Source organism: Chrysemys picta, chromosome 5, assembly GCF_011386835.1.
Source record: "Chrysemys picta bellii isolate R12L10 chromosome 5, ASM1138683v2, whole genome shotgun sequence".
Taxonomy (NCBI): Eukaryota; Metazoa; Chordata; order Testudines; family Emydidae; genus Chrysemys; species Chrysemys picta.
Genome location: NC_088795.1, coordinates 55,795,771 through 55,939,949, shown reverse-complemented (window position 1 = coordinate 55,939,949; position 144,179 = coordinate 55,795,771). Strand labels below are relative to the sequence as shown.

The 144,179-nt window shown below is 39.2% G+C and overlaps 1 protein-coding gene across 3 annotated transcripts; it reads right to left on the bottom strand.

Moving 5' to 3' along the window:
* Positions 1-28,808: 28,808 nt before the first annotated feature.
* On the bottom strand, positions 28,809-125,288 carry HHIP (hedgehog interacting protein). 3 transcript variants are annotated; one of them, XM_065596435.1, is made up of 14 exons: positions 124,458-125,288; positions 117,252-117,447; positions 108,453-108,609; positions 107,405-107,606; positions 61,931-62,082; positions 60,913-61,086; positions 58,566-58,709; positions 55,157-55,278; positions 52,446-52,569; positions 51,506-51,636; positions 50,102-50,183; positions 32,690-32,838; positions 30,154-30,278; positions 28,809-29,285 (listed from the first exon to the last, which is right to left on the bottom strand). In XM_065596435.1, exons 1-14 carry the CDS (start codon positions 124,722-124,724, stop codon positions 29,271-29,273), a joined length of 2,040 nt encoding a protein of 679 aa, XP_065452507.1. In that variant the 5' UTR covers positions 124,725-125,288; the 3' UTR covers positions 28,809-29,270. The 3 variants fall into 3 exon arrangements, with proteins under 3 accessions (XP_065452507.1, XP_005284352.2, XP_005284351.2); XM_005284295.4 differs by having other exon boundaries at positions 30,150-30,278; positions 124,458-125,270; XM_005284294.4 differs by lacking the exon at positions 28,809-29,285 and having other exon boundaries at positions 29,391-30,278; positions 124,458-125,270.
* Positions 125,289-144,179: the final 18,891 nt, after the last annotated feature.

Genomic DNA, 144,179 nt, shown 5'->3' with positions numbered 1-144,179 from the left:
ACTTTTCTTATCCTGTAGACAAAGTGACTGAAAATACTTCAGCTTAGCAGTTTGTATAGGAAAAACAGGTGTAATATAGTCAGACAAATTGTCAATTTGAGCCTTAGCCATCATATTCTGAGCACCTTCAATTTCTACTCATCAGTGGGAGTAGAGGGCACTCACGACTTTGGAGGATTGGTCTCTTAATGGGGAAATGTACACTTCAGGCCTGATTCTAGGAGAAATGTATCAATGAAATCTGCACTGATTTTGCTAGACATTGTACATGGCTCCTATTCAGTTTTATGTCTTGCAAAGTATTATGAAATTCACTCCTCATGACTGATCTTCAGTACAATGTGTTCTTTGTTTAATTCTTCCTGTCATATAATAAAACTAATAAAAATGAGGTTTCTATTCTGAAAATCATAAAGTTTGAAAGAATCACAACATTTTGTGGCTAATTTTAAAAAATAATTTAAAAAATACTTGCTGGCTAAATGTCACGCTGCTTGTGTTTGCAACCTACATTTTTAGGAGCAATTCGTTACAATTGCTTAACAGAAATGTGGTGTCTTTCTTTCTCTCATTCTCTCTGAATACACTTTTAAAAAATACTCTGAAATGTAATTTTCTAACAAAAAATACTTTTTTTGTATTTTTCCAAATCATATTTGGAAATTCCTTTTCCTCTGTTTTAAGTTATTGAGTTGGGAGTTATTCCTCAGTCTTATTGCTTCTCTTCATCCTCCAAACCCATTCAAACAGCTGTTCCTGAAGCTTTGGTGTTATTTGCGGGGGCTTCCCTGTTGTTCATGAGCTGATGGGTCTTTTCTGGTCTTATTGAATATCTCTTTCCTAGGCTAAGGAAGAATGTTTAAGAATATCCATATCTGAATAAGAGCTCATGCAGATTCCACACATAGTTTAATTGGCAGAGAGACTAATACCTGAGCTGCAGTTCATTTTCCCCATTCATATGTTTTCTGTGCTATACAGTTTTTGAGACAGTCTACAGTGCACAGGTTGTTTTTCATAAATAACAATGTTTTGCTAGGACAGTCTCAATTATTTTCTATTTTTAAGCAGACCTCCTAACTCCTGGAGACAGATGGTTTGCAGAAGCATCCAGAAACAAGGGGGAATACACTGAAAGGATGTCTGTCAGATAGAAGCCCACATTTTGGTAGACTTGGTCGCAAGCCTACTAAGTGGCACAATCTGTAATGCTACATGCAACACTGGCAGATTATATACGGAAAGTTTATTCATTAGGTCCACTAGGTGGCATATTTTAAAAGAAATATTGAAAATACATCCAAGATGATAAATGTTGTGGAAAAGTTATTTTAAAAAGTCAACATGTTACACATCAAATATTTTAACACGCAAGTATTTTGCTGTTTGGGTTAGTCCTGCTGTTTCCTGCTGTGTAATGCAGGTTACTTCTTCAGGCAAACATTGTATTAGGAATGTATTGGTGTGTTTTAGGTTGTAGCATAATATCCAAACAGCACCAACTATTTTAATCAATCCTTTGAACTGAAACACCTGTTATTCCCAATCTTCTGTGGCATCACAGAACTTTAACCACTGAAGTTTTCCTTTCCTAACAATTGAAATTGCTTAAGTGGTGTTTGAAGCAAAAAATGTGTGTAATTCAGGATGAAATGACACATCACCATGCCTGGTTTTTATAATATATTATGCTTGCTTTAATTTCCACAGAATCAAAAATTATTCCTTTTCATATATCTACAGCACTGATAATTATTTGAAACAATTGTCCATGTGGGGTGTGTGTGTGTGGGGAACCTTTCACTCCTTTGACTAGTAGCAAATACAGCTGTGGTAAAGAAAGGTATATTGATTTTAATTACTTCCTTGAATTAGAAGCTTGAGGAGTACTGATTGCAAAGTTAAATTGTGTAGACCTTTTCAGCAATATGTGTTGCCCTTTGCCTCATATCTCATCACTAAAATTGCACATTGGTTTCTTAAATGTTAATTGATTGATTTGACTGTGTATATTAAAAAGACAAAGATCCATGATATAAGAATGTAATCAAATGATTACAATGAAAAAATGCCAAGCACCTTTTTGTGTAGTTGTGCCTATCTTTAAACATTGATCAGATAACTCAGGATTAAGTTACATTAAATAAATTAGTTGATGGGTGGTCTTAACAAAAATTAATATTTAAGATAAAATCAAAGTGTAAAGGCAAATAGAATGAAATTAATTAACCTCCCACACTGTTTAGAGAAGGATCCAATTTCAGCAGAAACTAATGTTTTGAAAACACGACAGCTTTTGGCTTTCTTAGCAGGCAAATAGTTTGTGGGCATAAGGTATGACAAACTTCCACACATGTTTAGAAAAACCTTTTGGTTCACCTGAGGTTTTATGTAAAGCTTGACATGAAGGGTAGCGAGGTGTGCAAGCATGAATGAGTAAATAACTCAAACTTTTTTTATTTAAACCCATGCAGCTGTGTTCTGAGAAACCTGCAAAAGGTGGTGGGGCAGGTTTCTACTGGTTGGTTAACTGATTCTTTCTAAAGTCACACAGGCCTCCTTAAAAGTCTGTCTGAGTGGTGGAGTGAGAGCATGTGGGTGCATAAGAAGATGTAATTGAGTCTGGACTAGAGGTTTGAGCATGACAATGGGAGGTAGGATTCTTGAGTTCTTGTTCTCAGCTCCATTGCTGACTTGCTGTGTGACACCCAGCAAGTTATTTAGGTCAGTATTTTCAAAGATAGGTGTCTTAGTTACATATTTACATAATTCGTTGCTGTCAAGGCTCCTTCTCCACTTGAACTTTAGGGTACAGATGTGGGGGCCTGCATGAAAACTTCTAAGCTTAACTACTCGCTTAGATCTGATCCGCTGCCACCACTCTCAATGGGCTAACTCCCTTCCCTGGGTAGCCTTGAGAGACTCTTCCACCAACTCCCTGGTGAACACTGATCCAAAACCCCTTGGATCTTAAAACAAGGAGGAATTAATCATTCAGGTTTTTAAAAAGAAGGCTTTTAATTAAACAAAAAAATAAAAATCATCTCTGTAAAATCAGGATGGAAAATAACTTTACAGGGTATTCAAACTTAAAGAGCCCAGAGGAACCCCCTCTAGCTGTAGGTTCAAAGTTACAGCAAACAGAGGTAAACACCCTAGCAAAAGGTACATTTACAAGTTGAGAAAACAAAGATAAAACTAACACGCCTTGCCTGGCTGTACTTACAGGTTTGAAATATGAGAGACTTGTTCAGATAGATTTGGAGAGCATGGATTGATGTCTGGTCCCTCTTAGCCCCAAGAGTGAACTCCCCCCAAAACAAAGAGCACAAACAAAAGCCTTTCCCCCACCAAGATTTGAAAGTATCTTGTCCCCTTATTGGTCCTTTGGGTCAGGTGTCAGCCAGGTTACCTGAGCTTCTTAACCCTTTACAGGTAAAAGGATTTTGGAATCTCTGGCCAGGAAGGATTTTATAGTATTGTACACAGGAGGGCTGTTACCCTTCCCTTTATAGTTATGACAGCTGCATTTACATATTCAGTCACATAATTCATATTTAGTCACTTATTTAAGTGGGCTATTTTGGAAGCCATTGGTACTCAGCACCTCTGAAAATCTGGTCAAAATTTGGCCTCCCTCCCACTTTGTTTCTCCTCTGAATAATAGTGATAATATCTGAATAATAGTGATAATATTTACTTCATTTGTGTTAAGAGGATTAATTAATATTTCTAAAATGCTTTGAATTCTTCAGCTAGAAGGAGCTAAATAGATACAAATTATTATTATGAACTGGCATAATATTGATTTTTATAGGATGAAAACTAGCCCTTAACCATAGTCCTCTTCAGTAGATAGAGTGGTGGGTAAGAGAAGGAGTGAGAGATACAAATGATTTAATTCAGTCTCAGGATGGACAATATGTCTGTTTGGAATATTATCTACCTTTGACATAGTATTAGACACTTTGAGGTTTTATGTAGGCAGGCTGCACTGTATTTTAAGTGACATCTCATTTGAAGGAAGCCACACTGGCTTGCTATTGATTTACTCGCATAATGAACCTGCATTTACAATTTGACTATTATAGATACTGTTTGAACAGGTCCCAGGGGGTCACTTCAAGTTACATACCACTCCTTTTTAATAAATGTGCATATTTTCTTCAAGAAGTGGAATGCACACATTGTAACTTACTTTTGGGGATGAGTTTCATCCCTTAATGCATTTCTATTGATGGACTAACCACCATCTGCCCAGCATTAAAGAAAACTATCTAGACATGAATACAGTTCTGTGGATGTCAGAATACCTGTTTTGTATAACAGATATGATTACTCAGGGATCATGAGTTTAATAAACAGCATGCAAAGAAGAGTCAAGGCTTTTCAGCTCATCACAAATATTTGGAAACCAGCTGTTGATGAGGTACATACTCACCAACAGCAGGAGGTTTTTACTAGCACACAAAGTTACAATACAAGCTCATACTGCAGAAGGACATGTCTAACACTTTAATTGGGGGAGAGCCACTTCATTACAACCTGGCTGAAACATAGCAAATAGCAGAAACTTTGCAGAATGAATCAGAACAAAAATATGCAATTGAATCACAATTTTTTCTGTCTAATGCATTTTCATTGTGCTTGTTGCCATGATCTCTAGGTTCCATTTCTAAAACTTGTGAGCAATGTTCGTCTGAAAGGGTCAGATTTGCAATATTGTCACAGATTTCACCATTTTCTAAATGGCTTTATTCTTGCTTGCTCATTTCTTATGGCAAAACAATGCTTGGCCAATCCTACCATTGCAGAAAGGACTGTATAAACAGATGAGTCTTATGTTGTGCTTTATGATGGGGTTTATAAACCCCATGTTGAAACAGGGTAAGGGCTGGAACCCTACTGGGGCCACCCCTCAGCACTGCCAAGCATGCTCCTGGGGAAAGGACCAGTATAAAGAAAGCTCCAGCAGCCCAGATTGGGGGTGAGGGGTAGGGAGGGGGCAGGAGAGCCACTTCCTGGAGGAACACTCCACTGCAACAGTAGAAAAATAAGCCCTTATTGAGGACATCTGGCCATGAGACTTCCCTCTTCCACTGTAGACATTACCCAAGATGTAGGGAAAACTGTGCAGGGGTACCAGAGAGTTGCTTACATCAACTCCAAGACTCTGGGATTTGAAGCCAAGGACTATAACCCAATGACACTCATCCCCCAAACTGAGACAGTGGGTGTGGTAAGAAGTAGCCTGGGGAAGGTGAGCAGGAGGTGGGCCAAACCCAGGCCATCCCACACTATCACACTCTCAGGGCCCTGAACCAGGACCCAGGGCAGTGGGAGGGCCCAGGTTCCCCTATGCCTCTCCCTGAGACAGGCAGGACAAGGGTTACTGGCAAGGAAGCTAACTCAGCTGAATCCCATCCTGGGGGCCCAGGACACACTGAATTTGAAAGAGGGACTGGAGTTGTAGGACCTGGCCATTAGGTCTGCTGACTGAACAAACAACCCTGCTTACATGCTGTAAAGGTGGTAAGACTTTGGCTCCTTGGTACTTGAGCTGTGGGCTGAGAATGCTGGGCTTCTGGACAATTCTGCGAGATTTATTCTGAACTCTATCAGCTGTATAATGGCCCTAGAATCCTTGGGCTTTCCAAATTTGCTGTTCCGGCATCATTAAAATTTTTAGATGAGAAAGGAAATTTCTGACCACTCCCAAGACAATCACCAGCACTTGAGGAATGAAGTCCACCTCTGACTACTACTTGTCATTATAATCAGATTTTTTTTGTACTCTGAGCTACAGTTGTGCATTCTAACATTTACTTAAACTCCAGTTTAATCATATAGACACATTGAGCATCACTTTGTGTCATAGTGAGTCTATAGAATGTGGAAATCAATAAATTAATACTTAGTTATAGAAACTATTAAATACTTAACAAAAATATACAGTAAATTAGTGAACCTTTGACCCCAAAGATTTGGGGTTGATTTGGAACAACTTTTGCAATATTCTAACTTTAATTTCTGTGTCTAAATAAATAGAAATCAATATTTTTGTAAAATATTAACAAGTCTTGTAACAAATTATACCTGATTTCTAAATAAAATAATTGCAATACAATTTGACAATAGAAATTCAAAGTAAATGGAAATGCCATACTATTCTTTCCAGTGAACTGGAACATGGATGGATGAAGGAAAAAAATCTTACTCAATAAATATCAACTGCTAGGTTCTGGAGTCATCCTGCTAGAAATCAGATTTAATATTAAAAGCCTATAAACAGCATATTAGTTCAAAAATAATCCAGAATAGGTAGGTCAGATGTGGTCAACTGACAGATTAGGATATGGAAACAACAGGGGCTTGACCATAGTTAAAGATGCAAAACAGTTTCTCAATAACTCTCTGTTTTCAAAATCTTCCTGCTTTCTGAAATTTTCCATAGTTGGTGTCTCCCTGAAAAGGAATGTAGGTTTGTGTTTTTGGCTCTAAGGATTTGGTCTGTCCAGTTATGGTGATGGGGGTTATTCAAGTCTAGAGTTGAAATCAAGCTTCTCCAGAGTGTGGTGTACAGGAATAGTGGTTTTGGGTCTACCCGTATCTGAAGGTTGAGTTTAATGGCAAAATATTTACCCCTGCTTTGGTCCATTAAAATAAGTGAACAGTAATACATAGAACACTAATATATATAGAAGTGGATCCATTTCAATGATCTCATGAAGACGGATGATGCTGGTTAGCCAGCTAGCTGGTTTACAGTCGTACCCAGCAACAATGTTAACTTTGGCTAATGCTTTGGCTGCAGACATGATATGCCAAACTATGGTCAATAGCATTTCATTCAGAGGAACACATTTGTTATACAATCACTGTCTTCTCAAATATGTAGCTAGCTAGAAATATTACTGTCTCTGCCAAATTCCTGTTCTACAACAGAAAGCAGTGTAGAAAAAGGCTGTAATGGCCCTGCATAGTGCAAGCATTGTAAGACTACTGTACACCACTATTACAGTTCTAGCAAAAACAAGAGCTACTTACTTCATGCCAAGTCATCTTGACTGTAGTCCCAAGGCAGGAATATATCCAGTCTGTACATGGAAAAAATGTAGTGTTACTTTAGGAAGTTGCAACAGAACCTAGACTAGTGCTGGGTGAATACTTTGTAGTGAATAATTTATTTGATGATTTTCACCTCTGTTTGCAAATAGTCTGTGAACCTCTTAAGATAGCCTTATATGCAATTGTTGGAAATTATTCATTAAATACATACATACATTAAACGAATGACTTTGTCTGAAGATAGTTAGCAAACAGTTAATTGCAATGTTCGTTAGACAGTCAGCATTCAAACTTAGTTTTGACTGGATACACAGATCACATGGCGTCTTTCTATTCTCCAATTGGATAAACATGATTCGAAGAATCTGGTTTCCAATGTAAATACTCATGTTATCAAATTCAAAATTCACTTTCCATTAATATTCTTCAATGTTTTCTTTAAAATTTCCCCTGTGAATCATTCCTGCCAGTAAACCCACTTTTGCTAGAATATTTGCAATAGTGAATATGAGGGTCAGGAACACAGGTGTAGTGGATTCAGTTAGAAATTTAAAGTTTTGTGTAAATTATTTTATAGCCCAGTGCTAATGTATTATTTATACAATTATTTTACAGCACTCAAATGTGAACAAAATGCTTACCAGTATGAATGAGGAGGCATGGTCTATGTACCAAAGAGTTAACAATCTAATTTCCAACAGGACACAATGAAAAGGATGATGAAATGATAGGGAGAAGTAGTGGGCAATAGGACACAGATCACAGCAACTGCATGGATACAGCAAAGTCTAGGGCACAGCAGGGTAGAGCAAAATATAATTTTTTGCTTATAAATAAAATGAACGTCCTTGACCCATTAGTTGTAGTCATTGTGATTGAGACTTGCAAAGCCATCTAAGGGATATGAATGCTCAATTTCCATTAGCTTTAATGGGGATTTAATCTTGCTTTAATTGAACATTCTTATCGCCTTTTGTCCTATGGCAGAAATAGAAGGGGATGAAGCCTTGTGGAGAAGCTCAGGAAGGATGTTCCATGGATGGGGGCATGTCTAGAATGTATAGACAGTTGTGAGAGAAGCAAATAAATGAGCTTGAAGAATAATTCTAAAAATTTTAAATATTTTTCAAACTTGAAGATCTCAGTTTGGTTCACAAAGCTGTTCTCTAGTCCAGCAGTTACTAAATTGTTGATGCTTTAACTAAAAATGGGGACTACATTTTATTTTGGAGTACAAAATAATGCCATGAGGGCTTTGAAATATTTCCTTGTTTGATTTCCATTAATTTTGCATTTTTCACCATGTTCATACAATTTTCATTAAAAAAAAAAACCCTGTCATGATCAAATCGTAACCTAATACTGATCAACGTATATGGAACATGTGAATTTCAGCTCGTGTTTTGTGCTCAGTGCCTGTGATGGTCTTCTCTACTTGTTTAAAATTCACTTCTTAATTTTTTTCATGCACAAAAATCTCACCCCAGCTCTAGTCAGGGCTCAGTATTCTAACCTGGAAGTGAAAATAGAGCATATGTTGAAAGGTTTGAGAAAAATTGGCATAGAAAAAGATTACCCTGTTTCTTTCTCCCCCCCCCCAGACCAAATGTTTTTGAAATGACGCTCCGGCTTGCAGTCCCCACCCAGGCAGCAGCGCTCCCAGATGAGGTAAGGGAAGTCACCCTCTAGCTGAGCCAGTAAGAGCTGTGTTAAGCTTTCCTTTGTTGGAAGTCTCTTAACTACATCACACCTGGCTATATTTCAAAGATTAATGAACAGCGTCTTGTCAGGTTTAATATATCGTACTGCTTTAGTTTACTTTGACGATGTAATCATACATTCCCCAAGCTGTGAACTACACCTTAAGGACCTGCATGGAGTTCTAAGGAGAAGTAAAGAAACAAGAATGACCATAAAATGTAAAAAGTGCCAGTTTTAAGAAAAACCCGTAAATTTTCTAGGACATTAGGTTTCAAAAGAAGGATTACCCATAGACTAAACAGAGTGAAGTCATAAAAATTTAAAGACACCACAAAACATAACAAAAATAAGATCCCTTTTAGGTATGACAGAATACTAAAGTAAAGGAAATTTAGACTAAATTATGCCACCCAAGCAGAGCCATTAATTAATCTAATGAGAAAATATGTTCCATTTCCATGGCCTAAGCATGTCAGGAAGCATCTGACATTTTTAAAAGAAAAAAAATAGCATGCACTACAGCAGTCCACAAATTTCCAGATTTTAGTTTGTCCATTCACACAGATACGTCTTGAATGCAAGCTAATCCAGGGAGACAAAGAAAACAACATGTTAAGTGTGCCAAATGAGTGATATAACATGAACAGATTTCTTGTTAGCCATCTTTATGCAATGGCATCTGATGCATAGTCTGCACACTCACCAATAGGTGAAAAAAACCTGTTACATCACAGTAGCAGTGTTACAGGTGCGAAGGTATTTTTCACTCAAGATCTGCTTCTGCAATTATTTACTCATGTGCTTAACTTGACGTATGTAAGCAGTCCCCATTGAGCTCAATGAAACTACTTATGTGTTTAAAGTTAAGCATGTGTGTAAAAATTAGCAGGATTAAAAACTAGCCCCCGTTTTCAGTGCCATATAATGTTGTTGTTCCCTTTTCAAAAACAAAGCACCCCCACCCCAAACTAAACCCCAAAGCCTACATATTGGGCTGAATGTTCTCATGCTTTTCTTTGCCCAGAAATCAACTCTTTTAGGGTAATTTGAATAAAAAAACAATTATTTCAGTAAGAACTGAGGCCATTTTCTTTTATTTCTCATCAGTAGTATGTTGGCCAGTTGGTCCATTAAACAAGATCCCAAGAACCCCCAAGTGAAAGCTCTTTCATAGGGAATCATTTGTAATTCCTTTCTTTGGAAAGGTGCATGCTCATGGCTGACATCGGGACTGATATGAAGCATATAGACTTGTCCACCTTCTACAGACGTGGTATTGCACTTAACAATATATTGGTGAATTTCCAAACCGAATTCAACTGTGGCCCAGAAAAAAATTCACAAAATGACCTCAAAAGACAATCAAGCCCTGGTACATAGTGACTAATCCATGTCACCCTATATTTAACATTGCTCTGAGTCTTAATTATTTTATTTATTGTTCTATTAAAAATATCACTTGGAGGCCCTGGTCAGTAGTGGGATACCGTACAAGTAGACATGATCCCTGCTCTGAAGAGTTTATAAGGTTGCCAATTTTGGTTGGCCGTATTCCTGGAGGTTTCATTGCATGACGTTAGCTTTAATTAAAGATTAATCTTTAATTCCTGGAGACTGAAGGACAATCCTGGAAGGCTGGCAACCTGAAGTGTTTACAATCTAATTTATAACAATGCACAGAAAATGAGTGTAAGAAACAGTAGATAGATGTTAAGGGAGGGTGAGAGTAATGATAATATAATTTAGCCAAAAGAGTATGTGAAAGATTTAATTAGTCACTGAGGCACATCAGAAAGTGTCAGGACCTGTTGTGCCCAGTCCAATACCATCTTAAAGGCAAGGGGCTTGATAATATTGACTAACATTTATGTTGAGTAGAAATTTGCATCACAATATTACAAAGTGCTCTGCAAATTACAGTTTTGTGTGTGTATATATATGTCTCTCTCTCTCTCTCTCTCTGTATATATTGTGACAAAGTTCTGTCCTTGACTCTGTGGGTCCTGCATTTCCTGACGGATTTTTGCTAGCCTCAGAGGCTCACTGTGACCCTCCACATAGCCCTTCTCTCTCTAGAGGCAAGGGTTACAGTCTACTGAGCCATTTTCATCATAAGCCAGCAAGGGAGGTGAGGAGAAACAACCCTTCCTCACAGTCTCTGTTGTTTCCCAGTATCAGTGATTAATCAGGGAGGGGAGGGAGGAGCTCAGGACCACCCTCTACTCCAGGCTCAAGCCCAGGGACCCTAAACTTAGCAGCTATGAAAGCTGACTTTTGGAAATAGAGCATGTACAATTCCCTGGGCTACTTCCCCACAGCAGCCCCCACTCAATATCTTCTTCACAATTACCTCAGGGACTCCTTCCTTGCACCTGATATGGCTTCATACTACTTCATTCCTCCAACAGCACAGCTCCCTCCTATAGCTCCTGACACCCTCCCCCCCCCTGACTAACTGAGAGGCTTTTAACTAGTTCCAGCCAGTCCTTAATTGGCTTCAGGTGTCCCAATCAATCTAGCTGTCTCTCCTGCCTTCTAGAAGGATCTTAATTGGCCCCAGGTGCCTTGATTAACCTGGAGCAACTGCCATTTGGTTACCATGGTACCAGGGATTTGTTTAGCCTGGGGCTAACATACCTGTTCCTCACTACTTTACTGTAGCCATCTGGCCTTGCCCCATCACAATATATATATATATATTTATGAATGAGTGACCTTTTGGATTAGTACATGGAAGGTATTCAGAGTTTGCCCAGAAGTAACTCATGTAATTAGTCCATGTGCTGTAATACATTTTAACAATGCAGTAATTGTTTTCCCAACACAAGTCCATTTAAATAATCTTTCAGTGTTTCAGAGCAAATGCAGCTATATGGCACATGTGTATATTAAATGTTGGTGCATCTGACTGGTTACTACTACTACCTGTTATACTTGCTGTGCAGTGAATGAGGCAGGGATGACTCATTGCTTGCTACTTTCAGATTGCCAGGATGGTTTAATACATGCAGTTCAGTGGGCATTGAATGAAGGAGGAAAGGTCTGTGTAGGACTCTGCAGCAATGGCAGAGAGAGACTCAAATCCCAGGTCAGAAGAATTAAGAAGCAAAATACCACCACTGTATGTAGTTCAGAGTTTTATTTATTGTTAATAAAATGAGGTTAAAGTAACACAAAAGTCAAGAGGTTACAACTCCACCCTGCTCCAATATCACCGGCAGCAGCCATGCAGGTACTGGAGAAGAACCATCTTATGATGACTGTGGTTTGCAGAGAATTTATTTTGCTCATTTTGGAGGCCACACAAGGAAAAGAACTGTACCGTGAGAGGGACAGACACATGTAAGCTCTATCTTTGTCTGGTTAGTGAGAAGAAGAGGCAACATTGAGGCTAACACTAGCAATTTTCAGACACCAAATATAGCAGCAGCTTCCAGATTTGTAAAATGTCACTCTTGAAAGTAAAATGAAAATATATATTTTAGAATTAAGATTTCCTTGAGGATTTCCATTCCCTTTAACCATAAATTGTCATATTATTCCTACTAGTACATATTTCTGTATTACTCCAAACCCACTTTCCCCCTAATAAATGATTGGTGTCCTACTTAATTTATAGTTTTGGCTTCACCCATCACAAGACTGACAGGGCAGGTAGAACACATTGCATTGTGACTGGCGGTTGAACGGTGACATCTCAATGAGCTCTATACATGCTCATTATTGTCTTAATTTTTTAAATTATGCCTTTGTTAAGCACATTAACAGGGTGTATCTAAATCCTATTGTTAGCTTGTTCCTGATGAAAAGTCTTAAAATAAATTCAATGTGTTGTTGATAATGACCTCATGTAACTATGAAGGGGAGAGCCCGGAATTCCAGGAGCAGGTGAGCAACTGCACCATGCCCATCACTGCTTTCCAAATATTCTGATTTAAGAAAACCAAGAGTAGAGTTGTGGCACTGGCAAAACTATTGTACTGGAGTGAACTTTCTACTCAGACATGACTTGTTAGGTTCACATTCAGAAATGCTAAAATTTCAAGGGAGGGGCTAAGGAAGCAGTCTGATAAAGTGGGAGTGGAGAGAGGGAAACGATGCCAACATTCATGCTGAAAATTCTTTGTCTGCACTGGAGCTGGAGTACATTCTAGACAATGTATCCATATTCAGATGTCACCAAACGTCTATTCAGCCAGAAGCTGACAGGATCGTCACTTTGGATTTGAAAGACAAACTGTAAGTAACTGGTCAGCAGAGATCTCAGCTTAGCTAGTCTATAGGACATTAGGATACTCCTCTATATCCAGAAACTCCTCCCCAATATCACATCAAGGTCTCTTTACATCAGCTAGAGTCCTCTCTGCATACCACCAATAGGTCAGCAGATATTCACTTTTACTAGTGTCATAGTTCAGCAATTTCTGTTTTTGTTATTCAGGTTTTTGCAAGGAAGTGTGTAATTCACCGCTGCAGGTGGAAGAAGCTTAAAAACACTAGCATCAGAAGGCTGTTGTTTTAAACTGAAGTCAATTTACTTTGGCAGTGATATGGACAAAGCTTGCAGATACATTATTTACAGTAGCATTTTATGTGATCTAGGACAGAGAAATTACTCTGAAAAAGACCACTTGTCCAGACTTAGATTTCTACTCTTGTCAAATTGTCCGGCAATAACTATTCCAAACAACAATCAAGCCACCTCAATATTTGTTTGCCATTAGCCATTGCAAAAACCAATAGTTAGGGTTCTGTTTCACCAATCTTCTCGTCTCCTGTTAATATAAATTGTATTTTTCTGATCTGAAGAATTTAGTAACATAAAGGTTGACACTGAAGATCTCTTGTTCACTCATTTCTTCTGCCAGATTAAGTGTGTGCAAAGTAGTCACTGAATAGTTCTTGATAGATACTCCCAAGCATCATAGGTGGGGTGTTGTGAACAACAAAACTAGCAGTGCTTTCTTTTTCTGTTATCTGTTGAGAAAATGCATGAAAGTACTCATTTAACCATGGCTTTCAATGCATTGGTGATGTTGTCCGAGGCAAATATTTAAACTGTAGATATTGAAGGGGTGTTAATTCATTCAGCAGACAATGTACATGAAGTGCAGAATGTTAGCCTTATTGCACAGGCCTTCTATTAAAGTCACATTGAGGGGGAGAAGCCCTCTGTCCTGAAATATCATTCATAATGCTCCTATCATACTATCAAGGAATGAGAGACTAACGTTCCTGCCTCAAGTATGGGGGGGAGGGTCAGCTAAGTTTTTTGTACCATATTTATGCATATTTGAAATGAATCATGTCTCTTGGACACTTCTGGGCCCTTTGGAAAATCTGACCCTTATTTAGGTGCCAAAAAGGGAACTGAATGCATTTGAAAATCTGGCCCCAAGTCCCCCTTATCAGCATTAGCACGATGTCTTCAGTTTAGCTGCCTAATTACAACTTATTTCGTGGGTCTAGGTTTATTTTTTTTATAGAAGCATTCTCGGCATGGCCCCACTGAAGTCAATGGCAAAACTCCCATTGACTTCAGTGGAGTCAGGATTTTACCTGGGGTGTCCAGGAGCTGAAATATTATAAAATGGGACTGTTCCTCTTCCAGATTGTAATTGTTTTGTCTTGCTTCCCATCCCCAGCATGGGCTTGTTCCACCATCCCTTTTTAGAAATTGTCATCCCTTTCAGAATGAAGTGACTTTTAAGCTGCTCTTCAATCTTCTCTTACAGGTACAGTAGGCAGAAACTATAAACTCCTTATAAATTGTCTGCTTCTGCTGCTGGGGCCAAATAAAAACAGGCATCCTAGATATGTCTTAGTACACTCAAAATAAAGGTTGAGTTTGTAGGCTTGTCATAAGGGGGGAAAAAATCAAGCCTAACCCAATATGTTAATTTGCATCCCAGTAGGAACCTACAGGAACACCTATGTCCAGGGAGATATGCAAAACTCACCCAGTGTGAAGGGACTGCAGTTCTCTAGAAAAAGGGATAAAGGAAAATAACTTGGTGCTTTATATGCCACTGTCTTCTATCTCATCCTGTGTCTTTTTGGACTGTAGGCTCTTTAGGGGCAGGGACTGTCTCTTATAATATGTGTGTACAGTGCCTAGCATAATGGGGACATGATTTCAGTTGGGGCTATACTGATGATAATACAAATGATAAAACAAAGACCATTTATTCCACATAAACCAACCATTTTCAGCCCTGATCCTGTAGTTCTTTTTGACAACATTCCCTTCAGAATTGAAGAGGAGTTCTGCCTGCGTAAGTAGTCTACGATTTGGCCTTTCAACAGCCACAAATATTTTAAAGATAGAAATTACAACACACATGATTACAAACAATGCTTTTAATACTTTGTGCAGAGACATTCCAAACGTTTTACCCTATTCTTACAACAATAATCTCTGCAAACATTTAAACGATTCCACATTAAGTGCTACACATAGAGTATATCCATATAAGGATATACACAGTTTTAAATGTACACAGTTTGAAACCCACTGTCTATATATGAATGAGGTGATCCCATGCAAAATGGAAAAAAAAAAGTCAACCCCCAAAATACCTCAAATCTGCATATGACACATAGTAATAGATAAGACATAAAAACTAACCTTATCAGGAATAATTTCAGCTGAGATCAGTAACAGCAAATAATTTTCTAGTCCTACCATTCATTTTATTAGGCATTTCAACCTGTATAATCTGTGATAAATTATAATTCTGGGCTAATAAAGGAACTGAAGGGCCAACAATACTGGGTTCTATGAACTTACATTACAGTGATTTGAATTTTTTTATCTCATAGTAAACACCATATAATTCAAAGTGTCCGCATGCCTAACTTCATAAACAAAAAGCCATACTGTAACAAAATATATAGAATAAATACAAAGAATGCATTTCTTTTAGCATGTTTTGTAGGCACTAATGTATCATACTGTTATGGTACATAAACAGTTACAGCAGCTGAGCATGACTCCTGTACATTGTAAAATTATTTTAATTTCTGACAGGGTAGTGGGTTTATTATTCAAGTCAATTCAATTTTATTAAATCCCCTATGACATATGTCTCTTGCAAATACAAAAGAATCCATACACAACCTAAACCAACATCAGTATCCATATAATACATTAAAATGTCAATCAGAACTGAATAAGGGCAAAAATTGCTACAGATTTGATTACTACTAAAAAAATCCGAAAAATGCTATCTTTTGAGATGGTAATAACATTATTTTTTTATATAAAAGAAGTAAAATCCAGTGTGTTCTCAAAAGCTGGAGAATTCTACAATCCAAAAGATAATGAGGTAGATCTTCCAATGCTTCAATTTTACATGAGCAAAAATGAAGACGTGAAAGAACTTTTCCATAACTATTTTAAAGACAGCAATTCCCATAGGTTGGAATATTAACTGAGTATTTGCCTTCCATAACAGATAATTTGATAACTCATACAAATATGTTTCAAAACATGTCCTGTCTTCAAAGAAGAAAACCAAAAGGCAAATTTAGAATCATGAATCATAGCCAGATCTTCTTGTTAGGTAATATCTGTCACTTCTCTGTTTGAGTAGTTGATTATGTCGGTTAAAAGATATTGACAATAAGTGAGAAATAGAAAAACCCAACCTAGTTATAATAAATTGGAGGGTCTTATACCATGAAAATAAGTAGTATCCTGGTGGTTCCTCCATCTCCTGAAGGCAAAAATGAGGCAATCTATAATCTGGAAAAGTACAGATCTTAGACTAGGGGTCAGCAACCTTTCAGAAGTGGAGTGCCAAGTCTTCATTTATTCACTCTGATTTAAGGTTTTGCGTGCCAGTAATACATTTTAATGTTTTTAGAAGTTTTCTGTAAGTCTATAATCTATAACTAAACTATTGTATGTAAAGTAAACAAGGTTTTTAAAATGTTTAAGAAGCTTTATTTAAAATTACATTAAAATGCAGAGACCCCCGGACCGGTGGCCAGGACCCAGGCAGTGTGAGAGCCACTGAAAATCAGCTTGCGTGCCACCTTTGGCACATGTGCCATAGGTTGCCTACCCCTGTCTTAGACCAATATTTAAGAAAAGCAATATAAGCTCTACTACTTACAGTAAAAATAGCCATCTTGACATGTAGAAACAAGGTGAGGTAGAATTTAGGAGAATTAAGTGTCCTCAAAAATATATTGAATGATCTTTAAGGCTAAAATTTGGCCCCTAAATCAAACTTCAGCTCCATATGGTCCATTTATTTTCAGTCTTTATGGTAAGAGACCAGTGGCCAGAATGATAAAACTTTATCCCTAAATAAGTAAAAACAGAGACTTGTTCTACAGGATGGCCTTCTATCATCCGCTCAATTTGCAGAGGGTAGTTTCCAAAAATCATGACCTTGGTCTCCTTATAATTGAGAACCAGGTCTTTAAAGTTATAATAGGAGGAAAAATGAGATGATAACCAGTGGAGGCCTCTTGTCGTTTGTGATAAAACAATCTATATATTGTAGAATTATTTTAATTTCCTACAGGGTAATGGGTTTATTAGATGTACTTTGATACTTTACACCTAGATCCCTGGCCCATTTTAGCCACTTTAGTATCATTTGTCTTCATTAATGTATCCAACTTAAAAACTATCTAATCTACTGTTTGTGCATCTATATGTACATTACTATTTCTCAATCCATGCATTCATAGGGGATATAGATAAACAGTAATGTACATGATGTTTCTTATAGGTGTGTGTATATATATACATTTACATATATACACACACATAAGAAGCAATAGTTATCTGAACTGTGAAGTTAAAAGGTTGAAAATCACTAGACCGCCAGGGATATGTTTCTGTCACTTTTTTCAGTTTCAAATTTATATTATATTCATAGATGTGAAATAGCCATTTATAGTTAGATTTGTACATTTCCTTTTCTCTCTGCCTCCTTGTACTGGAGTGATCAAGGCCTTCAGTCGCAATTAAAAGCTGCAGCTGCACTAACAATCTTGTGCTTTATAACAGACATTTTGCTCCAATTCAAATGTGTCTACACCTTTCATTAGCGCTTTACTGCTCCATAGGCATTCTGGACTTCTGACTTTCATTTTAAATCACTAAACACACACACAGGTTATTATTTCTCTGTAGTTTAAAGTTAAAGCACCTTGAAAGCTATATCTGCACCTGTCATAGTGATGTGACCCTAAAAACACTCTACTGAGTAAGGTTTTGCAAGGTTTGGTTCTTTCTTTTGAAACTATAGGAGGCAAATTCTGCCCTCAGGTGCAAGTATGTCTTTTGGTGCAGTGAAAGTGGCCTATATATCTATCTGAAGGCTGCATTTAGCTATAATCAGCGGTTGTGATACCTCTCCTCTGTGTTACAAATCTTTCTGCCATCACAACATTTCAGTTTTCTTATACTGTATGTCTATAGGTTTGCTCCTGCTCCCATTGACGTCAATAGCACAACTTGCATGATGTCAGAAAGTGCAAGATAAGGCCTTTAGCATTCTGTGCCTAACTGTAGTGAACTCTAGGGGCCTGATTCCACTCTGGGGTAAACTATTGAACTGAATGGACATACACTGAAGTAAAACCAGTGTGAGGGGAGAACCAGGGTACTTAAGGAGACCTGATTCCTCTCCCACTTATACTGGTGTAAATGAGGAATAGCGCCACTGAAGTGAATAGTGAAGTCTCATACTGGTCTTACATCGATGTAAGATCAATAGGAGAGTGGAATAAGGTCTCGTTACCAAACTGTAATAAGTGTCAACATCATTGCTAAATGATCAATTTAAAATACCAGGAACTAGTGGCAGATCAAAATCAGAATCATGTATCTAACTGCCTTATCCCAAAGCTTTGGGCATTCAGACATAATGGGACTCAGACTAAATGGAGGAGTGGTACAGATTCTGGAAGACAAAAACCACCCAGGAAGTTTTGCCAAACCAAAACTGTGCCCTACTTTTGTCCAGTTCTATCAGAAATGTACATAGGATGTAGGCATGCCATTAAACATGAAATCAAACCAGCCCTTCCCCCAAAACAAACCAGCCCAACTCTGCTGGCCCTTTTAAAGGTTCTATCACACAGTTACCTGTGGTATATTTTTACATAAGAGTGAAACCAGGAGCTGATCACCCAGTTAGAATTTTTTTGTTTAAAAAAACAACAACTCCAAACCCTTTGCCATAATTAATCTGGTTAGAAACCTGCAAATAAATGGCAGATTTAGTGCAGCACAACTTGAAGGAAGTGGCTGTAAAGGAAAGCAAAAGAGAGAGAGAGAGCTAAATGTGTTGGTCAAAAGAGAAAAAAAGTAGAGTTAGGAGAGGCTTATTAGGAGGGCAGGGATTGAGAAGATGAGTTAAAATGATGAGGACAAAGTATTCTTGGTAAGCCTGGAATTCCTTTTGGGGGTTCTACTGTCATTGGCAAACCACACAAGCCTCATTCATCTGGGCACATTTATTCCTAACTTAATCCCCCTGAAGTCAGAGATGAATTTGGCCTGTGGTGTTTAAGATGTCATCAGAAGCCCTTGATGGAATTATGGCCTAGCAATATACAGTTGCATGTACATAATTCTCTATGTAAAATTCATGTGTTATATATTGTAAAAGAAATGAAAGGTAGCTGTTAATTCCAAGGCTTATAAATATGTCAGTGGGTTTTCATAACTTCTTAATAAATTACAAGAATTTGTAATTGTAACCACTCAAGTGGTTTATGATGTCACCAGACCCACATGCTGCACTGTACTTATAATTAAGTACTGTACCTTGCACGTTTCTTTTGGTTTTCTTTTTAACAGAATAGATACAGCCCATTAAAAATAAAACCACATTTGTTCTTTGCACTGACATCTTCATTGCTTCCTCTCTTCCATATTCTCTTTTAACTTCTTTTTTGTCCCAAGTTTTTCCTCTACTTAAGAACAAAAATTTATATATATCTAAATTAAAAAGAACAATTGCTGCAGCAGCTATTTTTAATCAGAGATGGTGCTGAAGTAAAATCAAATATACAAACTGGCGCAAAGCTGAAATTTGACCTGAATCCTAACTGTGTGGCTGCCCACCCTCCCACATCACTAATGGTAGTGTTGGTTAAAAAAATGGGAAAATTATATAATTCAAAATTTTGTATTTGTTTCCCCTTTGATCTATGCTTTACCATTAGCATCCATATCTATTTTTAATAGTGCTTCAGTGTTTGATCACAAAAACTAGACACAGAGCAGGCTAAACCTTGTAAATGAGATTTAAAAGTAACAAACCGATTTTACAGTGCTATTTAACACCACTGATAGAAGGCAGGGAAAAATGTAAGCTCATACTTCGTAAGTTGCAATTTAGTAATGCCATATCACCTACACAATGCCAAATTCTGATCTCAGATGGTTTATTAATTAGCTCTATTAGTTTGTGGTCAGTTTTGGTATATGTGACAAGTCTAGTGACAAGTGATTTTTGGCTGCCTCCATTTTTGAGTGCCAAAATCAGACACCTTAAAGTGTGGGTGCTCAGAACCTCCTGAAACTCATGCTTCGGTAAGGATTATCAAACTGGGCACTCAAAATCATTGGTCTCTTTAGAAATCATAGGCCATTATATTTGGTTTGCATTTAATTTTCCAAAGAAGAGAGAAGATATAATAATAGCTATTGATGTCTGGAAACTGACTCCTACCATGTGACTGGGAGGTATATAATTTTATAATCCTGAACCAAGCTATGTAACGGGGGCCAAGAAATACAGACCATTCTCTTACCAGCACTCTGGTGTGTCACACCCTTATTAAGTTATATATAATACATCATCTAGTGGTATATTTAGTAAAATTAGTTAGCTAAAAGTATAGTGTGACACCTCAATATTGAACTTTACTATTAACTAGAGCTGATCCATAAAAAGGTTAAGTACATTTCATGAAAAACTTGATTTTATGTGATTTAAACAATTTCATAACTTCATTTTTTGACAAAAATAATTTTGAACTAAATCTTTTGAAAAATTTCATTTAATTTTGTGGGAGGGTAGTTATATCAACATTTTTTGCTTTTAAATTTTCATCAAAAATGGCAAATTTCAAATAAACAAACATACTTTTACAAAACATTTTGATTTAGTTGAAACATATTTTAATTATTTTTAGCTCCCAGTTGAAAACTTTCAACCAGATCTTCTACTAACCTTTACTGAGAAGAGGGATAAAACCACTTCTTCTATTGTGATTGTATTTTGTAAGAAGGATCAGGGATATGCATTAACAAAATAAGAATTAGCAGGGGTTCTGCTGTATTGAAATGCATGTATTCTGGGTCTGTTCCTGCTCCCAGGATTGATTTGTTCTGACACTGATTTCAGTGGAAACCGAATCCAACACTTAACGTGAGGAGAGAGAGAGAGAGAGAGAATTCTAAATTACATTCAATTTTATGACCCCTTAATTTAAAATATGGGGAGTGATGCATCCAGTATTAAATAACATATGTTGTTGCACTAATTTGCTCTTCTGAAGATCTTAAATAAATGAAACAAATTAAAAATAAAACCATTTCCATTAGCCATTGAACTGATCCTCAAACAAATGCATTTGAAGTATCTCCTGTGCCTTTATTCACACATACACACGTATACAGATTTTGTGCAATGAAACAGGTGTCTTGTTCAACAAAATGGTCTTATTTTTACTTTCATATTTATCTGGAAACAAAAAAAGTATAGATACACACAGAGAGTATTAGCAGCGTTCCAAGTCACATTTTACGAAAGCAGATTAGATTTTATACAAATGAAACTGGTGTACATTTCAATGAATATTTTTACTCGGGCATGAATCGACTGTTCTTAACAACAAAGTTTAAAAAGCCAGTCCAAAATTTTAACACTTCAATGCATTTTTAAATTATGCATTTAGTCATAACAATTTAAAAAAATACTGGAACAAAAATAATTTTTAAAGTAGCACATGTACATTAGATCAGAAGATGGTTTCATATATTTTATTAGCTTAAAGGACACAGAATAACACTACCTAACCAGAACTCCAGGCATGCATGTACATAAATATATTAAATTAAAAGTAATTATACACTTAAACATCCTTTTGTCTAAAAAAAAAAATTAAATCCACAGATTAACAATAAATCCAACTCTATGCATTTACCACTTCATCAAGACACAGCTGTTCAGTTTTTAAGATATTACACATATATTTGTTAGAATTTATATGCATTATACATATATTATATATTACATAAGTGTGTATACATACATGGTCTTCAATAATAATATAATACTTTGCACTTACATAGCACTTTCCATCTACAGAGCTCAAAGCGCTTTACAAAAGTTGGCATTATCACCAATTTGTAGATCGGAAACTGAGGCACAGAGAGATTAAATCACTTGCTTAAGATCACATAGAGAGGCAATGGCAGGAAACCCAGTCTTCTGACTCTAATTCCTTTTCTCTAAACATTAGACCATTTTGCCTGCCTAAAGAAATTACACACAGTACATCGTGGTTTGTAACCACATACTTAGACATATAAACCTATGGATTATGGTCCTGATCCAAGAAAACACTTAAGTACCCGCATAACCTTAAGCACATGACTTCAGTGGGATTACTCATGTACTTAATATTACTCAAGCGCTCCAGTGCATTGCTGGATAGGTGCTGCCTGTAGGTGTTAAGTAATGTAATAGGCTATAAAGATATTTAAACATAGTTTGAGTGAAGATATTTTCCCACGTTTAAAATGCATGTACCGTATTTGATAGTTATTGTCAAAAAATAACACTACAATATGTGGTCAGTGGAATGACATTATAGTAAGGTCCTCAAATGTCAAATTTTGCTAATTTCCCTTTTTTTGCAGTGGCTACTATTAAAATTGTTACAAATATGCTTTTTGCCTAATTCAAATAAAAACAGTATGATATTTCTGAAAATTTATAAAGAGAATACTGGGAAAATAATGTTAATACTAATAGCTGCAAATGAGGCTCTATTCCTGCATTATTATCCATGTGGGCATAGCAGGCTGACTGGGAGAATTATTGTCTCTGATATTAATGGTGATTACTGCAAATGCATCAGTTGAGTTTCCACCTGTTATGACTGTTTATCTTGGTATGAATGGGGTCTAGCTTGTACTATGCTGGGCGTGCATTACGTTTTGTGACTCCTTCTAGAAATGTCTGGACTAATTGGATTTGTATGTCATATTAACACATCACCTTCTGATGCAAACTACTTCCTACTCTTGTAGCAACACACATCCTCCAGATTTAAAAAAATAAAAAAACCCCAAGAGGTAAGGCAAACACAGCTGCTACACTCATGTGCACGCACGCACTTTCTCTAACATTTCAAGATGTCCTGGAGACCTTTGAAATTTTAAAATATTGTTATATCCGGTATTGTTTCAGTTTTATTTTTATTGCAAAACTAAACAAATGGGAAAATATCCTAAACAATGTCAAAGAAACTTAAATATTTAATGCACTGGGCCACATTTGTCACTCGGAATGGGATGGATGTTGGCTTGTAGAATTTAAAACAAAAATCTCATGCAATGTGATACCATCTTGTTGGTTTGAACACATTTCTAGTGATAATTTCCAATATATTTGTTTATAAAAGCCAGTATATGTACTGTAGGAATTGTAGTACACATGTTCAGTAAAGAGTTTTCTATTAGCATACATGGTTTGAAATGATCACTAGAAATATATGTAGGTCATCCAGAACAATAAAATCTATCCATTGCTCCTTTCAAACCCAACCCTGCAGTCCTTCTGTAAAGAAAACTCCTACTAAAGTCTGTGGGAATTTTGTTTGAGTAAGGACAGCAAGTATGGCGCCTTTATATATACAGCCCATACTAGTAATTAGTAATAACTTGTAAGTGGGCTGGGGATGGATGAGTGATCAGTCTCTTTACTATTTAGTGAAATCTCACATCATATCTAAGCCATTGCATATTTGGTATATGTCACTATTTATGTATGTATATTGGGCTGTAAAGTGGTGACACTGTTCTTTCTCAAGGCAATGTATCAGTAATACCGCCTTGTAAGTCAGAACAGCTTTTGTAAATCCACATGGAATTATCTGCAGTACTCTGATTTCTTGGAAGATCTTACTATGAATTTATAGCATGTCTAATTCTACCATTGGATATGTGCATACAACACCCATTGATGTCAATGGATGTGCATATCTACAGGCATAATTTTGCCCAGTATATTGCATGCATGTACGCAAACACCCAAGTCCTGATTCTGCAAACACTTATGCACATGCTTAACATTATTAGTCCAATGGGACTGCTCATGGTAGTAAAGTTAACTACTTGTGTGTTTGCAGGATTGGGGCTATCAATTGGATTTGAATGGTGTAGAATTCTTACGCCATATTTGAAAATGTGTCCAAGGTTCTAGTGAATTGTTAAGTTCAATAGATGAAATCTTGGTCCCTTTGAAATCAATAAAAGTTCTGCCATTGATTTCAGTGGATCCAGGATTTTACCTTAAATGTCCAGTTGGGGTCCACTTCAGTATCTTGTTATGGTTGGCTCATAAAATGGGACCATTGGCATTTTTTTAGTTACCTTCTTGCCTGCTCGCATGTATTTAAAAACCTAAGATAAGATCAAATGTGTGAAAGGAGAATAACTTACTGTGGGTCAAGTGCTACAAATTTTTAAACAAATAAAAAATAATCTGGCAACAGAATAAAATCCTCACATAACTGATGGAAATACCTGTAACAAAACACAAAAAGGACTAGATATACTCTGTACATAAAAACAGGCCTGGATCTGCTGTCCTTGCTCTAGTAAAACTTCCTTTGAGACTAATGGCTGCAGGAACAGGCTTGAAGGGATAATGTATGCAGTGATATCTGCAGTGAAGTCCTGCTGCTGAGTAAGTGGATATCTTCTAAGGACTTAATCCTAAAAATAACGTCAGTGGGAGTCTTTCAGTTGACTAGAGTGGACTTTAGATCAGGCCCTCAGAGAAACGCTATAGTAATTGAAGGCTAAGCATTCAAGTGGTCTCCACTCTTGTTTTCATACTTATATACTCTGAAAAGTAGAGTTAGTCAAAAAATTTTGAATGGAAAGTGTATTGAAATATTCCCCAGTTCTCTCCTGAAAATGATGAAAATTTTATCAAAACCCTATTGACTTTTTCAACATTTTTTTTCAAAACTTTTTATTGAAATGTTTATTAAAGTAGGGTTTTTTTAAATCAAAAAGTAGGTTTTTGGTAAAATGGTTATGAAAACCTGGTTTTTGGTAAACGAAGAAAATTGGAAACCATTTTGCCAATGTTTAGGGTAAAAAATTGATTAAAAATACCCCAAATAGGTCAGTTTTGAAACCTACCAAATGGAAACAACTTTGAAATTTCAAAAATTTGTCATGATATTTTTCTCATTTTTGATCAGTTCTTTTAATGAGATTACATTTTGACTAATTCAATAGACTGTTAACTTGGTAGTTAACATTAATGATTATTTTAAATATCTAATACCTTCTTAAATACTTGCACAATCAGCGAAAATTTAGCTGAGCAATATTTCTTTTTAGGCAGTATCAATTTTCTCCCTTAGGCTCCAATCCTGCAACAACTTATGCATATGACTATCTTAATACATGTGAATAGTCTTCAACTCAGTGGGACTGCTCACATGTGTAAATTTACTCCTGTGCTTAAGTGTTTGCAGGATTGGGGCCTCAGGCACACATGTGTGCAAGTTAGCTTCATCCTTGTTTGTAATCCAATGCTAGGGAAAGAGAATTGTGAGGATCCACATTCCTTCATTCTGGGGAATCCCCTTCTGTTTCTCATTTGAGGGTTCTGATGGCTAGACTGGAAACAATCCCCTTCAAAGCTAATGCCAGTGCTGTTTTTTGAACTACCCGGAAGTTTGACTGTATAATAAACAACTGCCTAGCTCAAGCAGGTTACCTCCTTGACACTACTGAGCTTCATGATCTAAGAGTGAGGGACACGAGACTGCTACTCCTGAACCACAGCACATAGTGAATGACCAATGCCAACCAAGCTACAGTATTAGAAGTGGAAAAAAACCCCAAACCAATCGACCAAAAAAATAACACAGGCGGAATAATCAAAACTATCACTTAAAAATACCTGTATTTTGTTTAAATTCTGCATGTAATGTGCCATGGGAAGGCCACTTTAGTGAGGCATCTGTCTATAATATGGATTAAAAAATAGTGAGCAGAAACAGCATGGAAATACTGATCTTTGCTATGAGGAAAGAGCTATCATGCCAAAATTAACAGAAGTGAATGGGAGAAGCAAAAGATGAGGAAGTTATCATGGCTGCCAGTACAGAATAGTTCTCCCTGATACTGATATTTGGATAATTTGGATGCATGGAACACAGTAACCTCTGAGGACTTGTAGACACTGTGGGCCAACATCTGCTCTTTGATGGGCACATGTAGTTCCCTTAAAATCAATGGAAGATGCTTTGTGCCAATCTGAGGGATGATTTTGGGCTAATATTTGCAGTTGGACAAGTCAGAAAAATCAGCATAATGATTTTTGTGACTAGAAAGTAGAACAATTTGGGGCTAGTTTTATGGCAAATTCTTAACAGAACAAGTCTTTGCATCTCATACTGTCATATGTGGAGTAGAGAAGATGGTTCAATGGATATGCAAATATTAGACCTTCCACCAGATCAGTGGTGCATGCTATTTTTTTCAGAGAGAGGAAAGAGAGTTAGCCAGTGGTAAAGTGGGAAAATGAGAAATATAAATGGGTTCAATCCAGCTGGAAGCTAGAATAGAGCTATGTTGATATAAATACATTTTTTCCTCTTTGAGGGGAAAGACACCTGAAGGAATGTTTGAAATGTATATTGTGTTGGAAACAAAAGCATGGATGTGTTTCATAATGACCTTATTAAAATAAAAGACAGGAGAGAGAAACTCAAGCACATGCGAAAAACCCTACCTGGTCTCCTTAGCTGTTTGCCCCATTTAGCCAGTTTCATTTGGAAGCTCTGTTTTTCATGCTGGAAAACTCTTACTGAATACATAAGAATAGCAAACTAGCAATAAGAGTGCTACAGAAATAATTTAATTTTTGCATGTCAGTTCTCTGCAGTCAAACTTCTTTAACATTTTAGACTGTCAGGTCAGGAAAAGGTGACCTTAGTTTACTCGCCCCTTTCAATATTTAGTGTAATTTCTTTTGAAAAATATGCAGTTCAAACTTCTAATGAAAAATATGCAATTCAAACTTCTTTCAAATGGACAGTCCTCATGTTATGTTACACACCCTGAGGGGCTTAAAGGAGAGAGGCCTGCTTCCACTGGATGGAAAAGATGTTTAATAATGCAATGAAACACAAACTCCTCTCTATCTCCCCCTTTCCCCTCACCCCCGATATTTTAGATCGATTCTTAGTAATAAGTATTGCAATCTTTCTGGAATGTGTCAAATGGATTTTATTTTATAAATTGATATGGATGTTTAAATTTTTAGGATGGAATCCTGCCCCACTGATGTCAAACGGGTGTTTTGCCATTGATTTTGATGAGGCCAGGATTTTACCCTGTCTTTAATGGAGTGCTGATGTCTCTTTTCACCAGTAACAGTAACTAGGGGCCCTCTGGATACCAGACATTTTGTTGTTATAAGCTAACATCCGTGACTCTGGATAACTTCTTACTAGAAGAATTTAGTCTTTTACCAAAAATAGATAATGTCACTTAGGGCTCGGTTCTTTTCAAAGAACTTGAAAGTGACTAGTAAAAATGGTATGTCATTCCTCTTCAGTTAGGTACGGAAAATATTTAAGAGTCACTGCTGATATGAACAGGTTTCAGAGGGGTAGCCGTGTTAGTCTGTAAATTACAGCTTGGAATTACTTTTGTTAAAGGAAGTGAAAAAAGTGCTAGTTGTGTTGGATATTTAAATGTTACAAATAATACTGCAGTAACTTTATTCTTATTTTGCTGACTCTATGAATAGTATAATGCATAATAAAACTGCACAATTTGACAGATTTAGACAGCTGGCTCATTCACCAGAAGTTCACATTTTGTTAATGTCGCCCACGTTGAATAAGGGAAGATTAGTTGGTAAGGTCAATTTACAAAAATGGTTGTCAGGACATTTTTTTTAATTGTAAAACTTTTTGTGATGGAATTCAGTAAAAAGACTATAGGCAGAAAGCAGTGGAGACAAAGAGCTGCTATTAACCTACAGATGCAGGCTACTGCAGGGTTCATTGCAAGATTTGTCACACTGCTTAGCCAATGAAGTGTTAGTGTGACTAGAAGGGACCACCCTTTTCTGGGGTAAGAGGGCAATTTGGTCTCCATGCTCATTTAATCCTGAGACTTCTTTGAATAGACTGTCACTTGAATCTACATTGTGCAAAATTATGCATGCACTTTTTAATGCAGACTATTGTTCACTAAGCACTCAACCAAGATTTCTCAACCAATTTCCATTTGGCACGAGGTCAGCTGAAACCCAAGTAATCGTATATGGAAGGCAAGTGTAGCTTTCTGTTCACTTTAGCCAGTCTCTTAACACAGATCGGGACAAATATCAAGCATACTTTCCTTGCAAATTTCAGATGTATTAAAATAAGAGACTGAAAACATCCATTAATGGAAAATTAGTTAAAAGTCACTGTCCTATAGAGGTCATTTTCTTATTGGTGGGAAATCTTGCTGGACTATGTTAGACTGCATTGCTTAAACTACTATCCACTGTTGATATAGGAACAGCAGTTTATAGGACTATGATGGGAACACTGTGGTTGTTCTGTTCTCTCTTTGTAGGTAAGTTTTTCTGTAAGGCAGTGCAAAGGAAACCTTATATGTGACAGGTATGAACACACAGATCTGGCTACACATCACGGGATCAAAGGGCAGGGGTGGATTGGGGGTGGTCCCCCGGTCTGAAGGTGTCTATAGTTAAAATATTAACTAATGCTTTAAAAAACCTGAATACAGCATGTACACCAAATTTATTGATACATTTACAAAAATTCATTTTTTGTTAACTCTTCAAGGAACATTTACATTTAAAACCATATTTGGCAATAATTGTCATATAATGTTTTGTACAAGTGACACCTTATGTAGCCAAGATTTGCTAAAATGAGCTCTTGTCCAGTGAAGTTCCATTCAGTGTGAAATCTGTAACAGTCTAATCATGTATAATCTGGGCAGTCCTGTTACAGTGAAAAGCACTTTTTATAAACATTTTTATGATATGCTGGAATTCTACAAAGATTGATTGGTGGTTGTTTTTTCATCCGTCGTAAAAGAATACATGTTGACACAAGGATACATGTCTAGATTAGATCCACAACACATTTAAGAGTGTTTGCTCTCTCATTCCCCGTCATTCCAATTAAGTTGGTGAAAAATGTAACTTTAGTATTTTACAGGACATGGTAAAGCTGTTTCATCTAGGTGATGTCTATATTATAAAAATAAAATAAAATAATATAAATATGTAACATGAACCCAGTGCCCAATGTTAAATAAAATATATGATAAAAAGCAGACCTTCTAGGATGACTCGTTTTGAGATATGCTGATATAATTTAATTATTAAACACTTGAAACAATCTTGATATTAAGTTGCAATAACCAGATTTCTGCATCTATGCCAGATAAAGAAGTAAGTGCATAACATTCTGTAATAGAGATACATTGATGAAGGTGAAGGTTACAATCTTACAATGAATTGCCTATTTAGGAATGCATTAAGGAGTCTGGAAATATTATCTCATAGTGTAGTTTATTTCACCTTAAAAACTGTTATAACCAAATTTAATTAAATCCAGCAGTTTGTACAGTAATGTTTCAAAACTCCTCTCTTTATTGTTATAATCAGATAGTTACAGATGTAAAATTGCTGGGATGTCAAAGAATCCATTATGACATCGTAAGAGTCCTTTGATGAAAATGTGGTTTAAGTGGAAACACTGTGTAAACTATTTCACATGAAGAAATATATTTCAAAAATTCCACTAGTTATGCAACCACACTTATGATGGGGTTTTGCGTGTGTTGTACATCTATACATCTGTGCCGATGTATGGATATATATATACACATGAAAAAAAATTATCTGCACATGTCTGGAAATTATAGTTAAATTAATAAAAGTAAATTGAATCACCGGTGTTTATAGCAGGATAACAGTCTTTTTAAAATGACAGGATTCAAAATAAATGCCCGTTGAAAATGTAGTATCCAAATAGTCCCAGAAACTATACAATGTAGCTGGTTAGATCCAGCAAATAGGATGTCATGTCTATAATCTGATCAAGAATACCTGCCCTTGTCACTCTTCGGATGTTTCTATCCACTTGTTCACACTGGGGGCCAAGATATCCTTTTTTACACAAGCACTTATTGGGTCTTACACAGACACCTCCATGTCGACATGCTGGATCACATTTTGCTGTGGGGGGAAAAAAGTATTCTAATTCATGTTGAGAATCTTACTAAGAAATAGAAAAATCAAAGGCATGCACATGACATGAGAGCTACTTCGCGCCAGTGACTGTAATGATAAGAAAAAAAAATTAAAAGTATGGAGTATGAAGGAGTTAATGGTGCTAAAAAAAAGTTGCAGAATGGATACCCAGAACTATAAATACTGTTTTCATGCTTCTAAGAGGACCTCGCAAGTAATGGATTGTGAATATAAATAGCTATTTGATTTATGGCAAAATTTTCAAAAGTGTTTAATTGACTTAGGTTCCTCGGTCTCTTTTTAAAAAGTGAGTTAGGCACTTGGAAATCTAGGGTTCAAGTTTATAAAGGTATTTAGGCATTGTTCTCCCTGGCTTAGGTACCTAAATCTCATTTTCAAAAGTTACTTGGCACCTAAGTCCCATTGACTTTCAGTGAGACTTAGGCATCTATGTCAGTTAGACATTACAATGTTGAGCAAAGCAACACCTAAATACCCTTAAAAAATCTGGCCCAAAGTCACTTTTAAAAATGGGACTTAAATTCCTAAGTCATTAGGTCCACATTTTAAAAGATATTTAGGTCTTGCAGTGCTCCTCATAGCAACACTTAACTGATTTAGGAGCTTAAATCTCTTTCTTAAAAGTGGGGATTTAGTCATTTAGCAGCTTAAATCCCATTGAGAGTCAATCCCTAAATATCTTAAAAAATTTGGGCCTTAGGCACTTAGTGTCTCTTTAAAAGATCCCTGAAAATTTACCACTGCAATTCTTTATTATTCTGTTACTCAGAATTTCCAGAGAATTTTTAACTGTAAATATTATATTGAGTTCTAACTAATTTTAGCCAAACCAACAATAAGTAACTGCAATTGTGTAACTTTTTTTAGCCCTTTGTTTGGGCTGGGCAGTATTATGATGAAAATATTCAGACGGTTTTTGTCATGATGATGCCACCCTGATGATATTTAATGATGTCTAAGACAAAATAGATGTATAAAAACTCAGGTCTCTTGGTTTTCATTAACAATTTCTATTTTTCACTATAAGCCCCTCTTAGAACCAGATTATTGACTCACAATTATTTACTTTTATTATTTAGAATACGTTAGTGGCACAAGGTCCCATCCAGGGATCTGAGCACCATTGCTAAGTGTAGTCTGACATGTAGTAAAGAGAGAATCCTTGCTCTTTCCTAAGTTGCAAGTACTGGACTATATCAGATCATCCTACAGCCAACCTGCCAGAAGGGGAGGGATGATTAAGCACTCCATTAGATTCACATCGGAGCTTCTTCCTGGAGCTCCCCTTGGGTAGGGAAAGTGGAAGGGGTACTGTCCAGAGTACAGACTTGCAGATTTTAGGGCTTCTGTGCAGAGGGTCTGCCCTTTTGTGCTGCTGTATGGGATTCTTTTCCCAGCTAGTGCTGTGCTGCCATCATCTGTCTTACTTGCTTTTTATTGTATACCCACATCCTTGTCTGAGCCATCATCAGCTCAGACATCAGCTCAGCTTTGGGATTAGGGTTTGTTCATTAACTTTTGCTTCCTTTGATGACACACCCAGAGCAAAGTACTGGGTCCCAGAAAAAAGTTGGAACATAGATTTAAAAAAAAAAGAAGGCTTGGCAACAATTTGATGGATTTAAAATATGTAAGTGTTTATAACCCAGAGAATTTTCCCAGTGGATTATAAACATTTTACAATTATCAGTTATATCTTGTGCTGAAATATTTATCAAATTCTCTTTAATCAAATTAACTAGAGTCACAGTATCTTATAGGGAAAAATAAAATAAAAATGCAAAGGCATTTTAAATAAAAGACCACATCAAACTGGCTGACTTTAAAGTATGCAAAGGAATAATTGTAGGGACAGATCCTGCAGCCCCTTCTCAGCAGGTAACTCTTATTTTAGTCAGTGGTAATTCTATGTGGGGGGAGACTGCAGGTTCAGTGATTTAGGACCAGATTTTTCAAGGTACTGTATTTAGTTGCCTAATTCCCTTTGATTTCAGTGAGAATAAGGCACCTAAATGTCTCTTGAAATCTGATTCCTGATTTATATTACTAGAATTTCCTTTGTATTTTACAACATGGTTGAAAGGTAAAATAGGAGTATATTGTAGTCTATAATGTTATTGCCATTAATTAATGGAACTCTACATGCTCTACTTAAGGATCTCACATTGTAGCCTTAAATATTACATATTGTAGATCTTTCATCTGGTCTTCTACTTCACCCATCACCATGGTATCAAAGCGCCTGTTTGTTCTGTGCTTCTAGAAGCTACAGTAAATTTGCTTGATCAAAGATTTTATCTCAGCAAGTCATTAAAGGCAATTTTTGGGGTAGGTAATTGCTATTTTCATTCATTGTCATGAACCTAAATACTAACCAGTTCTGCAGAATTCTCCTTCCCAGCCTTGATTACAGCAGCATTTTCCCGTTGGAGTGCAGTGCCCATTCCGACAATGTCTTGAGCATTCAGACGTCAATATCTGTGCAGACTGAGCTGTTCTTTTGCATTCTTCAGGGACTAAAGGTCTGTAGAAAAATATACGAGCCAATTACTTATTTAAAAATCAGGGCCAAGGGGAGAGAATGCTTTCACACGTGAAATAAAAAAAAACTTGCTTTTTTCTCTATTTCCTCTAAAGAAAGCTGTTTAAAATGGCCCATATAGAAAAGCGTTCCGTTTTGTATAGAAAACATGTGAATACTGTAAGTGAAAACAAATCTCTTTTCACATAAAAGGATTATAAGAATACTGTCAGTTGAAATCTTTTAAAGACCTTATCATGAATCATATAATTCCTTTTCCTGCATTCAGACTGTCATTGTTGACAGTGAACGTGGAATGAAAACTGTACTTTTTTCTTAATAAAGGCATGCTCCTTTTCTCATTGGTAACTGTCACAGTTTCAGGATAAAGTTGCCTGTATTCCCCCCCCCATGGTCCTTCAAGGGTACCCACTTAGGGTTTGCGGATCCCAGTTATCACCTCTCTTGGGTGATGACTTCTCTCTCTCTCTCTCCTCCCCAGCCGTTTTAAGGCTGCACAGCTCCCTGCCTTTCACTGTGATATTCCCCGCAAGCCAGTCTGCCTAAAGGCCAGCCCCTGTGCTTTGCTTTCTTCCCGAGGGCTATGATCACTGTAATGCCAGCAGTTACCACACAGCTCTTTCTAAACAAGCACATTTATTCTTAAGGTAAAAACTTTACATAGAAAGCATATAAAACAATTCAAGTTCCTATGCACATGCTAAAAGCTTGCTAGAGGTCATCCATCAGTCTTACTGGGCCATAATAGGCCAAGTCTTTCCAACCCTTTCATAAGGGTTGGGGGCTCCTGGGACAGAAGGTCCTGTCCATCTGCTGGATCAGAAAGAAGGCCCTGAGTTAGTTGAAACACAGTCTTTTGATACCATAAGTCATTTCTTTGTCTATTGGTTTCTGGAAAAAGCAGTTTGAACTAGGATATGCAAGACTCCTACAGGGTTGGTACCTCGCGGGAGGTGTTTACAATCTGAGTGATTCACTCTAATCACCTCTCCCCTGTTCTGAGTTCCTAGAGGAGCTGTGGCAACTCTCTCTCTAGGAATTGCATACAGTCCCTGGCACGCAGTTATACATAAGCTATTAATACTCTTAACACAATATGGTCTCCAAAGATATTGCATCTGGTTGCAATATCTGTCACATATACCAATACAAGTTTTGCCAGATTGGGAGCAAGATTGGGTTCTAAGGGAATAGTCTTTTTCTCATAACCATCATTCAAAGAAGGATGACACATTTTATGTTCTTAGCAAAACACAGTACAATGCATCTTTGTATGCAGTGTTGATGGAGCCGTGTCAGTCCCAGGATATTAGGGTGAAAAGTTGGGTGAGGTAATATCTTCTATTGAACCAATCTCTCTTCTGTTCTCTCACCAACAAAAGTTGGTCCAATAAATATTACCTCACCCACCTTCTCTCTAACGCATCGTTTCATACAAACTGTCTTCTAAGGTATTATTCAGAATTAAACAATATGTATTGAAACCACATATGAAGGTAGCACAGAACACCAATGCTATGAGAGATGAACTGCCTCCTGATGGAGCTCCCTGGTGGAGCTCAAGAATTTGATTTTATCTTAAAAGGCCCTAAATAATTTTGTAACTGTTTAGCTAAGAGGCTGCCTCTCTCCCTGGGCCTGTACTGCCACTACTGAGATCAGCAGCAGTGCTTAAGTGAGCTAAACATCTTCTGTACTGGAATTCACTTTCCATGCTTAGTCTGTTGAAGCCTGGTATTCTTTCACATGCACTGCAGAGTTCGTGTCTCAGACCCATTTGGAGAAATTGGAGTCCATAAGAGGAGGAACTGGAGGCTGAATGATGATTTAACTAGGGTCCCATAATATGGCAGGATTAATGATTTTCATTTTTGTGGGACTGTCTTTGATTTGGAACAATTGTATTTATTTAATATATATTTTACAAAGTATTTTATTGAACACTTTAAGTTTTTAATTATGTGGTTTAAATTTTAGGACCTTCCTAGATTTCTGAATAGATACTTGACAAATCAAGACAATTTACACTTTAATAATAATGGGTGAGGAGCAGAGAAAAAGGTATAGGAAAGGGACAAAAGGGATTTTTGGACAGAACTTGAAAGAGATTAAGGGATTTTAGAAGATTCTCACCAACAGTGAGAATAAAATAATAGTTGTGTGGAGGGAAAGAGAAAGCTGCTGCTAGGCAAGTGTATGGAGTTGGAAGGGCAGTAGAGAGAAATAAGGTAGGCTGGAGGGCTAAAAAAAATTAGAACAATTCTGAACTGGATGTTGAAATGAATCAAAAGGCAGTGAAGTTCAAGGAGATTCAAGTAGGGAGAGATACCTAGAGAAAACTCCATAATATGGTGGAAAGAGGGAAGCATGTGGGGGGGAGGGGGCAGGATTTATAGACTCATAGACTCATAGACTCTAAGGTCAGAAGGGACCATTATGATCATCTAGTCTGACCTCCTGCATGATGCGGGCCACAAAAGCTGACCCACCCACTCCTGGAAGAATTCTCTCCCTTAACTCACCTGTTGAAGTCCCCAAATCATGATTTAAAGACTTCAAATCGCTGAGAATCCTCCAGCAAGCGACCCCTGCCACATGCTGTGGAGGAAGGCGAAAAACCTCCAGGGCCTCTGCCAATCCACCCTGGAGGAAAATTCCTTCCCGACCCCAAATATGGCGATCAGCTGAACCCTGAGTGTGCGGGCAAGATTCTCTAGCCAGACCCTCTGGAAGAAGTTCTCTGTAGTAACTTTTAATATCCCATCATTGACCATTGTTACTAATTACCAGCGATGGCACGTTATTGACCTATTGACTAAAATCACTTTATCCCATCAAACCATCCCCTCCATAAACTTATCAAGCTTAATCTTAAAGCCAGAGAGGTCTTTCGCCCCCACTGTTTCCCTCGAAAGGCTGTTCCAAAACTTCACCCCTCTGATGGTTAGAAACCTTCGTCTAATTTCAAGCCTAAACTTCCCGATGGCCAGTTTATATCCATTTGTTCTCGTGTCCACATTAGTACTGAGCTGAAATAGTTCCTCTCCCTCCCTGGTATTTATCCCTCTGATATATTTAAAGAGAGCAATCATATCCCCCCTCAGCCTTCTTTTGGTTAAGGTAAACAAACGGAGCTCCTCGAGTCTCCTTTTATACGACAGATTTTCCATTCCTCGGATCATCCTAGTGGCCCTTCTCTGTATCCGTTCCAGTTTGATTTCATCCTTTTTAAACATGGGAGACCAGAACTGCACACAGTACTCCAAATGAGGTCTCACCAGTGCCTTGTATAACGGAACCAGCACCTCCTTATCCCTACTAGAAATACCTCGCCTAATGCATCCCAAGACCGCATTAGCTTTTTTCACAGCCACGTCACATTGCCGACTCATAGTCATCCTGCGATCAACCAGGACTCCGAGGTCCTTCTCCTCTTCCGTTACTTCCAACTGATGCATCCCCAACTTATAACTAAAATTCTTGTTAGTCATCCCTAAATGCATAATCTTACACTTCTCACTATTAAATTTCATCCTATTGCTCCAGTTTACAAGGTCATCCAAATCTCCCTGCAGGATATCCCGATCCTTCTCCGAATTGGCAATACCTCCCAACTTTGTGTCATCTGCAAACTTTATCAGCCCACTCCTACATTTGGTTCCGAGGTCAGTAATAAATAGATTAAATAAAATCGGACCCAAAACCGAATCTTGAGGAACTCCACTGGTAACCTCCCTCCAACCTGACATTTGAGTGTGGAACAGCTGGATCTTTAGGAGGTGAGGGAATTGAAGGGAATACAAAGTTAGTGGTGGTTTTGGTAAGGGATGAGGAAGATGGTGGAGTCTGGTGAGGAATATCACATATACTACCAACTAAGGCAGAACATTTAAAAAGCAGGTTAGACAACACCTGTCAGGGATGGTCTAGATAATACTTATTACTGCCATGAGTGCAGGGGACTGGACTAGATGACCTCTCGAATTCCCTTCCAGTCCTATGATTCTATGATTTTTAAGGGAGCCCCTTATTAAAATTTTGGCATCACATAACTGTCATAGAAGCACAGTAGTTAAAGGCCCATTAGTTCATCATATACATTGCCATGCCAGTCCAAGATTGCACACTTTTAGCTCACTATTACATGTCTAAAGCAATGGGGTTTCTATCACTTGTCCTTTTTTAGATGTTTTAGCTGAGATCCTATAATACCAGCCTTTACAGGGTGCAAAGGTATATTTTACACAAAAATACTGAATATTTAAAGTTAAAGTGATAACTAAAGGTTATTTTATTACTCAGTAGGAAATTATATAGACACAATATATATACAATAATGGGATGTTAATGAATTTAATTAGGGCAGAGGTACCAAAGATATATAACTACAATAGCTGATGGTGTTTCAGCCTTTCTGTGTCTTTACTCTTTTCTTCTTCTTCCTGATTAACAGTATATCTTGTTGAAACCTTAAAATTCCACTGGTCCTGCTTTTCTGTGTCTCGTCTGTTCAGGAACTTGGTGTTATTCAATGGAAGTCACCCAGCAGGACTATGTGGACTTTTCTTCTAGGTGCTCAGATACTCCAGGCTAGAATCTCTCTGCCTCCTGTTTCTGTTGGCTTTTCTTTTAGCTAAGTGCCTGGTTTCTGATTTTTACCTGCAGAGAGCACTCTGAATGGAGGTATTTTATGTCATATATTATGACTCGTGCAGCCATTTTGCAACATCTAGCAACATCATTGCCGCATTCTACAACTTCCATTTGAAACTCCAGATTTTTTTTGCCTTGTGCATTCATAATGAAATCAAACTTTGCTGTAGTTTTGATACCAGTGTAAATGGAGCGTATACCTTGAGGGATGTTGAGTTCAATTGACAGAAAGAATTTACTGCTGAGCACCAATATTTCTTGCAGGATTCTGTATGTCATAGGTTTTATGTAATGTAATTTTTCTGCCAGCTTCTAGATAGAAGTATTTTAGATGCTCAATGGCACTCAATATTTACAAAAGCACAGAATATGTTCTGCACTAAAGAAATTACTGTAATGCTTTCTGCAGTAGCCATGGCCACCATATGTTCTTTTAGAAAAATATATTTCTACATGACTTTAATTCAAACAGCATGCAATTCAGGGAATCCATTATTTATTTATCACTCTGGCAACTAATAAGTCTTATAAGAACATAATATTCATCACACAATACATTAAAAAGTCCTACAGGATATAGATTCAGTGGAATCTTTTCCAGAGACAAAGCAAACCAAGATGCAGAATTTTCTATTAATTATGCAGTTCAAGTATAGTTATTTATTATTTACTATTTATTAAATATGGTTTTAATTTTAATTTGGGAGTAACTGTAACTATAGATCTGCTCACATGTCATATGGCCTCAAACATCCATTTCATTGATATGTTTTGTTTATAAAATTCCATGCACAGTCACAGGCATCTTGTGAAACATGTACATCTAAGCCACCACCTGTATAACGAATAGCATAATTTCATAGGAAATGCAGGCATGACTGTATGCATATAGACCCATATTATTGTCATATCCTTAATTTTTCAGTTGCCTCTGTGTTTTTAGTTTAAGTAATCAGCTTTAACATTGTATTAGTATCAATTTTTGCATTTTATTTCCTAATATTTTTCTTGAGAGAATCACTAAGAAACTTTCATTTGAATGTTTGATCTCTTATCATACATTCATGGTGTACCTTTGTGTTTATTTGAGCTATTTTGTGACCCATGCTAAAAAACTTTCAGGTGCCTTAAAGGGAGTATGCACTCAATGGATTGGGACTAAATGAATGTTTGGCAGCTGAGTGAGGTGGATTTGTTAATCAAAATTTGGGCCATAAGGGGAGGAGATCCGAAAGTGGTGCCAGTGGTGGAGAAGGCATTTCCATACATGTCGCTCGCTGGAAACTTGGTGAGTGGGTCTGGTCATCAGGGAAGAATTTAGCAGCTGGGGGTTGGTGGGATTCTCACTGAAAGAGTTTTATTTCTGAGACAACCATAGGCTTGCTACTAAAATGGGTAAATTGATTATTGGAATGGGAGCCTGGATGGGACTGGTTGTATAGCAAAATTACTTAGATTAGTGAAGACTGTAAGGAACTCCCAAAGGATCTAAAAAGCTAGGTAAATGGGTAGCATGATGGCAAATGAAATTCAATGTTGGCAAATATAAGATAATGCACGGTGGAAGAAATAACTTGAGCTCCTCATACACATTCTTGGGTTTTAAATTAGGAAAAAGAACATGGTAGTTTTTGGACAGCTCAATGAAAACTGCTGAATCAAAAACAAGTAATATGCTAGGATGCATAGGGAATGGGATGGAAAACAGTACTGAAAATGTTATAGTGTTCTATAAATCAGTGCTATGTCCTTATTCTGAATACTGACTTCTATCTAGTTGCCCTATCTAAAAAAATAAAATAAAAAGTAATAGTGTGGAGCCTGATGCTGAAAACTATTTCAAGGTCTGGAACAATATTCATGTGTGGAGAAAATGAAAAGATGAGGACTGTTTTGAGAGGGAACATGAGGGAACTATACAAAATGGGCCTGTACGGACAGGGTAAATTGAGCACTCCCGTTGGCTGTTTCTCATAGTGTCAAAAGAAGGGGGATTCAAGGAAAAAAATTAAACTGGTAAAAGTAAATATTTTTTTGTACAATGTACAATTAGCCTAGTGGCAATCATTTCAACAGGGTTATCATTGAAGTCTAAGCTCAGTAGGATTTTAAACAAGGATTAGGTATTTATATGGATAATGGCAATCATAGTAATAAAATATAGTAGGATGCATTGAGTATCAGGTTGCAGTTTAATAAAGTCCCTTTTCTGAGTAGAAGTGCATTTTAAGGACTTAATATTAAACAAAAGCATAATTTGTGGTGGCAAGAAGAGAGGTGATAAAGGAAAATCTGCTAGTACACAGGCAGGGCCTAGGTAGAGAGACTTCCCATAGCCTCTTTATAATGTGCTTAATTTCAGATAGACACAGTGGGCCAAATTTTCCAAAGGTGTCTCAAAATTGTGTGCCTGAATGTCTGGCTTCCATGTATGAATGAATCATGTAAAAATGAAGATGTGCTGAGTTATCTGAAAAATATTTTGAAGTAAAGATTGATCTTACAAATGATAGAAACTGAACCCAGAACTTTTATTTGTGAAAATATTCATGAATTGATTTTTTTTTATTTAATCAAACAGCTTGATCTATGTTAGCACTGGTAGGTAAGTTCTGTCTTCTTAGTATTCTACTAATGTGGTGGAAATCATGTATTTTATATCAGCTTAAGCCTGTTTGATCACTTACACAATTTCACATATTTCTCTCTGCTGTTGACACTTGTGAATAAAACTCTGATTTTTTATTCTAATATTAATTATCAATAAGCTGTACTTGTAACGCTTCATCAATATTGATTACATCACTAGTTACTTGGGCTGGAGTGGAAGGGAAGATGGCAAAATTCGGGTTGGCAAAGAGCCCAGTGACCAGATTGATTAAAAAGGCAGGTGAAACAAAACCCTCTGATGATTGTTGAATTGTATATGAAAAATCTTACTAATACTCCTTATGTATATTATGGTAGAGCCCAAAAGCATTCCTCAAGATCAGAGCACTGCTAAACGTGTACATAAAGTGAGAGTTCCTGCCCCACAGAACTTACAATTTATGATTCTCAGATCTTTAAGGGCAGAATGTTTTCAGGCACAGAACAATTGTTTTGAACTGGATCCCACAAAGGTAAAATTAGTCCTGAATCTGACTGACTGATCATGCCAACACTTAAGCATGTTGTAATTTTGCTCACATGGATAGTTCTTCTGTGTCTCCTGACATAGAACATGGAGGATGGGGGCAGATGTGGAGAATAGATGGGGCTCCATAAAGTTATTGACCTACTGTCCCTTCTTGGACTCAGGACCAGATTAAGGTCAGTGACTTCATGTATGTATCCCCTACATCTCCACAATCTCCAAGTTGCAGGACATGGCAGCTTTAGCCATAGAGTTGCTCACTAGCCACATGATGTTCTGTGGGAAAGAGTCTTTCACTCCTCCCATTAATCCCTATAAAACACTCAAGTGCACAGCTCAGTAACCTGATTGTGTGTAGGATTTGGCCCCTAGGAAGTCAACCAAAAAAGCTGCTGCTAATTACTATGTAACTAGAATTGTTCAAACTCTATATCTTAAAGAGCTATTCATATAAACAGTACAATATTAGATATCTTGCTTGTTAAAGTATACATTCATGAATCCGTGTAATCATTGTAGATATATGGAGCATAGAATAAAAGCTGCATTTGGTCTCGGGGTTCTCATTGTCTTATAAAGGTCTAACATACTCAGCAAATTGAGTCATCGGGATAGTAAAATAATTTACATATGCATTACTGTACTAGGAATAGAAGAGTAACCTCTGTTATTATTTAATGCAAGTTAAGGAATACAAATATAAGCCATGTTTTAATAAATTAAAATTCACATTAAAATCTTTCATTTCATGGCATCTTTAATAAATCTCTTGATAGTTCCACCACATGAAGAATGTGAGTGACTTAATTGCAATGTGTGTTGCTATTCTATTCAGGCACACATGGAGCAATACAATTTAGGAGGCAAAATTCAGCTTTCATGTAATTCCACTGAAGTGAATGCAGTGCCATCAAGACTGAATTTGGCACAATATTTTTAAAATGCTTGGTGAGTAAAACAAACAAAAGATTAATCTCTGTTTGTTGTAGGAATAGGGCAAATCCTGACTCTGATGTCAAAGGGTTTCACTGCTATGTGGATAGGAGAATATTTCACTTCCCCAAAATATTAGATTTAGTTATTAAAATGATGGACAAACACACATTAATGCAAAAAGTATCCTAACTTTGCTTTTTTTCTAGGGCAAATTACAAGTGAAAATAAGTTTGTTTCATTATAATTTACTACTTGTCACAGAATAAATATTGCATCTCTTCAGGTACAGTTTCTAAAATAAAAATATACCTTAAGTACTGGGAGACATGCCAGAAGCTCGTTACTTGTGTCTAGATTTACTACATGGGAATAATGTGGAAAAAACCCTCACTGTTCTTAGATTTAAACTCAGCAACCTATAAAATTTATTCTTATATGGTATACTCGTTCATGACCTCTAGTCTTAAGAAATTCTGTCATGTTTGAAAACTAGTCCCTAGTGGAGCCTGTATCAATGTTAATAGCTAAGAGGTCAATGCAACTGCTAAACAGTTTGTATTACTGTCAGGGTGGTCATGAAAACAACACCTGCTGCATGAGCACTTGGCAGCTGGGTCAACAGGCACTGTGGGAATTTATCAATTTAGGGGGCCACTTGCATAACACTTTGACTGATGAATTGGCAAAGACTGGCTTACTGGACTAAAGCTGCTCTATTATGTATGACTTTCTTTGGGATGGCAGAGGAATTGGCTTCCTGCAGGCTTCAGAAAATAGTCAAAAGATAAACTGAACTGTTTTTTCCTTATAAAGTGATAAAAAGTGAAAGCTCCTTAATACCCAATGTTAGAAACAGTAAGAAAATGAAAACAAAACCGTTACAGTCAGTGGATTGTGCTGTGATTAAAAAAAAAACCTCGGTTTTTCCATAGTGGTTACAAAGGACTTTTTGTGGTGTACTTCTGTAAAGTGAAACTCTCTAGGCTGGTATTTACTAAGAGCTTTAATTTCTCTTTAGTGTCTCTTATGGGAATAGTAACTGCATGTGGCTAGGTAAATGAGATAAGAATTTTGCATTCTAAGACTAAACTAAATATAATTAGACATTAATTTTGACTTTCCATTCTCTTAAATGACTTAGAGGGATAGTAACTTTTTGGATAGAAGGAGATTGTATGGCCCACCTGGTTGGGTTCACCAATAAAATGGCTCATTTTGTTGACAGCTTTAATAAGTGCTTTCAGAGTATATGTCTGAACTATCAAACATGGACTTTTTTTTTTTGGAGAATAGGTCTAATACTGTATTTCTGTTCTCATCTCTCATTAACCAAAATCTTCATGAATGCTACATTTAAATATTATTTTTTACATTTTTCTGAAAATGGCAAATGCCTGACATATGAGACAGTTGTATTAAAAGATATAACAGCTGAAGTTCTTTGGAACAGCTAAGGAAAAACTCTTAGCTTCAAATCACCTGAATGACATAAAGCGCCCCAGACACAAGCCTTTGTTTGGAATAAATTCATTTGTAAATATTCTTTTGATATCATAAATCCCAGAAGAGTGTCAAAAAAGAATGCTAAACTGAATGGAACATGTTTGTAGTGTTAAGCAAGTTTGGAGCTCAGTCCAACTCAAAACAACTCCTGCTTGGCCCAAAAATGCTTTGCAGACATGTTGTAGTCCAGAACTGTGAAGCCTAATCATAATGTATGGGGAAGTGTTCTTCCTTGAAAGTCCATGGAGCACCTGATTAGGTATTAGATATTGCCCTCTTTTTCAAAAATAAACAGGGACTAAGGAATTGCTATACTAGATCAGAACAATTGTCTGTCTAGTTGAATTGTGTATCAGACTGTGGCGAATACTGGATGATTCAGAGGAAGGAATGGATTTCCTTAAATGGATTTCCATACCTATGTCTGGCGAGTTTCTTTCTAACCCTAGGCAATGTTTGATTTAGGTCCTGAAGCATAAGAACTTAAGGCTTTGTCTGCACTAGCACTTTTGTCGGCAAAACTTTTGTCGGTCAGGGATGTGAAAAAAAGAGTCCCCTGACCAATATAAGTTTCACCAGCAAAAGTACCGGTGTGGACAGCACTATATTGGCGGGAGACTTTGACTGATGAATTGGGAAAGACTGGCTTTCTACGCAGGAGACCTTATAGCAGCTCAGCTGCAGGGGTACAGCTCTGCCGCTGTAAGGTCCATAGTGCAGACATAGTCTAAGAGTTGTTTTCTCTCTCCCTCTCTTTGTGGGGGGAGGAGGGATGGGCAGGCAGTATCCTTAACTAGCGCAGTGATGATGATGATACCTACAAAAAAATTGACAATGATTGGGGTGAGAGCACTGCCATTCTTGCTGACCAATATTGCCTCATAGTTTGTCTCCATCTGTTGTCACTTGTCTTCTACTTAGATTATAAACTCTTTGGGGTGGGGTGTTTTTTGTTCTGTGTTTGTACAGCGCCTAGCACAACGGGGTCCTGGTCCATGACTATGATAATACAAATAATGTTATCTCTATACATGTTTGTTTGCTCTTTTGAATCCTGCTCTGTGCCTCAACAATATCTTTGGAAGTGGGTTCTATAGGTTAATTATACATTGTGTAAAATAAACAAAAGTCCTTTTATCAGTTGTAAATGTATTGCCTTTCAGTTTATTTTAATTGACTGTCTCTTGGTTATTGTAATATGAGGGCAAAGGGCAGTGCCCAAATGACCTACCACAAACCATTCTTTATTTTATATTTCTCAATATTTCACCTTTTATTAATCTTGTATCCACATCAAATAGTGGGTTTTTTACATCCTCTCTTTATATGTGGAAGTCTTTCCATATGTCTGACCATTTTCATTGCCCTTCTATCATAGCCACTCATCACAATGGTTTCAGAGCACTTTCCACAATTTAACGTATTAATTTTTAATTGTTAATTATTATTTTATTAGTAGTAGTAGTAGTATTATGGTAGTGCCTATGAGTCTCTGTGATGGATTAGGACCACATAGTACTAGATGTTGTACAAGCACAGAACATGTTTAAAGATGTTTTAATTCAACTGTCCATAATGATGTCTGCTTCTTCCCTTGAGTTAGTTAATTTGAAACCATCAACATGTGAACATAGTTGAAATGATTCCTTCCAATGTGTTTTATCTAGCACTTGTCATTTGCCATTGTGCTGACCAAGCATTACTTTCTTAGGTCCCTCCGGAATTTCTCCTTATTTTCATTGTTGTTGATTAACCTAAATAACTTTGTCCTCCAGAAATGTTGCCACTTCGCTGTTGACCCCTTTTCCCAGATAATAAATAAACAGTGCAGCTTTACTATGGATCTTTGGGACATCCCACCACTGACTTCTGTTCATACTGAAAATGTATGCATTTATTCCTACGCCTTATTTTCTATCTTTTCATCAAGTCGTAATCCACGACAACACTTAACTTCTCATATCATGGCAACATATTTTCCTTAATACCCACTAATTCTAATAGGTTAGAGAGGCATAGTTTTCTTTTCTAGGAAATTCTGTCTTTAATTACTGTTTTAACTAATATACTTGATGCTGAAGTTTTACTTTTCTGTAAATGCTAGGATCATTCTCCTCTTCCTGTAAGCAGATTTTTTTTAAAATTGCCTGTCTCCTTCCTTTTTGTATGGGTGCAGATATGCCTGACTCTGATATGGTATACATCCATACTGATAAGTAATATTGACTTACTGTCATTTCAAAGCAGAATAGATCACAGTGGACTAGGAACTTTTAGGGTACTGTAGTACAAGTCACACAGACAGTTAATGTGCAGCATGCTAGCACTGTAGATTTACACCCAGCGTATCATATGCTAACCTTTCATCTAAACAAGCCTAATTATGATTGTGTGCCTATTTTTATATATCTTCTTTATCTAAAATCCTAATATCTTATTGGATGCCCCAACCTCAACCCATCCTTCTTCTAGCAGAGCTGGAATTACTGACCTTTTCTTTCCTATTAGATACCTAGTGTATCTTCTGATATTGACATCTTCACCAGAAGATTCTGCCCAACTGGTGTGCAGCTCAGCATCTGTCAGCTTTCTTCTGATTAGAAGTTTAATTTTACCCGTCTTTATTTTCCTTGCCAGCAGTCTGGTTCCATTTTAATTCTCTCTTTCATATTAATCTCTCCCTTCCCTAGTGCCTACAATGTGACCATCTCCTTTGTACACATAATCTTATTTGTACAATGAGCTGCTGTAGTTCCCCCTGTCTAGCACATGGAACCAGAGGCATGCGAGAGAAAGATACCATAGAGACCTGGACTTAAGCCTTCCTAATAATCCAACTTTGACTTCCGGAACTAATCTTGTACACCTCCTTGTGTCATTTATACCAGTATATGCCACTGCTACAGGCTCCTCCTCGTCCTTCTAGAAGTTTGTCTAGATGTGTCAGGAAATCTGCACAACACTGCGTGCCTAGCAGGCAACTCTCCAAATGGTTCTCATTGTCTCCGCATACCCAGCTAACAATATTTGACAATAGAATCCTCAATACTCATTGCATGTCTCTTTGCAGTGTTCCCCAGTCTGTGAGGGGTACCTACTCAGTCTTTTCTATCAGAAATAGAGAGTTGACTGTCTATTGCACTTGCCTTTTCCCTTGTGACACTAATTTTGTAAGCTGAAGGATTGTGGCTTCAGGTTCTTTCTGCCTGAAGGGGCCTCTGCCTAGCAAGTTTGCTATGTTGCCATCCCAGCACAAGCTTACGTCTTCTGCACAGACACACAATCACCAAACCTCACTCAGGACTCACTAACTTCAACCAGAATAGACCACGTCAAATAGATCAGATAGAATAACTACACTCTCAGGTCCTGTTACAGTAAGTTGAATTATCTGATACCTTAATTCTGAATGAACCATCTCTGATTTCACTCAGCCTGACTGCCATGTAAGACAATCATACTCTAGAAAGTGAGGTCAGAAGACTCCATTGGATATGTTGCTGGATTTTCTCCACACGTCCTAATGCGAGGGTGATTTCTTCTGCTGTTGACTAAACAATCAATTGTGGAAGAATTTTAAAGAGACCACATGGCTTGAGGTTTTGAAGTGGGGCTTTGCAATGGTTGATACTGTAAATTTGTTTGTGAGGTCACAGTGGTGGGGAAAAATTTTATTTGCCAGATGGGGTGGTTATATAATGACTTCCAATTATGGTGAGCAGAGATAAAACCTCAGATCTCCTCCATATTCAAACTCTGAGCCTCTACCACTTGGGCTAAAAGAGTAACTTCATTAGTTGGTAGCAGTAGCAGGTAATTTTGTGGATCTGCTGCTAGGAATGGGGAACAGAACATATTCCCCCTGGCAGAGGAAGCTTATTCTGCGTGTCTGAGTTACTCCTTTGTAGCCAACACCCAGCATTTGGCTATGTTTGTCCATGTGGAATGTTCTCACTGAGCTGATAAAGAAAGCTGCTATTTGCTCCATGTTCACATGTCTCCTGAGACCCACTTCTACTAAGGTGCTGACAAGAAACAGCTGATAGATAATTGCAAGATTGAGGGTAACTAGGATAGTCTGTATATCTAACATCTCTTTCACAGCACTGTATTGTGAAACGTATTATTGAGAGGCAACCATCTTGACAACTTTATTTGTACGGTATGGTCATTTGCCTTACACTTCATCTTTGTTTTCTTTTTTAGACTTAAAACTCTTCCGACATGGATGACATTTTTGTGTGTGTGTGTCTGTAAAGCAGCTAGCACAGAGTGGGCACTATCAGAAACAAATGATAAATGATATTTGTATGGAGATCAGGGCCGGCTCCAGGGTTTTGGCCACCACAAGCAGCCAAAAAAAAAAAAAAAAAAGCGATCTGCGGTGGCAATTCGGCGGGAGGTCCTACGCTCCGAGCCGGAGTGAGGGACCGTCTGCTGAATTACCGCCGAATAGCTGGACTTGCCACCCCTCTCCGGAGTGGCCGCCCCAAGCACCTGCTTGACAAGCTGGTACCTGGAGCCAGCCCTGATGGAGATGAAAATGTATATCCTGAATGATGCATTAGACATTAAATTTTTCAAAGGCTTTGACTTTCTTAAATGCATACCTGATCACTAGTATGCTAGCAATGAATAAAAAACTAATGCTTAAAATGTAATGATGCTCCCATGCCAAGATGCTGGACTGAGTCCAGTTCACCTAAAAAAAATCCTACAATGATAATAGTTAAAAACAAACAACAAACCCTCCTTTGTCCAAAAACTATGTACTTTGCCACAATCCACGTAATTTCAAATGTATGCCAATGTACAAGGACAATGTTTATAGTGCTCAGGTTCCTTTCTCCAGTAACCAAACACAAATCTTCCCCCCCTGCCCACATATGAATTACCTAACCAGGAGCACTGCAATGGGAGGTCTGGCCTTTCAGGTATGTCATTTTGAGACCACCCTACTAGACAAGGCAACAAGAACACAAAGCCAAGGTCAATCAAGGCAGCCCCTTGTAACTGGATACTAATAATGGATTTAAGGTGAAAAATTCACTTAAACCCATACACCAACAGACTAAACAATCAAAATGAGGCTAGCAAGATTTGTGTTGGGAAAAAATGTTTTAATTCTAGAAAGCATACATAAAACACACATAATAACCTTGACTGACAGACTGTACTCGCATCTGCTTCCTAAATAATTGCAGTATATCTGGGTGGGATAATAATCACAGACCCTTAGAATTGTATTGTCACTAGTTCTAAATGCAATTAATTTATTACTACATTCACATCATTATCATGTGCTGTACCAGCAACAACATTCAGAGTTTCAACTCTTGTTAGAAGACAAATTGTTCACAGGAGCAGTAAAAAGATGATGAATATGTGGACTATCCTCATGTGAACAGGAAAATATGCTGAAGTAGATCTAAGCAGCAGGCAGATCTGAATGATTCTAATAGTTCTCTGAAGGATGGTTGGGTGAAAGTAATTAGTACAACTGGTTCAATGGTTGTTGCCCTGTTTTCTTTTATGTTACCATTGGGTTCAATCTTGTGGCCTGTGTGCATGTTTTTGCAGGATGGAGGTGTAAGAGGCTTAAGATGACACAGGCCTAGTCTGATGAAGCTGCTGGTGCCAGGGGAAGAAAAGGCCACCTCTCTAACTAAGGTGAGTTCCCTTTAACTGCATTTCTCCTGTTACCCCTGATGATGAGGACGTTGGTGTATGGAAGGGAGGGGTTTTGTGCAAAGTTTTCAGATCCCCTATCATTCTCTTGGAAGTAGTTGCATTGTAGAGAACTTGAAATTGGGGTAAAGGGATTTGCTTCTTCATATGTTGACTGGTGTATAGGGTAGTATAGAAAGAACTTGGGCAATGTTTTTGTTCATTTGAGTCTGACAATTCTCATTTTTGATGTACAACTTTTGGTGCTAATTACACCTCGGAAAACCTTTTTGGGTGATTTTAATTTCATCCCTGTTTTTATCACAAGTCAGAATAATTTTATTGAGTCTATGGATTTTGTTTTATAAATCATTTGGGTAGGATTTGGGGGCCTGTTAGAAATAGTTGCTGGTTTTTAGGTCTTCAGACACAATTTGGAGTATTCATTTGGTGGCGGGGAAACAGAAGGTTCTTGTATGGCCTTTGCTTTTCTGGTCACAGATAAATTCTGGGGTGCACTGTTTATTGTACAAACTTACCTGGAGAAGAGGTGGATGACAGCAAGTTAATCCATGCATATTACTGCCTGGAGGCAGAGATATCTCTAGAAACCATTGGGCAGATCCTCAGCTGGCAAATCAATGGGGATCTGCCCTCATATGTGTCCTTCCTCTGTGTGGGATCTCCCATACAGGAGAAAAAAAGGAATGCTTTGGGGAGAAATGTGTATGTTCCTCATATAGTCATTGTCAGCCAGTTCCATATGTGAACTACTACACCATTTTGCACAGCACACCTGCTGGCCTTGGGCATCAGTCACTAAGACAGGAAGAATTTGTTGTCCTGCCACCAGAGAGTACTGTATATTCTCAGCTGTAGGCACTGATGATTCAGAATCCCAGCAGAATCTTCTATGTGGATTGGTTCAAAAGGTTCTACTGTAAATATGGGAGTCTAGGCTGACACAAATTTACCCAAATACTCTGAAAATATGAGCATCAAGGCTACAGTAGGGTAAGGTCCAGAGATTGAGGAAGATGAGATATAGGCTGCGCATGAGAGTTTAAAAAATCATGTTATAGCATTTAAATGATACTTCATAGTGGTTACTTTTGGTGAGTGTTTGTGTACCAGCTGGTGGCTCCTACATCTGCTGCTAGGAAGCCTCTTGAGAATTTCCCTCAGTTTTTGTTCAAGCATTACATGACCAGAGCTACGCGGAAAAGTGAAGCATAAATAATTTGTTCTGTTTCACAGAGTATTTATTTTATATTTTGCCCCAGTTGTTTTTATTAAACTGCTTAAGAACAGATTGATCTGAGTCTGTGATGTGAATAAAGCAATGCTTACCGTTTGGGGTCAACAATCTTGTAGAGTTTCCCATTGTGAGACTGTGACATGCTTTTGCTGCTTGATAAAATGTACACCTCACCTGTTAAAGAAATAGATCTAGTAAAGTAGTGTTCTTTAATAATACGCTGTACCTCTGACTTATCATCTAGCTCTATTTGCAAGATGATGAAAACCTCATGAAATAAATATCTTGCATTATTGGAAAATACAATGTAATTGTACTGTTTGAAAACATGTCTGAAACAATTCTTACCAATTAAAACTAGAAATGTGAAACAAACTTTGTCATGCAAATTTAAAACCAAATTTTTCACTTTTAACATTTTATAGAGCTAGTTGAAGATTTCTGGATTTCAAAATTTAGCTATAACTTCAAAATTGGGGGGTGGCGGGGAGAGGAGGAGGAATTTCATTTGCCCACTCAATAACTTTACTATTGAAATATGGAGTTATATACATGTACATTATTTTTTGTGATGTGAATATGTGCAATGTATGACAGGCTCTTTGTTACAAAGATGATTAACTGCCTGTGGGCTGTTCTGACAAATATCCATTATGATTTAAAAACTATATATACTAGAAAGCATCTAACACCAAGTTTTTCCTTTCTAAAGGTGGTGGTGTATGCATTTGTTGTTCATAAAAGCGAAGGAATAGCATCAGCTAGAGCTAGATGCTGTGCAAACATCCTATTGAATTGCAGTCCCATTGCCACGCAAATCCTTAGTATCTATTAAGAAGACATTCCTGCCAATTGCGTCAATGGAGTTAATGATCTTTTGATGTCATGAGTGTGAAATCATCAAACTCATTTTTCCTTTACACCAAATTCAGGATTTGAAGTCAGATTTCTAAAGGTGAAAGGCTAGTGTCCTATCCTACTATGGCACTGAACTTCCATAGTTAATTATTTAAATGAGTGTTGAGAGGCAAATATAAGTCAATTACTAATTTAAGAAAATCTCTCATTGGTCTTTATGCAAAATCCAGTTAGCATGAATGAGAATTTTAAGTGCTGAAACAGGAGGAATAAGTAGCATTTAGATATTTTCATCCAATTCTTGACCTCCTTTTGATGTGTGTCTTATGCTCATGGAACTTAAACTACATTTGTGCCTTTCACTTAAGTTCATACCCTCTGCGTTTCTGCAGAGATTGAAAATAGGAACCTTCACCCATTCTGCTACCTCATGGTCACGCTCCCTGTTGCTTCTTACATAGATGCTAAAGAGTAGGAGGGACGATACTATAGCAATCTTGGTCAAAGAATTGAAAAGAAAAGAAAAGCTATGCTGTAGAGACTGATACAATTAAACACCTACTATAATACTATATGGTGCAGCATGTAATTTTGGTAAGATTTATTTTGTAACTTAATAAGAGGTTTTTCTATTATACCTGATTCATCTTCACCAAATCCCAAAACGTGTCCCGAAAAGAAGCCTCTACATGAGCCACTGTTGCCAAGACATAGAGGTTTCTCTTGCCACTGGTTGGTCACAGGACTCTGTTGCAGCGTTAAAAAATTTCTGTAATCAAACACATACAATGCAAACTGTTATATAGCATTTGAAAAGAGAACTTAAAGTGTCGAGATAATAAAAAGGAGTTGCAGTAAGTAGTTCCATGGACATTTCTATAAAATTAATCACAATATAGTTTCCCAGCAGGCATTGTACAAATATAAAAAAAGCATAACATTCATCCTTCTGCCATCCTTACTCAGGTTGCTTAGTATCTATGTGTGGCAGAATTGAGCCCAAAGTATTGTAAATATATATATCCTGAAAATACTTTGTATTATATTTCTCTTGCACATTGGTACTAAGCATTTCTCTTGCTTGGTGAGACAGGACTGCACCCATTCATCCAGAAAGCATTATTTTTTCTCTATCATTGATGTTTCCATGAGACCAAGATTCAAAGCTGCACTGTTAATCAGTTAGACCCCGATCTTGTAAATACTTACACACATGCTTAAATGCTTGATCCATTGAAGTCAATGGGACTACTCGTGTACTTAAAAGTTAAGCATGGGCATAGGTGTTTGGAGGATCAGGGTGGATTAGGGGGTCCCTGAGGAGCATTTGGGATCAATATCTCCATTTCAACCTCCTTTAGAGATCAAGTATGTCACCTCTGCTGCTATTCATTAGAATGCCATGACTCAGAAAGTAGTGGTCCCTATCTTGTTTCCAAACCCGGGGATTTCTCTATGGCATTGCCACACTTCAAGGTTGGCAGAACTACTTTAATATGCAAACATGCAAAATATTATTGTTGCTTTATATGTACCATAAGTGAATATATTTTAAGACTGTGATTTTAAGAAACCTACCCGTTGCGGTCTCCAAACACATAACTTCCATAAAGTCTCTGAGATTGGCAACCTCGGTATACAAATCCACTGACCAATGGTCCACTACTGAATGGTTTGAATTCTAGAAGTGAAGGCTCGCTCTCTAAAAAGGAACTACCATAGCATTAGATCAAATACAATTTCATATATTAAGAACAATTATGCAAATACTATATGAAGAAAAGTTATTGCCATTTAAATTGCACCAATGTTGAGATGTACAGGATGTATAAGACAGGAAATTGAGTATAAGGGAAACCAGAAAACACCATCATAAACATAGAGGGACATAGCCTAACCTAAGGCTGAGAGAAGAATAGAGCCAAAGGGGTCATATCCTAACTATCCTATTGAAGTTGATGGGAGTCTTGCTATTGACTTTTATGTGACTGGAATTTCACCCAGAGAATGGATCTGTTATGCTTCAGCATTATAAATAATAAAGGGGGTGGTTTAGGGATGTAGGAGTACAAGTCCCATTGACTTTCAGCGGGACTTGTGCTTTTGAAAATCATGCCCAAAGCTACCTTCTTTTAAGGTCAGTTTCTTAATGCAATAAGCCTGTATTGTTCAGTATCATGCATCAGTATTGCTGGCTGTAGTTTCTTATTTAGGCTGAGGCCATTATACTGCTGCTAGGGTTGACAACAGTTACATGCATTTTTTGTCTTACAGAACTGCACTGTTAAATCATATCAGATAATCTTCTCAACGATGTTAATGTGTAAATAATCCTATGTATGCAATTAAACTATATTTAAAGACTACATAGGTTAAAACCAAGCTCAGATTTTGTTACGACTATGTAATTTTAAATCAAAGTCACAGCCAATAGATATTTTTATTTTACATGAATATTGTTGCAGTTGGACTGCCACTTGTAAGTCTTTGTTGACTGAATTTCCCAGGTTAGATTATGAGCATAAGGGATGAAATTATACAAGGGAGAAAGCAAAATTATGATTTTTTTCTTTTATTTAAGCAACTGACCACTGCACAAGCTCTGGCAAGTTCTTCTGGATGGACACAATTCCATACCACAATATTGTTTAGTTTGATCTACGGTAGAGATGCAGTCAAAATTCCATTGGAGCAGTGGTTTACCAAATCCATTTTAAACCACATTTTTCTTTGGCTTGGCATTCATAAAATGACAACACCAAATATGTGAAATAACTAAAATTGAAGTGACTGTATTATATATGTGGACTACTGCATGAGCCAGCTCAGCTGTACTACTTTCAAAGTACAGTACAGATTGGGGGAGAAATGGGTATACATAGGTCAGTCTAAAGACTGAAATTAGGTCAGTCCTTGATACCATACAAGTGTCACTACTTTGAACTTTACCACACTTTACCACAATGAATTTAGAAGCTGTTAAATGTTCAACATAGGCAGAAGATAGCTCTGGGCTGTGGTCATCTGGCTTTTGTCTGTACCTGCAAGTGTCCTCAGCAAGCATCAGACTTTAACATTAAATATAATTCAAAGACTTATTTAGCAATAATAGCACCAAGTCAATAAATTATGTACAATTCTTTAAAATCCAAGTTTCCTGATGTACTGTGCGCCATGTTATGACTTGTGAAGTAATATTATATTGTACATTTCCAAACTGAACATTTTAACTGAAATTTAAACAGTGTTCAGTAGTTTCCCTATTTGATTGTTGGAACAGGGTCCCACTCACTGCTAGGGCACCTCCTCCTGGCTGCTTTGGGGATTAGCTCTTTCCAGGTCCTACGCCCCCTTCTGCAACTTGTTTGCTTGATCTGCCACCTCTCTCTGTGTGTGACTCAGGGTGCTCTAGCTTCATGGCTTCCTGCCAGGTCACTAGAGTCCTCCCCTTCCCAGATATCAAAGTCCCTCCATACACACTATCTCCGGCAGTCTTCCCATCCACATCTTCCCATCTTAAGACCATCCATCTTCCCATCTGTGCCAGTTCCCAGTGGCTATTAGGGAACTCTGGCTTGCCCTCTAGCTCAGGGATCCTCTACTCAGCCAAGAGCTGCACCATCTTAAACTTTGCTGCCCTTTCCCTGAGTCTTTTCCTACACCCTCTCAATCTAGTTTTCTTTCCTTCCCTCTCTAATGTTCAAAGAGTGGCTACACGTTCCCTCACTGCAGCCCCTTTTTGCTGCCAGATTCCTGGTTTTATACTAGCCCCACCTGTTCCTGCTCCATATTGATTCAGGGGATTTCTTAGGCCACCTAATTCCCCTCAGCTGTGGCCTATCTGGTTAATTGGCCTCTCCTCAGTCCCATTATCGTCTCCTAGTCACCCCATCATAGTTGTGCTCTGTTGTTTTGCCTCTCATTTAGACTTCATTACAAGAGGCACATTGCCTAAGACTTAAATTCTGGGTCTTAAGAGGTTACATGTGAATGAGTAAGCATACATTTTCATCACTTCCTGATCTTTCAGAAAATTTTCTTTATAAGCAGTCACATATGGTAACAAACGTGTATAACAGACCTCAGTCATTTACATTTTTTCTTTTCTTTCCTTTATTTGCTTGTACTTTGTCTTTCATTGGTTTCCTATTAAGTTTACAATATTCCTTTTTATCTGTTTTTTTCTATTTTCCTATGGCAATACACGCTAATATGGCAATACTACCATATTCATTATTCCACAGACTTTTTGAAGGCTGTTTGTCATAATAGTTTTGGATAAAACTTACCATAGTCTTTCCCCTTTACTATTTGCAAGATTCTTGCTGAAGATCTATTTTTTCCATTTGAGTCTGAGCAAAGTATTGTTAAATTAATATTTAGATCTGTTGGGTGGCGATCCACGGCACACCTGTGCATCAAAAAGCATGTTAGAAAAGTCATAAAAGACATGATCTCACAAGGGGAAAGCTAGTTGTACTTCTTATGGACTCTTATTTCTCTACTAATAGAATAAAAAGTCAAATTTTGGAGGACTATTCTCTTTGTGGTCTGTATATTTTTGTGGAGTATATTATTCACTGTGCCCTGATCACAAAGAAAGTTTGTGTGCATAAGAAAGCGTTCATACTTTTGTGACAAAAAAACAAAAACAAAACTACAGCTACAACCCCCCCCATGCCTCATGACATTCTGTAGAATGGATAGACTTTTTTCCTATTTGTCACCAAGAATTGGGCACTGCTGAATAATATTTGAAATTATTGGTACTCTAACCGGCTTTATTCTGTAAGGCTCACCAAATCTATGCAACTTGATTCTTATTGCATAGCAGTGTTGGACCATAGAAAGGAAGCAAAGAACAACTCCTTTTTTAACCAAATTGAATTTCTTCTGTTTTTCAAAGCATGGCCTTAAATGTTACTGGGCAAGGCATCTGGTGAAGACATGCTATGCCAACAGGAGAGCACTTTCCTGTTGGCATAATTACTGCACCTTGGCAAGAAGTGGAAGCTATATAGGCGGGAGAGCGTCTCCTGCCAACGTAGCGCTGGAGTAGGATGTTTCCTCCCTAAGTGACATAAGTTATATCGACTTAGGCTGTAGTGTAGACCTGCCCATTAATATTACCGCCCCTAATTTATGAACTACAAAATATGTGACTCCCTCTGCTCTTTGTTATTGTTGAGATTGCATCAGATATTTCCGTTTGTTTTCTACTTGCCTTTTTTTCTGTTAAGAAAAGGTTTCACTTTTTTAACCTGTCAGCCATTGCTCTGTATTACTCTACACTTCATTTTAAGTTGCAGTGGTTAATTGAGTTCTCTTTTCTTTCTTAAAGCTAACAGATGTCTCTCCCATTATTTTAAAAATACTTCTGTTTCTGCCACTTCAAGAGATGATTTATTACTTGAACATTTTGTGCCTTTTTTTCTACCAAATATATTTTTTGAACTATGAAAAATCTGTACAAACCTCTGAGGGTTTTAAGCAGCTTGCTGATGGCTTTATTAGCTGACTTCTGCTGACTCTAGAATTATTGCTATCAAACTGTGTGAAATATTTCTTAATATACCACACTTTAACTCACTCCTTTGTACAAAGGTGTATCAAAAGATTCTTAATATAATACCAAGCACGTATCTAGTGATTTATATCTTCAGATCATTATAAAAACATTAATGTTTACACCCTCTCTTCCCCTCCAAAATTACTATCCCCCTTTTCAGATAGGGAATCTGAGACATAGCTAATTGGTTTGCCCAAGGCCACAGAATAAGTACCTGGCAGAGCTGGGAATATAATATAAAAGTTCCTGCATTTCATCTTCATATTTAGCCAACTAGACCTTGCTGCCTCTGATTGAGGCATTTTAAACAAATGTTCAGATCAAGATAAAATACTACAGAAAATTTTCAATATCCTGAAAACAGGCATATGGACAAGAATGCATTCCTTCTTTTTCCTTTCTAAAAGTGAATTTAGTGCTCTGGGAAGGGCTTTATTGACAACAATACACTTTCTTTGCTCAGGACGGGTGCAGCCTGGGCAGCAGCAGTGCAAACTTCCTTGAACTGTCTTATGAATGTACCTCCATCTTAGTCAGGAAGCAACTAACTCTAAGGGCAAGAAGATATTGTAGTTCAGCTTCTATAACCATGTATTCCTTGGGGTCTCTGAGGGTGTGAAATAATCTCAAATGTTGCTGGTATTTTTTCTTATTTAGCCATGCATCTACTAGGCATTGGAGAGACACCACCATTTAAGATGTGCTATTAAAGATACACTAGCTGGCAACAACTTGTAGTAAAAACAGCCTTGATTTGAAATAGTTCTCTAAAGTTGAAGATCTCCTGTATACCATTACCATATTTCCAATTTCATAATAGAAAAATGATTGGCCTGCTTACAAAGAAACAGTGCATTTTACTGCTCAGTAGGAACAAGGCCAGATTAACTCTCTTGTGGGCCCAGGGCTATTAGATTTTGTGGGGCCCCTGTATACAAGTCTTTTTCCTAATTTAAAACAAAATGATCACAATTATGGATTGAGGCTATTAACGCTATGCTAAACTTGGCTTTTAATTAACTTAAAGCCATTCTGTGGTTACATTTCAGTAGAACATGTAGAATATAGTTAAGTTAATTCAAAATAGCCTACTTCTTACCTTAGAACAGCTATTATATTAGTTTCTTTCTGGGAGGGAGTTTGGGTGCAGGAGGGGGCTCCAGGCTGGGGCAGTGTGTTGGGGTGCAGGAAAGGGTGAGGGGGTGCCAGCTCTGGGAGGGAGTTTGGGTGCAGGAGGGGATTCTGACCTGGGGCAGAGGGTTGGGGTGCAGGAGGGGATGTGAAGTGTAGGCTCCAGCTGGGAAGTGCTTACCACAGGTGGCTCTCAGCCGGCAGCACAGCAGGCTGCCTGCATGCTGTGTTCCCACGACGTTCCCGGGAGCGACTGTGGCCGGCTGCTGGCACATCTCTGCACGCCCCTCGCGGGGGGGAGGAGGAGAGCGTGCATTGCCCGTGCCCGTAATTGCCACCCCGCAGCTCCCATTGCCCGGGAACCAGCCAATGGGAGCTGCGGGGACGGTGCTGGGTGCTGTGCACGGCAACACACTCTCCTCCTCCCCACAGGGACACGGAGAGACGTGCCAGCAGCTGGCTGCTTCTGGGAGCGGCATGGAAACACGGCATGCAGGCAGCCTGCCTGAGCCCTGCTGCGCCACTGGAGATCGTGATCGACTGGCAAAGGCTCCAGGATCGACCTGTTGATTGCGACTGATGGGTTGGTGACCACTGAATTGTATAAAATTATGGATTTATTTTTGTGGGCCCCCCCTTAGCCCGAGGCCCTGGGCTGCAGCCCCTAAAGCCCCTGTGTTAATCCATCCCTGAGTAGGAAACCTACTTACAAAACTATGGTCCCAACCTGGCCTGATGGATGTATTGCAAAGGCCCAGTCTCAAAGGGGTGCTATTCAAGATTCTGTGACATATTCCTTCCAATTCCTTTTTTTGGGTGATAAATCTTAACTCTATGGGTGGATTTCTGTCCTCTGATGTCTGTCACTCCTGTTGGTTTCAATAGAAGCATGTATAAAATATCTGAAAGCAGAATTTGTCCTGGAATTAGCAAGCCTAAGAAGCACCTGGATCGCAACAGTATCTGCTCCTCAACAATGACAAATATAATTTACTTACCTGCCTGGATTGTGGAGTCCATGTGCAAAAATTTCAGGGGGTTGATTGGTGCTGTTAAAGTGTGGGTTGCTCCGTGGTATGGAATAAGGAACATTGCACAAATCAGTATCTACGTCCAGACGTAATACAGAACCTGTAAAATCACTGAGAAAGTTGGAGGATAACATAATTGATATTAAAAAGTATTTCAGCTGATATATTTCATCTAAATAGTACCACAATGAAGCAATAAAGGGAACCACTTATTTCACTGAGCCATATGTAGATTACTTTTAAGGAACATAGGAATCATAGGGAGTGCCATCCCTGAACTGATCAATGGGTCATCTAGTTCATTATCCTGTCTCTGGCAGGATTATGTTTATAAGGAGGTACTTAGTGCTCCTTTATGAAACAACCTGCCAATAGGGTAAGTTTCTTCAAATCCTGACAATTGGTTTATGCCCTGAAACATGAGGGTTTACATCCCTTTTACGTTTTAACCTATCTAAGGTAACTGTGGCTGTACTCATTATATAGCTATATAATATGTGTGTTTGCATATTTAATATGGTTTTGAATCATGTTCTTGGTTTCAAGAATGATATCTATCTTTGAATGGAGCTTTGATAGGAAATGTTGATGTTAGTAGTGAACAAGAATTCTTTTGTCACGAGGAATAGAACAAGGCAAAAACATTTTCTCATAATGTTCATGATTGGTGGAAAAAGGATAACTCAACTTTATATTATACTATCAAAATTTCTTTGCAAAAACATGCATCGACTAAATATTTAAATTAATTGCTTTCTGTCCTTTCCCATATCCAATCCTCAATCTGTTTTAGTCTCCCATTATTGTATATACATTTAAAATAAAATGTTGGAATTATTCTTCAGTTTTGCCACTGATAATATGCTTGTTGCAAAAGCCACAGAATATCTGCTTGTCTATCAGTGGTGATGAGGCCTCTGAGTGTAGCACCTCCTGTCAGTTAATGAGGGAAGATCTCTCCATCTGGACTCATACATTACTTATTCTAAATGACAAGCAAGTGTTATTCCAACTGGAATTTAGCACAATGAACCAAGTAGATGGACAAAGCTGTAGGGGCAGCACCCGAAATAGGATTGCTTCATTTGCTGTCTGGATGTTTTTCTGGTTGCTGCAGGGCCATGATTTACCTCAGTAACCTGTCTGTAACCTTTCTTATACTACATTTGCTTCTTTAAATTGGCCTGTTTGGAAAAAAATTATTTAGGAGAGGGAGCCTTTGTCATGTTTAAATTAGGGCTGTCAATTGCAGTTAACACATGTGATTAACTTAAAACAGATTAATGTTATTTTTTTTAATGAGTGTTAATAGCACACCTCTGGAGACGGGAGTTGGTGGGAGCTGGGCGGGGAGTGAGGCACAGGCTGTGGCAGTGAGCAGGAGGTGACCAGGGACAAGAGACTTCGTAATGAGGGCTGGCCTTAGGGATGGGTGAGGGGGGCCATTCCATGTTCAGGGCGAGCCACCCTGCTCCACTGCTGCTCCTCCCCCCCACTCCATGGAGCCATCCCTGGCCAAGCTGCTCTGGACCAGGAGCCTGCCTCCTGTTGGCTGTGCAGTCAGGCGTGCTGGGGGAGAGGTAAGGCCTGATGTCGGGGGTGTCCCCCTCCCTCCACCCATGTACCAAGTTGCTGCAGGGCTGGGGTTAGGGAATGGGGGGAGCCTGCCTCGTGCTGCTGCTAGCTCAGGAGTGAGAGCTGCTGACTAAAAAAGTGTTCAGGCTCTTGAATGCTCTGCTTAAAGAGAGTGCACTCCCCCAACACACACACACTTCCCCCCCAACACACAGAGTCTCTTTTGTTTATCTTTTTACAGTGCAAATGTTTATAATAAAAATAATATAAAGTTGTAATTGTGTTGTAATTGAAATCAGCATATTTGAAAATGTAGAAAACATCCAAAATATTTTAATAAATGGTATTCTATTAGTGTTTAACAATGCGGTTAAAACTGCAATTAATTGGGACTTTTTTTTAATCTCGTGGTTAATTGCAATTAATTTTTTTAATCGTTTGACAGCCCTAGTTTAAATCTAATCACAACTGCTGGTGACAGCTAATTAAATGCTTTGATAACACACAAGTATGAAAAGATTTATTTCAGCTGCAAGAATGTACTGAGAATATTTGCTTAACTCATTCTCCAAAGTCAATGATGCTTAGTAGCATGAGTAAGGTGAGCAGGGTTTGTCCCTCTGTGTTTGTGGTGACTGGTCACAACACTGGGGGACTCAAATGTCTGACCCTAATTATTGTCAAAAGGCAAAGACAAATAATTAAGAAAAAGAAACCTATCTATTGGCAGGTTTTGTACCTTAAACCATCCATCTCCTCCATATCATCTAGAGTGATCATTCCATCACCAAGGAAAATGTATAAGAAGCCATCTGGGCCAAACAGAAGCTGTCCTCCTAGATGTTTTCGGTGTAGCTCTGCTACTTCTAGAAACACTCTTGCTGTTCTCATATCAACCTGGTGTGGATTTTTCCTGTGGTATAAAGATATAAAAATAGATTCATAGACTCAAAGGTCAGAAGGGACCATCATGATCATCTAGTCTGACCTCCTGCACATTGTAGGCGACAGAACCTCACCCACCTACTCCTGTAACAGACCCCTAACCTCTTGCTGAGTTACTGAAGTCCTCAAATCATGGTTTAAAGACTTCAAGTTACAGAGAATTCACTATTTACATTAGTTTAAACCTGCAATTGACCCATGCCCCATGCTGCAGAGGAAGGCGAACCTCCCTGCCCCCAACTCCCAGAGTCTGCCAATCTGACCCAGGGGAATATTCCTTTCTGACCCCCAATATGAAGATCAGTTAGATCCTGAGCATGTGGGCAAGACCCATCAGCCAGATGCCTGGGATAGAATTCTCTGTGGTAACTCAGATCCCTCCCAATCTAGTGCCCCATCAAGCCATTGGAGATACTTGCTGCTAGCAGCCACTGATTGGCTACATGCCATTCTTGATTTCCTATTTTTAACAATAAACTTAAATTTAGTCAAATGACAGAAGAGCTATTGTAACTCTATAGTAAAACATCAAACAATTTCATAGAAATCGCTATGTCACAAAAGATATTACACAGAATAATTTGGGAATGACTAATACAAATGATAATTGAAAGTGTATTAAAAAAACAGAATGAGGCAATATAGTCACTGCTGTTTCAAAACTATTGCTTGAAATTAACCCAGTGGTACTTCCTGAAAGAACCTAAATATATCCATTGTAATGTTACAATTCATTTTAAAAATAAGGAATACCAAAGAAAGAAGAGTGATGAACAGCATAAGGTTTTTGATTTTTTGACTTTTAATGGTACCTGGATACTGTGTATTCTACGACCCTAAGGATGTGGTCATGAGGTCCAATGGCCCACCGTTCTTGGTTGGTGGTATAAGACACATACAGCTTTCCATTTTTCTTATAATTGGGATGGAATGCAAGGCTTAACAGTCCTCTTTCATCTCCTCCCTGCAGTCAAATGAAAAACACAAAGAATTGTGAAGTTAATTATGTTCTTTATTGTGTTTCAGATGGAACCCCAAAAAAGTCTTTCTTGTGGATAATCTTTGCCCAAACTGTTTTCTTTCTTCCCTGATTACTACACAAAAAGGATTATAAAACATTTCACTTTCAGCTACTCTATAAGAGTTAGAACAAGACCATTGTCTTGTGTAGTTATCTATGCACAAGACTCTTTTTCCACTTTTGTGGAGTGATTTGTGTATGTAATCTTTGGGAAGCCATGAAGACAAGTTTAAGTGCTGTGAAGAATTCTTTGCTGGGTTACTAGTATGCTTGTAGTTCGCAGAAGACAAATAAAAAGGTCTGTAATCAGCAGTCACTTCTAATCCAAGTATCCAAAACCTAAAACACAGTGTTGGCTGCCAACTCCCACTGTCTTGGCAATATGTTTAGAAAACAGTTAAATTGCTTGTGTAATATGTAAACCTTTGTTTTACCCTGGAGGCAGCTACATTAGTTGTCACAACTATGGTGGTCTGGTCATCATAGCTAGCATACTGTAGGTAATAAGCAGCCTCGGTCTCTCTACACAGAAACCATAGTTTTACATGTGGCCATTCAATGGAAAGGTTTTTGTTATTCTTAAAAATAAAAATAGAAAATCCCTAAACAACTTTTCTTGTTGTTATGATTACCACCAAGATTAGTACAGTTCTATGTTATGCATCAAATCTATATAATATACTGTGACAATGCAAATACCAGTGTACTTAAATAGAAGGCAATTTAAGCTTCTGGCTTCTAAAAATATATGTAATTTACTATGGCTTAAATTTCATTTTGCTGTATTTAAATAAAAAGAGAGCATATAGATTTGTTTTACCCTTTTAGGTAATATACCGTCATCTGGAGAAGAGCACACAAATAAACAGAATATTCTAATCAATGGTTCAAATTCAATTCATATGTGACTGTTTACATCATGGCTATTTGGTAGCTTAGGTCAGGATTCCTCAGACTCACGGAGCTGGTAATAAGAAATGTTTTGTGATCTTTTTCCTCCCAAGACTTTAAACCCCATTCAAATGCAGGCAACCACACCTGTGATAACTGAATATAGAATTCTAAATTAAAAGGAGAGTGAAATCTTTTAAATACACTTGCAATTCAGTGACAGAGTCCTGTGGCACCTTATAAACTAACAGATGTATTGGAGCATAAGCTTTCGTGGGTGAATACTCACTTCGTCAGACTCGGTTTCAGATCTGACAAAGTGAGTATTCACCCACGAAAGCTTAGGCTCCAATATGTCTGTTAGTCTATAAGGTGCCACAGGACTCTTTGTTGCTTTTTACAGATCCAGACTAACATGGCTACCCCTCTGATACTTGCAGTTCAGTGTTATGGATGAGCCTGTCTTGGCTGTTGGGATATGTTCAACAGGAGGCCTCATTCAGAAAATGCACAGTTTAAATTTATTTTCACTTGAGAGATGATTCCAATACTTTGTTTTTTTCACAATCACTGAAGAGAAACCTGGCTTAGAGAAACAAGGATGAAACCTTTCATAGTTTGTACAACTAAAGCTGGATCCTTCTTTTTCAGAGGCAGCCAAAATCAGCTGAGTTTTTGGCTAGGGAAAGTCAGCTATGAGATGTTGTCAGAGGAGAAGTCTGCCACTTTGTCTTGCAGTGGGCTAGTCAGTACTACTGAGTTATCTGCCTCTTTTTCTCTTTTGTGGTTCATCAAAAACATAGTCCTGCAGCTGGGACTGAATTTATTTCAGATGCTGATTTGAGTTCCTGAGAGTTTTTACCAGGTTACCTTGATAAAGTCTGAAACAGGAAGCTAATCTGAGTTTCTTTTTTTACAAACTAGAGGGCATATATTTCCAAGTTTTCTGATGCACGATTCTATCCTGTTGTGCGTAGACAGACACTCCCATTCTTCCTTTGGAGAGAAGAATCAGCTCATTTAGATGCTCAAAGATGGCAACTCAAATTGAAGCCTACCACCCAAGGTGAATTATTGAAGACATCAGTAAGGGGAGATTGTTGATCATTCTTCTCCTAATTTGAAGATTCTGCTTAGCATTTTATTTTATGAGCGCTATCTCCCCTCAGTGTGAAAGAGGAGTTGCTGGTGAAAGATATCACAGGGCTGGTCTACGTATACAAATAGTGTAGCTGAAGTTGAAGTATCTTGGATCGAATTATCTGGGGTCCACACGGCGCGGGATCGACGGCTGCGGCTCCCCCATCGACTGCGCTACCGCCGCTCACTCTGGTGGAGTTCTGGAGTCGACGGTGAGTGCGTTCGGGGATCGATATATCGCGTCTTAACGAGACGCGATATATCGATCCCAGATAAATCGATTGCTACCCGCTGATACGGCGGGTAGTGAAGATGTACCCACAGAATAGGACAAACAGAAAATTGAATGGAGAGCTATTAATTAAGTTCACTACTTCAACAGCTTCATGAAGGATCTGGCACAGATTTCCAGGCATTTTCTTAGCAGCAAGAAATTTGTGGTTTATGAAACACTGAAGCTATGTGGTGTTTTGCATCCATCTGATCAGACTGCTATTCATACTTGTCATTGCTTTGGCACTGTTCTCACAGATGGCAATACATGGCTTTCACTGAATGTGGAAAACTTTTATTGTCTCAGATAAGCAGTCTCCTGTTTATCCTGTCCCAACTTTACAAATGAGTAAGTCGCCTTCAACAGAACCTCAAGAAACGTCTCTCAAATGCCAGAACCTCTGCAGCACCAGAGACATCAGTTGATTCATCAAGTTGAATTGTTAAGTATTTGCTTTTCCTGGCCTTGGAAAGCAATTGCTCTCAGATGTTCAGCACTGCCACTAATACAGTATGAAACAGCATTATTTGATGAAACTACTGTTTCAGATTTGGTAGCTCTCTTGGTCCTGTATCTTTTGAAACCATACCTACTGTGCAGGTAAGGATACAATTTTCTGCAATGGTATGCACTTTACATTGTTGAACAGGTCGGTAGAGATACCAGATAAAATCTCTATAGGGAGTTCATGTTGACACTGCGAATCAGAATAATCCAGTCTTTCTGATTTTTTTCAAGGCTTCAAGTTTTCTCTCTCTCTCTCTCTCTCTCTCTCTCTCAAAAAAAATCTGTTTTCTTTTTCATTAATGGATTTTTGGTTTCCAAATTCCACAGCAACCCCTCAGGCTTCATACTCTTGGCAACTGACAACCTGAGAACATACTGCACACTTGTCAAGCCAATTGACACAATGAGAAATGTGTGATGGATAGTTTATTTCCACATTTTACTTTTTCTTTCTTAGTCATCATTGAAATAACTTGCCACCATCCTTTTCATGAAACAGTCTATCTTTCTGAATCACCCCTAGGCTGCAACTGATCTCCAGCGAAGTCTGGAGGACACATACACGTTTATCTGAAGCTCAGCAGTATTTTCTGGCATTAGCCATTGACACCTTTTGTTAGAAGTCTTAGCAGGGAGTCCATGAAATATGAAACTACTATCTGAACCCTTTGAAGGTGTATCCAAAATAAGGTGAAATGTATTGGCAGAACATAACAAGAAAGCTGGCACTGCCAGTTTCTGTGCAGTTCTGGAGACTGATCGACAACTCCTTTTGCTGGCAATTGGTCACTTTTCACCAGCACTACATTTGTTTTAAAAATTGTTTTTTTTTTCTGTCAATTTGAAATATTGGGCTGGCTCCTTAGCTTCAGCCAAGGAGTGCGTGATGACCCTTGTGGGGAGTAGGTTGGATGTAGCGATGCTATAAAGGGGAAAACATGAAAAAAAAATCACGTGTAATTAAAAAATCAGTAACATTTAAACTGGGACCAGACATTAAAATACCTTCATGATAAAGGCATGGTTATTGTATGATGTCACTACATGTCAAAGTATCTGGGTTCCTTATCTTATTATGTTTGGATTTCTTTTAAGTGCAACCTTAACTCAAAATTTCATGGATTTGTAATGCTTGATTTTAGATAAATTACAACATCCCTTTAATGTGTTTTATCCCTAATTTACTGATCAATATTGTCAACTAACTCCACCTTAATGTAAATTTGTCTGGAACTTAATAGTTCTCCAATATTTCGAATCACTGGGCCAGATTCTTAATTCATGTTAAACTGGAGTAACTCCACTGTCTTCAGCTGTGTTGCTTCAGCAGTACTGAGAGGATTAAAAGAGCAGTAAGAAAGTATTTTTGTCTCAAGTCAGTGGCTACAACCTTGAGAACACACACAAGGACCAGAGTTTTTGAGAAAGAATGTGTATCTAATTAACATAGGTAAAATCAGTGAGATTTTAAGGGTGACCACTGTAACTCTTAACCCAACATGTTACCTAATCCACTTCCTGACGCATGCAAAATTGGACTCTATTATATATTTTCAAGTGCTTTGTCTAGTGTAATTATAAACAATTCCAGTAATAAAGCTACAAATACTTACTTTGAAAAACTATTTCATAGTCCAGTTGATCTTCCGGGGGTGAAATAGTATCATGTGTTCATTTTTAATAAACTTGTGGTCTGGACTATCCCAATTTAAGTTGGCAATTACCAGCATCTTTTCACTTAAAGAAAAGGGTATGTGTGTGTGTCAAAAATATTTTTTTAAATATTTTGACTCATAGTATTAAATCATTTCTGTGGTAATTTTTTAGAATGTTTGTTTGAATATATTACGGTATGGGCTATTCTGTATAATCTCATCAGGTAGTAGCCTTTCATTTAATCTGTTTCCCATGTAATAAATTTCATTGCAAATCTGCATGACCATATGTTTAATTTTGTGGGTTTTTTGTAAAGTAACTTAAGTATGTTTTTGATAATGTGAAAGCTCTTATTAAAAAATGGCCTTTAATTTCTGCAACAATTCCCATTAGCTATCGGAGTTGTACCACTAAGTAAGGATGAGTGAAGGATTACAGTTAAAACAAGAAAAACCCAGAGCTTCACTCATACCTTCTGCGGCTTGGGAAAATTCACCTAGGAACCCCCAATTTCCCTTGGAAATACCAACAGAGCCTCTTCCTGCTTGAATCGCTTTACCTTATTGGTTCATACTATCGGCTTCAAAATCAGCATTAGACTCTCTGCCTGGTCACAACTAAATCAACATTTCATGCAAATTTTATAGACATGTGGCCCCAGCATGTGAAGGAATTTTAATATTGCAGCAGTGGGATTGTTGCATGGGCGCACACTGCCTTCCAAAGCCTTTCTTCCTTCATCATAAAGAGGAAATGAGGAGCCTTCCTGTCAAAGGTCAGGAAAGAGCGGGCAAAAGAAGGGACAGAAAAAGCCAGGAATTGGTAGGGGAAGGGGATTGGGAGATACTACACAGAGGATCAATAATCCAAAATAAAAAACTCTACCCTTTTGTCTAATCATCTGCATTCAAGGGGCCTCTGTAAGTTAAAACATTTACCATAAGGAAAAACAATTACACCTATGGCATGGTTGTGTGTAGTAAGTAGATTAGACCTACCAAACTGCTATTTCCATTCTCCTGTTGCACTGCAAACACCTCCAGACACTTGGGTCTGTTTCTGCCTCTATCATTACTGTAAATTCCATTTGCCAAGCCACTGTTGTTTTGGGGTTTTTTATTAAAAAAACTGTGTGTGTCCAATACATGTATTCATTTTTAGAGCCGTGTAAATCCAAATTAGCCAATTCTTGGATTTTGAATTCCTTTAGGCTCTGAAAGAGACTTTGCTTGGTCTCACCAAATGTGATCTGTAAGGCTGCAACACTGAGTTGTTTTCATTCACTTACAAAAGTGTCTGTCTCAGAAAAAACACTTCAGAGAAAGATGCTCAAGTCTTGAATTACACCTTTACCCCATATAACGCTGTCCTCGGGAGCTAAAAAATCTTACCGCGTTATAGGTGAAACCGTGTTATATTGAACTTGCTTTGATCCATTGGAGTGCGCAGCCCCCCCCCCCCCGGAGCATTGCTTTACCGCGTTATATCAGAATTCATGTTATATCGGGTTGCATTATATCGGGGTAGAGGTGTATTAATATGGCAGGGAATATTTCTTAACCAGCTGCCTGTTTCTTCTCACCTTCTCTGATCCAGATTATGACCCGTCTAAATATGGTGGGGGGAGAGGATGCAGGGGAGCCCTCCACTCTTCTCAGAAGACCTGTACAGCTGCAAACCAGGAAAGAGTGTCCATGTTGGTAGAGCAGCCTGAGATAGTAGGTATCTGGAAGGAGCAAATGTTGTTGCCCTTCTGCATAGGGACAGCTGCTAGCTACACCTGATCAGCAGCAAGGGGCACCTCTCTCAATGCTCTGCCCAGAACCCAAGAGGCATTGTGCTTTAGACAGGCTTGGTGCTTCCGAGCAGTGACACTCAGGCTGCGTGCATCAGCTAGAAAGAGGCGTAGCTTGGAGCCTTCAACATTTAGCTGTCACCAAGATGTTGTTATGCTTTTTCCTTGTTTATAATACAATGTATTTTGTAGGTGTCTGAAGATTTGGTTTGTTATGTTTTGCTTTATAGTTTACTGTTGTTCCAAATAAACCCTTTTACACTTTAGTGAAGAATATTTTCATCTTTAGGGCATACTGCTATCTCTTCAGTTTCATTTAGTAACATCTTCCAACTTCAGTTATTTTTTGACCTCAGATACACATGCAAAAATCCTACTGAAGCCAGTGCGAGTTATTTATGCATTTATATAGGCAGTATTTGGCCCAGAGACATTAATGACCCAAATGAACCTGCCAGAAGTGGAATTATTAGCGCTGGTGTTGGCTAAAATCCAATGTAGATAATTACAGAATGCTTCCCAAAGGTTTCCCCGGTAGTCACTCAGATACCATTGTGATGATGTAGTATGAATATCTAGAGAGAGGAATTCATTGGAATGCTGTAGCTTTTACTTCCTGCTTTAAAGTGGGTGTATTGCTATGTGTTATTAAACAGCTACTGGGGTCCACAGCGCATCTGGTGGTTGATGTGATTCCTATCTGTAATTCTATAATTTGTAGAAAGAGTAGAATCAGAGGACTGGAAGGGACCTCAAGAGGTCTAGTCCAATCCCCTGCACTCATGGCAGGACTAAGTATTATCTAAGCAGGAGCGCCGCCAGCTTTTCTGCTGCCCTAGGCAGCGGAAGGTCCCATTCCAAAATGCCGCCCCCCACAGGGGTGGCGGAAGATCCCACCGCTGAAATACCGCCACGGTCGCAGCCCCCCAAATTATAGCACCGGTCGCCTAATGGGTTGCGCCAGCCCTGTATCTAAGTATTATTTAGACCATTCCCACAGTTTTTTGTCTAATCTGCTCTTTAAAATGTCCAACGATGGAGATTCCACAACCTCCCTAGGCAACTTATTCCAGTGCTTAACCACCCTGACAGGTAGGAAGTTTTTCCTAATGTCCAACCTAAACCTCCTTGCTGCAATTTAAGCCCATTGCTTCTTGTCCTATCCTCAGAGGTTAAAAAGAACCATTCTTCTCCCTCCTAGTTGTAACAACCTTTTATGTACTTGAAAACTGTTATTGTGTCCCCTCTCAGTCTTCTCTTTTCCAGACTAAACAAACCCAATTTTTTCAATCTTCCCTCATAGGTCATGTTTTCTAGACTTTTAATCATTTTTGTTGCTCTTCTCTGGACTTTCTCCAATTTGTCCACATCTTTCCTGTAATGTGGCGCCCAGAACTGGACACAATACTCCAGTTGAGGCTTAATCAGTGCAGAGTAGAGCAGAAGAATTACTTCTTGTGTCTTGCTTACAATACTCCTGCTAATACATCCCAGAATGATGTTCGCTTTTTTTGCAACAGTGTTACACTGTTGACTCATATTTAGCTTATGGTCCACTGTGACCCCTATATCCTTTCCGCAGTACTCCTTCTTAGGCAGCCATTTCCCAATTTGTATGTGTGCAACTGATTGTTCCTTCCTAAATGGAATACTTTGCATTTGTCCTTATTGAATTTCATCCTATTTACTTCAAACCATTTCTCCAATTTGTCCAGATAATTTTGAATTTTAATCCTATCCTCCAAAGCATGTGCAACCCCTCCCAGCTTGATATTGTCCACAAACTTTGTAAGTGTACTCTCTATGCCATTATCTAAATCATTGATGAAGATATTGAACAGAACTGGACCCAGAACTGATCCCTGTGGGACCCCACTCATTACGTCCTTCCAACATGATTGTGAACCCCTGATAACTACTCTCTGGGAGCTGTTTTCCAACCAGTTTTTCACTCACCTTATAGTAGCTCCATCTAGGTTGCATTTCCCTAGTTTGTTTATGAGAAGGTCATGCGAGACAGAATCAAAAGCTTTACTAAAGTCAAGATATACCATGTCTACCGTGGATCCTCTGAGATATTTCCCTGCCTTTAGTCTTGTATCTCAGAGTAATACGTTATTTTCTGCTCTCTGACCACATGCAAAACTCTCACTGTCCCTCCAGTGCTGGCCATACCTTTTTTTCTGCTGTCATACCCACACATAAGTATGGAATTGTGGTTCAGGCACCATTTTACAGGTTTCTTATCTAAAATTCATGCAAACAAAAATCAGTGCCTCACTCAGAACCTCATTGGTGACATTTTATTTCTCAATTGTATAAGTCAATATTCTCATTACAGTAATTATTTAGGGGCTAGTTCTGCATGTCATTTGCAAACTGCAAATGAGCCCTTAAAGCCAGAAATTAGGCATATTGAAATGCAATCGATGATAAAATGTTATGTGAGAACAACTGTACAGGAAGTTTGAGGGAGGCTTTTTCTGGAATTGTAGAGGAGTATAAGTATTTATAGGAATATATTTTATTTAGCAGGAGCATACTATATATTTTATACATCATAATTTTGCCAATAAAGAAGGAATTTTTTGTGAGCTTAGAGTGAGCCAGAATGTAGACAAGGGTTTTTAGGATTTTAAGATAACGCTAGTAGGTTAAAAATGACCCCACTACTTCCCATTTTTCTTCTGATTTTAATTAAAGCAAGAACAAAAACTTTCATATGCCCTTGATTGCTTTATAACTTATTCTTTCTTTTCCTTACCTTCACTCCTTTGAGGAAACCAGTCACTAAATGGAGGACCTCTCACTTCTAGTCCTAGTCCTCTGTATTTTTTAAAAAATTCCTCTAGTCCAGATTTTGCTGTTCTGCTGGGCAAGTCTTTAACTTAATCCAAATGGCAATCCTGGTCCCCTGACAATACAATTCTTTCTTCCAGTCCTCCTAAAGAAAGTATATGAAATTTACAAATCCAGAAACCAAAATAACACAAACCCACAGATTGCCTCCTTCACACTCCCGGAGTAAGACATGGGTCCTGCTTTAGCAAAGCTCCCACTTATTGGTTGGAAGCAGTTAAAAATTTTAAACTTGCCAAAAGCCAGCCAATAATTGAGAGGTTCTGGGCAGAGAGATATCTGACTGAGAGTGTGATTATAGGAGGTGGCGGTGAGCCCATGTTAGGTCTGTGTCTGGACTGGGAAACTTCATGTACTGTTCTACTTTAGGAGAATTGGAATAACAGAAAACAGTGGGAATCAGAACTGGAAGAGGGAGGTTCAAAATAAAGGCCAGATAATTACTGTATTTACTAAAGTTGGCTTAAGAAGATGTGAATTACACATTTTCCTGCACCAGAGTGGCCCCTTGAACCTTAGGCAGTACTCATCCTATGGGAAAAGCAGATGGTGATTCCACCTCTGTCCTCCCTGGGATTTTGTTGCGGGGAATGACAGCTTTAAAAGTCATCAGTGACTCTGAGTGCTTCACCACTAGAAACCATTGAGGGAAGGCAATGAATAAGTATGCTCCCTAATGTCCTGCCCCATCCGACTCCTAGCCATGCTTTTTGGCAATTCTGATGTCCTATATCTCAACTCCCCAGTACTTTACCATCACAAACTGTCTGCTCCTGGTGGTCTTTCTGTAGCCAGAGATTGAGATCCATTCGGCTGTGGAACTGGTCTCCCAAGGAAGGTGGTCGAAGCCCAATGTATTGGGACTTGTAAAACTTGACTGCAGTAAGCACTAAAAAATTTAGGGACAGCCCTACATTGGCAGGGAAAATGGGTCAAATGATCTAATAGGACTTTTCCATCTCTATGTGGTGAATGCATGTCTTGCCTCTCTGTTTATTGCAATGAATATCCCTATAAAATTATTGTGAAGGGTCCAAGAGAGAAAGCTGGCATGGTCTGAGAATCTGGCTCATGATATTAATATTCATTAATGCATGGACACTTTAATGAAAGGCCCGTAATGACTTTTCAATCATAAAAAACTTTGATTTTACATTTTCAAAAAGTTACCCCTTTCAAACAAAAAAAGGAAACATTTTAATACTATTTCTAGATTCTTTTTCCCCTATAGGGACACAAACAGTACAGTTTTAACCCATTTAGCAATTTAAATTATTCTACCAATGACCCAAGTTGACTGCAGTCCTCATAGAACACAGCCTTGGTCTTCTTAGGCTTTAGCCATTAGCCATATATCCAAGACACATCTCTACCTGTCATTAATGCTATTTTTGAAAAGCATTTCATTTTTTCAAAAAACATTGTTTCCAACAGGAGAAAGATGTCAACGAGTTCTGTAAACGTTGTCATCAATCAGTATAAAATTTTGATTTTAAACAGTATGATATTTCAACGGATCATCACAGCTTCTATCACAGCTACAAAAATAAACGTACACCATTTAAAAAAAAATCTTACTACAATGCAAAGATCTCTCTGAGCTGTTAAAAACAACAAATTGTCATGTATGTAAACACAGGCCCATAAGACTTTGAAATCAGCTGTATTTTAAAGTCTTTCTCTACTGAGAGAGGAGAAAAGAGAAGTGTGTATGCAGCAACACATGGCAAGTTTGACAGTGCTTATGTAAAATGGACCAACCTACAACAAACTTTGGACTCCAGTAATCGAAAACAAATTCATGCTGTTTTACCATGACCATTCTATATGGAAATTTAGGAGTATAATTCACCACAGAATAACGGCAATTATCATCTGTGAGTAAATTAAAAACAGAATGTTGATTTGTGCAAATGCTAGGTACTGAATAATAATCACTTTTAAGTGAAATGTAGGTGGGGAAGGTGACCGCATAGTTTTCTGGATATTGCACTGCCCTGCCTTATAAGCTCTTCTGCATCTCCTTTTTGGTTACTAGTTGTGAACTGTTGTCTTTTAAAAACAGCCACTTGGCCTTTCCAGCTGCAAGGGAGTGTGGGTTCATGAAATTCATTTAAATGTTCTTTGTGAGGAGCTTATTATGGACAAAACACACATCCAAAAACTAAGGAGAAGGCACAAAGATTTCCATTTGGACAGGTTCTCCTGTCTTGTCTTTAGGCTAGATATTATGAATGAGGCAGGAGTGCAATGAATGAGGAAGGAACAACCTCAAGGTGGCCAGAGCCACCTCCCTTTAAATGCATTCCATACAAAATGCACACTTTAATAATACACATTTTACAAGAAGTGCAGTGAATAGGGTAGAGAGACTCCTCATTCAACATACACCATTTGTGAATTTTTCAGTGCACAGATGAACTAGGCCATCATGCATGTGCTGCGTGGCCTGATTTAAGCTGCAGACATTATAGGCTTAGCACTGTCATTGTTAAAAATGTGCTGTTTATAGAAAAGCATAATTTCAATGGGTCTTCATTCAGTCAAGCCAATACTAATCTCTGCTAGGACAGAGGCACTCCTCCTCAATTGGGGCTATTTCCATGCCAGATTTCTGCTTTTTACACACACACATTTTGGCATTAAAGCTGTTCAAAAAAAGGTTGTAAATCTTTAATTATAATTAATAAAATTTGGTTGTTTTTGTTATATTTTACTTTCTCAGAAGCAGCTTAAACTTTTTTTTTTTAAAGTTGAAAGGTAAAAGCTACTGATGCCTGAAAATGAGGGCTGGAATGGAAAAGCATATGAAACCTTAACTGTAGTTGTTCCGAGTATTCAAGTTATGATCCTGCCTATTCGTGAAGATGAGGGACCCAGACTTAAAGTCTGAGCCCTGCTGCTAACAGACATAGAAATATGGAAAAACTTTACCTTTTCACCAGCTGAGGAAAGTGTGTGCATATTCTAGAAATAAATTGAATGCTAGTTTATTCCTTAACATCCGAAGAACTTTTGGACTGCAGAAAATTGGAGGCATGGAGAAGCATATTTCTGCCTATATTTAGTATCAGATATTCAGCATAGTTTTGATAAGGATGTGACATATATCTCCAAAGCAGATTTCAATTGCATACGTTAGTGGTTTTTCAAATACTTGGCATAATCAGAATTTTGACTCCAAAGAGTTCTACAGTATATGTATTCCTCACCATTTTGTCATACCAAATAATGGGGCGGATTTTACTGAGAACTGGACAAATGAGGTTAAAAAAACCTGTTTATTCATACAAATTATTTTATTTTTGTGATTGTGCCTCTTTAGTGATGGCTTTACAAAAATATTAAGTAATCTTATTTGCACAAATGCTTGCAGAAAGCAAACAAAGTTCTGTGCTTGGTGATGAATTTTGAACTTGTACATGGGACAGTTTGCACTGGAAGTTGTATATTTATGAGAGATCCTGTGGAACATCGGGCCATGGTACTCCAAACCTGAACTCTGGCACAAACTCAATTACACGAGCTAGAAAAGGCTGACTGTACTTTTTGCCCCTAGAACTGTGCATGTACATGAGTTATTTTCTGTGAATATGATGAGACAAAATTAAATTTAAAATCTTCCAACCAATAAATCTTAGGGTATCCCAGTATTTCTAAGAACGATGCCTTGTGCAAGATCTGTGTGGTCCAGAAAGGAAAATGTTTACATGCTAAATCTCCTTAAGTTGTTATTTCCCTTTGAGATTCTAAAGTCCAGTGTGTTCTTCAATCTCATTTTGTGATTGTTGGTCATCCAACAAGAGAACAGAAAGAATATCACATATTTATGCAATTAATGAGCAGCTCAGATTTCAAATACTGCAAATTATTTGTATCCAGCCAATAGATTAAAAATGCACACAATTTGTCCAGTAAAATCAAATGAAGAATAAATCAAAAGAAATTTTGGTTTACTCATGAATATTTTGTGAGCAGAAGAGGAGGCAAAATTCATCAGGTATATTATTTGCTATGAACTATTCGCACAGCTCTATTTTACTTATTCTCTCAGTTAAAATAGTGTGAAGAGTGTTGCTAATTTGGAGACCGACATGAGTATTTTTATGAAATATACTAAATGGAAAAAGCAGGATGGTGAAGAATTTACAGTTCGCTCTTCATCACTCAAAATATGTTATACTAGCAGAATGATGGAAATCCACAGCAGTGCTGACAATTGCAGACATGCAGGAAACATCCATCCAGAAAACTAATTCCATTTGGGTTTGGCTTAAAATATGTGAATGAAAAGTATGTTTCTTTCTGAGAATGCAAAGATAGTTTTGCACATTGTGGTGAAGGAATGTATATAGCATGTATCGTTATAAAACAAAAAAGTGTGAGGCATGGGTATGGAATAATTAGAGGAATATTTGAGTGTCTCAGTGAGCTGTTGCAGATGTATAGCACTGGACTGTGCGTTTGTCTTGAGACAATCATCAGTGAATGACCAGGGCAATGCCTCAACTAGAGCTTGTCAGGAATTTTTCAGACATGTTTTTTCATTGAAAATTGCAGTTCATCAAAACTGAAACTTTCCGTGGGAAAGTGTCGATTTCAACGAATTTCCCAGTTCAAAAATGTGTTGAGAAAAACTTTTGAAATTGTCCTGTTTTGACATTTTTGGAATGCAAATTTCTGTTTTTCAATTTGAGACAACTTTTTGTTTTGGAATATAATATAGTAGAAAAAAGAAAAATAAAAAGGTGACATCTAAAGGAAGTGTTTCAATTAACCCAATTCAAAATTTTCAGATTTTTATCATAATTTTTGAGATTTCAACTTTTTGTCTCATTTGGGAAAAAGGAAATTTTTTGAAATCTCTCATTCTCACATGACGGAAAAACTGCTTCCTGCCCAGCTCTGGTCTCAAACCTATGTGTAAGAACGATTGATTGGGGTCAGGCACATCTTGGTGATACATTGGTCAGATCAAAGTTTTCTGTGTCTATTCTTTGCCTGGGATAACTTTCAGTTTTTAACACAAAGCTACAGCTACTCATCTGAGATCCCACTGCTTTTCCACCTACACTCTCATTGACTTGGAAAACCTCAGGAGAGATGGTTCTCCAGTTACTAATGAGAACAATGAATGCCCTAGCATGGAGAAGGAAAGGTTCTAAGCTCTCTGATTAGTGAGTATTCAGCCTTTTCTCAAGAGAACTCTCTTTGAAACTACTGACCTTGCTGGTTATAGACCAGTTGCTAAACATTTCTTTTTGGGGAAGGTTATGGAGAAAGGGGATAGGTTGGGCACTCAAATTATGTTTCAAAACTGCCCAGATCTGAGACTAGTCCCAATCTAGTTTCAAGCCTGCTCATGATACAGATGGCCAGGGTGATCAATGTTCATCTGATTGATACATATTGTCTATTGTTCTAGGTTGGCTATTATAGATCTGTGAGCAGTTTTTGTCACTCCTGACAATGGTGTACACTTATCATGGCTAAACGCTATTGCATATGTTTCCTTAATTGTTCTCCAGTGCAAGTCATACCTGGAAGACAGGATCCAAGAAGTCAAAATGGCCAATTCAAGTCCATACCTAGGTTCTTGTCTTGCATTATGTTACACAGGGTTCCACCCTTTCTTTCCCCATGTTGTTTAACATGTACAAATGTGAGGTCCTTGAATAGGATCACTGAAAACCACGGGGTAAAACATCACTCGTGCTAATGATATGAAGTTGTACATCTTTTGACTGATGGATTCTATTCAGGCTGTCATCAGCTTGGAAGCCTGCCTGAAGGGGAATGCAGCTTGGATGTGTGAGAACTAGCTTGAGCTGAACTAGCTTGAGCTGAACCCAGTCCAGCTAGAAATTTTGGCAGATGGGCATGGGTGAATTCTGTGCCTGGCAGCATCTACTCTGTGAAAACAGCCAAAGTTGTCCTTGACTGCACTTACGATGGAGAAGCAGGTGTTGGAGATGGTTAGAATGTTGTTTCTACCAAGTTCATCTCTGACTGAATGCACTCCCTGCTCTTTGGCAGTAAATGCCACCCAACCCCTCATCATCACACAGCTTGACTATATTTATTTCCTCTGCTTTAAGCTATCAACAAAAGAGTTCACTCATTTGCAGCTAATGCAAATTGTGAAAGGACATTTGCTTGTCAGGAGAGAATTTTTAAACATAGAGCATTGAATTTTCAATAGTAGGCACATGCAACTTGGCTTGTAAGTTCATGCACACATAACTTATCCATCCTGCCACCCCCAAGCAATTAGGTGAGCACAAATGCAAGCATACAACTGTACACCCCTAACTTTGAAAATCTAGTCCACTTTAATTCTGTGTACTGACTGCCAATAGAGGAGCAAGTAAATTACAGATCTGCTTCACTGACATGTAAAGCCTTAAATGGATGGTGTCCCAGCTACTTAAGGAACCAGGTCACAGTTTATTGTCCTTCCCTCCACACCAGCTCCTCAAATTACCTCTTGATGGTAGTACCAGCTAGCCTCTCTCATTGAGAAACCATGTATTTGCAGGGGCAGACCCCAAGAATATGTAATAGATTATCACTGTTATGTCTTGGGCATTTATTTCAGGTGTTGGGGAAAACAAAGTAATGAAAACAATGGCTTTTGTAGGTGCTGCGGTTCTTAAGGAATTGTCTGAATTATGGTTGTCCTATTTATCTTAGTATTCTATGTTTCTGAATGGTGTTTAATTTTTATTCCATTACATACTGCAGATTTTTATTTTGCATCTTAGGCATTTTTGTGGAGATTGGAGACCATGAATAAACAATTATTTTATCAGAGTAGTTACATCCTACCTGCACCTTTTAACTTAAAGCAATATTTTTCAGTCAACGCAGATGTTTTTCTTTTTACAAAACAAACTCCTTTGGGGGTCAAATTTCCTAAATGACCAATTCCTGAGTACAGGAATATTGTTTGCTATGTTGCAGGGCCGCCCAGAGGGGGGGGGGCAAGTGGGGCAATTTGCCCCAGGCCCCGGGCCCCGTAGGGGCCCCAATGAGAGTTTTTCGGGGCCCCTGGAGCAGGGTCCTTCACTCGCTCCAGGGGCCCCGGAGCTTCTTCCGCTCTGGGTCTTCGGCAGCAATTCGGCGTCGGGGGGGTCCCTCCGCTCTGGGACCTGCTGCCAAAGTGCTCCGAAGACCCATGGCCGGGGGTCCTTCCGCCCCGGGACCCACCGCCGAAGAACCCAGGCCCCCGGAATCCTCTGGGCGGCCCTGCCATGTTGTGTGTTGATCCCAAGATATTAGAGAAGAAGAACTCTGTCAGCTTGACAGCTTGTCTCTTTTGCCAACAGAAGTTGGTCCTACAAAAGATATTACCTCATCCGTTTTGTCTCTCTGATACACAGATCTTGTTGTTTAAGAACCCAGTTTAGCAAAGCACTTAAGCATATACTCAAGCTCCATTGATTTCAATGGTTCTAAAACAAGACCCCATACTGCAGCTGATTTGGTTCTATTTTTAGTTGATATATACCTCTCTTTTGATGTCAGTAAAAATGATGTGATACAGAGCTGATGATGGTTTTTACCAATCAAAAAGGCATTGTACTGAAGAAAATTCATGACTAGAGTAAAGAGTACATAATTGTTTTAATTAACCTGACCCCTACTTTCTATAAAGATTTCTTCATAGAAAGATTTCTCCATAGCTAATATGGTGGTCATGTAGTTAAATGTATTATCTTCACTTCATTAGAATGAAACATAACACTGATATCCCTGACATTGCTAGCAAGGTTTCACTGCTATCTGACATTATATATTTCCTATTATAAATCTAAATAAGAACTTACATTGACCTGCATTAGAGCAAACATTAAACAATTTAGTCAGATTACTACTTTGAAAGGGAACTTTAAAAAAAAAATCTTTCAGACCACCAAGAAACAACCATAAATTTAAGGAAATATGAGGTTTCCACCATGTGACTTCCCCTGCAGAGTTATGCAACAGATTGCTGTGACTTAAAGGTCATACATAAAAAGCACATTTTTGAAGAGATTTATAGAGTTTCTATTTATACAACTTATATGTCAACAATTTAAAGGTATAGTTTACTAAAATAACAAATTCAAATCTAATCCCTGTGAACCCTTGATAAAATAGAGTGCAATGTTAACAATTATTTACATAAAACAAATTGCTAATCAGCTTATCTACATTAATTGATGTGACATATGTTACAATGATTAGTTGTTTACTATCTATTATGGATGTGTGTTCACTTTTACACTGAAAATCATCTTTCTTCATTTCCAAAAGGGGTTTAATAAGGTAGCATGATCTAAGTTACTCTGTTCCAATACACACAATGTTGCAACCGTGTTTAGAAAAGTGATAAAAATCAACCTCAGAAATAACTTATTTGTGCTTGTTTTGACTCAGTCTAGTATTATGCAAATAAAGCACCATCAATAAATAAGATTTCTTGGTCACTGTAAATTTTAGACTGTAAATTAATAAGTCATTTGTCAGCATGGGAGAAAATGTCATATTTTAAGTGGTAAGATATGTTTCTGACCACTTAAAATATGACATTTTTGTTAGAGGCCACAAATTTACATGATCTGGCATATGCTTGTAAGAAACTGGCTGTGTGTGTGTGTGTGGGGGGGGGAGGTGAAGATGGAAGGACTAAGATCTTAAATATGGTAAAAGATGAAAACCTTAAATGAGAATATTTCCTAGTTTTATTGCAAGTTTTCAGTTGGTTTGATTGTGTTGCTTTGTCTTGTTTTATTAGTCCTGCTATTGGAAAGAAGTGTAGATTTTTTTCAAAAAATCAGCAAATTCCAGGTAGGATGAATTAAAATAATCTGGGGCCATAGGCACAACCCATGTGGAGCCCAATGGCCCTACCTCAATGCTGTGCCTTTGTCCCTCCATGAGGTGGCAGAAGGTTTCAGAGTTAAGATGAATGGGGCAGTTCACATCTCCTGGAGTGCCTGTTTCAGGCTGGTCACATGTTCAAGCTTGTCTTTGCCTCCATGACAGTAGAAATTCTGATCTCAACCTCTGACCCAGGAGCTGGGCCCTGAGCACAGGTGTCTGTGGTGTCTATGCTTTAATCCATCCCCTGACTTGAGCGATTTTTACATATTAAAATAATGCATTATGGTGAGATAACACTATTACAGTATTATTTAACAGCCCCAACTTGTATAAGGGTCCAGACGTATTAGATGTTCAGTTCTTATCAAACTGAATCTTCTTGGGGAAACAGAGGCTCCACTTCAGCAAAGAATGTAAGCATGTTCTTCGCTATAAGCACTTTAGTGTTTCCATTAACTTCAGTGCTTTGCTGAAGTGGGCATTAACATTTAGAGAAACAGACGTGAACACTAATGAGATAAAGGCAACAACAGAAATACCACAGAGATTTGAACAGTAATGCTATTATGGCCAAATCCTGGCCCCAGTATATAGCCTGAATAAGCAAAGTGTGTGCTGGGGCAGGTTAATGGAGTTGGGGCCTCTATCAAAACTGTGCCCCTCACCACTGGGTCTGCATTGACATGGATAGCCAGTCCAGAGCCCCAATCCACACCCATGGCATGCAGGTGGTCAGCGCCCTATGTGGACTCCCTATATCTTGCCTGTTGAAAAACAGAGCGGTACTGATTCTGCAGTATTCAGGTATTTTCATGGCTGTGGATGCTGTGGAGAAGGAGGGGAGGAATTTGCCCTCTCCTCCCCTAGTTGAAGAAACACAATCTCCAGTGCAAAGCCTAGTAACTCAAGCGACCACTTAGCAAGCATAATTTATTTCTATAGTAGGAAATCACTATAAAGAAATTTGGCTACAACTGGTCCAAGAGAGTTTATAGGTTCACAAGCCAATCCAAGTAGCAATTAGTTGAGAGAAGATGTGATCATTTCCTATCTTTTATGTGCATTAAATAATATAATTTTATTTTGTGTGCCAAAAAATAGTAAAACTTAAGTTTATGTCAAATTACTGGAATAAAAGTTGATAGTATCCATGGTGTTTTTTAATATTAATGATTTTACCAATAAGAAATAAAATCACTAAGAGTATTGGAAAAGGATAACAGGTACAGAATTTTAAAAGCTGTTTTTCTTTATAACTGTTAGTCTAGAGTTTCAGAGAGAAAACACTAATAAAAGTCAGTCATCATTATGATGTCATTCTCATAATTTCCCTTGAAATAAAGAGCAAGTACAAATAATATTTGTAATGTGTGACATCATCTATGTAGCTTTCCATTGCTCAGACTTTGGGTTAGTGATGTTTCCTGTTTGTTATAAAGAACACCTTCTGGGTGGAATGGATTCCATTAATAAAATCTCTCTGAAGTTAAGCCATCTTTGTAAATTGTTTAAAAAAAAATCAGGCCAGTAATGACAGAAGGACCACAGTAGCAATTTAGCAATAACTTTGTCAACTGGTACAAACCAAGGGCTTGGTCTTATTTTGATGGAAGTCCATGGGTGCATAAGGAAATCAGGGTCACACCACAGACTATTTGAATGATTCTCATTTACTAGGAAATACATTCTCATCTCTTTTCTTTATTCAGAAAACATAACTCTCCATGCATTATCTATCAACTTATAACAGCATGGACTGCAATAGCATAACATAACCAACCAAATGTTAACAGAAATGGCCATAGGCTTGTCCTTATTTCTCCTGCTTCAAATTTTTAAAGAGATTTTAACCAAAATTTTCATAAAATGACCAGTGGTGTATCAATTTTTGGGTGCTTAGCATGAGACAGCTTAAAGGGGCCTGAGTGATCAGTTCAAAAAGTCAGGTCCCTTTTTGGTATCTCAAGTTGACAGCCCCAAATCAGTAGTCACTTTTGAAAATCTTGGCCTTAGATTTACATGAATTAGGTGAGAGATTTTTAGGGGATACTTTTCCCCTACAGGTTTCAGAGTAGCAGCCGTGTTAGTCTGTATCCGCAAAAAGAACAGGAGTACTTGTGGCACCTTAGAGACTAACAAATTTATTAGAGCATAAGCTTTCGTGGACTACAGCCCACATCAGAACTGGATACTCTCATAAGAAACCAACCTTCCACACAAACTTCCTCATGGATAGACTTTACAAAAACTAGACAAGCCATTTACAAGACAAACTTTGCCTCTCTACAAGCTGTATGCATCCGAAGAAGTGGGCTGTAGTCCACGAAAGCTTATGCTCTAATAAATTTGTTAGTCTCTAAGGTGCCACAAGTACTCCTGTTCTTTTTCCCCTACAGAATGTCCAGCCATTGCCTTTGGTCTTTTCGCATATTTATTTTAAAGTTTTCTACATTTTGAAAAATTGTATTGTGTTTTATCACTACTCCCTATCCCTACGTAGCATTCCTATCTTCACAGTGTAGCGATGGCAATATATCATTGGAAGGCCTGACCCTGCACTGCCGATGTCTATTGGAGCTTTGACATTGACTTCAAGGGTTGCAGCATTAAGTCCATAGCCTCTGCCAATGGCACAGAGCTGGTTCTTTATGCTCTTGCACTTTAAATACTCTGATATGCATTAATTATACATCCAGCCACTTGCAAATTGGACCTAATTTTGATCAGCACAGTGAAAATCAACTGAAATAATTGTCATTGCTCCTATTTTATATCAGTTAACTTAGTTTAGAATCAGGCCGATTATCTTTTCCTCTTACATATGCAATGTACAGATGAACTGGACCAATCTTATCAAAAGGCTACATCTGGTAATGGATTTAAGGAATGAATGGCACTATTACTTACTTTTCAAAGTAGTTCAAGCAGTAGTTCATGTCATTATTACTGCATTTTTATATTTTTGCTAGACTTGGGCATTTCATAAATGTTGAATAATGTGATTATCTACACATGGTATTATTTGGATTTATATAGAAATTTGTCAAATGCTGCATTTGCTAAAATTCAAAATAGAAAAAGTGCCTATCTTGAGTCAATATGTTACAATATTTTGGCAGTTATTCTTTGGTTAAATCCATGCTTCCTCCTAAAAAGAGGCTGAACGCTGTAATTTACCACCACAGGCAAAGCATGAGCCCATATGTATTTGAGTTTTCAAATCCCTTTATAGAGAGACAGAATGTTGGGTCTATACTAAATTACAGTCAAATAGAACAATTCCTGAAAGCAAAATGACTAATGTACACAGAATCCATTCTTTAGAAATGCCTGGTACATAAAAATTAAAACTGCATTACCACGCAACAAAAATTATACTACCAAAGCAGAAAGAGCAACAGTACAATAACTACTTTAAAAAAACAAAAAAAAAGAGTAGTAGGCCATATACATACACAATTCATCGTAGCCTGGGGAGTACAAATGAAACTGTCTAAAAATATTTAAAAAGTAGTAAAATCACTTCCTCTACAAATTCATAAACTCACAAATGTTCCCTTGCAATTGTTCTTGGAACTGATAGAGGAGAAATCATAAGCACACACAAAATGTATTAAGTATAATGGGAAAACTCCCCATTGCCATATGAAAATTAAAGCAAACCAAATACCCTCTAGAAAACCAGTATGTTCTCTCTTTTCTCTCATGTGATCTGATCCTGCTGTCTTTCTGCATGCATAAGAAGATGTGTGTGGAAAAAAGTAGGATTGGACATAAGAAGACATACCAAAGCACATCAGGGATTCAGCCATTTGTTAAACATTATTAATTTTCTATTATTTCTGGGTGCTACAGTTTTCACCTGTGTGTGTGTGTGTGTGTGTGTGTGTGTGTGTGTGTGTGTGTGTGTGTGATATCTATATATGCAGTGTTTCCAACTCTCATTATTTTATTACAAGTTTCTCAATATTTAGAATTTTTCCTATAGTCCCAGAATCAAAAATTTTAGTATAATGTCAGCTTTCAATTTGTAAAAAAGTAATTTTCTTGCCTTCAGGGTTGCAGAGGAAAGCTTGAAAATGTGAAATAAGTGTATCTCAAAGTCTCAGAAGACAAAGAAAAAAAGAACTCAATATGTATTATTTTTTTAAAAATCTCATGATATTTGAATGCATAGGGTTGGCAATACTGTATATGGCTTATTTAAAACTAACATCCCCATCTAAAAATATATCAAATATGAAAGCACTGAATTCCTTCAATATATAATTAATACCTGATTCTAAGTATCCTCCTTCTGTTGTGACAGCAGAGTTCTAAGAACCAAACCATTAAAAGTAATTGTAAGGGTTTTAGTCCTTGGTGGAGGGGGATGTCCTACAGGTTCACTTGTCAAGGTTCACTGCTGCTCTCAGATCTTTCTGCATGAAGTCAATTTACAACTATTAAAACCTTGGCAGCATCTCCTATTTTGAAGTGATTTGCAGGTATACAAACTGAAAATATTATTTAAATATCAATGTTCAAAAGAAGTTAGCAAATCCCTAGGTGTACTGGAGCCAGCCTTATCTGAAGCAGTGACCCAACACTTTAAGTAGAATGGAGCAAAGTAAATAGTCTCCTCTCAGCTTCACAAGTCCCACCTATCTCTAGTCGAAGGTTTGAGTGGAAGCACTTGATTTCCAAAGAGATGGGAGAAGACTCTGGTGGGATGGTCAGGAGAAAAGGAACTCGAACTTTGAATAGCAAACTGCAAATTTCTTCCATTCTCCTTTCCTCCATCTCAGTCCAACCAAATCTTTCTCCCTCTCACCCCAAGTATATAGTTCCCTTATCTGACCAACAAAGCCCTCATCCCAAGTTGTTTCCACCTCTTTTTACAATCTCATACAGGCCTACCCAACCTCAGATCTCCTGATTCTCCCAGTAACAGGTTCATATCTTGGGTAATTTCATCACAGGTTCTTAGGTTTGTCAGTCTGTCTGCTGGGACCTACTACAGCTGCTCAATATTTGACTGTCATGGGGGCCATGATGATCAAAAGTGCCTCAGAATGCCCAGAATGCATTATATGTCTGTAGCAGAGGAAGCTTGAGAGTGCACTAATTCAAGTGGAGCAGCTCCCCCACACCATATTATACTATATTATAAACTCTGTTATCACAAAGTTTTCTTTTCACCCCCGCTGGTGACCAGTTTGTCCTGAAGCATGAGAACTGAAAATACTTAGTGCTTTTCATCTGAGATCTCAAAGGATTTTACAAAGGTGCGTAAATATCAGTATCTGCAGCTTTGTTTTTACAGAGATGAAAACTAAGAAACAGAGTTTTAAGTCAAAGATTGTTCAGACTGTCACTTTGGCAGAGCTGGGACCAAGACCCTATTCTCTTGACTCCTATTCAAGTGCCTTATTTACTGTGCTGCTGCTGTTCCTTCTTCAGTTGACATCTTCAATACATACAGAGGTTGTTGACCATCACTTTTCACCTTTCTCAACAAGGAGAGCTGTGTAGCTCTTGTAATTTTTTCCTCACCAATTTTATTACTGATTCTATTATTTAGATACATTTTAACCCTTCCTTATATTGTACTGAACTGACTTTATAATACCCTGCAGCATTGAGTACCATAGGGCAATTATGTTGTTTAAAATGGCATTTCCTTTCTTTTGTTTTAAATGTTCTGCTTTTTAATTTAATCATTGGCCATCTTGTTTGTGAATTATAGGAAAGAGGAAAAAGGACCACCTGTTTGCCCTTCTCTTATACCATTTATTACTTCCTATAGCCCTAGTATATCTTCTTACTCCTCTTTTCTCAAATTAAATAGTCTTTTTTAACATGTCACAGTAATGGATGCCCTCTCCAGTTCTATGCCGTTTAGTTGAAGCCATGTCAGTTCCAGGTTATTAGAGACACAAGGTGAGTGAGGTGATATCTTTTATTACACCAGCTTCTGTTGGTGAGGGAGATGAGCTTTTGAGCCACACAGAGCTCTTATTCAGATCTGGGAAAGATACTCCAAGCATCACATCTAAATGCAAAATGGAACAGATTGTTTGGGCTACAGCATTTCTCACATTGTCTCAATTTTGCTGTGTGTAAAAAGCAACTTTAGGATGTACCTTTCCCGATCATTGTCATGCAAAGAAAACAGTTAAGTTCTCTGCAATCTCTTAATTTTTTTAGTTTTTATCCCCTATTTGTCTAATGAATGTACAGACTCTGCAAGGGCCGCTGCTTCTGATAACCTTACTTAAGGAAATTCTTATTTCATTAGCATTTCTTCACATCTTTGGTTACTAGTTCTTCAAATTTCCCCTTAGTCCTCATAGAACCATCTCCTGCCATAGATGTTTATAGAAAACTCCCATTTACTTTGTATGTGGAACAATGGCAAGCTATTGCCCTTACTCTCTGCTTTGCATTTATATTTTGCTCTAATAGTGTTACTTGAGCTGGATTTCCATTTGAAATCAATTTGATTGATGGATATATTTTTTTTGCCTGATTATGCTCTACTATCTTGCTATATTCCTCACCTTTCTGATTCCTATTTGTTCTAGGATATGCATACTTTTTGACTCTTTAAGCAGCCTCTATGCTGATTCTATGGATTTTAATTTTCTTGGATTCCTCTTCAGGCTATTTCTAACTTCCTCAATTAAAAATCCTCCTTCTTTTTGTAATTTACTGCAATATTAATATCTCATAGTATTATCCTTATGGGAGGATGATGAGCTTACTTATATTATGGTCCCTTTCATTTAGTGGCTCAACCACACTTATTTCTTGAATCAACTCATATATTTAACTCAGGACCCATGTCAAGAACAATGTCCCCCTTTCTGTGCTCTAGAACAAGCTATTGTAAGAAGTAATTGTCTGTGGTATCAAAAAGTTGTTTTTCTAAACACTGACCCAATGTGATGCTCAGTTAATTTAAAAAGATGTAAAATCCATATGAAACACCTGTTTACACTTCCTTGAGTTGGTAGAGAATATACGGCTTGATTTTTAAAGTAATGCATATGCAGTTTTGCAAGAGCAAATATTGTATGTACAAAAATCAAGTTGTGTATGCAAAGGGTCAGTTAAACATCTTCCTGGGTACTTGTGTTCAAATTTGATTTCTGCATGAACCTGGGAATATGAATGTCCCATAACAATTGAAAATCAGGCTCATACATTTCTCAATTGTTTTGAGACTCATAAAATATCAAAGCTCTTTGAGATGAGATAAAGAAATAACAGTAGCCTTAATTTAGAATCTCCTTGAATGTGCTGGTCCCTTTAGTGGTATTTTAAACTTACATTTGTGTTTAGTAAACATAGCTGGAAGATTGTAAATTGATGTTTTCATGACCAGCAGGAAATAGAAGTAGACACTCCCTACAATTGAGATCAGTCTAAAATGTACAGTAATAGGCATGCCAAATAATAAGTATTGGTAGACCAGGAACCTGAGGAAAACATACTTTCACTAGTATAATAATGAACTTCACTAGTATAATAAACTGTATAGCAATTTTAAAAATCAGAATGGCATACACTGTATCTTTGAGGTGGATACCTTGCTTTCCTCAACTCATAAACATGTCACTTGTAAGAATGTACACAATTTTGCTGACCCTTCTGCTTTTGTCTTGTTTTTGTTTTTGTCTTTTCTCATTTTGAAAATCTAGCTCACCATAAAAGAATTCTCAGTGAAACAAGATTGCAGGGAAATACTATATCTATATATTTCTTACATCAAGACAGTATAAGGCAGCTACAATTATTGCATCCTATAACTTCAACAGTAATTGTCTATATTAGATTGAACTTCTTTAGTACTTTAAATCCAATAATTATTCTTTAGTACAATTTTCAGTTAAATTTATTAAAGTCAAGTATTGATACTTGAGCAGAGTTGTACTCTTTTGTCCATGTTACCAAAGTAGACTAAAAATAATTTCTAAAAATAGACTGTGCTAATGACACACAAATCAATTAATTTGTGTATTTGCAATTTGCCAGAAGTATTTTACTCAAATAAAACATTAAATGTATTTGACTCTTTTCTTTCCTCTGCTACTATAAGAACCAAGAAAGTAGGAATTTGTTTAACTGTGTGCCTCCATTTATTCTGACCATGATCTTGGAGAAACATTAATTTGACTTAATCCAATCCAAAGATCTTTTCAAAAAGGCAGTGCAATTAGAACAGCAGCGTTTGTAGAAGTTCTAAGTGAAAATGATAAGGTTTCCAAAAATAGATACTGGAACAGAGTAGCATGGTGTATACCTCCAATAAACTAAACAGGAATCCTAATTCCAAATGTTTGTAATCTAGCACAGAATCATGTAGTTGAGAATAGCATTTAAGCATGGGAGGGACCTAACTTTTTTCAAATGGAAGTGTAAGCATTGCGCAGCACAGGCTGGGAAGCATCTGTTTTTCAGGCAAAAGTGGTATTATAGCACAGGTCGCACTAGAAGAAGAAGCAGTAGCAGCAGCAGCAGCAGCACAGTAAATAAAGTTCTAAATTAGGAGTCAGGAGAAGGAGGTCTTGGTCCCAGCTCTGCCAAAGTGACACTCTGAACGACCTTTGACTTAAAACTCTGGTCTGTGAGGTTTTTTTCTGCATGGCAGGGTATTGTTAAGTGCAAAATGTTAATTCTCTAGCCAAACTAATGTACTTTTAGAACCCACTTTGAAATCTGGTGCTGCATTTCCATAGCTGTTTAATGGCAGAAAACCGTCCTTTATGCTGTATACAATACTGTATATCAGATGTTTTCCTTCAGTTTTCTGTGAACATATATATACACTCTAGTGTTTTGGACAAATTGTAAAACCTGAGAAAATTAAATAAATCAAAGGCAGCACTGAGGTTTCCAGTCCATCACTAGTAAATGTTCAGTGTATGGCAATGGATACAGTATGGGTAATACATACAAATAGAAACAGTCTCATATGTAAAGTTATTCCTTTCCTTATAACAGTGCAGGCTGGTCTCTTAAAAAGTGAGTATTTGTTTTATGAAAAAGGAAAGGATCCTTCAGGTTTCATTACAGATCATTCTAAACACTCCATGAACTACTAATAATTCTCACTTTGCCACAACTGATGGCAGTGCTGTTTTTTGTAGGGGACCTTGTTGGATTTTTTGTTTAGAGGCATTCATATAGAGTGATTCAGGATACACAGAGTTTAGGATGTTACAACTAATGAAGTTGGTGTTCAACTAATTACCTGGCTGTGGTGTTCCATTAAAATGCTTGTTGCTGAGTATTCAGATTGAAAATACCTGTAAAATTTGGCATAGTATATACTCAGATATCTAATAGAAGGACCATCTAAATTATCTTGAACACTGAAATTTCATCTAAGTCTTTTATATGCTATATGTGCAAAATAATTAGAATGTATTGTTTCTAAAGGAAAATTGTTCCATACCATTAGTTTATTATTGTTCTTTAAGTAAGTCAAATATTTACTAGAATAAAAGCAAAACTTCTTGAAGTTGTACATTACACAGTATTACCCTGCAATATTGTACTATAGCAAAGTCGGCAGCTCTGGAAGTTTCCGGGACGGAATTTAATTTTGTTATATTTAATTTTAATTATTTAAAAAAAAAAGTATTAGTATTAAAAAGATAGCCACACAAAATAAAGTACCAAAAAGTCTTAGGGCTTTATCCAGCTGAAAATATCTGTGGGCTTCTCAGTCCCAGAAACCTTGGAAAGCCCCGGATGCTGGCTGTGCAACAGGCTGATTTTTTTTCAAGGAAAAGGAAAGGCTAGTGGGTGGAGGGAGAGCCACAGAGACTGCTTTCTACTAGACAGGGCCTTAATACTGCAATTACATATCGATTTTTCTGCTTGTTTCAAACTTTTGACATGGCCTTTGGGGATATTTGTCTACAGAACAGGATTTTACATTGTTTCAATTATCAGCTTCTTAATTATCCATGAGTAATTTTGTTGACAATCTTTTATGATTTTGTATAATCTCCTGGGTGGCTTCTTAAGCTCCATTTCAGGTTTATGACTTGTTTACACACACACTTTAGTAGAGATCTTCAGTTTACAGAAAAGAGTCTGCTGATCTCTCCCTCTCCCAACTGAGAAATCACTGAAACAACACTAACTGCTTCAATAATCGCATATCGCAGGTCCAATTATGGGGGAGAAATGGCTTCAGTGGAAGCTGCCAACTTTTTTTTTTTTTTTTTTGCATTGCCTTTACTATAATCCTAAATGTAATTTCTTTTGCCAGACCTTTAAAGTGTTCAAGGTTTAGTCTATGCATTAGCATACCTAAACATTGCCTGACACCGGACGAAGAGTGTCAGTTTTGTACAGCCACATCTTCAACAATGCTCCTAGGATGCATACAATATTATATAATTCATATTCCATCTGCACATCCAAACTTTAAAAGAACGGTAAGCATTTTCTGTAAAGAAAAGTTCAAAATGATTATCATACAGACATTTAACTTTCTTCTATAATTCACACCCTTAAAAATTGAGGAGGGAGGGAAAAGAGTAGAAGATGGGCATTTTAGTAAATCAAATACAGCCCATCAACCCAAAAGAATATTAATATTGCTACTACAAATTAGTTTGTCTTGGCTAAGCCAAGTCTCTTTTACACAGCAGTCTATACTGTGAATGCCACAAAATTTATTAACATTTACACTCTGTGTGGAAGAATAAGGTTGGCTAATATGGAAACCATATTGATGTTCAGTGTTGTAGTATCTAATGCTCTTTCCTGGTGATGCTTCACAGCACAAGGGGCCTGATCCAAGGCCTGTTAAAGTCAATGAAAAGACTACTACTGATTTCAGTGGATTTTGGATGAGGCAGTAGTAGAACAGTTACCATTGCTATTTTTTATCTTAAAAGAACTTTCAGTTCTATAGTAGGTCTGTTGGGACCCTAAAATGCACAAAACATCCCCTACAGGAGTTACATTTCCCTGAGAGTAGTGTGTTGTGTATATAGTACAGGCCCGGAAAAGGAAACATATGTCTGTTTGTACTTAGTTACTATGATGACTGGTGTGTTATAAGTACCTAGATAAGTAGATTCAGTGACCTAATCTTCAGAGATTAGATGAGGTCTCTGCACTGTGACAACAGACCACCCTGATACTAAACTAAAAAGTATCTACAGTAGTTCTTGGGTACTGTATGTTTGTGTTCAGTATGGTAAATTCATATGATCTGAAAAAAAGTCTCCCGGGGATTTTTTTTCTGACATTATCTTTTAAAAGTTCTTTTTAAAGTCCTGTAAATCCTGCTGGCCACCCCAGAATATAAATATGAGACCTAAGAGTTATCAAAAAGTCTAAAGATGGTAGGGGCAGGCAAGTGGCAGTTTCCTTATATCAAATTATATAAAATAAAGTTTTTAAAAAGCAAAATGACCTGGCACTTGACTGCCACTCACCTGGGCCCATGTGGTTGGATCTATTGCTTTGTTGGAATTTCTTATATCTGTGATAACCTGAATAATGCATCTGGATTGTCACAATGATCAAGAAATTGGCTGGTGTGATTTCAAGGCCAGCATTTTTAGAATGGCAAAAACAGAACAGTCCCCTCCCCCACCCTTAGTTAGGGCATTCAGTTCAGAACTAATAATTGTTTTGCTAGTATTTAAAAAAATCTTTGAAATTCAACTTCAGAAACTGTAATTCAGTGCCAGTGAATATAGATCAAGGTTTTGAAAAATATCTACTGTAAATTAAAAACAAATGTGTAAAAGTATGTTTCAGTGCTCTGTCCCACAGATCATATATTCCATTCCTCAAATTAAATCTAAGTGAATATTGGTTTATTGATTTATGGAATTATTTCTTTAAAAACTATGGAAATATGAGAATCCAGGCAGACACTTACAGTTGGTGAACAAAAATAAATGTCAGCTACTCAGTACTTTCATCATTTTCTTGGAGTTATTTTTATTTTAATTTTCTTCAGTAAGATCATGAATTAGCTGTTTATTTTTTTAAAAATTAAGATTATACATACACCATGAAATTAGAGCTAGATCACCCTCTCAAATTTTAACTGCAAAGGGGATAAAATCCATGGAAAAATTGATGAGACGACCAATAATCTGTCAGAGGAAGGGAGTTTTGTGAAGTGGGGCTCCATTGGTGATTGTGGAAGAGGGGAGTTGGAGCTAGAGGAAAGCTGCTCTTTTGGGATCATGGGGGACTAGCAGAAGGAATTAATGTTGATGTGGTCAGCATTAATTCTCAAGATTTAAAGGGCTCTGCACCTTTAAATACTTTTAGAGAACTGAGATATGACCCGTTTTGTGAGTAGGGTTGCAAAAAGCATATGGCACCTAAGAGTCATGCTGCCATGGTGGATATGAGGAGGTGCTTGGGGAAATATTTTGGAAATTGGGGCACTTTGTGTGAGTGTGCTGGTCATTCATGGATACCCTGAGATCTTCAAGACCTTCACATGGATTTTGGGATGTCTGGGATCAGAGGAAGGGGAGGAGCACGTATCTTCCACCCTCAGTGGGCTGTCAAATCCCGACCCACTAGAGGAAATCATATGTTCAAAATTCTGTTGCCTCAAGGCCACAGAGTTTTCTACCTCACTTTGTCTCCTTGCTGCCTTTTTGTGCAGGATAACATGATCTGCCTGTTAGGCTTCAGAAAAAAGCAATAGTTTCCTTTTAATTAGAAAATTGCCATGTTATTCACTGGTTTTGATCTCTTCTAAATAACACATTTGGTTTTAACAAATGACATGGGAGAGGAAGATGGCCTTTTACATTTTTAAAATTGCTAAATGTTCAAAAAGGATTTGTACACATAACAAAATTAAAACAGGGATTATCTAGCACTGTGTGTGGGATACAGCTATAATCTATACAGTGCATGGAAAAGAAGCTGGCACACTCGGTTGTACTACACACATCTCAGTAATAACAGGGTATAAGGCATACAATTTCAAGGAACACCCACAATGAAAATTATTCTTTCCAAACAGAGAATTGTTTTGGAATAAGTTAGGTTAATTGGCACCATGGGATTCCTCTCAAGGAAACACAGAACATTAAAATCTATACATGTGCATGTAAAATGATAAAGTATTATCTTCTTTCCCCTCTCAGTTCCTCAAGTCTAGAAGACATTGCCCAAAATCAACAGAAACTACAGTATAATGTTTTGTTGATTGAAATTTCTTTAGCATAAACAGACAATTCCTCATCTGCTTGGCTTACAACCTGAAAGTCATTGCAGTGCCCCACAACTGCTAGCTTAAGTTATGGTTATCTACTTCAATCTCATAAAAAAATGCTCTAGAACATTTAGGCATATGCTACCCATATTTATAAGGATAATGATTTTACGTGCAAACAACATTGCTTTATGATGGTAAGATGCAAGCCTCCTTAAAAGAACTATTGTGTATCCTTATTTAGGATCAGAATTGTGATCAGTAAAAGGTCAATGGGAGAAGCAGGTACATTTAATTTTCCATACAAGGTGTTCTATTAAGACTGATTACACATTTCAGTCCTCTGAATCCAGTTACATTTTCTTAAACCCTCAGAAAAATGTTATTACCCTCTCTAAGCTCACCACCTTATAAAAATCCCATCTACCTTTTAATGCACAATGCTTAGGCTCCATAGTGGTTACTGAGCAGCACGTGTAGACTTTACAGCTAGAAATAAGGCTGCTAGAAGCTGGAACTGAACAACAGGGAATGAATCACAGGATAAATTGCCCTGTTCTGTTTACTCTCTCTGAAGCATCTCGCACCAGCCACTGTCTGAAGACAGGATACTGGGCTAGATGGACCACTGGTCTAACCCAGCATGGCCACTCTTATGTTCTTATGTCCCGTGCCTAATTAAGGAGGGAGGATATTTTATTTGTGTTCAAGGTTTTCATAAAACAGTGACATTCTTTTTGTTTTATATTTAAAATTGTCCTTATTTTTGGAATGGGCTACTTGTGCCTCCTAGGCTCCACTTCTTTCCTAAATTTCTGTCCAAATTCTGGCAAGGCATTCAAAAGTGCAGGCTGTCTTTACATTGCGATTCCCAGTGTGCAGGTCAAAGAGGGGGCGTGGCCACAGAAATGTGTATCGTGCTCAAAGCCTGCCTGCCTGCTCCCATCCTGACCTCCTGAATTACTGACAATCCCATGTGATTCGAAGAAGTAACTTTGTTTCAGCCCCGTGATGGAGTTTGTCAGCCTGCACCTGCCAGGGAGTGTTTCTATTACTTCCATCCCAGTAGTCTGTTAGTGGATTGATGAGGCACAACAATAGTGCTTTGGGTGGTTTTTGTGTAGGCACAAAGTAGGACCTGGAAAGGGAGTCAGGTGTAGTAATAGAACCCAATCTGTCCCCTACCACAGCCAAGACACTCCTATTTCCAATTGATGCATTTCAGAGAACCAAAACAGTAATCCATCATGAATCACTGTCATATGCTAGTAGTCAATTTTATTCCCCTCGAGGCTATGCACACATCTTACAGAGGTTTTAACATGGTTCCTGTGGTGAGAATGTAGAAGCAAGGTGGCAGCTAAAACATAGACTCCAGGTGGTATGAATTGTGGAATGAAACAAAACAAAACACCTACATTGCTGGCTCTGAAGCAGAAATCCTGCACAACTGGCATACGTGGATAGCACTGCATGTTTGTATTTCACAGCATAGCATTATTATTTTAGGGGACTACATGAATCCCCCTGCATGTGGACAACAGCCTGGTCTCTCAGGAGGAGAGAGTTCCACTTCCCCCAGGAAAAGCCCACAGAGTGATGGTGCTGAGTTGTAGACCCATGAAATTGGAAGGGGGAGGAGGCTCAGGTGGCTCTTCCAGTCCCCACTCCCTTTCCAAATCCTGCAGAGGAACACAGCCCTCTTGCTGTGGAAAACTTCCACCCCTAGGGAAGGGAGATTCTAGGGATAGTGGTTGTAGCCACCAGAATCATGGCTTTTGCAGGAACCAGTAAAGTCAGGTGGCAAAGTGGCAGCAAGCTCATTTGTGCCGATTCCCTTGCCTCCTACAGCTCTTGGCTGTAACCATGGGTTAATACACAAAACCCACATTTTTCCTGGGGGAAAATGAAGGGGGGCGGCAACCTCCTTTCCCCAATGCAGGAATTCACAGGAAATTCCTTGCTTTGAAACTTGGAATTTCCTCTCTTCTATATGAGTTATTCCTATAAAAGAGAGGGTGAGGGGCTTAGTGATATTTGTATGTGAAAATCAGTGTGAATTCTGTCCAGGTGTCATTTGCCTCTGTCAGTAGCAGAATGCCCATTGATATCACTGGGAAACGTGTGCATTGGTTGAGGTCAGAAAATGGCCCATATGCCTGATTAAAAAACAAGCACACATATTTATACCACTGTTCAATGGTGTATATGAAGAGCTTTGGGCAAACGTATATCTGAGCACAGAAGTCATAGAATAACAAATAATCTGATTTTACTCATAAACAGACTGATTATAAAATACTTTATCGTGTTATCTTATTTTTTTCAATAGTACCCATTCTCCTAGTGGCTACGAGGCTCCTTAGATTCTTTATAAGTAGTCATAGTATTCTATCTTTTGATTTAAGAGCTATAGATAATACAACATCTTATGCAAAAATACTTTGGATGTCTCAGAGCAATCAAGGAGATGATGCAGTAAATTTGTGGATGAAATTGATTTTATTAAAAAATTGTATTTGTTTTCAAGTTTTAATTAAACTTGGTCAAATGCTTTGTCAGTTATTTGATTATAGTGTAGGCCTATAATATAATGGAAGTGGCAGCAATTGCTCTAATTAAGGTTGAATAACAGGTTCCATTTCATACCTCATTTTAAATTGTTTGTAACATCTTAAAATTTTCCCGAGTTGGGTTTCTGCCCCAGGCTGAGTTTTTCCAGAGTTTGAGCAAAACTCTTCAGCTACTTTGAGCACAAAGATAATGGGGGGAGAGGGCGGAGGGAACCCACCACCAATACCCAGTATTCTTATAATAAATAACTGTAATGTTTTTTTGAATAGCCCTATTGCCAATTCAGCTGAGAGATGAAAGCTAAAGTTTGGAATGGAAATAGCCCTCATATTGTCAGATGCAAAAGGGGTTAAAAAAGGAGTTGTGTGTACTTTGTAGAGTGCATTCAGGGCTCAAAATATGCCACCTCAGGCAACGATTTAGCGAAGCATTCAAGCACATGCTTAAGTCCTAGCACTTTCTTAAAGTTCAGAATTTACTTAAGTGCTTTGCTGAATCGGGACCATAACCTTCAATTCTCAAGATGATTTACTCATCAGGCATAGTCAAAATAATTGAAGGTACATTTGCATCTTCAATTCAGTGTAACAACTGCAAATACATACCTTGTATGTAAAGTTTTAGAGATATCTTGCACAATATTATATTTTATTATTTGAGTAATCATGTAGTTATACTCTATCCTCTTGGTGTCTTTAAAAGTTTCACATGCTAACCCTGCAGTCGTGTTGAAAGTTGTTTGTGGAGGCAAGGAACTCATTTCATGAGTGTCCAGCCACCCTGAGCAGCTCTGGAATATTTGGGGCATTTGACTCCCAGCCTTATAGATAGCCTAATTAATACCTGCTAGTCCCCTTTAATGTACTTGTAGTGAACAAAAAGAACAGGAGTACTTGTGGCACCTTAGAGACTAACATTTATTTGAGCATAAGCTTTCGTGGGCTACAGCCCACTTCATCAGGTGCATAGAATGGAACATATAGTAAGAAGATATATATATATATATATACATACAGAGAACATGAAAAGGTGGACGTTCTGATACCAACTCTAAGAGGCTAATTAATTAAGATGAGCTATTATCAGCAGGAGGGGGGAAAAAACTTTTGTAGTGATAATCAAGATGGCCCATTCCAGACAGTTGACAAGAAGGTGTGAGGATACTTAACATGGGGAAATAGATTCAATTTGTGTAATGACCCAGCCACTCCCAGTCTCTATTCAAACCCAAGTTAATGTATCTAGTTTGCAAATTAATTCTAGTTCAGCAGTTTCTCGTTGGAGCCTGTTTTTGAAGCTTTTCTGGTGCCACAAGTACTCCTGTTCTTTTTGCGGCTATAGACTAACCCGGCTGCTACTCTGAAACCTTGTATTGAACAGTTAAGCTGTTAGGGTATATCTAGACTTTAAGTGTTCATAAGAAGTGATTCAATAATTTAAATGGAGCATGTGTACTTAAAACAATTAAAGTGACATTTACATTTGTATTCACTGTAACAACTTCAGAAAAGTATTGACCATTAAAATAATTACAAGGAACTTTATAAGAATATCACACTTCAAAAACTCTGAAATCATAAGTATGTAAAGATAGTCTTACTGGGTAATTTGATGGTTTAAAGAAATGAAGACGCATATGTGGTTTAAAATTTATGGAAACTTTCTATTAAAATTTAAGCCATTGTGACAAGGAAAAAAGATTCATAGCCGGGGGATGGAGCAGAAGGTGTCTGAGATCATGGCGTCTAGCTCATATATTCTTAACAGCCTATCATCAGCATCATTTCACTGACATATGTTTTCTCTTTTGGGGTTTTCTTTTTTTTCTTAGAGGCCTCAAAGGCTTTGCCCTATTATTCTGGTGTTTTCATTAGTTTTCCTAATAAAAGATTATTATGTGTTTTGTTTTATTTTAAAGTTGATCTCCATACAATATAACTTGGTGTGATAACGCCGCAAAGGCAGTTTTAAGCATACCCATTTCACTCAGATTTCTACTTCAGACACTTTGGGTGAAATTGAATTGCTTGGCTTATAATGCAGTCCTGTTGCTGATTCTATAACTCAATAGTGAATATATATATATATATTAAAGCCTCTAGTACCAAATGCTACAATAAAATAAAAATGATTTAGCAACAATTAATGGCTGAGGCCCACCCTTGCCCTGCCTCGCACCTTTGCTGAGGCCACACCCCCACTCACTCCAGTCCCCCTTCCCTCTGTCACTTGCTCTCCCCCACCCTCACTCACTTTCACTGGGCTGGGGCAGGGGTTTGGGATGTGAGAGGGGGTGCGGGCTCTGGTGTCAGCGTGGAGATGAGTGGTTCGGGGTGCAGGAGGGGGGCTCTGGGCTGGGGCCAAGGGGTTTGGAGTGCAGGAGTGTGTTCAGGGCTGGGGCAGGAGGTTGAGATGTGGGACGGGGTGCAGGCTGTGGCTGGGGGTGTGGGCTCTGGGGTGTGGCCGGGGATGAGGGGCTTGGGGTGGAGGAGGAGGCTCAGGGCTGGAGTATGGGGTTGGCGTGCGGGAGGGTGTGCGGTGTGCAGGCTACAGGAGGGAGTTTGGGTGTGTGTGTGGGGCGGGGGTTCTGACCTGGGGCAGGAGGTTGGGGTGTGGGGTCTGGGAGGGAGTTAAGGTATGTGAGGGGGTTCTGACCTGGGGCAGGGGGTTTGAGGTGCGGGCTCTGGCCGGGTAGCGCTTGCCTCAGGTGGCTCCCAGACTGCAGTGTAGCAGGGCTAAGGCAGATTCCCTGCCTGCTCTGGCTTCGCATTGCTCCCGGAAGTGGCCAGTATGTCTGGCCCCTAGGTGGAGGCACAGTCAGGCGGCTCTGCATGGTGCGCACAGCCTGCACACACAGGCAATGTCCCCGCAGCTCCCATTGGCCGCCATTTCCAGCCAGTTGGGACAGCACATGGAGCTTCCCTGATCACCCCTGTGTCTAAGGGACGGACATGGTGACCACTTCCGGGGAGCTGCGCAGAGCCAGAGCAGGCAGGGAGTCTGCCTTAGCCCCCTGATGCTGCCAACCAGACTTTTAACGTCCCGGTCTCCGGTGCTGACCGGAGATACCAGGGTCTCTTTTCAATGGGGTATTCCGATTGAAAACCGGACACCTGGCAACCCTACTTGAGCTCCCTGTTGATGCAGTGGCAAAAAATGGCTAATGAGGTCCTTGGATGCAGTGAGTAGGGGAGTAGGGAGGTGATTTTACTTCTGTATATGGCACTGGTGAGACTGATACTGGAATACTGTGCACAGTTCTGGTGTCCATTTTAGAAAAGATGTTGAAAAATTGGAGAGGGCTCAAAGAAGAGCCATGAAAATAATTTGAGTGCTGGAGAAAATGTCTTACAGTGAGAGACTTAAAGAGTTCAATCTGTCTAGCTTATCAAAAAAAAAAAAAGATTGATTATAGTGTAAAAATATCTTCATGAGGAGATGAAGCTGTATAAGAATCTTCATGGGGAGGAACTAACGGGTTCTTTTAATCTTATGGAGAAAGAAACAATGGCTGGAATCTGAAGCCAGAGAAATTCAAATTAGAAATAAGGCACCAATTTTTAACAGTGAGGGTGATTAACCACTGGAACAAATTGAAATGATGGATTGATTTGTCACCTCTTGATATCTTAATATCTAGACTGGATGCCTTTCTGAAAGATATGCATTAGTCAAATACAAGTTATTAGGCTCAAAACAGAGCTAACTGGGTGAAAATCAGTGGCCTGTGATATGCAAGATGTCAGAGTAGATGATCAGTAGTTAAAAAATCTTAAAACAAACTATGCCGTGAAAATCAATCCAAGACAAAAATCAGAAAACGTGTTTTCTTGGTAAATTTTGTCCTTGTTATAGAACTTGGAAGGAACACATGTAGAATACTGCTTTGTAACTCAAAAACAATTTTATTAGGCCAAAAATGGGGCTGAAAATCAGGGGAACAAGATATCAGAGTCTATGTGATAGGCTACTCTTGCCACCAAGTCCCTTGGTTGCCCCTTGACACAAGCACTACCCACTGGAGGCTCCCCATAATAGATATCGTGGTTGGGTAGAGGCTGGGAGAGCCAAGGAGTTCCCGCTCTGTGGCCAGAATGAAATGTGCCTGAAAAATACTGAAGGGTAGCCAGCTTCTGCAGTAAGCCCCATCCAGGGCTTCCAAAGACAAGAAGAGGGGATGGCCAATTTAGGAAATACTATGGTAGCAGGACATATCTGCCAGCCATGCTGCCAGTGAAGATTAGTGGTTGAGAGATGTGCAGAGACAAGTTGGGCACATGCTTCTGGCCAGGGTCCCCAGGGTCTGGACTTTCTTTCCCCATGAATGCTGGGTCTCTGTGTATTTGAGAAGTCTTCCTTAACGTCCAGGCCATCCTCACTTGAGAAGACAGGTTTAGGCAGTATGTCTTTGGGCTGTGATGAAATATTTCCTCAGCCTTAATGTGCTTATGCTAACATAATGTGTACATTATGTACATATGAGTGTATATAATATCCCTCTTTTCTTTTGATTAAAACCCTGAGAATTAACTCCCCTCACTCAACAAACTTGACTGTATTGTGCCATCAATTTTTAAGCAGAAATGCCCATTGACTGCAGTGAAGCTTAAAAATTAAAAATCTTCAGGGGGACAACTATGAAAAAATACATGAGATCATCCCATTTGTGTGTTGAGGCTAGCTGCTTCACAGAAGGGGAAATGGGCACTGTCAGCAAACTCCACTATGTGCAGGGCCGGCTCCAGGCACCAGCCCACCAAGCATGGGCTTGGAGCAGCACCTGGAGGGGGGGCAGCACGGCGCTCCGGCTGAGAGCGGGGCCGCGACTGGGCTCGCCGCCCTCCCCACGGCGCTCCGGCCGGCCAGGGAGAGTGGAGCCCCGGCCGGCTCGTCGCCCTCCCCCCGGTGCCCCGGGGGGGGGAGCGGAAGGGGGGGCGCCTGGATTTTTTGCCTGGGGCAGCAAAAAAGCCAGAGCCGGCCCTGACTATGTGGATCACCAAGCAGATCAGAGGAGCAAAAACACCTCTGCACTCTGTACCACTGGCAGTGTGGCTCATTCCCTGACAATATAGTCATTGGCTTCACCATAGCAGTGCATTGTTTCTCTGTTCATGGATCTGACCACCAATGCCATAGTCAGGGACTTAATACCAGTCAGACCACCACTAATGTTCATGGCTATTTGCTTTTTGTACAAGGGGACCATACCACCTATGGGGGCTTCCTCCTCTTCATCCCAGTGACAGATATGGCAATTTCCTGCAATATCTTTGAGAGATAGTATTGAATTAAGTTCAACTAGCTTTGCAGTCCATTGTCCGCTGTGCTATTCCTTGGTATATAGACAGGCCCTCAGTCTTTCAGATATAAATACAAATTAAACAGAATTTTTTTGAACTGCTGTTTTCAGGGAGGTTAAACCTTGGTTGTAAAAATAAAATGTAACACACACAGCCTAACCCAGTACATTTTCATCAAAAAGTGAAAATATTGTTTCTTAGTTACACCAAACCCAAAATGGGCGGCCGGGGGGGGGGGGGGTATGAAGGGAGGAAGGAAATTGTCAACAGTTCTTATTCATTTCAGAGGGAAATCTTCCCTCTTATTAATTTCAGAGGGAAATCATCAAATCTACATGCACAGGTAACTGGATGAAAGTGTTCTACCAGAGGTCAGGTTAGATTATCTAATGGTTGTTTCTTTAAAATCTATGAATCTATGAAAATGATGGGAAAACTGAGAAAATAGCTTTTTTGGTATTTTGAGAAAAAAAATGGCCAAAATGTCACCTTTAGAAAAACAAACAAACAAAAAAATTTGTTAGCCTCTAAGGTGCCACAAGTGCTCCTGTTCTTTTTGCGAATACAGACTAACACGGCTGCTACTCTGAAATCTGCCATTTAGAAAAACACTGCACCTAAACATTTTGGGCATGATTCTGATCTCTCATTACTAAAACTCCATTGACTTCACAATAGTTACTCTTGAATTTACACCGCTGTAAGGAGAGAATCAGGCTCATTGTAACAAAAATGTACACAGACAGTTTCCATTAGTGTTACATTAGTGAGAATTAAACATGTTTAACCCCCTTTTGTATTGTAAAGAGAAGAGATCTCTTATTCAGACAGCCCACACACAGCTACAACAGACCTGAGCCATTCATGGTCAATTATGTCAGTAATCTGCATACTAATGTCCTGAAGCACTAATTAGCAAAATATGCAGACTGTAAAGATTCTGGAGAAATAGCTCTGCATTTAAAAAAAACTGAAACAGGGATTATGTTAACATGAACTAGATACCTTTTTGATTGTGCCAGCAGGGTCTACACAGGGCAGTTAAAGTGCAACATGTTAGAGCCTTTTACAAATTGCTCCTCTCCAGAGCGTTTTGCCAGAATCAGATATTATTATCCCCGGTATTATTTTTCTATGTGAACGGTGTCTGTAGTTGCCACAGGAATGTTATGTGACTGTGAATGGGAAGGAAGGTGATTAGTGTGATTGGGAATGAGAAGGGAGGTGGCCCACAGGATGTTCTATTATAATGATATACACTGTAAAAATGTTTGAGAACTCCTGTTTTAAAATAATCATTAGGGAATATTTGGTTTTATTTGTTCACTTTTACTTTTTCAAGTTATTGGGTGTTTTATATAACTATTAGCGCAGTTAAGCTGCGTGTACTCATTTTCAGCATTCTCCTGCCTTCCTCTCCCCACCTATCAGCTAGTGTTCTGCTTCCAGCTACTTCTCCTTCCTTCTTCCTATGCAGAATGCAAAAAGGCCTCCATCCATTCAAGCTCCCCACCCACTAGAAGGCACTAGAACACCCATCATTCCCTCTAACTGGACTGTTTTTGTAGGGTTACCATATTTCAGCGAGCAAAAAAGAGGACGGGAGGAGCCCCGCCCTAGCCCCGCCCCTGCCCCTCCCACTTCCCGCCCCCCCCGACCTCCCAACCCTCCCCCCGTTCCTTGTCCCCTGACTACCCCCTCCTGGGACCCCTGCCCCTAACTGCCCCCCAGGACTATCTAAGCCTCCCTGCCTCTTGTCCCCTGACTGCCCCAACCTTTATCCACACCCCCACCCCCAGACAGACCCCTGGGACTCCCACGCCCCATCCAACCACTCCCCACCCACTGACAGCCCCCCCCCAGAACTCCCAACCCATCTAAACCCCTCTGCTCCCTGTCCCCTGACTGCTCCGATCCCTCTCCGCACTCCTGCCCCCTGACAGCCCCCCCCAGAACTCCCAACCCATCTAAACCCCTCTGCTCCCTGTCCCCTGACTGCTCCGATCCCTCTCCGCACTCCTGCCCCCTGACAGCCCCCCCCAGAACTCCCAACCCATCTAAACCCCTCTGCTCCCTGTCCCCTGACTGCTCCGATCCCTCTCTGCACTCCTGCCCCCTGACAGCCCCCCCCAGAACTCCCAACCCATCTAAACCCCTCTGCTCCCTGTCCCCTGACTGCTCCGATCCCTCTCTCCACTCCTGCCCCCTGACAGCTCCCCCCCAGAACTCCCAGCCCCCTACCCCCCCCCCCCCCGCTCCTTGTCCCCTAACTGCCCCCTCCTAAGACCCCCCCCCAACTGCCCCCCAGGACCCTACCCCCTACCTGTACCCTGACTGCCCAAAACTTTCTCCACTGCCCCCAAAAAGCCCCCCCTGTTTCTTGACCTCCACCTCCAGAACCTTCCTGCCCCCTGACCTCCTTACCCTGCTGCTCAGAACAGAGTGTTGGGCTCTGTGCAGCCGAGCCGGACACGTGGCTGAGCTCCCGAGCACAATAAAACCCGGTCTGGCCCTGCACAACAAAACCCGGTCTGGCCCTGCACAGTGCTGCCGGACTGGGCTGCAAAGGAGCTGCCTGCTCAGAATGCAGGGCGGATCCGGCTCCTCTACAGCTGCTCCCGAGTCCAGCCCGGGACTTCCCTGCAGCCCTCCCAGCCACTCTCTGCTAATCCCGGACATTGTGAGAGCTTTGCAAATTCCCCCCGGACGCTATTTTTAGCACACAAAAGGAGGACATGTCCGGGGAAATCCGGACGTATGGTAACCCTAGTTTTTGGCTTCTTGCTTGTCTTTCCTTTGCTCCCAGTCTTCCAGCTAAATTAGCACTACTATCATCTAGGAATTAACTGAAATTATTTAATGGTCTGATTTGCACTGGCTAAATAGTGGGCTAAAGTACTTATTTGGACAAATTCTGCTTTCCATTGACATTAATTGAATTGTACTAGTATTAACCAAGAGGAGAATTTGTTCCATTGTGTGCAATATGTAGGCACAAAGAGCTAAGTCTGGGTTTGTGCTTTAGAATTGGCTATTCATTGCTTACCTTTTTAAAAACTTTTAATTTAGCTTATTAAAGATATGTGTCTCGACATTAGACAATAACTAACTGCTGCAGTATTTCTAGGACATATGCAAACACATGCTGGCCCATAATGTTTTGCTATAATTCCCAGTAACAACTTTTGCCTTAATGTGATATATGCCATCATGTGCCAGCAATGCCCCTCTGCCATGTACATTGGCCAAACTGGACAGTCTCTATGTAAAAGAATAAATGGACACAAATCAGACATCAGGAATGGTAACATACAAAAGCCAGTAGGAGAACACTTCAATCTCTCTGGACATTCTATAACAGACTTAAAAGCAGCCATACTACAACAAAAAAAGACTTAAACGAGAAACTGCAGAACTAAAATTCATTTGCAAATTTAACACCATTAATTTGGGCTTGAATAGAGATTGGGAGTGGCTGGCTCACTACAAAAGCAACTTTCCCTCTCTTGGTATTGACACCTCCTCCTCAATTATTGGGAGTGGACCACATCCAAACTGATTGAATTGGCCCTGTCAGCACTGGTTCTCCACTTGTAAGGTAACTCCCTTTGCTTCATGTGTCAGTATAATAATGCCTGCATCTGTAATTTTCACACCATGCATCTGAAGAAGTGGGGTTTTTTACCCACAAAAGCTTATGCCCAAATAAATTTGTTAGTCTTTAAGGTGCCACTGGACTCCTCGTTGTTTTTTTGCTTGGGACGGTTCCTGTGTGAACCAAGTGAAGTATGTGTGTGTATACAGTATATATGAGAAAAGAGATGTATAGGAGTGCTTGTGTGAGTATTCACAACACATGGTTTGGTGATATCCATGTGATAAACTGCAGAACCATGTCATAAATTGTAGTTATCATGTACATTTGACTGCCTCACATGTATTTACTTCACCACTCATCAATAATGCAGCCATCCCAAACTCAGACTTATAAACACTTTGCCAAGATTTGAAATATCAGGAGTCTAAAGTTAGTCTCTCTAAATCTGTATTTATATGCCTAAATAAGTGGGCTAATTTTCAAAGTGCTGAACACTTAGCAACTTCCATTAATTTTAGTGGGAGCTGCTGGGTGCTCAGCACTTCTTGAAAACCAAGCCACTTATTCGGGTGCCTCAATATAGACCCAGGGGAGATTACCCCAATTTTGAAAATTGTGCTTTGTCTAGTACAGGGGTGGCCAACCTGTGGCTCCAGAGCCACATGCAGCTCTTCAGAAGTTAATATGCGGCTCCTTGTGTAGGCACCGATTCCGGGGCTGGAGCTACAGGCACCAACTTTCCAATGAGCCAGGGGGTGCTCACTGCTCAACCCCTGGCTCTGCCACAGGCCCTGCCCTCATTCCACCCCTTCCTGCCTCCTCCCCCTCCCCTGCTGTGCCCTCATTCCTCTCCCCTCTCCCCCAGAGCTTCCTGCATGCCGCGAAACAGCTGATCAGGAGGTGTGAGGAGGTGCTGATTGGTGGGGTGCTGATGGGTGGGAGAGGGTGGCGGGAGCTGCTGGGGGGCTGCTGATGTATGACTGTGGCTCTTTGGCAATGTACATTGGTAAATTCTGGCTCCTTCTCAGGCTCAGGTGAGCCACCCCTGGTCTAGAATATCTTTGTTAATAGTAACTAGGCCTTTATATTATGCCCATCACCATGATGTAAAGACACTCAGAACACCATATCACACCAGAACATGATCCTTTTATATTTGTTGTCTATTTTGTCTTTTGTCTTAGAGCTCAATAGCTGAAGGCGATTCACATAGGCACTAAGGCAAGAGTTCAATAAATCATAAAATCATAGAAATTAGTTCTTTGTTTGAAAGAAACTACTGTATTTTGCATTTATTCCTGTGTTTCAAAACAAACCCAAAATTATCCAAACACCCTCTCAGAAAGGTCTATCTGAAACCAGCCTGTTGGCGTTGTATCTGATGCACAAAAGGCCTATTTATCATGTAATAAATACTTTAGATCAACATAGCTCATTTTTATTTTTATATTTTCATTTCACTGAAGCAAGTCCATGACTTATTTCAGCTAAGGAGGCTTTTTATGAAGTTAGATTGCAGTTATTTGATGCAAAGCCTGGTTACAAAGCTTAATTCCAATTTTACATATCACATAGTAGGATTTCAGATGAGTTATCAGCATAAACATTTACATGATAAGTAAATACTGGAATAAAATATAGATGGGTTCTGACTAAAATATCACCTGGTAGCCTTTGGATTCTCTTAAGTTTACTTATCCCATCATGTTATTGTCGTATCTAGAAGTACTGCCTTGAAAACCATCATCTCCAGGAATAATAATGTCACATCATTGCCCAATCATCAGGGCCCCATTCCAGCTCCCATTAAAGTCAATAGTAGTCTTTGTGCACAGTGCTTTCTTAAGAGCTTCATCATTAGAAAAATTCGCTAATCTGTAGGCATGCGTTTAGAGGTGCAATAACATTTTTTAGGGTACAGGTTGTGTGCTGCACATTTTTAGATTATACCACAGACAATGGGCAGTTTTTGTAGTTCTCAGGGATTGAAGGAAGGGGGAGGGAAAGCACAGCTCCCCCTATGCTAAAAAACACAGGACAGCTCCCCCTCCTTCTTGGATGGTGTGGTGAGAGCTCCCCCTTCTGTATGCTTCTATAATAACCACTGGTAATACCAAAAGATTCAAGTGGGAATAATTCCTTAAATGGCTCAAGGCTGCTCCCACGGAAGTCAATGCCAAAGTTTGGCAAACTTCAGTAGTAGCATAATCAGGCCTAAATGATGTAAATGTGCAGATAACTTTGTGATCCTGGTGCTGTACATCCTCCGCTACATTCAAGGGGAGGAAACAATAAAAGCACAGAGAAAATTATGAATACAGTTCTTATAATCATGTCTTTTCCCTTTACTTTACCAAAGAAAGCAGACTCTTTCATTATGCTCCCTTTCCTTATCAGTTGGAACTCTACTATATTTCATATTTGCTCCTTATCTTCTGTTTAGAATATTTTTTCTTTACATTAAAATATTTTCCTGAAAAAAATTGCTGATGCTCTCCATGGTTTTGATTTTAAATGAATAGCACATACAGGGAGGGTAATAAATAATTAGATTAAAATATAAGTAGATGTTGAGAGAGAAATAAAAAAGAATTCCAACCTTTATTCCACTTTGAACAAGCTTGTGTATGTCCAAAAACGGTTCCTTAATTATGTCTCCTTCAGGAGTGAAAATCTTCACATATCCTTCCTTCTCAAGGATAAAGAGACGATGTGATCCATCCCCACAGTGCACTGCACCAACAGGCTGCCTCAAACCACTCACAATCTCCTGAATACAGAAGCAGTTGTGCTTGTGCTTTCTAAAGAAATGAAAGAAAAACAGTGAGACTTTATTATTATTATTATTATTATTATTATTATTATTTATTTTGCAATAGATACAGTTCACAGAACTTTCACTTAACATTGCCCCTGAGAACTACAATACAAGTTTCCTAAAGTGGTATTACAAGGATAATTCTAAAGGCCATATTCTGTCCTCAGGTGCACTGTGGCCACTCCTATTGAAGTAAATGAGAGTAACCTGTGTACATCCAAGAGCAAAATTTGGCTTTATATAGCTGGGAGTTAAAGTAAAGTAGCCTGCGATCTGAGAGCGAGGCGAGGGACAGCAAAATTCACAGAAAGGAAAGTAAAATTTTTATAGGCAAATTCTCTCCTAAAGTAAGCATTGCAAATCCCAATGACTTCAGAATTTGATAAAATTTGCCTTAATTTGGAGCAGTCTACTTAAATAACATAATCCAATTCATTCAATTGTGGAAATAATAATAATAATAATAATAGTGGAAAATGTACAAGAGAAAAAAATGCCATGTGCATAAAAACAGATTTGCTAATAAATTATTGTAGAGAGAACTTCTATACTGCTGTAAACTATTAGTAATAAATTTCAGATCAAAATGACACACATGAAATACATATGAATCACAGAGAAGCCTGGCTCATAATACTCTGTTAGTTACTTACATATCAAAAGTATCTAAGCTAATGTGATTAAAAAAAAGGCACTTAAACAGCAGCAGAAGAAAATAACATCTGGAGGACACAGCTGCTGAGCATAAGCACAGACTGAGCTGATTCACTGTGAAAACCACAAAGATTTGTCAGTTTTTTTAGATTAAACAGCATTTATCTTTATGAACCTGCTGATCTCTTCCACTTTGTCATATTCTTCCATCTGGTCCAAATAGTTAGAAGCTGGGCCTCGCACTTGTTTTCTTGGAAAATCTGGAAAGCACAAGCCACCATCTTTTCTTGCATAGTAAAAGCAAAACTCATCAGCTGTAGTTTGGAGAAACCCTTAAAAATGTAAAAGAGCATAAAAGTGTTTAGTGTATTGCCAAGGCTGCAGGTTTTGTGCCTTCAACCTAATGTTCAAATGGGTTATATTCTGAGTGGAAAAATAAGCACTTTAAACAAAGTTCTGTCTTTAAACACAGATAGATGGAGTAATACCTTTTGTGGCTTACTCTTCTCTATTTCTATCACCCATTATTTGCAATGTGATTAAACAGGAAAAAAACAACTATGTTAAAATAATACTAAGGGTCAGTCATAAAAATGTGAGAAAAAATTCAGTTAAGGTGGCCATGCACCTGTTGAAGTCAGCAGACCCCCACTAATGAAGGACAATGTGTTGTAAAGCTCAAGCTATTGCAGCCTTAACTTTTTCTTGCTGTTTTGGTTTATAGCTGACCCTTAGCATTATTATTTTAACAACATTATATTACAGAGTATTGGTTTTCATTTTGTTTTTATGTTGCTAACTGCCATTCAAATAAATGATGGTACTTTCCATTGATTTATGAAAGGGTGTAAAAACTTCATATCAATATCTTAAAAACTTCATGAAGCATTGGCACCAAAAGACAGGCAGTATAAATGGTGCATGAGTAGTTGTCTCAAAAAGAGAGGACTAAGGATAAAACAGAACTTCATTTATATTCAGGTATCTTTACAGCTCTGTGGTTAGTACTCTGCATTAGCACAGGAGAACCTGAGGTTCAATATCACAGACTAGTTCTTCACTCTCCAGCACCTAAGAAGAGGGAGTGCCTCATCCTGCTCTGTAGCTATACCTGTAGCCTATCTAAAGCAAGTGTGTATGGGTTCTGTAAACTGTCTTTAGCTGAAAGGAGTTCTTTAGGTTTGGGGTTATTTAAAGAAGGAGTCTGAAAACCAGAAGGAAAAAAAAAAAGAAATAGAGATCTATGAGAAAGAACAGTGCTGCTGTTGACTTTTTAATACATTCTAATAACAGCAAGACTATTACTTTCTACCCATAGACCTATTTCTAGTAAGTTTCACCCATTTTTAATCCTCTTTATCAAACTCATATGTAAACCAGAAGGCAGAATTTGGCCCATTATATCTAGTGTGTGGGGTTTCGAATAAAATCAGCAAAGTAGTCTGGTTTAGAACATCTTTAAGTTCCCTTTGCACTGCCAGAACAATGCAAAAGGAGACCTTGCATGGGTCAGGATTTGGGCCATGGTATATATAGAATTAATAATGATGCAGTACATAGCATAAAAGTTTTATTGCTACTCAGTTGGGATCATCAGCATAACTCTAGTATAACTTCACCATTTGTAAGTAATGCAGTTATCCCAAACTTATGTCAATAAAACTTTTGGACTTCAACTCACAATCATGTATTCTTCTCATATGAATCCTCCTTTAATAAATAAATATCCCGGTCGTTCCAAATAATGGGCCAAATTCTGCCTTTGGGTAATAGAAAATAAAATTTGGAACACGTGATTGTGTGTTGTGGTATGAAGGTTTCATTGGCATGAATTTGGAGATTCAGCAAATAGCAGCTGCTAGTGGCTGTTTCTAATTTATAGGAACTAGCACAAGAAATGCATGAGAAAATAAGATACATAATTTTCATATGGAATAAGTGAAGATTAATTGTGACATAAACATGGAACAGTATTCCAAGTCTCTGTAGATGTCAAGCTAGACCCAAAACCAATCCAGAATCTTGATGTTGAATTATTTGACTTCAGAGGGCACGACCGAGCTCTTAGTACTTTCTTTCTCTACATACAACAGACAATCAAGCTAAGTGCAATGGACATTTGGAGCTGTAGAATTACTACATGCTCAATATGCCATTTTTATTAAGGACACATTTCTTTGTTCTGAAATTTTGTCTTCAATAAGAATAAATGGGAGTATGTGTGGATCACACTCTTTAGCCAGTATATGTTCATTTCTAATAACAGTCAGATGCAAACTCATTTAACCAATGCCATATGGAATGTTCTTTACTTATACATAAAGTGATTGACTTTATGCCTGTAGCTATTTGTATCACGAAGTATTTTAGCATGTAAGTAAGTATGAAATGTACTGAACTTGTTTTTGCCATTCAACAAGCCCATTCCTTTTTCATATTCTGTAACTCTGTTTTTAAAAACTGAGGGTTGAACTGAACTCTGAAACTCTACAGTGTCAATGGATGAACTTGCTAAGTTGTCAAAAAGAGATGGTGCCTCTATAAGGACAACTCCAATTGTGCATAATGGGTGGTATTTTGAAAAGTGCTCAGAGTTGGTCTAACTACTTCCATGGAAATTAATGGAGTTAGGCCAACTCTGAGCACTTTTCAAAATCCCACCCTGTATATGTTCCATCCAATTAAGGTCAATTTATCTTTGGATGTCTGTGCAATTCCCATTGACTTCAACGGGAGTCTGGCATATGCATAAAAAGGCAGAACTTGGCCCTTAAGTATTATTCTGCCATGTAATAAGAAAGCATTTACTTAAAAAAATTTGCTGCCATATATTACATATACTAGATCAGATATGCAAACTGTCTCAATAAAGAAATATTTACATTATATAAGGGGTCAAAATCCTACAGTTTTTACTCTATTCTTAGTAAAGTACAGCTGCTACTGACTTCTCTGGGGGTTATGCCTAAGGGCTGTAAAGCGTGGCCCTCTTAATTTCTGTATCTCTTGCTATGTTTTTAAAGAACCTTACAGGCGATGGCCAATTTTCTCTGCTCATTTTAAGTCTCTCTTGTTTTGCTAGGATCCTGGGGGCATTATATTTCTTTATATTTGAAAAATGAATGGTAAAAAGAGAGAGGAATCTGAGCTCAAGTTCCCAATTGTATATTCCTGAAGTTGAGGCTTGTTCAGGTCAAGAAATCTAGCTCTAAACCCATCATGTGGATTTGGGAATCAATCTGGATCCAAAACTTGCTAGGGAAGGTTGGAGCCAGAGCCAGCAGCAGGGTTTTGGCCACCCCAAGTGCCAAACAAAAACAAACAAAAAAAAGCCGCGATCGCAATCACGATCTGCAGCGGCAATTCGGCGGGAGGTCCTTCGCTCCGAGCAGGAGTGAGGGACCATCCGCCGAATTGCCGCCGAACAGCTGGACTTGCCGCCTCTCTCCGAAGTGGCTGCCCCAAGAACTGCTTGGTAAGCTGGTGCCTGGAGCCGGCCCTAGTTGGAGCTTCCAGGCTCAGAAGCTATTTCCCTCCTCCCCACAATCTCACCCCTTCATCCCGATCTCATTATGTTTTCTATCACCCTTGACTCCTTCTACCCTCGCTCCCATTGCAAGGTCACCCAGCCAACACTTAGCCTTGGCTTCACCCACTAACAACTTCCTCTGCTCCTGAACTCATCCAGCTGAGCATCCTGGATGGCAGTCCCAAAACCATGCTGACTTCTACCACTACAAATTCATTCTTTCCTCCTACAGCTCTGCCATCTCACTAGTCAAGAAGCACCACTTCTGCATTCTCATTTAATTCTGCCATTGCAAAGTTGCAACCACAGCCGCCTCTCTTACAACTTTGCCTCCCTTTTAAACCTTCCATTACTCCCACCTCTCAAAGGTCAGTATGTCACTGATTTTTTTAATCAACAAGATCTGATGGGACCTCCCTTCTTCTCTCTCTAACTCCTCCTCCAAATCATTCTCTTTACTTCCCCCATCACCAAAACTGAGATTTCTTGTTTGCTGTCCTCCTCTAACTGCTCCAACTGCCCCAGCAACCCCTTCCCTTCTTCCCATCCTGATCTCTCTACTCCCCACTCTCCTTTTCTTAACGTTTTCCCTCAATCCCACATTCTCCAATGGATCATTCCCTTCACGCTAAAAGTATGCTCTAATTTCCTCATCATAAAAAAAAATATATCACCCTTGATCCCACTTACTTCTCCAACTACATTCTCTCTTCTCCCATTCATTTCCAAGCTCACTGAACATACTCTCTACAACTGCTGTCTGGAATTCCTCTTCTTCAGCTCCCTTCTAGACTCTTAATCTGGTTTCTCCCTCCACTGAAACAGCTTTCACCAAAGTTCCTAATATCATCTTCCTGACGAAATCTTCTACTATATCTCCAACTATTATCAACTTAACTTGCTGCTTTTCAACCCATTGACCATGCTCCTCTTCTTGAAATCTTATTCTTCCTCACCTTTTATAACCTCCATCACTTTCTGGTTACTCCTACATCTCAAATTGTTCCTTTGGCATCTTGTTCAGTGGATGCCTCCTCTCCCTTTCTGTAACTTTAAAGAGGAGTCTTCAGTGGACTGATTGAGTCAGGTTCTGATCCGGCTCCAGCCTTTACCCACAATTGTGGGGAGCCTGCTGTAAATTAAAGCAGCCGCTGGGCTGCTCTAACTTATCCTAGGCCTGTACCATGCCTGGAGTAGGTCAAGTCCAGAATTCACACCACTCACCTCTTTCTTGGGCTGTGCACAGGATGAACGTCTAGCCCACTGAATTAAATGGAGCTACATTGATTTATGCCACCTGGGTATCTGACCTAATGACTTTATTCCTGCTAACTTCATTGAGATAGAGAATATATATATTTTTAATGACTAAGGAAAGTATTGTTCTGTTTCCTTGTGGTTTCTTTGTTCCATGATGATGGATTTTGAAAAGTTTTGGGGGGTATAAATGAGCAGATTTCTAGCTTCACATCTGAAATTGTTGACAAAAATGTCACCTCACTCCCCTCAACTCTTAGCTATGTTCCTGAGGTGACTTCAGCCACATGCTTCCCCTGATGAAACCTTTGGAGACTACCAGGTCAGGTGGTCACACAACTTAATCCCAGTGGATTTTTCAGGTGCGTGGTAATGGGCCTGCATACACCCAGCAGCAATGTGGAACTGTTGCAGCCTCCACTAGAGACAGCCACTCTGTAAGCCCTTGACATTTTTCAGCAAACACCAAATAACTATGAAAGTACTCCTGGAATTACAGTGCAGGGAGCAGTTATTCTCCCAACATTTCTGCCATTTGGTTTGAATGCCATTTGGTTAAAATCCACATCTAGATTCTGACTTTGGTAACATCTGGAGCTGGATCTGCACACAATCACCTCAACCAATTTATGTTAAAAACAAGAATAATGGGCACAACGGGACAGGTAAGCTGTTGAACCCCAACTAATGTCAGTTGCTTCCATGATATGGAAAAGAATGGAAAAGAATCCTCTCCCCAGGCCATGGAGCAATTGTGGAGCCACTCTGTGAATGAATCAGTCCCATAAGGCTAAGTACCTACTAATAGTTTTGACTTGCAGATGGAGAGAGAACTGTGGATGGATTTCTGGTGCTAGTCAATAACAGAGCTGGTTCAGTTGTCCTAATGCATCTTCTCTTCTGTGGGAGGGGAGAATAGGAGGATAGTGTAGTATCTGTCCCTAGCCCTAGTCTGCCACTGCTCTTCCCCTTACATTTGACTACCCCAAAATCCTTCCCCTGGCTTGGATGTCAGAACCTTCTGTGGCTGTGGAGACAGGGATAGGTTTTTCCTCGGTGCATGTGGCTTCCATTGGCATTAATGGAAGTTATGCTATTGGCTGAAGGGAAAATAAACCCTTCCTTTATTTATTTAGATATAAGAAAAATAGATAATAGGTCCACCCATCCCTAAGAGCACCTTACAAAACTTAAAAATCATAATTAAATAAATTACATTAACAGACTTAAATTCAGTGCCCCAACATTCACTCAGACTGAGCTTCTATGTAAAGTTCAGATGCTAAAATGAGATTAGACATCTAAGATAAAATAGGGAGCTTCTATACCATTCTTTACATCCTCATGTAGTACATAACCACACAATTTTTCCAAGTATTATTTGTATACAGCTTACTATATATATATTTTGACCTTGTGCAAAAACAGGGGGGATGGACCCGATCCTTCATTCCTTGTGTATTCAAAACTCTTGCTGAAGTAATTGGGTATTTTGAATGCATAAAAATGCAAACTCAAGCTCATAATTAGTGGGAAAAATGTACTACTTTCATAGGTATTTCTTAACGAATCAGTCCCATAAGGCTAAGTACCCTCTAGTATTTTTGACTTGCAGATAGAGAGAGAACTGTGGATGGATTTCTCATGCTAGTCAGTAATAGAGCTAGTCTGAAAATGAAACTACAATTTAACAAAAAGAAATAGTTTTTTTCCAAAGTTGAAATTTCATTTCAACCAAAAATTGCTCACCAGCTCTAGTCAATAAAAATATTTATCATTCCTATATCACTTTATGGAATAAAAGCACTTTTGCCATCACCAACTATTCCTTGTAATTCCCCTGTGATGTAGTTGGGTATTATTCCCACTGCACAGATGGAGAAACTGAGGGAGAGAAATTAATTGATGTGCTAAGTGCCAAACAGTGAGTCACTGGCAGAGCCATGATTAGAACGCAGGCCTGTTTACCTCCCAGCCCTGTGCACATTCCTCCAAGCCACATTGCCTCACAGGAACCTGTTCTTTGCAGTTCATGTCAAGCAATCTAAATAATGAAGCATAGGTTGTGGGTTCTTTTTTGTTTGTTTTTTCAATACTAGTCAAGTTTGTAAAACTTTCAAATGGGAAACACAGATCTCACACATGGATTATAAAACCCAAATGAACTATGAATTTGCTTTTAAATGTACATATATATTTTGAAGGACACTAGAATTCTATAGGTCACTTTCCCCAAAAGTGTGACCTGAATCTCAATACCTTCATGAAATATTAATACATGTGCCAATGACCACTCTGCCAAACAAATCAATTAACCCTGTCCGACATAAGTATGCAACGACTTTTTGTTAGTGCAGCCCACTCTCAGAACAAGTATTTAGAATGATTATTAGCATCTGATTGATGTAGGAAAAATCCTATTCTAGCTAGCTTGTAAGCTCTTTCCTGCAAAGCACAGTGCTCTGTCCAGTGCTAAAGTTATGCTTTCATCTGGTTATCTTTCAAGGCAACCTGGGTGGTCACAAAAAGCACTTGACATCTTGATGCACTTCAGCAGTTTTACATATACACAAACTTTGTAGAAAAATAAATTTGTCATTCGTCACCACATATGTTGATCTGGGGAGTGAGGATCCTGAGGCTGTAGCTCCTGTGCTGCTCAGCCCATTCCCTCTCTACCCCCTCCTCCCTCCTTAACTTTTTTTTCCCTACAGAGCATTTTTCTCAGAAACTTAGACTCTAATGAAAAGATGATGTAAATGTTCAGCAGAATACACTCATCATTTGGGTTAGTTACAAACTTGTATTTCAAAAATACTCTTTGTGGTGGCTTCCAGGATGGGCCAAACGTTTACAGTATCTACTCTGTTATCTCTGCTCGGCAGGCAGTCTTGGCAACTATGATCTATTCTGCTTTGCTCTGGGGAATGTGATAAAGAGCAAGAAACAGCTGGTTTAAGAAAGCCTTAGAAACATCTCTGTAGTTTATAAAGACAATAATAATATTTTCATATTTGAATGGGTTTAGATACATGTTAAACCACACCAAAGGGAAAAAGCAACTCTATTCAAAATGTTTTTGCAAGTCAATAAGAGAACACTACAGAAAAGTCCCGCACCCCTGGGAGTTCAAAGAAAACAAAGTACATACTGTACATAAGCAATAAAAGCATTGCCCACTTAAAGCCATACCTATTACACAGCTCTGATGTTTTATGTTACAGTTTTACAGAACTGTTCATGTTATAAATGATTATTCGCAAATTTGTCATGATCTTACCTAACTCAGAACTACATTATTTTATTTTAAATTTCACTGCTCAAAAAAATCACACTAGTTCAACTTTTTTCTGTGTTGCCAACAGTGTTTTGATAAGGAGAGAAGAATAGTTGAAGAAAGGGCAATCATAATTATATAAATGTTTTAGTCCTGTAATTACTGATGATGTTGTTTAACATAATCTTTTAAGACAATATTTTAACTTTTTTAAAATGCAACTACCTTGTGTAAAGATGACATTTATGTGATGGCTACAGGCACCACGAGCCAAATTCCGCTTTTGGTTATGCCAAGGTAAACCCAGTGACTATGGCAGGGCCCTTCAGGGTCAGTTAAGGGTGGGATTTGGTCCCATGTTGTTAACAGCATCATGGAACTGATTCAAAGGGCACTGAAGTCAGTGGAAAGACTCCCACTGATTTCAGTGGGCTTTGAATTCTGGTGCATATGTTTAAAAACAATAATGTATGTGATTACCAAACCAGAAAAGGACACCTTAAATATTCAACATCTTTATACTACCTACTATACTACAGCTTCTCTTTTCTTTCACTTTAAAAGCAATGTATCAGTTAGAAGAGCTTTATTGTGGTTGGCTAATTGTTTTTACTCTTTGGGTGAACAAAGTGAAATTTCAATACAGAGAATAACTTATTCTGGAGATTTGAAAAGTTATAACATATATCACTGTTTTTTCTAGAAATTCAAGAGGAGGCTGGGAAGAAAAAACCCAAATATTCACTCAAATAGGAAAGATCTACCTTCATGGTCCTGATTCTACAGTCCTTAATGTCTTCGGGGTTTTCCCGATGGCGGACTGCAGGATCTGATCCAAGATTTCTTAAGCAATAGAGAGCATTTAAATTTAGACATCTTTTTTCAGTCCATTATTTTGCTATAGTTTTTACCTGGTATTTGACCTCTGCAAGTATAATAGAATTCTTTACAATAGTCTTTGCACAGGAAGGGAAGAGCTAGTTCTCTTTCAGATGCTTCCCCTTTCTCAGGTGAATGGAATAGATTCTGAGCATGTGGTGAGCAGTGTGCACATTTGATTTCTTCCAGTAGCTTCACACATTCTGTGTTGTTGGTAACAGAAAATATCTGCAAGCCACAAACCAGAGACAAATAAACACATGACCTATTTCCCTGTCTTATACAAAAAGATTCTTTGAAATAATGTAAGTAAATCATGCTAATGTAACCAGTACAGTTATGAATCAGTAAAATGTGCCATATTTTAAGTCACCATGCTAAGTAAAAAATTAATACTATGAAAGCGAATCACATGCAATAAATCATCAGATTTTAGAGTACTAACAAGAGCTTCTCTTTCCAAATGCAAATTAATTTATTCCCACTACTCAAGCCTGCAATCTCTTAATTGTGTGAGTAATTCTTGATCAGGGGGAATACTCACATAAATAAGAATTACTGGCATAAGCGAGGGCTGCAGGAACAGGCCCTATGTCCACTTCTTTTATAGGGATGCTGAAAAATACAACTTCCAAGTCTAAATTACATGCATAAGAGGCTCAGATTAAAAGTTACCTAAAGATTTAAAACTAAATTTCTAAAGTCAGAACACATTAGAAAAACAATCTCCAGGTATTTATAAAATATGCAGGCTTTGGTTTGTACTGTGAGCCTACTATTGAACCTCCTATGGTGGAATTCTCAAGGGGTTCCTCTGAGTTTTCTGCTTTTCAATGCAATTATATTCATGCATATGCCAATGTAAACTGTTGGTACAAAAAGCCTTAGATTTTCAGTAATTTCTGTTTATATGAAATAGAAAATATGAAATTTTCCTTAACATACAGTTTGTCCTATCATTCAATTTTAACTTTGTCCTTAATACTTACTTAAGCACTACACCAGGTTTGATAATTTGTATAAGTAAACACAAGAGCTTGGGGAATGCAATGTCAGCATACCATGAAAAATAAATGTTAAGGGAAAACAGCACATTCTTCACTATTAGTCTGTAATATTATGCACTTCATAACTTATTGTAAACCACATGGTACTAAGGGGTTTGCTTTTTGATCTCTCAACCCAAAATTACATTACGGCTCAATCCAGCATTCACTGAAGCTATTGTGAGCTGGATCAGGCCTTATCAGAACATAAAGCACAGTATCTCATTATTACTGATTTAGCATAATTATAAACAATTATAATATATATATTTTTTTAAAAAGTGATTGCTACAAACATTTTATACAACCTTTCTTCTACCATGCAAGTTCTCAGATCTCAGAGTGGATTTGATATTACTATTTTTCACACTGTGAAGGACTCTGTGATGTTTCATTCTACTATAACAATATTGATTAGTTCCTTTCAGAAAACATGCAGTAATTTTGCTAAATTACCCTAGGTAAATCAAATAATTTAAATTGCATGGAGATTTTTGGCCCACAATTTGACTCATAATTGCTGTTCCACAGCTCATCAATCATCTAGAATGCCTAAGGCCAGTAATATAATTTTGAACTCATCACTTTATTTCTGGATGAGAATCATATAACTTTGCTTCCAAATATCTGAGAATGCTTTTTTTATTGTTTTAAATCTGACAAAATATTAGCAATAATATGGCATTTTAAAAATCACATACAAAATATTAATTGCAGCAATCCTAATTCTGAATAAACCTACTTTTTTTTTTAATTAAGGAAGCATTTCTCAAACTTTTGAAAGCCAGACCCTCTTCAGAAAAATGAAATTAATCATGCCCTATTCAGCCCTTCCATGTGCTGCCAAAGGATCCATCCCCCAAAACAAACAGTCGCTCAAAGTAGTCCCATTGGCTTCAATTGGACCCACTAATGTCAGTAAGTAGAACAGTACTTGGCCTGCCTTCTCTGGTAGAATCCTCCTTAATTTCAGAGTTTTTCTGGTTTGAGTTTGCAGGATCAGACCCTAAATAGTCTATTCTGTACAGTTCTTATATTGCCATCATCATCATAGTATCCGAATGCCTTCTAGCAGTGCATTAAGCGACATGACTAACATCTGTCACATGTAGTTAGCTCTCTCTCTTGTCCTTTCCACAATAAGAGAATTGTGTGTGCAGTGTAGTGTTTTGTTTTGGTATGGGGTTGTTTTGTTTTTTAAGTGTACACACTGACACACGTTCGTATGAGAGAAGGCAAAGCTGAAGTGCACCTTGCATTTGGAGTAGAAGATGGTGAGATAAATGTTGGCCCTTAGTTCCTCCTGTTCATTTCAGTCTCAGACTAATCCCAAGAAAGCTCAGTTTCCTGCACAGATGATCTTTGCCTTTATAGTAGAAAGTTTCATTATGCCTGAGGAGCAGAGTTGTCAGCCATGGTCTTCATCCAGGAATTTTAGCTGATCCTTTTAGATATTCTGGGCCCAGGTCATTGAGGGCCTTGAAGATAACAACCAAGATCTTGAACTTGATTTTCTTCTATAGGAAACCAGTGGAGGATAGGTCTTACGTGCGCACGGTAGCCCATGAGTACACATTCTGTACCAGTTGGAATTTCCTTCAGGCTGATGGCTTCATGCCTAGGTATACTGCATTGCTGTAGTCCATATGTGAAGTGACAAAGGCCTATATAACAAAGACCAGGCCGTTGTTCACCATGATGGAACAGAGTCTCCTAGCCAACCACAGAGGTTAGACAACTTGTGAATGCTGATATGTGAGAGTTTAGCATCAGTGAGGAATCCAGGAGCACTCCTAATCTATGGATTGAATTGCCCAATTTTGAGTGTGTATTTACCACTAAGGAAACTACACCATGTTTGCAGACTGTTCAAAGTGCTTTCCTCTGTCCACTAGAATCACCTGTCTTCATCTCCTTCAAGTACTGGGATACATTGGTGATAGTGGTATGTGGCGAAGCATAGGTCAATAATCAAAGAGGTAAATATTGAGTTTGTTTACTGCATTAACCCCTCAACTGATGCAGGCATATTGCTATAGTTCTATTGGAAGGTAACAGTGCACATGATGAGAAAAAAAAAAACAAAAAGTCAAAAGCTAATTTATTTTTCCTTGTGAAAAATGCATTTAATTGCCCAGTTATATTAAAGTAAAAAATGCTTGACTCCATTTTAATAGCTAAAGCTAAAATAAAAGGATCCTAATCCTCCTGACCAGCTGCCATCCACAAGGGGTTTGATTTTAGTCCTTGAGGAATTTAATCCCACTCTCAATTTTTGGAATGTGTCTTGGTGATATAATAACTAATCAAAAGATTAGGTAATGGGACTCAATAAATTATCTGAAAATCAAGTACAATATTTTTATGTTAAGTTTCATGCTATTTGAGCATAGTAGGATGGTAAAACTTTGCTCTGTGTGAGGTCTGCAGTAGAAATACCTATTTGAAGGTAGATAGAACCATCATTCTAGCTTTGGTTTCAATAAATCAATAGCCTTACTGAAGTCAATTAAACAGATTTAGCCCAAGGCTGAAACACTGTTTAGAACACAGTATTTTTGGTGAACATATAATAATGACCTTTACCTTTAAAACTGACAATATCTTTGGTCTCTTAAAGAAATGCAAAGTAATTTCCTGTATCAATTTTAAAAGTTATAAGTGAAACCATCAAATTTGCAGTGGTTTGCTGGGGAAAACATGTAAAACTTCCAAACATTATTGTAGCATGCGTTGTAATGATTATGCCTGCTGCTGACTAATTTACAACATCTGTAAGATCATCCTTTAATCTCTACCCACAGGAAAGTAAGACTGGTAGAAGAAAGGTAAGAGAAATACTGGAATACAGGAAAGTACAGCTTACATGACTGGTTTATCAACAACAAAAATAGTGAAAAGAGGGAGAAACAAAAAGACACAAGAGACCGAAATTCTATAAATGTAATATAGCAATCTGTTTTGCATACCCTGTGTTTATTTTATTTGACAAAAAACAGTGTGGGTTTGATGTTAACAGCAAAAATATGTGGCAGTGAATTAAGATGTTTAATTAAACTGTATTTGGTATACAAGCAATTATTTCTAAAAATCATATGCCTAAAAGGTTGTTCAGCTGTTGGGTTGAACATATGTTTCTTCTGTACTATAGTGCTGGATTATGTCATTAAAGAGTTCAGTTTCAATTTTAGGCTAATATGTAAATAGATCATTGTACCAAGGCAGCTGTTAAAGGGACCCCAAGATGAGTTATTTGTTTAGTTGGATGTGTTCAACAATAGCCTTTGTTCGTGAAAGAGCCAGAGCAAACAAATGATTGTAAAAGGGCACACTTGAAAACAATTACTTTTCACCCATTCCTTGACAGCCTTGGCTGTGAAACCATCCAAGGTAGAGAGGACTTCTGTGCCTATCTGGCTATATGCAAACCTTCAAAAACTCTGGTGTCACAACATTTGATTCTGGCTTTAGTGAACCTAGTGATAAAATGGGGATATTCTAGAAAGCTAGAAGACAAAGAGTTAAATGCCAATATTATGCAAAAATATTACTAGAGACAGTCTAATTTTGTCTGATTATTAAAGCAGTGCCCTTTATTGCTGCTTTGCTGTGCTTAAGGGACTGGAAGTATTGTCATCATAAAGACAGATCAATAATTTGATCATAAAATTGTCCCAGGGCTGACACACAGCATCTTAACCAAGAAGCTAATCTGAAATTGAAAATGCCTGCTGAGCAAGCTCAAATTGCTCTAGAGAAAGCTAATGTTCAGATTCCTATTAATGTCATGGACACTCAATCCTGTGGATTAATATGACTCTATATCAGATTAAAGACCTGTTCGATGTCCAGCTTTTGGAGCCCTTGTGTAATATAGTGTCAAAAACCCAATTTTTATAAAGTTCCCTCCAAGTGTTTTGCATGATACTGTAATGTCTCTTGTGGAATGGTCACTACTTCTATCACGTATAAATTACATGTATTTTGGAAAACTGTCTAAATAGATATTTACATGATAAAACAGATTTAAGATAGCTGTAACCATTGACATTTAATGGATAAATAACGTGGCTTTAAAACCGTTTAGAATAATATCCACTAAAAAGTATAAATCTATATTTATAAAGTAAGTGTTAATGCTTAGAAATAGATGTTATGGTATATTGTTCTGAAACTTCATGCACTTCAAGGATTTATTACTATCTACAAAACAAAGAAATTAAACAAAAGATATATTCAAATAACACGAAGGGACAAAACCCTACAATAGCTAGGAAATTCAAAATTGTCTTAACTCCATCTTTAATTCAGCACATTAAACCAACTATTGCAAGGGTCTCCAAACAGTGGGTGATCTCACGTAACATATGTGCTGCAATACCTATATATTACAAACAGGGTGAGTTAAGGACATATTTTCCAGTCCTTAGTCTGACTTTTGTGCACTTCAATTAGGCTTTTAAGGTTATCTGAATGTAGTTATTTTGTAGTTTAATTGAATTACCACACAGGAGCTTAATGACACTGTCTCTGGACAGCATGAAGAAATATATCTGCCCTGAATCTCAAACTACTGCTGCATATGGTAAGAATAAAGAGAGAGCTGCAGCTGAAAACCTGCAGTAAGACTGTTCTCACTCATCTGGGAATAGAGGGGGTAGGACAAATGCTCCCTCAAAAGGCATGAACATTTGGACAGAGCTGTGGACTGAAGGAGAATGATGTTCTCCAGTTTCACCCATTAGTGAACCAACTAACAAACACAATGGTGTTGTTGTTATTCTTTTGCCATAAGCAACAGGACTCTGTGTGTGGGCAGCAGTTTAGTGGGGAGGAGGATAAGTCGACCCCTTTTTGTCCTATTGATTTTTTCCTATTTGCATGACTTGAGCAAATTAAATGATGCAATATGGCTTTTTGTTACAAAACAAAGTGAGAGATACCACCCAGACACATATGTTGATTCGTAGAAGCTGTTTACATGAGAATGGAGTGAAATCTACCGTGAACTGAGCATAAAAATTCGATTCAGGCTGGGTATTTTTTTATTATGCTTGGGCCAGCAAGACTGAAACACAAGTTTTCCAAGAGTCTCTCAGACCTTGACAACTACAGTGTTGTAACTGAGGAATTCTTAATTAAACCTAAACTGGGGAGGGGGAAAGTGAAGGGGTTGGAGGGGAGGAGAAGACACCTGATTGTTTATTTCACGTGCAGTGATTCTTAATGACATTATTCAGGAATTTCCCTCTCTGTGTACACACTTAATATCGTTGCCCTGCTTATCCAATAAGATCCTGCAGAATTATATATGGACAACTTAGAGAAATCGCAAACACATTAATAAATAGAAATTAAGCTACTAAAGGAAGCATAAATTAAATATTTTAAAATTCCAATGAGATGCTTCTTTTCAAGCAACTCAATTTTAAATTACGCATATGCATTGTCACACAGTGTGAAAAGGCAAATATCTCATGCCATTCTATGTGAGAATCAATAACAGTCGAGTCCCTTTCAGCTGATACAGGTAATCATGTGTAACACAAGAGCCTTGACTAGAGATCACTAAGCTCTGATGCACCAGCACCGTCTACTATCCAAATCCGTTACTGACCAAACACGTGGAGAAAATTGAACACGCTTTTTAACCCCCAGAAAAATAAACCGGAAACCACCGTCAACTTAATTCACAGTTTCACTGCTGCCAATGCACAAACTTAATCCAAAAAAGCCATTCAAGTCTTCCTTCTTCTCAAGCCATCCCCTCAGCACAGGGTCCTTGTACCTGAAGTCCATGTTTCGTGAGAAAAGGGCACTGCCAATAAACATGCAGCAGTGCACCCAGCTGCTGATTTGAGCAAGATGGGACGATCTGAATGAGTGAGATTTGTAAGATCTCACGGAAACTCGCAAATTTGTAAAAATCCTTCGTTGTAAGAGGGAGAGAACTTTCTTTTAAAAATACCTTCCCAATTGACTAAGCCTCCCTTCGGATGAACAGCTCTGGAGCGAGGTCTACGTAACTCTCAAGGAAATAAACCAGAATCGCTTTAACGCTTCCATTTTATGAGACCACTCCACCCTCCCAAATAGTAATGGTCAAACCCATGTTGCTAGATCAAACCAGACACCACCCAGCAGGTTAGCAGTGAGTTTGCATCCATGCAAAAAGCCTCATGTGGTGCCTACCTTAGTCTCAATGTGCAGCAGCCCCTGACTGTCAGTCCTGGAGCAGCAGGACAGGCGAGGGTACAAGCCACGACACATCATCTCCCCTCCGCTGGCAGGCTCCAGGAACATCATCCTCCTGTCTCGCTTTTTCAGTCGCCTCGGTGGGTTACCATTCAGGCACTTTCTCCTCCTTGCTCCACTCTCCCCAAACTTAGCATCCCCCTCAAAGAAGCACAGAACCACGGCCACCAGCAGCAGTTTAAACGGGAGCATCTTCAGCATCATGCCTTGGACCGTGTGAGTGAAAAAAACAAACCGAACCTCTCCCCCTCCCCGACTGATTTTCTTTTTGCACTTCAAAGCAGGGAATCAGCACCCGCAAAACGGGGAGAGGGCTGGAGAGTGATGGTGATAAAAAAAATCTAAAGGGCAAAGAACTCCCCCCGACCCCCCAAAAAACCGGCTTAGTGGGAGGATGCTCAGGAGTTGTGGGGCTAAAATTGTGCAAGTGACACAGATTTAGTAACTGGTGCTGTTGCGCCCTGGTGGTGGGAGCTGGGCCAAGGGGTCCCCCCCTGCTGCAGTGTGAGGCGGCGGCGGCGGCGGCGGCAGCAGCAGTTCACTTGTTGTCCCATAGAAAGGATGTTCTCTAGGTAGGACAGTAGCAGCCGCCTGGCTGGGGTGATGTCTCCTCCGCGGCCGGCGGTGGCTGCAGCTCACTACGGCTCTCATGTTTCGCTCCCTCTTTTCTTCTTTTTAAGCAGCGCGCGGGGAGGTGCTGCCACCGCGCGCCCCTTCACGTCACCGAGAGGCACTGGGGAAAGCGCGCGCGCGCGCGCGCAGGGGGGGAACGGGACAGGGACGGGGTAGGCGTGCGCGAGAGGGGAGGGCTCAGGCTGGCTGCGGGCTGCCGCGGCAGCAGTTGCGGTGGGGCAGAGCGCTCTGGGCTAAAACAGGAGCCTGCTGATTTTTGACCCCAGCCCCCCACATTGCCACGGGGGAGACAGAGCAAGTCTGGCTGCTCCTGCTTCACCAGCCGCCCAGGCAAACGCCCAGCCGGACCCCAACACATCCTAGTGCAACAGCACGGGGCCAACCTGCATCCCACATCTAACCGCTGCTGGGTCCTGTCCCTGGGGGCTCCACACTCTCCAACTCCCTATGCGTGCACAGAGCCACCAGGAGCCAGGTAGCCCTAAGTTTTTCCTCCCCCCCGGAGAACTCGTGTAGCGGTCAGTGCAGGGGAGACACAAGACTAGGATTTTGTTCCCAGATGTGCCACTGACTCACTGTGTGACCTTGGGCACATCACTGTGCTGCTCCGTGCCTCAGTTTCCCATCTGTCAAATTGAAGTGACATAATACCAGGGGTTTCCTGAGGCAGAGTGTGCTCCTAATGAACTAGAGAGGAAGTGGACACTTGGAGCTGCAGGGGGGAGGAGGGGTGATTCCCAGCTGGAGGGGAAATCTTCCCATGGAGTCAGAGAGCTAAAAATGGTAGCTGCAGCACTGCAAGTGGAGTGACTAGCTACTCTGAGTATGTGTCTAGGAGGGTGGCTACCCCCATCCAGCAGTGGGTCAATGCTCTGGGTGGCTAGCCTGGTCCCACTGCTACATTCTATTTTTAGCAGGCTAGCTCCCTGAAAGCTAGCTCCAACTGGGAATTGCACCCCCCACCCCCAGTGGAAATATACTCTCTGTTCATTAGGAGCAAATAGTTGCAGTTGGGCACGATTCTCATTCTTGTGCTGTGCACAGGGAAGCTGTGCTAGGATCAATAGAATGAAAAGGTATCCTTTCTACACATTTCAGCCTCAGAGTACAGCACAGGATGTGCTCCAAATCCCTTCGGCAAAGGGCGTGCACGTGTGTATTTGCTCAGTTACACACCACAGTCTATGCTGAAACAGAGAGTTCCTGTGGTGAAAAAATATTGAACCAAATCCTTAAACAGTATCAACTGAACTCACTAGGCCCGAGTAATGAGGGCAAGATCGGGTCCATAGATTACCGGATTGAGAAATGTAAAAAAATAGTGCCTCTTTCTTTAGTCTTCTTTCTTTAAGGCAAGTACTTCCTAAATACTTTTGGTCAGTATAAACTACCACTGACTCCCCATCGAGTTGTGAACACTCTCACCTGCCACAGAGTTTGAGCTTCACATATAACAGTTACAGGTCCTGTTTCATTAACACAGAGTGAAGTTAAATAACAGTTAAGTTGAACAAGAGGAACTTTATTAAACTCCGTGAACTGCTCTGTTCATGTGGTTGAGTTGCTTCCAGGTTACTGCACCTGTTCTCCAGTTTCCCAAGTGTCCTGTTCATAACAGTCTCAGCATGGAATATGGACTCCAGTTCCACTGATCATGATTAGGGCCCTGTGGAAATCACTATTTTTAAAATAAAATTAATTACAGTGTAAATGGAAAAGTATTGAATTTCACAAAATATGCACAGAATGAATTTAACTAGCAAACTTAGTCAATTTTAATAATGGAATGAATTTCATCGACAAACTTAGTCAGAGTGTCTGCAGAATACTGATTAAGTTTGCAGCTGACATTCATTCCACCTTTGTAACTGACTAAGCTTGCTGGTAATTCATTCCATCCTTGACATTGTCTAAGTTTGTGCACAGCAGTCTGGTCTTCCACACAGGCATGTGCACAGCACTGTAAGGTAATATTTTAAAAATTGCAGTTTGGGGGCATTTTTGTGATTTCCATGCCCTTCATGAAATCGTGATTTACATAGGACCCTAATTGTGAGACACTGTTCTATTTTACAAACATTTTAATATAAACATTAAAAACAAATAACTGACACCCAGGCCTGCACCCCATGTGACTTCAGAAGAGGTTGCTAGCACATACCTAGTTGGAGTCTTTCCTTTATCACAGACTCAGCTGGCTCCATTGTTTATGACGTAGTTGAGCTCCTCAACAGGCAATCAGACCGCCTGTCTCTCTCTTCCTGTCACCTGTCTCCGAGTCTATCAAACTATTTGTCTGTGGAGTTGGCCTCCAGATTGTTCTCTGTCTCTCCGTTCTGTGATGAACTCTATATCTCTAGGCTTTCTCTGGGTGTTGTATCTGCTGGCTCATAAGTGTCTCCTGTTCCTTCAGATTACTTGTCCCTCTTGCATAATCATCTTGTATGATCTTGGTGTCACTGCACTACTCACAACCACTTTAGTCCATTCCTTCTGGTGTCTCTCAAATGGATGGAGACTCACAGGAGTGCCTGTCTCCAGGCCCAGTAGGTCTTTGGCTGACCTGTTGTACTCTAGTGCCACTTCCTCTGATTGTTGGCCATTTCCTCTCGGAGGAGTTCCCATCCCTCTGGCTGCAAAACGTCTCACCTCATTGGTAGCAGGATTTTGGTCCTCTTTCCATCACTGCCTGTGCTGGATTGTTTTGGCACCCATGTGCTGTGGTATTCCCGTGTGCCAAAAATGCTAAGAAGGGGTATGAACCAAAAGAAACAGCCTTGCGTAACAGTCTTTTAGCTGTTTTCACAGCTGATTCTTCCTGGTTGGTTTCCGACAGCAGTACATTTCTTTTCCACTGTTGCACTAAAATGCACTCCTTACTCATTCAGTTAGAATTAAACATTTGGTAAGAGCAGGAAATCACCACACTGGGTATTGTATAAATAGCTCAGACTTTACGCCATCTTTCCCTGGATCTCCACTTTTTAACAATGGAGGACAAACTTTCATTTCCCCCAAATGGAGTATACAACTAGATTGTCCTTTATACCAGTGTCTTTCAAATCTACTTTATTATTTCATATTCATATTCCAGTGGAACCCAGAAGCTCAAATCAGGTTTAGGCCCCCATTGTGCTGGTCATTATACAAATAAATATAAGAACATGTTGCCCCACAGATCTTAAAGTCCAGGATTATAAATATATTAATTATTAAGCTTATTAAAATACTATAATCAGGTTTCCACTTCAAAAAATGTCTCAGTTCCAAAGCATAAGTATATTTAAGAGATGCAGCACAGGCTGTCACCTGTAATCTTTAAAGGCCTAAGAGATCTGAGAGTCCATTACTTCAGATGCCTTACCTCCTTATTACAATGTGGCAGTATAAATTCATTGATTAATAATTATTGTTGCTGCTAGAAACTCAGTTGAGTAAAGTTATCAATCCTGCAAATATCCTGCTGCAGCCAGCATTGAATTTCTTTGTGTGTACTAAAGCTGCACTTTCCCAGCATGAAACATCCATGGAGGTGGCAGTCGAATCCTCATTGGAGTGCAGTGAGCTTCCCTATGTCAGCTAGGATGAATCTATCCAAGTGCCTTGACAACCTGACCTACCTCTGAAACAGGGCTTGTCTACATGGTGGGTAATGCACACTAACATTGAACCTTAATCGGTTCAATAGATTCTGGTGACTTTAATGTTTGAAAGAATACTATATTAAAGCACACTAGGGAATCTTTAGTGCAAACCATCAGGGTCTACACAATCTAATTAATGCACAACACATTCGTGTGTTTTAGAACTAACACATCTGTAGAGCACATTACTCCATCATGTAGAGAAAGCTACAGTGGCCATCACCATTTTGATATATTTCCATCTTAGCCGTGCCAACACTACACCAAATGAAATCCTTGTGTCAACCAACACCGTCAAAGTCTCGCAAGTACCGCCTCTAAAAAGGTCCTACTTCCATTAGCAACATAAAATCCTAGCAGGATTTGTAACATATGTGAGACATTTGAAGCATGTGGGAGTGAGTAGCCAGGGCACTTTTTAGCAGTCATCTAGGTAAAGTATTTCAATATTCACCTACCTTGAATGTGCACTGATCTATTAGCCCTTCAGCTCTTTTCTATTGTGTGAATAATACATATTCCAAAATATTTATAAAAATGCATAGAGTTGAAGAGTTACATTAATCTGACAAATCATTATTATTAATAATGATAATATCTAGCTCTTATCTAGCACTTTACAAAGGAGGTCAATACCATTATCCCCATTTTATAGATGGGGAAACTGAGGCATAAGGAGGGACATGACTTGTCCAAATAAATCAGTGGCAGAGCCAGAAATTAAACCAAGGTCTCCTGAGTCTCTTCTCCCGCCCACTCCTCCCCGCAATTCCACTTGGCCACACTGTCTCTTGATTTTCATGTTAGAACAGGGTTATTTTGTGAACTTTCATATTGGTGAAAAATTAATGTTATCCCATATAATAAAACAAATTGCAATGCTACAGTACCTTCTCAACTTGTGAATTTCAACATGCTTTACAAACAATAAGCCTCACACACCACATGAGGTAGAGAAGTATTATCCTCATTTTATAGCTGGGGAAAACTGAGGCACAATTTGCCCAGAATCACACAGGAAGTATGGTGGAGCTGAGAATAAAAGATAGGTTTAATAATAATAATTAGTAATATAATTAATAATATTTAGCACTTATATGGTGCGTTACCTGTTCACAACATCTCAGGCCTGGTCTACACTACGAGTTTAGATCGAATTTAGCAGCGTTAAATCGAATTAAGCCTGGACACGTTCACACGGCTAAGTCCCTTTTTTCGACTTAAAGGGCCCTATAAATCGGTTTCTTTACTCCACCTCCGACGAGGGGATTAGCGATAAAATCGGCCTTAGCAGGTCGGAATTGGGGTAGTGTGAACGGAATTCGACGTTATTGGCCTCCGGGAGCTATCCCACAGTGCTTTATTGTGACCGCTCTGGACAGCACTCTCAACTCAAATGCACTGACCAGGTAGACAGGAAAAGCCCCGCGAATGTTTGAATTTCATTTCCTGTTTGCCCAGCGTGGAGAGCACAGGTGACCACGCAGAGCTCATCAGCACAGGTAACCATGATGGAGTCTCAGGATCGCAAAAGAGCTCCAGCATGGACAGAACGGGAGGTATGGGATCTGCTCGCCATATGGGGAGATGAATCGGTGCTAGCTGAACTCCGTAGCAGTAAACGAAATGGCAAAATATTAGAAAAGGTCTCAAAGGCCATGAAGGACAGAAGCCATAACAGGGACGCATAGCAGTGCCGTGTGAAAATTAAGGAGCTAAGGCAAGCCTACCACAAAGCCAGAGAGGCAAATGGAAGGTCCGGGGCAGAGCCGCAAACATGCCGCTTCTACGCGGAGCTGCATGCCATGCTAGGGGGTGCAGCCACCACTACCCCAACCGTGTGCTTTGACTCCTTCAATTGAGAAACACACAGGGAAGAGGGTTCAGGGTATGAGGAAGATGAGGATGAAGATAATGTAGATAGCTCACAGCAGCAAGGAAGCGGGGAAACCGGTTTCCCCAACAGCCAGGATATGTTTATCACCCTGGACCTGGAACCAGTAACCCCCGAACTCACCCAAGGCGTGCTCCCAGATCCTGAGGGCATACAGCAGACCTCTGGTGAGTGTACCTTTGTAAATATTACACATGGTTTAAAAGCAAGCGTGTTTAATGATTAATGATTAATTTGCCCTGGCAATCGCGGCCAGTACAGCTACTGGAAAAGTCTGTTAACGTGTATGGGGATGGAGCGGAAATCCTCCAGGGACATCTCCAGAAAGCTCTCCTTCATGTACTCCCAAAGCCTTTGCAAAAGGTTTCTGGGGAGGGCTGCCTTATCCCATCCGCCATGGTAGGACACTTTACCACGCCAGGCCAGTAGCACGTAGTCTGGAATCATTGCATAACAAAGCATGGCAGTGTATGTTCCCGGTGTTTGCTGGCATGCAGACAACATCCATTCCTTATCGCTCTTTGTTATCCTCAGGAGAGTGATATCATTCACAGTCACCTGGTTGAAATGGGGCGATTTTATTAAGGGGACATTCAGAGGTGCCCGTTCCTGCTCTGCTGAACAGAAATGTTCCCCGCTGTTAGCCACGCGGTGGGGGGGAGGGTGAATTGGGTGTGGGGGGGAAGGGTGGTTAGTTGGGTTTGTGCTGCATGTTAACCCGGAAACCGCAGCCCCTCTTTTTACATTGCAAACCCATTTTAAATGGCCAACCCAATGGGTGCTTGGTATGGGAAATGAGGGCGCTACTGTTTGAAACCATTCCCACATGTTAAGAAGGTTAAAAAAGCCAAAAGACTGTGGCTTACCATGGCTGCCTGCAAGCCGAAATCTTTTGCCTGGCACTGCATGAGTGATCTCTCACACCAAACCGGCAGGCCCTCAATATAAGAGGAAAAATGCGACCTTGTAACGAAAGCACATGTGCTGTGTAATGTGAACAGCAAAATTTAACGTGAAAGAGTGTACCCATTGTTCTCTAAAATGTGTCTTTTTTAACCATCTCTCCCTTCTCCTCCACCAGCTGCGAATGTTTCTCCTTCACAGAGGCTAGTGAAGATTAGAAGGAGAAAATGGCGGACTCGGGATGATATGTTCTCGGAGCTCCAGATGTCCTCCCATGCTGACAGAGCACAGCAGATGCGTGGAGGCAGTCAATGTCAGACTACAGAAAAGCACAATATGAACGAGAAGAGGGGTGGCGGGCTGACTCGCGGGATGAACAGAGCAAGTGGTGGACTGAAGATGATAGATGGCGTCAGCTTGCAGACAGAAGGCAAGAGTCAATGCTCCGGCTGCTGGAGCATCAAACTGATATGCTCCAGCGTATGGTTGAGCTGCAGGAAAGGCAGCCGGAGAAGAGACTGTCGCTACAGCCCCTGTGTAACCAACAGCCCTCCTCCCCAAGTTCCATAGCCTCCTCATCCAGATGCCCAAGAACACGGTGGGGGGGCCTCCGGCCACCCAGTCACTCCACCCCAGATGATTGCCCGAGCACCAGAAGGCTGGCCTTCAATAAGAGTTAAAGATTTAAACTGCAGTGTGTCCTTGTCCTTCCCTCCTCCCCCACCCATCCCGGGCTACCTTGGCAATTATCCCCCTAGTTGTGTGATGAATTAATAAAGAATGCATGAATGTGAAGTAACAATGACTTTAGTGCCTCTGCAAGCGGTGCTCGAGGAGGGGAGGGGAGGGTGGGGTGGTTTGTTTACAGGGAAGTAGAGTGAACCGGGTTTGGAGGGGGGCGGAGGGTTCATCAAGGAGAAACAAACAGAAGTTTCACAGCATAGCCTGGCCAGTCACAAAACTCGTTTTCAAAGCTTCTCTGATGCGCACCGCGCCCTGCTGTGCTCTTCTAACCACCCTGGTGTCTGGCTGTGCGTAATCAGCGGCCAGGCGATTTGCCTCAACCTCCCACCCCGCCATAAATGTCTCCCCCTTACTCTCATAGATATTGTGGAGCGCACAGCAAGCAGCAATAACAATGGGGATATTCTTTTCGCTGAGGTCTGAGCGAATCAGTAAGCTGCGCCAGCGCGCTTTTAAACGTCCAAATGCACATTCCACCACCATTCGGCACTTGCTCAGCCTGTAGTTGAACAGGTCCTGACTACTGTCCAGGCTGCCTGTGTACGGCTTCATGAGCCATGGCATTAAGGGGTAGGCTGGGTCCCCAAGGATCACGATAGGCATTTCAACATCCCCAACGGTTATTTTCTGGTCTGGGAAGAAAGTCCCTTCCTCCAGCTTTCGAAACAGACCAGAGTGCCTGAAGACGCGAGCATCATGTACCTTTCCCGGCCATCCCACGTTGATGTTGGTGAAACATCCCTTGTGATCCACCAGGGCTTGCAGCAACATTGAAAAGTACCCCTTGCGGTTTATGTACTCGATGGCTTGGTGCTCCGGTGACAAGATAGGGATATGGGTTCCGTCTATCGCCCCACCACAGTTTGGGAATCCCATTGCAACAAAGCCATCCACTATGGCCTGCACGTTTCTCAGAGTCACTACCCTTGATATCACCAGGTCTTTGATTGCCCTGACAACTTGGATCACAGCAGCCCCCACAGTAGATTTGCCCACTCCAAATTGATTCCCGACGACCGGTAGCTGTCTGGCGTTGCAAGCTTCCACAGGGCTATCGCCACTCGCTTCTCAACTGTGAGGGCTGCTCTTATCCTGGTATTCTGGTGCTTCAGGGCAGGGGAAAGCAAGTCACAAAGTTCCATGAAAGTGCCCTTACGCATGCGAAAGTTTCGCAGCCACTGGGAATCGTCCCACACCTGCAACACGATGCGGTCCCACCAGTCTGTGCTTGTTTCCCGGACCCAGAATCGGTGTTCCACGGCATGAACCTGCCCCAGTAACATCATGATTTGCACATTGCTGGGGCCTGTGCCTTGTGAGAGGTCTATGTCCATGTCAATTTCCTCATCACTCTCGTCGCCGCGCTGCAATCGCCTCCTCGGCTGGTCCTGGTTTTGCTTTGGCATGTCCTGGCTCTGCATATACTCCAGGACAATGTGCGTGGTGTTCATAGTGCTCATAATTGCCGCAGTGATCTGAGCGGGCTCCATGATCCCAGTGCTATGGCGTCTGGTCTGAAAAAAGGCACGAAACTAGTATCTGACGGACTGAGGGAAGGAGGGAGGGCAAGTGACGACATGGCATACAGGTACAGGGAATTAAAATCAACAAAGGTGGCTGTGCATCAGGGAGAAACACAAACAACTGTCACACAGAATGCCCCCCCCCAAAGATTGAACTCAAAACCGTGGGTTTAGCAGGCCGTTGATTTCACGGAGGCGGGGGGGGGGAAAGCAAATGAATACAGAACAAATCTATTTTTTACATCTTAAGCTGGCAGACGATGGTGCAGCATGACTGATAGCCCTCGGCATCTTCTGGGTGCTTGGCAGAAAATACTGGGCGCTTGGCAGAAAATAGCATACTACGACTGATAGCCATCATCGTCATTGGACGACGATGGATACCAGTCGTAATATACCATCTTCTACCAAAAGGCAAGGGGCTGCTTCTGTGTAGCAATGCAGCCCCACGTCTGCCAGCCCCACGTCTGCCAGCACCCAGATCGCCGATGAAGGCTACCAGTCATACTGCACCGTCTACTGCCAAAAGGCAATTAGCTGCTGCTGTGTAGCAATGCAGTACCACATCTGCCGGCACCCAGATGACATATGGTGACGGTGAGCTGAGCTGAGCTGAGCTGAGCGGGCTCCATGCTTGGCATGGTATGTTGTCTGCACAGGTAACCCACGTAAAAAGGCGTGAATCGATTGTCTGCCGTTGCTCTGACGGAGGGGGAGGGGCCTGACGACATGTACCCAGAACCCCCCGCGACACTGTTTTGCATCATTCAGGGATTGGGCTCTCAACCCAGAATTCCAATGGGCGGCGGAGACTGCGGGAACTGTGGGATAGCTACCCATAGTGCAACGCTCCGGAAGTCGACGCTAGCCTCGGTACTGTGGACACGGTCTGCCGACTTAATGCACTTAGAGCATTTTATGTGGGGACACACACAATCGTCTGTATACAACCGATTTCTATAAAACTGGCTTCTATAAATTCGACCTACTTTCGTAGTGTAGGCATACCCTCAGTGAGTTAGGCAAATAGGCATTATACCCATTTAAACAATGAGGACATTGACCATATCAAAATGGTGATGGCCACTGTAGCTTTCTCTACATGATGGGGTAATGTGCTTTAGAGATGTGTTAGTTCTAAAACACACTAATGTGTTGTGCATTAATTAGATTGTGTAGATCCTGATGGTTTGCACTAAAGGTTCCCTAGTGTGCTTCCCTAGTGTGCTTCTGCTCTCAGAAAATTTAAATATAAATGTTTTCTCAATTAAGGATTAATTTACATTATAAAAGATTTCTATTTTTGAGTTAACTGGAAAGTACTGATTCCTCTAAAACACTTAATTTTTCAAAGTTGCATGATGAATGAACCAACGGAGCTCCTTTCTACTGTAAAAGAAAAAGAAAGAAAGAAACAGTAAGCACTCATCAGCTGTGAGTTTCTGCTCACATGGAGAACTACATTTAGTGATAATGAACATATTTACATGCTAAATCTGGGATTTTCAGCTTTCTATTTAAGTCTGATAAATGGGAGCTCAAAATATACACCTTGGAAACCAGCTTGAGAGAATTACAATTTAAAGTAACAGCGGGTCCTGTGGCACCTTTAAGACTAACAGAAGTATAAAAGCATAAGCTTTCGTCCCACAAAAGCTTATGCTCCTATACTTTTGTTAGTCTTAAAGGTGCCACAGGACTCTCTGTTGCTTTTTACAGATCCAGACTAACACGGCTACCCCTCTGATACAATTTAAAGTGTAAGAAATGATAGAAACATAGAACCACTTGCCCGTCAAATCGTATCTTTGGCAGTGTCCAATAGAGGATTGCATTGAGTTAAACCTCTGCTCCCTCTCCCCCTGTTACATATCAGACAGATAAGTCAGCTGGCTAAACACAATTCTCAATCTCTTAAAAAAAGTTTATTAAAACTTTTAAAGAAAGACGTCCCTATTTTAAAATACTGGAAACTTTAGAATTGCTACCTATCTACTCAGCTGTGTCAAAATAATCTAACTCTGGAGACTTCCATACTACTTCATTGATTTCTTGGTGCCTAAAGCACTCTTGGGGAACATGCTGCTGTCACTTAGAACAGTGTTTCTCCAACAAGTGTCTATACAGATTGCCAGCTTCTGGGGCATATAAATGCCCTTGATTTTGAAGTGAAAACCCTCTGGAAAGCTGTACTTGCTGGAGCGGAACACATGCTCCCCTTGGAACAGAACAAGCAGTGTGAGTTTATATAATAATCTTCAGTTCCGTTGCCTTCAGTTCCTTCCAACTGCCACAGGCAAGACAGTTGGAACTCCCTTTACTCCTCCCTTCATCAAGCATATTCATATTAACTTATTGTAAATATTCACGTAATTGCATTTTCCAATTAGCTTTTTGTTTTATTAGCAGCAGGGTAGTTAGTTGAGCCTGCATTGTTGTTAAATTCAGAGGGTTATTCTGTCCCAGTAGTTGATTGTGTCAGTCAGACTTACTGTTCTGTTCCAGTATGAAGGACTTAAGAAAACTGAAGTGAGTCTGCAGATTCAAGCTCTTGATAGTGATGTTAGCTTCTATAATCCCCTCCTAGAACTACGGGATTGGTTTTGGGCTCTCAAACTCAAAGATGCATATTTCCACATATCCGGCAGAGGAGTATGCAGGAAGTATCTAAGATTTTGTATCAGAAAGGACCTCTATTAGAACAAAGTGCACTGTTTTGGTCTACTAATGGCTCCATAAATCTTCATCAAGTGCCTGGTAGAAGTGGAAGCCGATTTGCAACAGAGGATTCATAGCCATATTTGACTGACTGACTGATAAAAACCACCAATCAGCCCAAGGAGTACGTACATGTTGCTCTGCAAACAATATACCGTACTCTCTTATTAAAATATGTTTCAGTTAGTGGGTCTGATAAATCAACATGTATAGCAACCCCAAAGCCATCTTTTATGAGAGCCACCATTGACTCCACGACAGGTACAGCATATCCATGATAGGACAGATTTCTGGAGATAGTCTATCCCATTTAATTAATACCCAGAATGAAGTCCCATACCGAGAATACAGTCTATTTCTTGTGTTTGTATAGCATCTAGCACAGTGAGATTCCAATTTTTGTTGGGGCCTCTAAACACTGCTGCAATACAAATAACAAAGAATAGTATTTTTCTTTAGGTTGCTAGGATTCATGGCCTCTTGCGCATTTAAATCACTTTGTTTGCCAGACTCAGGACAAAGCCCCTGCAGCGGGGTTAAGGACAGTCTACTTACCTCAGTTAGACAACATCTAGTCTGCAGTGACCATTCCTTGGGAAATTACGGATTCCGTCACATATGGAAAGAACTTTATAGGGCAGAACAGCTCATCCTTAAGAACATTTGATAGTAATTGTAATATATGCCTCAAGGGATAGGATGGGGTGCTTAAATCAATCACCTGATTATATAAAGAATTTGAAAGCTTGCAGAAGCCAGGCTGTGTATAAAATTCTGTAGTTAAGGGCAGTTCACCTGGTTTTCAAATCCTTTCTTCCGCACACTGGCTAGAAAATAATCCATGTTCTGACAGATGGCACTACTGAAATGCATTACATCAAACAACAGGGAAAAGCTCATTGCAGTCTGTTACATCAAGAAGCAGTTCAATTCTGGAAGTGCTAAATACATTATCAGATCTTTCCTGTTGCTGTACATTTTCCAGGAAAGGTCCTTGCAGATGATGTGCAGTGGAATCAGTGTCCAACATGAATAGTAAGTGATAGACTTAGAAGTGTTCCAACTTATAATTATTATTATTATTACATCAAACAACAGGGAAAAGCTCATTGCAGTCTGTTACGTCAAGAAGCAGTTCAATTCTGGAAGTGCTAAATACATTATCAGATCTTTCCTGTTGCTGTACATTTTCCAGGAAAGGTCCTTGCAGATGATGTGCAGTGGAATCAGTGTCCAACATGAATAGTAAGTGATAGACTTAGAAGTTGGAACATTTTTTCATGGATATATTGCTCACTTATTTACAACAAAAGTGAACATGAACTGTCATCACTTCTGCTCCAGATGAGGAAGAGTTGTTGGTACCCTAAGTGATATTTTTCTGCTGGACTAAAGCAAGGTGTTATTCACTGCATTTATCTCTGACTTTTGAAAATAATTAAGAAGCTAAAACAGGACAACAGGTTTGTGGATATCGCCTGATTGCGCATGTCATTTCTCGTACCTTGTCCTTCTAGTCAAGGCAGTAGAGCCTCCAGTTTGAGTCCTGGCTCTTTTAGAATTCCTGTCATAGCTGACTGCATGAATCAGGAAACCTTAAGAGATTTGGACCATGAGTGAACTAAGAAGGTGCAGCATATTCTTTTGCAAAGTCACAGGCTATCTACAAGGGAAACTTATGCAATAAACTGGAAGATGTTTTTTATTAGGACTGTCCAGAAACAGATGGTTAGGCATCTGCTACTGTTTCTCCTATCCTGGGCTATGTATTATTATTATTTTATTATTTTATTTTATCTTTAAAGTGTGGCTTGGTCTTAAGTTCACTCAAAGTCCATCTGACGTCCATTTCAGCTTATGTCTCCATATAAGTATCTTCTTTATTCATACATCTTATAGTGAAGTGATTTCTGAAAGGAATGATTCACACCTTTCATCCTGTGTGTAAACCTACCAACAACTACTAGATCTAGTTGTTACCAAAATGATGGAATCTTTGTCTAAACTTTAGGCGAATATTCACTATCCCATTTGTCCTTGAAAACTGCATTCTTGGCAGCAATAACACCAGCTGGGAGAATCAGTGAGCTCCAGACCTAATGTTTGATCTCCCTTATACTGTGTTCCATAAGGGAAAAGGTTGCTTCCACAAACTAAATTCCTAACCAAACTGTTGTCTGCATTTCATTTTAATTATAGCGGGTGCTTCCACTTCTCCCTTACTCTCAACACACACACTCGCTCTCACACGCGCATGCACACACACAAAACAGGTTTAGGTTGGGATAAGGGAGTTAGGGACAGTGTCTGGACCATAGCTAGTGGAGGCCTTAGGTCTCATGTCACAAAGATTTTGGCTGTGTCTTCCCTGCAGAGTTAACTCGAGTTATCTACACTCAAGTTAACGCAAAGGTCAGGAAAGTTACTTTGGATACTGGGTGTATTAGTGAGGGATAATATGGACATAGCTCCTTTGCAGGACTATGTGGTAGCCCTTAAAAGAGCCTTTGTGTCTGTTCATTCATGGAGGGTGCAAGGTCTGTTTCAAGTTAGTTAAGGAGTGGAACTACTGCACTACTATTCAGAATGACTGATGTGGCTTAGCATGATTGATTCAGCATCACTGTAACACGTAGAGCTATGGTCTGAGTCAAGGGGTTTCATAGTTTTCACCACCTGAACTTCTAACATAAGATGGACTTCAGAATCAGTACCTAGAGAAACATCCTGGAACATGGAGATGGGAGCTGACTTCTTGGATGTCAGAGGATTCATCCTCAGTGACACAATCTGTGTCTTGGGGAGCTGGGGGAGTCTTTTCTGTTCCACTGTTGATGTCTGACAAGATCTCAGTTCTGAGATGCATTGTCTCTCTTGGGGAGTTTGTCATGGGGCCATGGTAGGCAGATTCTTCTTCCATGACTGTTTGGGATTGATCTACAAAGTGAAGGTGGCCTTTGAAAGTTGTAAAGAAATAAGATGACTCTCAAAGATCCGATAGCAGCAGTGGGAGGAACAAGTGTGTCCCTTGCTTTCATAGATGCCTATAGTGGACACTGAGCATGTGTGACCCAAGAACCGTTTAATGTCAGCTGGCAAGAGGATTACAGGAATGTCCTGATTCTGGTCTGCATATTCTGTTCATCAAGGAATGCCATGTGAGGTCTTAAATAAAATCCAGGGTCACACTGGTTATCAATACCATTGTGAAATAGATGTACAGATACTGTATAAGGAACTATGTGTATATATACTGAAAATATATGCTTAGATTCTGTATCAAGGCACGAGTCACCAGGAGAAGGGAAGAAACAGGTTTTCTGTCAGACAAGAGATGCTTATTGATCTGTCACTCTGTTGGATGTAAATTAAGCATTGTAAGCTAACACAATGGATGCCCATTTATATACAAAGTTATTGGAGAGATGCTGAGTCAACAGAGAAGCAGCATGCAGGAACAACAAGCCATGAGGAGGAGGGGTATAGTGTCTCTGAGTACAGACAATGAACTTCGGGGAGATGTGTAGAAGGCAAAGAAAACACCCCCTTATCCTGCACCTAGGAAGGAAATAGGCAGTTTGTTTCCGTACATCTCAGCCAATCTTGTTGAAAAGCTGCAGAGAACTTTTGAGGGTGAGATAAACTTCTTCAGACAGTTAAGTTTGGTTTCTAGAAAACATGTTATGATTTTGTTTTACATGTAACCATTTGTTTCCAATACTCTTACTCATTATCACTTGAATCGTGAATCTTTGATAATAATTTTTATGTATTTATTATTGTAAATACGTCTAAGTGCTGTGATATTAAGCAAGGTACTGATCCTGAGTTGAATCATACAAGCTGGTGTGTACCGTTCCTTTGGGGACAGCAGACCTGGTATTTCTGTGAGTGATCAGTGGATACGGGGTTGGGCAATACAGGGGAATACGTCAAAGGGACCCTGGGACTGGGGTGCACCTATTGTTAACCTGCAAGACAAAGTAAGGACTGGCATAGCCCAGAGGAGAGTGCTAACAGGCTGGTGGTGTCAGGGAGCTGACACCCAGTTAAGCACAAGCGAGACTTACTAATACTGGAGGCAGGGTGATAACAAGGTGACTCATAGTCCTATGTACCCCAAGAACCATTGCAGCATGTCACAGATTGGATATTTGTCCTAATTAGATTGCCAGGAGCATGGTCTACAGCCAAGTTCGCTTTACATTGACGTGGGAGGAGCAAAGGGGAGTGAAATTCAGAAACAACAATGCATAGCTTAGCATCTCAACCAGGGTGGATTTGATTTAAATAACATAAATAATAACATAAAAGGGCATTCTTGTTGTTTGTTATAACCTTAATATATATTCGTCACAACTCAGAGATAGACGTAGGTTTAATTTTTAGAAGGTACACACTATACATCTTTAAGTGATTTATTTTGAAAACTTTTCAGATTAATTTTACAGTTATATCAGAAAATGAATGATTGTTTGGTTATTTCATTTACCAAAGGTAACTGAAGCAGATATTTACGAAGTCATTGTGAGGTGAACTATCTCCAATTCAACAGGTTAATCATTAATATTTGGAGGATTTTCTTGCCATGCTTATTAGGAGGAGAACATTGCCAGAGAGACATTTAAATTGTTTTATTTAACTAAAACAACAATGTTAAGTATTCTGGATTTTTTTCAACAGCAAACATATAATATTTTAACAAAACAAGCATATGAATTTTTGAATTTAGTTTTTTATAATCAGGTTTTTGTTAAAATTGTTTTTAACTAAAATAGTTAAATTAAATATTAAAAAAAATTGACTTTGTCAGCCAGATCAACATAAGAAACTTAAAATATTGGCTTCTGCAGCTAACTCAGTCGTCCTCACCTTCATTTTCCTGTTTGTTCATAATCTGGAAAAGAAAAACAAGCTTTCCTGCTTTTTTCAGGTCCCAAACGATTTCTCAGTTTGGAATGAATTAATCCATATTCTTTCTACACCGGCAGAAGAAGCTACTATTGATAAAAGTGAGATTATCACTTCAAAGTCTCTGAATCCAAGTGCTTAAGTGACTTCCACCAGTTCACTGGTGTGGCTTTCTTTAAAACAGCAGCAGCAAATATATATTTCTTGAATGGTTCTTATTCCCAAACTGGGTCTCTTTTATGGCCTGCTGCCATTATAGGTTTTCCCTTCTCGTGAGAGAACGGTATGGTAGATCTCAAATCAATGAAGGCTACATGCAGAAAGACCTCAAGACTTCTGGAATATGCTGCTCAAACAGTTTCACTTTTGTTTCTACTACCTGGCCCTCCCTTCTCACATTTATCTCCAGACTTCTTCTCCTGGTCCAGATCTATTCTGCCCCCAACAATCTTCATTCATTTAACTTTTTGAAACTTTGCACTTTTAGAGAGAGGTAAAGGATTGACTCTGTGTACACAAATTTGTAGAGGGACAATAGGGTTGAGGTCTGTTATTTCTCACCTCTATATATTATTTATTTATTTTAAAACATTTTTGTTGTTAACAAGCACGTTATCTCTGGAGACACAAATCCACAGTTTAAGAACTGCAAAACTAAGTATCTCTAATGATATCTTCTAACCAGTGTTTCTCAAACTAGGGCCGCTGCTTGTGTAGGGAAAGCCCCTGGTGGGCCGGGCCGGTTTGTTTACCTGCCCCGTCGGCAGGTCCGGCCAATCGTGACTCCCACTGGCCTCGGTTTGCTGCTCCAGGCCAATGGGAGCTGCTGGAAGTGACGGTCAGTGCGTCCCTCGGCCCGCGGTGGATTTTTATCCACCTTGATCTCAACAGAGGAGAGCAAAAGCAGAATCTGTGCTATGGTCATGATCATGTTCATGTTCTTACAATTTGTATTGGCATTATTTGTATGGGCTTCAAATTCTAATAGTTCCTAAGAAGAGAATATTTACCTGTAACCGATTTTTTGGCAATACAGTTACATAAGCACAGATCCAACAACGGTCTCCGAGTGCAGAGCTTATTGCCTATCTATGCTTCATGCACTTCTACATTTGCTTTGTCTAAAGCCACGCTGTGCTGTTCTGGTGCCTCCTTATTCCAGTTCATACAGTGTATGTGCCACTTCTATACATTCAGAGGCACCTATTTCATAGAACTGGAAGGGACCTTGAAAGGTCATCAAGTCCAGTCCCCTGCCTTCACTAGCAAGACCAATTTTTTTGCCCCAGATCCCTAAATGGCCCCCTCAAGGATTGAACTCACAACCCTGGGTTTAGCAGGCCACGTGTCTCCATTGATCCTAAGGGATGACAAATGGGAAAGGAGAGGGCTTGTGGCCAGATTACAGTATAATTTAACAGGGAAGTAAGGGGAAAGTGCCTCCTCATACCTGTGCTATGGGATATTTGCAAGGTAGTTAGTAAGGGGAACAGCCATGGCTACCTTATTGGTGATACTGAGCTCTGGGAAGTATAGTGTGTTGTGGCTACTGTGAGTAGTCTGGGAGGCAGGGTACTGTAATAATGAACCCCTGGGGCCAAGGGTATTCGAGAAGTAGCTCCTTCCAGGAGAAATGTGGTGGGTCTTAAAAGAGCCTTTGCATCTGGTTGTGGAAATCCACAGGAGAGAAAATGGGTTCCTGGTCTGTAGAATAGCTATCACAAAAGTATTCTGCAGTGGGACTGCCTATACTCAAGCTTCTACTGCTGTAGGACAGGCTATGTGTTCTCCAGTACCAATGAGAATAATGGGAGCTTTCAGTGGCAACTGGAGGACATTCCTTCAACGTTGGACAATTTGTCCTCTGTATTGTAGTCTGTTTCCACAGGGATCAGGGAGCCTTCTCTCTAGACCAAGGTCATGGCAAAGAAGAAAGTCTCCCTATGCAGCCCTTGCTAGATGTGGATGCTTTCTACATCTTGTAGGGTCATTTTGGCAGTAGTGGCAGCTGGATTCTTTGTCTGAGATTCTGAGGAATGTTCCGAGAAATCAGTGTGAGGCTGAGAGCCTTTTAGAGAAAAGGGACCTGCAGGCATCTACCTGGCTTTATAATGATGGCATTAGAGAATGACTATGCCCTATACAGGTAGCCAGGCACACAGACTTCCACCAATACAGTATGTGAATCAAAGCCCTGGGCACTGGGGCTGGGGAAGATTCTTACCAGAGAGTGTTTTTCTCAGGTAGGAATTTCACAGCCACCATGTCCACATGAAGCTTGTTGTGTGGATAATTGAGTCCTAATGCACCCAAACAACAACTAGTGTTGTTTCAAGCTATGTGGCCTCATGTAAGCTAACATCCTCTACACAGAAGATCATGAAACATTTCTGTAAAATTATGCACAATGATGGCCCTTTTGCATCCCCTGGCCCTTGCTTAGCAATCAGATGCATAGTTCAGAGGGTATGTCTTTACTGCAGAACTAATACAGCTGATCAGCACCCGGGTTAGCCTAGCCCAGCTCTGAATGTCCACATAGCATGCCATACTTGAGCCATTCTCAAGTTGCTGTGTCCACACTGGTGCTTTTACTCATCTGTGTGAGGCATAAGGCTTCTGGGGGCATAGTCCATGGTTCTTAATGCTGCGGTAAGCTGTGCTGCTCTGTGAATCCTTTTGTGGTGTG

What these genes read in the sequence shown, in the direction of transcription:
- HHIP (XM_005284294.4), bottom strand. Translation starts at nt 124,724, where the DNA reads ATGATGCTGAAGATGCTCCCGTTTAAACTGCTGCTGGTGGCCGTGGTT. An exon ending in GTAGAATACACAGTATCCAG is followed by an intron (nt 61,087 to 61,930) that starts GTACCATTAAAA and finishes TTTATACCACAG; the next exon opens with GAAAAATCCACACCAGGTTG. An exon ending in AGTAAAGGGGAAAGACTATG is followed by an intron (nt 52,570 to 55,156) that starts GTAAGTTTTATC and finishes GTTCCTTTTTAG; the next exon opens with AGAGCGAGCCTTCACTTCTA.